Source organism: Setaria viridis, chromosome 9, assembly GCF_005286985.2.
Source record: "Setaria viridis chromosome 9, Setaria_viridis_v4.0, whole genome shotgun sequence".
NCBI classification, from domain to species: domain Eukaryota; kingdom Viridiplantae; phylum Streptophyta; class Magnoliopsida; order Poales; family Poaceae; genus Setaria; species Setaria viridis.
In genome coordinates this window covers 43971400-44085148 of record NC_048271.2, presented here as the reverse complement: position 1 = coordinate 44085148, position 113749 = coordinate 43971400, and the positions used below count along the sequence as shown (strand labels likewise).

General features: G+C 47.0%; 10 protein-coding genes, 1 long non-coding RNA gene and 2 pseudogenes across 24 annotated transcripts; 4 read left to right on the top strand and 9 right to left on the bottom strand.

The window, feature by feature from the left end:
- Positions 1-1314: 1314 nt before the first annotated feature.
- Positions 1315-13281, bottom strand: LOC117835712 (tau-cadinol synthase-like; annotated as a pseudogene).
- A 4411-nt stretch (positions 13282-17692) lies between these two features.
- Positions 17693-20419, top strand: LOC117839937 ((E)-beta-caryophyllene synthase-like; annotated as a pseudogene).
- A 643-nt stretch (positions 20420-21062) lies between these two features.
- On the bottom strand, positions 21063-24207 carry LOC117836508 (lipase). The gene is made up of 12 exons (XM_034715948.1): positions 24047-24207; positions 23745-23968; positions 23610-23663; positions 23407-23486; positions 23123-23188; positions 22959-23006; positions 22796-22863; positions 22631-22703; positions 22362-22523; positions 22059-22253; positions 21550-21626; positions 21063-21469 (listed from the first exon to the last, which is right to left on the bottom strand). Exons 2-12 carry the CDS (start codon positions 23842-23844, stop codon positions 21268-21270), a joined length of 1125 nt encoding a protein of 374 aa, XP_034571839.1. The 5' UTR covers positions 23845-23968; positions 24047-24207; the 3' UTR covers positions 21063-21267.
- Positions 24208-24949: 742 nt separating this feature from the next.
- LOC117836509 (E3 ubiquitin-protein ligase SRFP1) lies at positions 24950-28944 on the bottom strand. 5 transcript variants are annotated; one of them, XM_034715950.2, is made up of 13 exons: positions 28157-28936; positions 27958-28039; positions 27784-27871; positions 27576-27614; positions 27470-27502; positions 27287-27364; positions 27124-27167; positions 26893-26933; positions 26695-26777; positions 26517-26608; positions 26359-26428; positions 25686-25715; positions 24950-25398 (listed from the first exon to the last, which is right to left on the bottom strand). In XM_034715950.2, exons 2-13 carry the CDS (start codon positions 28005-28007, stop codon positions 25276-25278), a joined length of 771 nt encoding a protein of 256 aa, XP_034571841.1. In that variant the 5' UTR covers positions 28008-28039; positions 28157-28936; the 3' UTR covers positions 24950-25275. The 5 variants fall into 5 exon arrangements, 3 of the variants coding, with proteins under 3 accessions (XP_034571841.1, XP_072146919.1, XP_034571842.1); XM_072290818.1 differs by having other exon boundaries at positions 27958-28936; XR_004636120.2 differs by having other exon boundaries at positions 25215-25398; positions 25590-25715; positions 27958-28941.
- Positions 28945-29936: 992 nt separating this feature from the next.
- LOC117836507 (nuclear pore complex protein NUP93A) lies at positions 29937-37154 on the bottom strand. Its single transcript, XM_034715947.2, has 15 exons — positions 36935-37154; positions 36722-36813; positions 36524-36590; positions 35916-35975; positions 35751-35840; positions 35135-35404; positions 34810-34905; positions 34526-34657; positions 33848-33901; positions 33669-33752; positions 33159-33245; positions 32169-33071; positions 31175-31356; positions 30791-31082; positions 29937-30237 (listed from the first exon to the last, which is right to left on the bottom strand). The coding sequence occupies exons 1-15, from the start codon at positions 37064-37066 to the stop codon at positions 30160-30162; spliced, it is 2619 nt and encodes an 872-aa protein (XP_034571838.1). The 5' UTR covers positions 37067-37154; the 3' UTR covers positions 29937-30159.
- A 2030-nt stretch (positions 37155-39184) lies between these two features.
- On the bottom strand, positions 39185-44288 carry LOC117839973 (probable serine/threonine-protein kinase At1g54610). Its single transcript, XM_034720425.2, has 7 exons — positions 43731-44288; positions 43307-43591; positions 42901-43218; positions 41995-42222; positions 41388-41488; positions 40145-40262; positions 39185-39830 (listed from the first exon to the last, which is right to left on the bottom strand). The coding sequence occupies exons 1-7, from the start codon at positions 44052-44054 to the stop codon at positions 39549-39551; spliced, it is 1656 nt and encodes a 551-aa protein (XP_034576316.1). The 5' UTR covers positions 44055-44288; the 3' UTR covers positions 39185-39548.
- A 2301-nt stretch (positions 44289-46589) lies between these two features.
- Positions 46590-50452, bottom strand: LOC117837412 (probable nucleolar protein 5-2). The gene is made up of 10 exons (XM_034717031.2): positions 50321-50452; positions 50124-50243; positions 49965-50006; positions 49175-49354; positions 48934-49098; positions 48505-48705; positions 48127-48426; positions 47680-47880; positions 47464-47598; positions 46590-47199 (listed from the first exon to the last, which is right to left on the bottom strand). Exons 2-10 carry the CDS (start codon positions 50199-50201, stop codon positions 46795-46797), a joined length of 1707 nt encoding a protein of 568 aa, XP_034572922.1. The 5' UTR covers positions 50202-50243; positions 50321-50452; the 3' UTR covers positions 46590-46794.
- A 19149-nt stretch (positions 50453-69601) lies between these two features.
- On the bottom strand, positions 69602-73571 carry LOC117837411 (probable nucleolar protein 5-2). The gene is made up of 10 exons (XM_034717030.2): positions 73420-73571; positions 73185-73327; positions 73021-73062; positions 72167-72346; positions 71926-72090; positions 71496-71696; positions 71118-71417; positions 70670-70870; positions 70454-70588; positions 69602-70190 (listed from the first exon to the last, which is right to left on the bottom strand). Exons 2-10 carry the CDS (start codon positions 73260-73262, stop codon positions 69786-69788), a joined length of 1707 nt encoding a protein of 568 aa, XP_034572921.1. The 5' UTR covers positions 73263-73327; positions 73420-73571; the 3' UTR covers positions 69602-69785.
- A 3446-nt stretch (positions 73572-77017) lies between these two features.
- Positions 77018-80089, top strand: LOC117838526 (zinc finger protein CONSTANS-LIKE 13). The gene is made up of 4 exons (XM_034718578.2): positions 77018-77976; positions 78073-78303; positions 79309-79601; positions 79721-80089. Exons 1-4 carry the CDS (start codon positions 77362-77364, stop codon positions 79812-79814), a joined length of 1233 nt encoding a protein of 410 aa, XP_034574469.1. The 5' UTR covers positions 77018-77361; the 3' UTR covers positions 79815-80089.
- A 278-nt stretch (positions 80090-80367) lies between these two features.
- On the bottom strand, positions 80368-81931 carry LOC117838525 (divinyl chlorophyllide a 8-vinyl-reductase, chloroplastic). Its single transcript, XM_034718577.2, has one exon. The coding sequence runs from the start codon at positions 81874-81876 to the stop codon at positions 80536-80538; it is 1341 nt and encodes a 446-aa protein (XP_034574468.1). The 5' UTR covers positions 81877-81931; the 3' UTR covers positions 80368-80535.
- Positions 81932-85486: 3555 nt separating this feature from the next.
- On the top strand, positions 85487-89959 carry LOC140221261 (uncharacterized). Its single transcript, XR_011896978.1, has 2 exons — positions 85487-86942; positions 87038-89959. It is a non-coding gene; the product is annotated as an uncharacterized lncRNA (long non-coding RNA).
- Positions 89960-90815: 856 nt separating this feature from the next.
- Positions 90816-92975, top strand: LOC117838113 (inactive beta-amylase 9). Its single transcript, XM_034717998.2, has 2 exons — positions 90816-91688; positions 91792-92975. Exons 1-2 carry the CDS (start codon positions 90861-90863, stop codon positions 92653-92655), a joined length of 1692 nt encoding a protein of 563 aa, XP_034573889.1. The 5' UTR covers positions 90816-90860; the 3' UTR covers positions 92656-92975.
- A 517-nt stretch (positions 92976-93492) lies between these two features.
- On the bottom strand, positions 93493-98077 carry LOC117838114 (tubby-like F-box protein 6). Of its 10 annotated transcripts, none has more exons than XM_072290592.1 (9): positions 97851-98074; positions 97679-97753; positions 97475-97594; positions 96919-97373; positions 95972-96059; positions 95740-95869; positions 95119-95298; positions 94284-94755; positions 93493-93857 (listed from the first exon to the last, which is right to left on the bottom strand). In XM_072290592.1, the coding sequence occupies exons 4-8, from the start codon at positions 97255-97257 to the stop codon at positions 94290-94292; spliced, it is 1203 nt and encodes a 400-aa protein (XP_072146693.1). In that variant the 5' UTR covers positions 97258-97373; positions 97475-97594; positions 97679-97753; positions 97851-98074; the 3' UTR covers positions 93493-93857; positions 94284-94289. The 10 variants fall into 10 exon arrangements, with proteins under 10 accessions (XP_072146693.1, XP_034573895.1, XP_072146691.1 ...); XM_034718004.2 differs by having other exon boundaries at positions 97716-97753; XM_072290590.1 differs by having other exon boundaries at positions 96919-97349; positions 97851-98073.
- Between the last annotated feature and the right edge of the window lie 15672 nt (positions 98078-113749).

Sequence of the window (113749 nt, the reverse complement as noted above, 5' to 3'; positions counted from 1 at the left end):
TAGTTAAATCCTACTCCCTCCGTTCCAAATTATAAGTCATTCCGACTTTTTTGAAGTATTTGACCAAAATTATAGAAAGGATTACAAAGGTTTATTGCACCGAATAGATATACTATGAAAATATATTTAATAAAGAAACTAATGGTACTTATTTGGTATCATGAATGTTAGTACTTTATTATATAAATTTGGTCAAACTTTAGATACTTTGACTCTCCAGGAAAGTTAAAATGACTTATAATTTGGAACAGAGGGAGTATAATTTTAAAACTCATTAGACCCATCTAACACAACCATTGCAGCACATCAATCTCCTCCCACGAATATTATTCAACATTTTCTTAAGCTTAATTCAACAATCTGCATGCTAACCCTATATCAACATTTTGAATAGGGTAACTCAACATTACATGAAGATCAAATATTATTTTTTTACTTGCTACTCCCACCTTACCCAGATTTTCCCACATGTGATTCATACTTCAACATTTTCTTATAACTGCGAACCTAATTCAACATTTTAAAGATGCTAATTCAACATTTCACGGGTCAGATATTATTTATGGTTAACTTAGGGGATGAGGTATTTATTTATCGTTGGATTGATCCCTTATCTTATCTTAACCATCCATCCAGTGTAGCACGGATTTGAAGCCATGTAAGCAAAAAAAAAAATGGAAGTTATATATGTTTCCGGAATGATATGGCTCACTCAAAATGATATTATCCAACCCCTAAGCTGAGGCCCAACACGGCCCAGTAGTGGTACGCCACTAAGCTTCATGCCGTCCTGCGAGAGAAGCTGTGGCGTGGGGGGCGACGGAGCGGGGCGGCGGCCTCGCCGTTCGTCGTCGGTGTGCCCTCCTGATTCGCCACGAAAGGAAGAATGGCCGGCAGCCGGCAGCCGGAAACACCTTCGCTCGGTAAATTCTTTGCCCTCCTCTCCCCGCTGACTTCGATTTGGGGACGACGGTCTTTGTTATGATTCCGGTGTAGCAGATTGAACCAGCCGAAATGTCCAGGATTCGTTGCAGTTTACACTAAACACTATGGGCTTAGGGACCAAATCCACCTCGCTATTTTTTTAGCCCGGTATGCTTGCTTTTACCGTGAATATCTAGAAGGAGATCATAGTCATTTTCTGGGTGCTCTTATGTAAAATGCACTGGAGGTAGGAAAGGAGTGTGCCAGTGTCATCTTTTATCAGAAGAATTATTTATCACGCGGATAAGACGATAGTATGTATTGTTGTAAATACTCCATGTAATATTTATAACATAAACTTATGCTTACAAGTTACAAGTACATGGTCACCCTATGTTTAATCCGAATACATCTTTTATTTGTCTGGGATACACAGCTCGTTCTTCGGGCTGTGTGAATAGAATTAGCAGCATTCTGTTGTCTAGAGCAGGACAGGCTTGAGAAACAGGCGCTTGATGACCCCCTTGAGCCCGTCGCTGAATGTGAATACATCCTTCTTATCACCGTACATTAATGGCATGCTGACAGTTAGGTTGAAAATTCGTTGCACTGCTGTAGTTCATTGTTCTCAAAGCGTGCTCTGTTTATGGTTTTCCATGCATCTTCAGTCAGGGAATCTATCTCTGCACAGGCGACGTCCGCCGTGACGCCATGCTTGCTGATGTACATTCGACTGAGCTGGCCACATCATTTTTGTTCTTTACAACTATTTACCCTGCTACTAGACACTGTTTTGTCATGACAGCGTGATAACAATAGACGTACTCCCTCCATCCCAAATTATATCCCAAGTATCTTCAATCTTCAACCGATATCTAACACAGTTAGGGTCGAGCAGAGGTTTGTAGCTATCCACCTCTCGGCCGCGCCGTCCTCCCACACCAACCCCACCCGCCTTACTCCGACGGCTGCCTCCGCCGCCGATGGCGGCGGCGGCTGCCAGCAGCGGCGCCAAAGCCAGCCCCCGCATCACGCTCTCTCCCTCCCCTTCCCTCCTTCTCTCTCCCTCTCCACTCCCACTCCGAAAACCCTAGGCGCCGCCGGTCGTCTGGGTCCGCTGCCGGCGCCGGCAGCCGATGGCAGATCCACCTCCTTTGAGCCCGGATCTACACATCCTTGGCGTGGGGGTCCCTTTCCCGACGATGACCTCCGCGTACTGCCCCTTCCACCGACTGGAGGACAGGGGACCGCGGTCAGGAGGCTGCTGCCTCCTCGACGGCCGGATCCGCACTTGCCGTAGTCGAATTCGCATCCCTCCCCTTGCCGCCCCTTCCACTACTGGTGGGCGGGCGGCGAGGGTGGCTGCTGTCTCCCCGGCTATCGGGTCCGTCAGGGGCGGGGCTCCGTGCCCCACCGCCACGTGACCGGCCGGGTGCCCCCCCAACCTCTCTCTGGTGGCTGCGCCATCTTCCACCGGTGGGGGGGGGGACCGGCCAAATGGCTATCCCAGCTCGCGGTTGTGGCGGCATTCTTCGGCTCCTTGGCGCCCGGTGGTCCCCGTGCTCCTGGTGGCGGTGGTGATTTCTGGGGAGGGAACGGGGTGTAGGAGAAAGCCTTGTGCCTCCTTGCGGATCAATGACGGCGACGCCCCCGGGTGCCGCTTCCCTTCTTGAAGGCATCATTCATTCCCCTTTTCCCTTCCCTTCGATGAGCTTCCAGGTGAAAGCCTTACCGTGTTGGTCAGACGACGACGGCGCCAGTTGCGTCGCCTCCTCTCTGCACCGTCTAGGAAGCTCTGCGGGTTCTTGTTGCCGTCACTTCAGGGACCGTTGTTGAACATTGCCCCCAGTCGTCTCCAGCCGATCAAGGTCCTCATGGTGATCGTCTACTCTCCTTGGGAAGTGTCTTCTTCTGCGCCTGCCTTCGCTTCGATTGTCCACCTCGCCCGGGTTGCTTAGGTCGTCGTCGTCTGGCGGATGCTTTGCCGTCCCCTCTTCTCTGGCGGATACTTTGCCGCCGTTCTTGCTCTGGCGGATACTTTGCCATCGTCGTTGGTTGCTTCAGGCGGATGCTTTGTCGCCATGGTCGTGCTGGTTGGGTGGATGCTTTGCCACCGTTGTTGTGTTTGGGCGGATGCTTTGCCGTCGTGATCCTGATGTTTGGGTAGATGCTTTGCCACCATTGCGGTTCTGAGACCTTTAGCACCCTTGATGAGGTTTTGGGTTCGAGTGTGCTTCCTCTTTATTGCTTTGAGTCGTTTGGTGGTTGTTTTTGCGTTTCTTGAGTGTTTCTCTTTCTTTGGTCCTTTGTCCTCTTGTGCTGGTCAAGCTTTGTTTAGCTTCATCGAGATTGTGTCTGTAAACTGCTTTCTTCTTAATGAAAAATGTGCTAAGGTGTAACACCTCGTGTTAATGACAGCCTAAGGATGTCAATAAAGAGTTAATGATGAGCTTTGGAGTAGAAGAAAGGTAATATTGACTCAAAGTCAAATTCGAGCCAAATTTGACCGAAATTGCATTTTGGAGTTTCAAATTTGGATAAATTTGGCAAAAATATGAAGTTGAGGCTTGAGGGTGTTTAGAACTCAAAGGAGTGCAGTTGGAGACTAATTCTAGTCTTAAACCAGTCTCCAACCCCTCAAGAATGTAACCGAAGAAGGAATCAACAGAGTTATTATTTTCCGTCCGAAAATACGCGATTCTGAAAATCAGAATGAGTACCTAACTTTGGAATTAGTTCCTGCATAATTTTTCATATCAGTGGGTAAATATTTTTAAACATTAGTGGAATATGGTCTTCGGAGAAGCTTAGTGAGATGTTGGCTAGAGAAAGTGGAGGACTCAAATTTAAAATGAAACTCAAAATCAGCAATTAAGCAGATTTCAGCCTAGTTGCTGAAGTAATTTTTCTAAGTCTGAAACAGCAGTGGATGATCATATTTGGAGCAAGTTTCAGGGAAATATAGTGCAAAGGGTATATGAGTTCATGTGCAAAATGGAATTTTTGTTAGTTATAGAACACAAATAGATGAGGGTTGAACCATATGGAGCAAGTTTGAGCTACTCAAATTGAGTTAAAAGAAGGGCAAATGGTCTTGTTATAGTGCCTGACGAACTGAATCAAAGGGATTCAGTACAGTTCGGTTTTGCCGAACTTGGGGTTAAAAATTTCGGTCCTAGAGTGCTTAGCTCGGGTAAAGGCCAATCTATCAATTGAAGTGATAGAATTCCTCTACAAGTTTGCTTAAAGGATATTTGGACCGTAGGATTCGAAATCGACCAATTTGGAGGAGTAGACTTCGGAGCAAAGGAAAATGGAAAGAAGGAAAGACAGGACGAGCAGGAGACAGAGTCGTGCCGCCGCCGCCACTCTCGCCCGCCGGCCAGCGCGATGCGTTGGGCCACGTCCGCACCCATGCAAGCCTACAAGCCGCCGAGGTGGCACTCATGCACGCGGTAAAACTTTTGTATATGTACTGCTCCCGCCGTCGAGTTTATCCGTTTTACCGGGCTGCTCTGTTTTCACCGTCACGAGCAGAGCACGGCCAAGCTTCGGTTGCCGGCCGATTTCCGCCGCTCCACTGCCTTCCCCATCGATTCCTCCCACCTAAATCCCCACCAGCACCTCGCCAACACCCACGCCTCCCCGTTTTTCCAGTTCCCCCGCCGGCGAGCTCCTAATCGCCGTTGTTTCCGTCAGCCCGCCGCCAATGTCCTGCTCACGGTGAGCCCCTCCTTGCCGCCATCCTCTTGTTGTCTGGTAAGTTTTAGGTAAGTCTTGGGGTCTCTAGGGAGTCGTAGGAGGAGCCGAGGGCCGTGTGTGTGCCGTCGCCATGCTTGGCCACGGCCGGCCGCCGACCAAGCCACCCGCCGCCATGGAGAGACCGGCTCAGGCCATCTCCAGGGGGGCCGCCGCCGCCCACAGGTGCGCCGTGGCCTGGGGGTGCCTCCCCGGCCTGGCCCCGTCGCCGGCAGGGCACCGGCCATCGAGCCCCGCCATCCCCTGTCGTGCCTTGCTTTTGGGCGCAGGGAAGAAGAAGCCCCTGGCGCCAAGGGCCCACGTGCCAGGGAAAGAAAAGGAGAGAGAAGGGGGTGGGCCGGCGGGTAGATAGGAAAAGGAAAAGAGGGGCCGGCCCAAGGAGCCCAATGCAAGAGAGAGAGGGTAGATAGGAGTGTAGTAAAAAAAAAGTTTGACCCGAGGTTTTGGATAATCATATGTTTTCCTTTTTGTAGATAAACAGTTCAAATTCGGTTTTCACCATTTAATTCACGGGAAATTCTAGAAATGTCCAAAAATAGTGAAACTAATTTTGTTAGGATTGTTTTATTTTTTTTATGTATTAAAAATTTTAAACCTTAGGAAAAATAATAAAATTTAGGTATTTTTTTAATGCCTTTTGATTAAGGTATTTAAATAAATGCTTAACCTTTATAAAATACATAAAAATTTTGAATAATGTTTTCTTATTCACAAATTATTATTAAGCTATAGGAATTAAGTTTTGAGATTAGAAAATAATTATAATGCTTTCTAAAAATAAAAGAAAAGGGCCTAAGGTAGGTTAGTAAAAAGATTAAAAATGGTGGGTTAATCTTTATGGGTAGTTTAGTGTTGGCTTGCAACTTTATCATGAAGATAGATTGTATAGTCACTTGTTGGCTTGCAACTTTATCATGAAGGAAAGTTGTATAGTCATGTGTTCAAAAATTTACATCTCTAACTCCTGCATATACTAAATCGTAGACACCGAAGCTCCAGAAGTGGAATTCTTGGATTTATCTGAAGAACCTTCGGAGTTTGAGGAGATTGTTGAGTTGATCCCCTGTGAAGCCGGACCGTCAGACAGCACTAACCTTTTTACAGATCAAGGCAAGCCCCGATGCATCTATGCCTACCTACTTTGGGGTTATTATTTCATGTGTCCAATTATTGGTTATTTTCTTTATGAATGCATTAAGTCTAGGAGTTGATTGAAACCTACTCTTGTGCATGATCCTACCTTGTTTAGAGGACACCTTTGCCACTTGTTCACTAATTAGTAACTATTCTATGCTTAGCAATGCTTAGATACTTCAATCAACTTGGTTGCTTAGCTCTAAGGTAAATTTGGTCATACATGTTGGTCAAGGAAAATAGCCTGGAAATTGGAAATGCAGACAGAAGCTAGAGATGGCAGTTCTATTTGCTAAGTTAATTTGGTTAAGGCCCGATCGTTGTCTTAACCTTTGATCAAGTGAGTTTTACTTGGTTGCTTACTGGGTATGGACCAGTAAAGCCCGGTAGGTTAGTTGGCTCTCTGATCGGAAATATTTCATACACGTGCTTGACGTGCTGGAGAATGGCAGGGGCGTAGCCGGAAACTCACATGGAGATCAGGCCAGACGTAGGGTCCCATGTGGGGGTGCGTCCCTAGGTTCGGGTAGTCATATTCCCAATCTTTGGGTGCGGCTAATCGAAAGATTGTTATGTGCAACCTGGACAGTTGTACATAGCTGGTGGTCAGGGTATCTCCTACAGGATGTAAATTGATCCGGATCACCGCAATTCTCGGTTATGAATTAATCCAGTTGAATGCAACGTTTTTTCCGAAATTAAATGTGCTGTATGACTTAGTTCCATCTGGTTGCAAAAATATTTTCGCCATCTAGACTGGTCAGGTAACAAACTCAATCTGAAATAAAAGATAAAACTAAGGTTCCACTTATAGTAAGCTCTTTTCTGCAAAATGTGAGTCAGCCAGTACACTAAACAGCTATCATTTAGTTTTGGAAAAACTATCTATATTGGTTAGTTGGGTTAGTCTTGCTGAGTAACCCGTACTCAGGGGAATCCTTCATTGCTATTTCAGAACCTCAGCAGGAGTCTGCCGAGGGAGAAGCCTCGAAGAACTAGGGTATTTTTACGAGTCTCACAATACCCTAGAAATAAAACTCGGTTGTTTGACTTGCCTAGACCAGCTATGTTTTAAACTCTTAGAACTGTTTAACCTGCATTGTTAAGTTTGTTTCAAACTATGGTCTGTAATAATTCGCACCTCGATATGTATGTAAAAATGTAATATTTGTTGATACCTTCCCATCGTGGAAGTAATCCTGATGTATGGCTACGGATCACGTCGTGGATGTTTCGAGGAGTCCTAGAGACACTCGACGGACTACCGGACTTATACGGGTTTAAGTGCGTTTCAGGTAATTGTTGTTCTGACAGTGGTTAGGCGCACTTAAGCCATTTTAAGTTGGGCGGTTCCGCCACATAAGGCACGGTCGCGAAATTTTTTTTGTTCTTTCCACGCTGTGGACAACGCATCCATTACTATGTCAAATAATCTAAGGACAAACGTCTATCGATTTGTAACTTTGAGAATATATATGCATAATTCATACCTTAAGCGAAGCAAGTCATTCATGAAATGGGTCACCTCTGCGAAAGCTTTGACAGCATCGGTGCAACTGTTTGCCTACTCAAGTGCCTCCTTGGTTGCAACATCATCTCCCATGCCAACTAGTAACCCAACAGAAGCAAATGGAGCACCTGAACACACGGTAGACACCTTCACTTGATCTTTAAATCTTGGCCTGTAACCACCATGAGACCATTCGGCTTCTTGGAGATAATTACTTCATAATGCTTGAAACTGAAAACGAAAATGTATAGAAACGTGTAAGCTTTCCTTTAATTCCAAGGAAACAATATACAACTTTGATCAAAGAGATTTTGATATATATGATACAGTATGAATGCAGATCTTATAGATAGATGTACAGTTTTATTACTGCCTATATAAGAGTGGGTTTTGTATCTACCAGAAATAATTGGTACAGCATATACGTTGATATTGAATTTCGTGTATTAATTATTACCTCATGTTGATATAGTCCTATACTTAAACATAGGAGGATTCATATGTCATACATATCTGGTATACAGTTCTGTTGGCTCAGATAATCATATGCAAAAACTTCAAATAGTTCAAATAAGATTTTACCACATAAACTTCGAAGACCAAGCTCACTGATGTTATGAGGAAAATCACATTTTTGAAAAAGCAAAACATTATAGATGATAGTGATGTACCGCTTTTCTACTAAAAGCAACTCTGTACTTCTCATTTGGTTTCAAATCATCCTCAAACTCCTTAAAGATGTTCATCAGCTTGAGGTAGAGCTTCTTCAGGTAATCTGTTAGAAGAGAAGTAGCGCTCTCGTCCCATCTGCAGGAAATTTAAGAAGTTACACCTTCAAATGCAAATATTATATGAACTGATGCTTTGCTCTCTCATATTAATAAGATTGCTGGAGCACTCCAACCTTTGTATAACTTCATTGAACTTTCGACACTCCTCCAAAGTAGCACGGACATCATAAGTGTCGTCTGTCAGGATTATCACTGCAATTAACTTGGCAAGGATCATCCTTGCCCTTGAGTATTCTTTCTCATAGTATGCTGTATAGGACCACAGGTAGCACTCAACCACACGATCCCGTGAGTAGGTCAGCACCTCTTCATTGTAAAGATCTTTCCACCATCTGAGATTAACTTAGATTGCTGTCACTGTGTTGCGTATAAAGAACTATAGGTTTGTTTTATGAGAAGAATGTTTCGAAAAATGTTGTTTTAAGTTTTTCTGATCATAATGAGAGGTTCTTCTGTAAAATAACCCATCCTTTTCTTGTGGAGCAGATAAACTAAACATCATTGGAGTTAAGAAGTACTAGATTGTAGGTACGTTAAGCTATGAAGTAACTTCTGCTTGGGAGCTTCTCCCAATAAATTGCATAATCACACTTATTCAATTAGTTTATCCATACAGCATACTATAATCTCTTTCCAATTTATGCTTATGGCAGCTATATCAAATTTATACCATGCAAATAAGTTATTATTTTGGAAGATCAATAGATCATCGTGGAAGTTCAATAGGACACATTTTGAAACTATACTGTGCAAACTCTTTTGATGGATCGAGTGGCTAAGCCTATCTATGTTTATAGTTTGACACTGCTTAGAGGTTTCAATGGCCAAAGGTTTTTGATGAAATCAATGGCCAAAGGTTGAGGCTCATATTTTGTATTAAGACCCACAAATCGTTAAATTAGAATTCCCATCTCTTTTCATGATGTAGATAGTGATTATACCTAGAAAGAGCCTTGAGCTCCTTCAAGTGGAGACGTTGCAGAAGGTTAAAATCCAGCTTGGCAAACTCCAGAAGGGAGGAGTTATGTGTCGGCTCTCCTTTGTACTCTGAGATATAATGTAGAGCTTCAACTCTTCTTAAGGTTCGTGGCAGTGGTAGGTGAAGGGCTCGGTTCACTTGCTGAGCCAATGGGTGTTCAAGGTTATTTCTCATTGATTCAAGATGTTCCCTTGCAAAGATAGCCTCTTCAAGTTCTGCCTCTCCATGAGTGAAAAGGTAAGCTGCATTATATAAACTTAGTAGTCCCCTTGCATCATTAGTCATGTCAAGATGAAAGTTCCTATTTTCATCTTTGAACCTGTTGAATTCATCTGCAAGATCGAACAATCAGATTATATGAAAGTCATGCATCTTATTAGCTTATTAGCATTGGGTGATCCTATCTCTGCATGCGTATTTTATTGTTGCAAGCAAGATTTCTATGCTGTGAATTGCTATGAATTTTTAGAACTAGTAAGCAGGAACATGTTTTCTTACGTCTGATAAAATTTCCATGTATTAAGAATCATTTGGCGGAATCAAGAAGCATATATACAAAATGTCAAATGCCTATATCAGGAGCTCTTGCTTTTCATTATGTACCTGGAGATACACAAAACCCTTGCTGCCTCAGTAGGCGGAATCGAAGGGCAACCTCATGGAGACAACTGCTGTTGAATTCAGTACCATGGATTCTACTTAAGGTGGCAAGAATCTGTTTGTCGAAATGATGGTCTATACTTAGATGTTGGAGTGTGTCCACTAGCTTGAGTTGCTCAGCTATAGTTGTGCAAGCTTCAAATAGCCCACTTATTTTCTCTTTTAGTTGGTTCACCCTCTCTGTCACCCATTCCTCTGATTTCTACATCCATAGAGAAATATCATTATTTAGGATCATCTAAGGAAAGCTTATCTAGGCATGCATTTGGTTACATGTTGAGAAAAGAATCAGTGATAGTGTATTAGTGTTATCAAGCATGGAAATAGAAAACCAAACAAATGTTGCAATGTTTAGTTGTTTACAGATCGTGCTGATTATATTCCTAAAACAGAGACAAGAACATGTTATGTTCAATTAAACATGTCTTTTAAAGCAGGGGAAAACGAAAATCTGACATATAGTTCCATTTTAATCTTAACATCTCCAAGTTAGACAAAACTGAAAGAAACATAAACAAGCATTCTCTCTGCATTATAGCTGTAAATATAAGCAGCCTGGGGAATGGTTGTGTGCAGTTTGATAAAGAAGTCACCCCCATACAGGTGTCTATGTATGTATATTTTTCATCGATGCAATGCTACTTGGTATCACTGATTATTAACATGTTGTCATGCACGAGTTCACTCGTAGTCGTAGCAATAGCAGCTGATCGGGATGAACCATAGCAAACTGTTTGCAATCTGATCAACCTTACTGTTGTGGGTGCTAACCTAAATTATTAACCTTTTACTGCAGGCGCGGGGTGTTGGAGTGGATCTGTGCAGGAGGCAGCCATCACTAGCTGCAACCACACGAATTGGCCCACCAGAACCAACCGGCTGCAGCATTTCCAACCACCCCGCATTGTCGCGTACGGGGGGCACAGTGCCCGTGCAAGCATTGATGGAGGAAAAGAAGAGGAAAGGAGGAGGAGCTGAATCACAGTAAACTCGCAAAAAAAAAAACTGAATCACGGTAAGGCCATGATTGTGGAGGGTGTGGACAGTGGCAAGCCACTTCATCTGCCGACACTCAAGACTCAACATTGCGAATGAAGAAGATATAAAGTCATTCACTACTACAGAACTGACTTTAGATCCCATTCCCTTTAGTCTCGATTTAATTTCGATCCGGGATAAAAGGGGGTGCGCCACGGTAGGCTGGAATGGGGCGCACCTTTACTCTCGGTTCTTTTTTTGCAACCGGGACTACAGGCCACCCTTTAATCTCGGTTAAAACGGCTGGTTTCCGGGCACCGACGGCGCCACCTTTTATACCCGGTTGGATCCACCAACCGAGACAAAAGCTCCAACCTTTTGTCCCGGTTTGAATTACCAACCGGGAGTAAACCGGTTATCCCAGTTGGTAAATCCAATCGGGACAAAAGGTTGGATCTTTTGTCCCGGTTGGTGGATCCAACCGGGAGTAAACACCAATCGGGACAAAAGCTCTAATCTTTTGTCCCGGTTGGATTTACCAACCGGGATAAAATCTTATCTATATGAGGGACCACTCCTCCAGCCCGAGCCACTCCACTCCACAAAGATAGAGAACCTCATCCTCTCCATGGCGCCGAAGCAAGCCTAGGGGAGGTGCTGCTGAATTTTTTTTCCTCATGTCCGCGGAGATTTCACTCATCCAAAGTGTTGTGAAGGTTAGCTACTTCATGCTCCGTTCATCTATTGTTGTTAAGCTTTGTTTTATACTTTAGAGAGGGAGAAAAAATGAGTTTGTTTGTTGTTAAGCATGTAGAGGATTTGTATTTATACATGTTTTTGAGCTACAATGTGATGAATATCTATAAATTAGCCATATAAATTGTAGGTGTAATTTCATACTTTAGTACTTTTCAGATAGAGGTATGGAATTAGCCATTTTTAGAATAAATAAATTATGTGGGAAATATTGAATTTTTTAATAGTTTAGTTATTTGTAAATTAAATATGAGCTAAATAATTTATGTATTTCTATGTAAACTTTCGGCAATATTTGAGTTTGCGATACTGATGACCTCGGTCAGGTGCTTAGGGATGCACACAGAGATTGCGAAACTTAGAAGGAATCATCAAAGTTGCAGCGCATGATAGATGATCACAGGAAATTGCTATACCCAGATTGCCAGGGTGGCTATAAAAAGCTGGGTACCACACTAGAATTTATGCAATAGAAGGTTAAAAATGGTGTATCCGATAAGTAATTTCAGGGGATGATGGAAATTGTCAAGAAGATTCTTCTCGAGAATAATGAATTGTCATCCACAACATATGAAGCTAAACAGATTGTTTGCCCTCTGGATTAATGATAGATCACAGTGATGCAGTAAAAGAATTATTTAAGAAGGTAATATAACTAGTGTAGAATTAATGAATCATTCAAACTTATTATAAATATAATTGCTAATTAAAAATATTTTTGCATATTTGAAATATGTAAAGTTTTAATTTTTGCTTCATGAAATCCAGCGAAACCCGACGAGATCCGATGCCTACAAGCTCCACCGATGCGAAGAAATAGAATAAATTTCTAAATAGAAGAAAAAGATATAGTATAGAATTTATGACTAGTTAAAACTTATTGTAAACAAACTTGCTAATTTTATATATTTTTGCATGTTTCAAATATGTAAATTTCTTATTTTATTTTTCGCTTCCTGAAGTCCAATGAAAACATAAATAGAATAAATTTCCAAATAAAGAAAATAGTATAGAATTTATAACTAGTTAAAACTTATTGAAACCAAACTTGCTAATTTAATATATTTTTGCATGTTTGAAATATGAAAAATTCTTACTTTTTGCTTCCTCGAATCCAGTGAAAACATAAATCGAATAAATTTTAAAAAACCAGTCGGGAGATGAAAAACAGGAGAAGGTCCCCATTTATCCCAGTTATAAAGTAGAACCGGTATAAAAGGGTACTTTTCGATTCCCGCCTGGAAGTACCCATTTATCCCGGTTGATCATAAACTGAGATAAAAGGCCTCCTTTTATCTCAGTTTATATTAGAAACCGGGGTTAAATGTCCTTTAATCCCGGTTTCAGTTACAAATCGGGATAAAAAGGGGGGTCCTGTATAAAAGTTATAGTGTCTTCTACACCCCCGCGCCCAACACTTAGCGAATTTTTCACTCGTTCTCGTCGTCCTCGTCCCGCCCGTCGCCGGCCTCCGTCATCGCCGCTCCCCGTCGCCGCTGCCGGCCCATCCTATTCGCCGGCCTCCTCCACCTCCATCGCCGCCCCCATCATCTTTGCCCGCAATCATCGCCGGCCTCCTCCTCCGTCCCCGTCGCCGCCGCCGACGCGTCCATCCCCGTCGCCGCGACCTCCGCGCGTGCCCCTCATCGCGCGTCGGCGCCACCTCCTCCCCGTCGTCGTAGCTGTCCCCGTTGCCGCGACCGCTGTCCCCGACGCCAGCCGGCCGGCCGCCTCACCCATCGTCGCCGCGTGTCCTCATCATCGTCGCGCCCTCCTCCAACTCCAGCCATCCCCCGAATTAATTTTTGAAATTTTGTAGATTACATACAAAATAAATTTTGTATACATTTAGGTCCCGTCTGGATCATTGCAATTGTTTGTGGAATATAGTTGTATACTTATAATTAATGCTTAGAAATTAATTGAACTTTCGTACAAATTTTTAGAAATTTTTGTTGAAATGCTTAGAAATTAGTTGAAATTTAGTACATTTTGTATAGTACATTTTGTATATGTTACATTTTTTATATTACATTTTGCATAGTACATTTTGTATGTTACATTTTGTATGTTATATTTTTTATATTACATTTTGTATGATACATATTTTATATTACAATTTTATATATTACATTTTGTATATTTCAAAATTTTAGTACATTTTGTATATTTCAAAAAAAATTGTTGAAATGAATTTTTTTCATGGTTGTTCAATATATGATTTCATGTACAAAGTAGTTGAGATCGATGGCAGACGACGAGGCCAGAAGGTATCTAATAGAGCAGATTATTGCTGGTGATAGTAGTTCCAACCTTTCCATAGCATACACCGATGAAAAGGGTAGCCAGGCAGACATGTTTCTCAACCTGTCTGTCGATGGCAATGAAGAGCCCGAGCCCCAGCAAAACGTTACCGTGGCAGAAGGTTCCTACGAGGTATAGATTATATTTTAACCCTCTCTATATATAATATATGATCTTATTCATTATTACTATGTACTAATTCATTAATGAATCTTGAACTGTTAGCCCTCTGGATTGACGAATCGTCGTCCAAAGCCCCGAGGTCCTTCCAAGGTGAACACTGGAACAAAAAAGCTATCATCACGGAATTCAAAGAAGAGGGCAAGCCGGTTGCTCCCGAAAAAGTGGCAACACAGTACATGGGTCAGATCGGGGCAATCGTAAGGGAGAATGTGCCATCAGCATCAGGGACTGGAAGGACAAAACGACTAATCCATACACGCTCCAGGATACAGAAAAGAATATGCTATGGGAAGAAGTTAAGAAATATTTCACATTAAGGTACGTATATATACATAATATTTATGCACCGGAGCCTCGGGAGTGCTTTGGCAATTTGAAGTTTAAGAACTTCATTTCTTTTATATATCCAGGTGGCGTACGAGAGTGTTGTACCAATCCTGCCAAATCATACATGCCATGGCATGGAGATTCCACCTGGCTATGCCAGTGTTGGCGTAGAGAGAATCGCTGATAGCCAATTTGAAGGCCTAGAGCTCGACTTCACGGCAGGCGATGGGTCAACAACACTAGGAGAAGTGGTTCACGGGGTCATTCTATGGCGCAAACACTACATCATCATTCCCGGTGTGAAGGCACCTCCTCAGAGCTCAAGACCACTCTCCGCAAACATCCAGACCATCATCTCCACCACAACCTACTCCACGATCAAGGTCTCCATCTCCACCACATCCTGATGGTTGGAGCGACGACGACGACAACAACACCCCTCCACGATCACCTTCGTCGGGACTAAGAGCACCATTTAAGAAGTCGCGACTACCGCCTCCCAAGCCAAGACAGCGTAAGAAGAAAACAAAGAAGCCTAAGGTGACTCCTAAGGAACGTTGGGAGGCAATGACTCATGAGGAACGCTGGACCGAAATCTAAGTGCAAGTTAGTGAGTGGTTGAGGAAACAGGGAGAATTAAGAAAAGTAAGGGAGATGGAGCCACCGCTAGTAGATCGAAGAGAATTACATAAATTCATCAAGGTGCAAGAACAAGCCAAGAAGAGTCAACCACTACTATCGAACTATGAACGGGCGTCAGTCAAGGTTGATGAGAAGAAAAAAAGAAAAAAGTCGAGCTGCCAGCTGCACCACCAAGTGAACCGAAATGGACCTTTGTGGCTTCCGTTCCGGACATCCGTGGCCCCTGGCCCATGAGGCTTAGGCCCTATTTGTTTCCACTTATAAACGGCTTATCGGTAGAAATAAGTGAGAATCCCGCCAAACGTTTTGCTTATTTCCACCAATTCTCGCTTATGTGGTAAGCCGCTTCAGAAATTTGAACTACGAGAAGCGAAAAGCGAGAAGCGAGAAAATCTTCGCTTAGATTATAATCCAAGCGTGGCTAGGAGAAGCCTATACAAATAGGGTCTTAATGGCTTATGATAAAGTAGCCTAATGGTTTAGTTGGGCGAAAGAGAAGCTACACATGTTGCACTAAGGGTCTTGTCGTAGCGTACGTCTATGAATCCATTAGAAGATTTGGACAGTTCTAAATGTAGGGTTGGACACCAAGACGCATTTGATATGAAGACCATGACGCAGGGCGGTGTAGTCTACATAGGAAGACAGGAGCTAGTCGAGGATTAGAAAAGTATTCGTTGTAATAAGAGTAGAACTCCTTTAGTCGTATCCAACTAGTATTCTTGTAACCAACTGACCTGTAACCTTGCCCTCGACTATATAAGGCGAGGCAGGGACCTCCTCCAAAGCAATTCAATCCAACCAGCACACAGTACGTAGGGTATTACGCAATATATCGGCCCGAACGTGTCTAAATCGTGTGTCTACGTTTACATTCGAGTTCCTAATCTCGACGAGCCCCATTAACCAAAACACTACCTCTGGCACCCTCCTCGGTAGGTTGCCAGGTCTAAATAATGAAAAGTTTGCTTGTTTCCTTCTAGATTATATAAATTAGATTATGATCTAAGGGTGGTAGGGTAAAAGACTATCGTAGGACCACAAATAATCTGAAATAGAGTAGTTCAGATTATTTGTGGTCCCAATGTGATCTTTTATTATAGTACTCTTGATCCATAATCCAACTTATATAAATGGATTATAATCTCAAACAGGATCTTAGTTGTTCGTCCACCAAGATTGAAATTATTTCCATTTTTTTGGCCCGTTTTTCCAGTTCTGTACAGTTTTTAAACTCCTCTCTATCCAATACATGCCGGGCAGTAATGCCGGCCGTTTCAAGAAAAAAAACAAGATTGAAATGTCTCGAGTATGCCTAGGTCAGGACGTCCGGTTTATGCTCTTATAGTTTAAAACGTCCGGAATTGACTCTACTTTTTTTCTCAGACGAGAATTGTGATTCTTATAAGCTTTGACGTACGACAGCTTTGATGGGCCGTCATCACACAAGGACACGCAAACACGCGCGGCACGCAGCAGTCAAGCCCATCACACAAGGCAGGCTGAAACATTCAGCCGTGCACCAACCCAACTTGACGATGCCCACAGAATAATCTGGATCTTATAAAAATAACCTCTAATCTTCGTCTAAACTCTAATCGTTCACCTATATCATTATAAAAATAATATAAATTAATCTTGCCCAAAAAATATCCCTAAATATTCATGTGAATTACCACATTTGACATTACCAAAAATAATATAATAAAGTAAATTACCTACATTTTTTATTATGAAAATATCTCAAAAGGAGTCAATGTTGCTTTTTAATTACATATTACTATCATTGTTAATATATAAAATACTAATTTAATAGATGCATGCATGATGTGTGTCTGCATGTTGATCATATATACATGTACGCATGAAAAACAATAAATACCGATCATAACTCAAACCAAGGATTTTTTTTTGACCGAAACTCAAATCGAGGATTTAATTAAACATATGTCAAACATATATGAAGGTTTGATGCAAGGTAAAAAAACTATGAATATGGATGATGTGTATAGCAATAATTGCTTAACTAAATTCTATCACAGCTGGATAAGATAAGTACATATTTATATAAGTATTGTGTTAGAATATTTGACAAATGTGTGTGTGACAGAGAGAGAGTTGCTGGTAGGGTAAGCAATTTTGATTATTACTTATAGCTTATAATTTTTTTTTAATAAATTTATGATACTCATGCCATTCAAAATTATTAGTCCGTGCTGTAAGGATGTATTGAAGGACTAGTAATTTAAACACTAAGATTTGGACATTGAGATTTATCAGGAGAGCTGAGTAGTATAGAGAGGGAACCTTTTAAAATATTGGATGGTCAACTAAAATATATGGATGGTGAAATACGAAGTGACTGCTTAGAATGCTCAAGATGTGGATAGCTATGGCTAACTCGAACTCATCACAGCCCGAGACCGTGTTAAAAATCTGCGTGCGCGGTTGTCGGTATCTACCAGTGAACCACGAGGTCTGCAAGGACAGTAATCTATTCAGGCATCATGTGGTCTCATCAGATCAGACGTTGGGTTCGACGCATCAGGGAACTGTCACTGCTCAGTAACCGAAGTATGGAACACGAGTTGGATTAATCAAATCAGGTAAGCAATGGAGACCAGCCGCAACCAAACAGATGACAGACGCTTACTCAATATAGCACGTAGAGACCCTGGATCAACCGCTGGCTATAGGAAGGCGACGTTGTTCAGATTTCAGGTTTGGTTGCTGATCTCCGCATACAGAGCTTACGCTCGGAAAAAATAATGGATGACAAGGACGAAAGGCTCTGTCTGATTGGCGCACGGGTCCATATATACAGAGCCAGGTCGACGCGGCCATGCAATAATGCAATCATCTCCAAGAACCATCAACGTAGTTGGTGCGATCAATCCGGTGCGTGCTCTCCTGATCGGAGCCATGGGCACTACCTGCGACCCCGTCGTCGTCGTCGAGCACAGGAAGCCCCAGCCTTACACCCCGAGCCCCTGGGGCGACTTCTTCCTCAGCCACCAGCCATGCACTCCATCGCAGGTAAAACAATGTCGAGACGACGATGAGCTCTCTGCCTGACGCTTGCATTGTAACTTTATATATATACCATCCATCCACGTATCCTGCAGCTCCTGTCCATGAAGGAACGGGCACGAGTCAAGGAGGAGGAGGTGAAGCAGATCGTGCGGGACACCTTCGCCTCCTCTTCGGACATGGCTCTCAAGCTGGAGCTCGTCGACACGCTGCAACGGATCGGAGTGGGCTACCACTACGGGGAGGAGATCGATGACTTGCTGCGTGCTGTTCACCGCGACGTCCAGGCCCTGCATCAAGAAGGCGGCTGTGACGACGACGGGCTTTACGTCACCTCGCTGCGGTTCTATTTGCTCAGGAAGCATGGCTACAGAGTCTCTTCTGGTAACCAACCAAGGCAGCCGTAGATGTATTTGTGGTGTTTAATTTGCAACTAATTGTTATTGAGATTCATTTTACTCTACAAATATGCAGATGTATTTGTCAAGTTTAAAGATGAGCAAGGAAACTTTGCAAGTACTGATGACGCGAGCTGCTTCCTGATGCTATATGACGCTGCACATCTTAGAACTCGTGGAGAGGAGATACTTGACAGCGCCATCGCTTTCACCAAGATCCGGCTCCAATCTGTGATGGATTCTTTGGAGCCAGAGCTGGCAAGAGAGGTGCAGTGTACATTGGAAACGCCTCGGTACCGGAGGGTTGAAAGAGTGGAAGCAAGGCGCTACATCTCTGTGTACGAGAGAAAAGCAGCTCCTTCACGCAATGACACGATACTGGAATTCGCAAAGCTGGACTACAACATTCTGCAAGCTCTGTACTGTGAGGAGTTGAAAGCTCTAACAATGTAAGAAAGACAACATTAGTTACAGATAGTTTGCAAAGTTAAATCATGGGTGGTAATTCATTTGAATTAATTGCAAAAGTGAAGCTCTAATGACTAAATTTGTGTTTGCTCGTTATTCTACAGATGGTGGAAGGATCTCCGGTCACGGGCAGACCTGAGATTTGCACGAGAAAGAGTGGTGGAGATGTACTTTTGGATGCTCGGAGTTGTGCATGAGCCTCAGTACTCGTATTCACGGATACTCTTGACCAAGTTCTTTAAACTTGTGTCATTGATAGATGACTTCTGTGACAGCTACAGCACCACGGAAGAAAGCGAGGAGTTCACTATGGCTATAGAAAAGTTGGCATTGACCTTGATTCTAGAAACGGCATGTGCAATGCACAAAAAATTAACCATCATCCTTACACATTTGCATTTGCTTCTTCAAATTGATGGCAGGTGGAATGAAGAAGTTGCGGAGCAATTCCCAGCATACATGAAAGCGTTATACATCAACATACATGACAATATAAACGAATCATCCATGAGCTAAAACTTGGGGAAAACAGTCATGTTGAATTGGTGAAAGAACTGGTAAATTTTTAATTTTCCAAAGATCTAACTAAAAGTAAACACAAAAACATTTTGCTTGTTGGCTTTATTTCTAACATTTGTTCCATGCATTACACATAGTTAATTGACATCGCTCAACGTTACCATGCCGAGGTGAAATGGCGCGATGAGCACTATGTACCAGCAAAGGTTGAAGAGCACCTACAGCTTTCAGCACCAAGCAGTGCTTGTATGCACATAACAAACCTCACATCCATTTCACTGGGAGATGTGACGACCAGGGAGGACATTCAGTGGGTTTCCTCCTATCCGAAAATCATTAGAGGTGTTTGTACTATCGCGCGCATTAGCAATGACATCATGTCACATGAGGTGCTGACTCTATCTACATATAAATTGAACATTAATTTTTTATTAGTGAACGACGACCCATATTTATTTGTTCCCTTTTCTCTTTTCTCTTTTATTTTTCTTTTTTGAAGCGGGAACAAGCTTGCATGAAGGAGTACGGGTTCGCTCCAGAGCAAGCCAAAGGAAAGCTTGGGATGCTAATCGACGAAGCAGGGATGGACATTGTCGAGGGATGTCTGGATGGGAAACAGCCCATGGCATTGTTGGAAAAGGTGGTTAATCTTGCTCAAGGAATGGATCACATGTACAAGCGCGACGACGCATACACCTTCCCAATCAGTCTCAAGGACGCGATAAAGTCAATGTTCGTGAATTCTACGTGAATCCAACTGTGCTGTCTGTGACGATATGATGGTCCGGCATCAAGTACTACACATACATACGCTTCAGCACAATGCATGTGGAATTATGGATGAATGTCATGTTCTTGGAGACTTTGTATCCATGACATGCATGATCCTTAAATAATATGAAGCGCGTAGGAGTATGTATCAACAATATATAAGAATTGTTTCTTTCTTGGTTATATTTGAGACTCGGACTTTTAGGTAACTTTCTATTATTGTCTTTTAGAATTGTCTTCTTTTGTATGCCTATTGTCAGGTGTGTCCAATGTGAATCTGGAAATATTTATTCCGCCTTCCTCTTAACTTTTGCATGCCTATAATAGATTTACGAAATATTAACTTTTGTGCCTTTCTGTTAACTTTCCTCTCCAATGGTTATGCTTATCAACTTTCTTTGTATGCACGCATTCAATGTAATTGTAATTGAAAATAACTAGTTCATCTGTCGCTGTAATTGTCCATACATGTCGTGCTGTTCAGCACCACGACGAAAAAATGGACTCCTTGGTTGTAATCCATGAAGTCCAAGTTTATGTTATCTATTTATAGTAGAGTTGCTGCCATCTTACATGAAAGGATAATTGATAAGTGGACATAATTGTATGATTTCATATGATACCTTGGCATCTATTTCTAAGAAATCCGAGTTTGATAGAGGTTTCTGTTTTTTTTGTTAGCCCGTTACCAATTTAAGAGCGGCAGATTTCGCCTTGTGTTTGAAGTGAATCAGTAAGATATATTCAACTAATATATCGAACCGATTTAGACCAACACTGTCTGACTGTTTGAACCAGCTAACCAAGGACCTTGCCGGTTCGATCGCCGGTCCGGTCTTAATAATTATATGGGTGGCACTCACATGTGAGGCACAGTGTACAGCTCACACGCAAAAAATTCAGGCATTCATCTTGTGGATTCCACGAGATTATCTGAAGCCTACGTGCTTATGTTTTTTTTTAAAAAGCTATATTTGAAACCAAGAAACGTATCAGTTTTATATACAGAGCTTACATTCACAAACTGTAAATGCCTAAAAGAACCACAGAGCAAAATGGAACAAATATTTCCTTTGCTCTGAAAAAAGTAACAGCTTATCTATAGGCTAATAGGCATGACTAGCCTGAACTGCATCAATCAACCTGCACGCTATGGTCTGCAATGACAACGTCGACGGAGTGTCCTGACGTAGCAATGTTGCTGGCGAGACTCATCCCGAGTTGCTCAACGCTTTGTCCCATGACGATTCTGCAGGTGCTCCAATCGTCGGCTTCTATCTTAACTCCCATGTAGGTCAAATGGTCAGAAGCGCTCCAGAACAGCACAAACACACTCCTGGAGTGAAAAACAGATAGATGTTGAGCTAGGCAGCAACAAATTGAAGCTACTAGGTCCGGTTGAAAACAGATGCCCACCTGCTACAATTTGGGTCTTCACCACTGCCATCACAGACTTGAAAGGTTGTGTTGCCATCAACATCATGTTCCCACACCTAATACATGTAAAAAGTATAAGTTTTGAGGCAGGTAAAACTTCAGATTCAGTTCAGGTAAGATTCTAGCCAAGACAGCATATACTGGTTCTTCAAATAGGCTCAACTCAGTTCAGGTAAGATTCTGGTCAAAATAGCATATACTGGTTCTTCAAATAGGCTCAACGGAATAGCAGCTTAATCCACTCAAAAACAAAATTGGTAATCTACTTTACTACAATTCATTAAAGAACCGAAAGATTAGTAACTATCCTTACATACTGTGTGGATCCTCATATCATACCGGAAGCAACTAGTGTTCACTAGCACATGAAGATAAAAGCACACCACCATCTAGTTCAACTTTTTAGTTTAATCCAGAAAGATAAGCACAACAGGACAAATGTTTAGTGCTCAGCACAGTACACTTCCTAGGTTTGTACAGAGGCATACCTCCCTGGGGAAGTGCCGGTATGTCAGCTGTGGGAGGAAGAAGAAATAAGGGGGCAAATGAGGCACAATATCACGTTCATGTGTCATTCTGATTGTTTTTGGCACATATTTGGCAAAATAGGAGGCAAAAGCAGCATTGCCAACACGTGGTTGACCGAAACTCATCAGATGAACATTGTCACTTCCAAAGCTGATCTGCAAACCAAGGAGACAATTCAGAGATAATGAAGAAAAAAAAGTCCATGTCCACAAAAATGGAACCTTATGCCAATAAATATATATTTGGTATTTGGGGTCACTTACGGCAAGATCAAGCACACAAAAAGAAGCAATCGCTCCTCCCATCGAGTGCCCTGTAACAATTATGTCACAATCTCCATGCAACTTCCTTGCCTTGCGAACAGCATTCGTGATGGCTGGACGTAAAAGTGTATTATTGTAAGAAGAGTAAAACCCAATGTGGACCTTTAACGAGAGCAGAAATTCCATTAGGCAAAAAAAAGGGTGAAAATTAGACATGTTGTACTCTTAAAAAAGAAGTATAATTATATCAAATGGTTAATGGCACAAACCTTAGCATTGGGCATGTTGGGATAATTAAGATTAACTTGCTTCCATATCAAGTCCTTAATCCAGTTCTGTATGCTGATCAGGAAATTTAAGAAGTGGGGCATCATGAGATTGCAGCTCCAAGAAATTTAAAAAGATCAGTAGAAGTTTGCCAATTATTTCAGAACCTGTTCTCTTGAGTTCCCCTTATTGCAACAATGATAGCATTGAGATTGGGATCAACACCAACGAATGCCTGCCACATTGGATGGACAATCACCAGATGCTTATTTTTCTTTCAATGAATGAAATTGACGGAACAATATAATGGAAAGGCAGTAGCACAGAAACCTGCAAGCAATTTTGGACATCAACAATTATACATGTCACCTCAAAGCCCTGTTTTGTGGAAAGGGACCCACAATAAAGTCAGTGAAAAGCGCATCTTTGATGTGCTTAAACTGAAACAAATTACAATAAACTATTACTAGACACCATATTCCCAGATATCATACTCGAGTCAAGTCATTGCATCTTGAACATGTCCATGTATATAGAGCCGTTAGGTCTGTCATATATACCTGTATACCAGAAGAAAAAAATGGGGGTATCTTTATGAGAATATTAAAATATAAAACTGAAAAACTAATGTTAAATGGATGAGAAGAAGTTAAAAGGAAAAGGTGTTGCTGACTCTTAGGAAATGCAAGGGAAAAGATGGCGGGAAATAATATAAAAAGCTAGTACTGTAGTACATATGGCACATTCAGCTAAAATTAAGGGGGCTGAAATAACTTACAGCTGAAGCATATTCCACAATAGCCTTGGCCAGAGTATAGTTAAAAACAAAACTCTGCCCACTGTTCCTGATATCGGGTTCTGTGATAATCAGAACACTTGGTTTACACAAGGCAGTGATAGTAAGAAACCCAATCCAAAGCCTTACTTATCATTAACAATCAATACCAAGATACTGGTGATTTAGAATGCACAGTTACTTACTTGTGTTGGGCTCAGTATAACCAACAAAAGAAGAGGGGGGATGGAAACCCCAATCTGAGAACAAGAACAACTAATCAGAGCCTGTTTTGATGGGCTTCCACAGGAATTTCACTCGCGTGAGACGAATCGAAGTACCTCTCCTTGCTCCCCCAGCAGGAACGATCGGCAGCAGCAAGAGCACCATAACCGCCGCCGCCGCCGCCGCCACTTCGACCGCGCGTCTCCGCCTATCCATGCGGCCGGGCTATAAGAGCACCAGACGGCAGACGCAACGGAAGGCACTAACGGGTTGAAGTTGAACCTTGGCCTCGCCGGCGGGAGCACGCCCAGCGCAAAGACGCGCGATCCAGGAACCCGAACTGCAGGAACAAGAAGCTTGTTGGAACAAGAAAAATGGAGAGGGTAGAGGGCGAAAGGGAGCTTAATAACTACTATACCAGAGGCAGAGGAAGGGAAATCGAAAGAGGAAATCCACATCCGCGCCATAGTCGTTGCCCAGTTTACAAGCGGGGACAGCGACAGGATCACAGGAGGACCGAGCGGCGGGACCAGGCTCCGCGACCGCGACGAGGAATCGAGAGATGAAGGGAAGCGACGGGAAATGTGTGCGCCACCGTTCTCGGGCCGCAGTGGGGACGATTGGTATGGGACGCGACGGCCCGCGGAAGCTTTGGGCCCACGGCACCAGATGTTTTTGGATGGATGGTAACTTGGGTCCGCGAGACGACGGAGAAAAGCTGGGCCGTGTGGCTCGGCTTGCACACGACACGATCCATCCATCCCTGAAAAGTATACCACCGCGCCACGGCATTTGAGAAATACGGTGCTGTTGTGAGGTAGCACCTTTGTCTTGCCATGATTTTATCTTGTATCCTAAATTTCTGATGAGTGCCAAAAAAAATTCAGTATCTGGATCTGGCCCAAATGGGGTCCAGGGTACATAAAAAATAGCTTGCTTCCATCTGCAGAGATTTTTCTGTATTCAGAAGAAGAGACTATTTGTATGATTCGGGGGGTGGTGTAACGACTCCAACCTTCGCCACATGTACTGAAGTAATCACCTGCGACATATTTGCCAATAGATATTTTCCTAACTTCCAGTGGCATGGAGGGAATTGTCTCTAGCATTTTTGTACCCTTTAATTAAATGTTGAGTACCAATGAGATTCATGTGTGGGTCGATGAAAAAATGACTCATTGTAAATGTTCTATGTCAGATCATCCTCACATCTAGTTAAAGCTAAGTATACGTGAAAGACAACACCATTGTCTCACCCAACACAAAAACTACTCAACTTATTGCTTGATTCTTGAAAACACGACAGATTTGAACTAAACAATAGGCATTCCAACAAAATACGTGTTAGATAGCAATAATCCCTTGGAAGATAGTTTTCCATCCAAAATTGATATCATGAAACCTTCTTTGTGGTACAAACTCGTCATGAGTTGTACTCTGTGTTGGTGGTTAAAATTGGCACCAGCCCAACAATCATGGTATATACGCTAATTATGCGTATCATTTAGTGAGACGGAATGGCGCAGTTCATCTTGGACTGGAATAGAATACCAGTGCATAGAAGCTATAATGACACTCTGTGTATCTTCGCCGATGATACGTATAGATCGACGGATGAATCAACAACAATAATCTGGCGATCACTGGCTAGGGAAGAACAGGGGGGCCGACCCTGCAGGTGTTGTGCGACTGGCAGTGGCAGCACTTGTGGCCCGCCACGCCGGAGAAGACCCGCGTCGTGTCCCTGCAGTCGTTGCACACGATCCATCCCTGTGCAAACCACAAGCACAACCATCAGCAATTCAGCATGCTACCAGCAACTTTCGCAGCCTCTTGTAAAGCTTCTCTCTGGATGTTTTGGCAACTGATTCAGGGTTTTTTAGTATCTGAATCTGATTATTGATAAATGGCCTGAATTTTATATGAGTAAATACTCTATTTTGAAAGAAAGGAGTAGATACTTGATATGAGTAAATACTCTATCCAGAAGAACAAAGGGTCCAGAGATATCGGAGACAGAAGGTTGGGTCATGTCAGCGTAGAAGTTGGGCACTGACCTTTCCCATGTAAAAGTAGCTTGCTTCCATCTGCAGAGAGCGAAGCACTTTCAGTATTCGGACAAAGAGGCTATTGATACAGGGGGTGTTTGGATCTTGAGCTACAGTTTAGTTCATGTCACATTAAATCTTCGGAGGCTAATTAGAAGGACTAAACATAAGTTAATTATAAAACTAATTACACAGATGGAGGCTAATTCGCGAGACGAATCTATCAAGCCTAATTAATTCATGATTAGCACATGTTTACTGTAGCATCACATTGTCAAATTATGAACTAATTAGGTTTAATAGATTCGTCTCGCGAATTAGCCTCCACCTATACTATTAACTTTATAATTAGTTTATGTTTAATACTGTTAATTAGTATTTAAATATTTAATATGACAGGAACTCAGTCCCGCCGACCAAACGGGACCATAGTTCCGATTGGCGAAACTACGGCAATATTTGCCACATGCACTCGGAGTAATCGGCTACGATTCGTTAACCTTATGCTCTAATATCATTTCAACTACTGTGCTGTTTCTTTTCAGAAATTAAACGAGACTTTGGTGCAGAACAGAGAGGGTTAACGTCACGTTCTAGATCAGAAATCACAATCGCTTCTTGTAGTCAAAAGGCTAGATGCCTATTGGAACATGCTAAGAACGTTGCTGAGAGATCTGCGCACCTCTGCATCCAGGGCCCTCAGGAACTTGTCCATGTCAAAGATGGACGTCGAGCATATGGGACAAGAGAACCTGCATCATGGATAGCATTATGTAGCTAGGAGAAACAAGCTCACACGGAAGAGAAAGCGATGCCAGGTAAAGCAGCATGGGCGCTTACTTGTCGTGCTTCAACATCTCGTGGAAGCACTGCAAGTGCATCGTGTGCCCACACCGGAGCACAGACGTCTCCCTCAAAGAATCAAACAGGTACTGCCTTGCAATAACAGCGCAGTTTTCACAAGATCAGCAGAGGTTCGTTTCAGTGAAGAGCATGGAACAACGGCAAACAGGCACACCTCGTAGCAGATGGGGCAGTTGTTCTTCATCGAGTTCTCGATGCAGCAGTGCTTGTCGCGCAGGGTAGTCGAGTAGCACGATCCTCATGGCAAGAATCAGAGTAAATCGTCAAAATTTAGGATTGGAGCAATGTATGTCTAGGGCAATGTTTGGTGAAACAGCAAAGTAGCCGGGGGAGAAAGAAGAAGAATGCTCACCACACTTCTGGCAGTGGAAGAAGTTTTCCTTCCCTCCAACTCTGTCAAAACTTTCAGTCAGCTCAGTAACTTTTAATCGAAAATATTGTTTCAGTGATTCCAAGTAATTCGTGTTCCCATTATCACTTCCAAATGAAATTGGATCAAACTAAAAGGACAGCTCAACTAAAGTCGTGCAGAATCGTAGTTTACAGAGTGATTCAGATCCCTACGTGGAGAGGGGGGACACACCTGCAGATGCCGCAGTCTTTGCAATGATACTGCTCCTTGTCAACCTACAGGCAACATCATCTCATCAACAACCAACCAAATCAGCAGATCAGCCGAAATAATCTAGCGATGGTAGCGTCTGAACAACAACAAAAAAAAAAAAAAAAAAAAAAAAACATCTCACGTCATCGTCGAAGAACTTGCACGTCGCGCAGAAGTACTCCCCCATGCAAACTCCGCAGTTGCAACACACCTGCGCAACCTGAGAAACAGAAGCAAAAGTTAACAAAAAAGAAATTACGAATCACCTGAAAGAAAATCCTTGGTATCGCAATCAGTTTATGCCAGATTTGAATTGAATACTAACCGGCTGCTCGGTGTCGCAAACAAGGCAGATGACCTGCAAGGCTAGCAGAAGTCAACCCAAGAAGAAAGCAGGGTAGCATCGGGAGCAGGAGGAAAAGAAAGTGCACCGATTGGACGGCGTGCCTGTCCAGCTCGTGCCCGTCTTTCTGCGCCCAGTCCAATCCAATCCAATGACGCGGACCGAGAGCAAAAAGAAGATGCACATGGAAATAAGAACAGAAAACAGAGCAAGAGACGTCAGCGCGTCAGGCGTTGCTCGTGATGCAGAAGACTATAGGAGCAGGGACGGGAGGAGGGGGGAGGGGAGCACGGCACCGTGGACTCGTTGTGGCAATGGCGGCAGTGGAAGACGTCGCCGCAGCAGGGCGCGCGGATCCGGCACCTCCGACGGTAGTGCTTGCACCTGCAACCGCGCGCGAACAAGAAGCAGAAGCCATTGAGAGTCCGAGAGCGACAGAGGAAAAAAAAAAAAGCAACAGCAGCACGGACCCGAAGCCCATCCTGGCGAAGCCGCGGCGCGCCTCGGCGTCGTGCTCCATGGGAGGGCGAGGCGGCGCGGCGTGGAGGAGATCTGAGGAGCAGAGCAGGTCAGGTCAGGTAGGGAGGAGGGGCTTCCGCGGCCGCGCAGCTGGGCCGCGGTGGTGGCGGAGTATTTTTATACTCCCGCTAAAGTTGAGGGACTGCCTGCCTGAAAACGGCAACAGGTGAAACCGGATTGGGTCGCCGCCGTGAAACGGCAGCGAGTGATGGATGATTCGGTGGCCGTAAATGGAAAGCTTCTTCCTCTTCTTCTTTATGCTACTGCGGCCGGGCACTGTGCAGCTGCTGCTAGTATCTTCGCTTCTGGACTTTCTGGTTCTGGGGCTCTTGTTCTAGTTGGCCGCCCGGCAAGAAGCCTTTAATGTGCCATGCTTGTACTTGCAGTGGTCGGTCTCTCTGCGTCTCAGGGACAGAGCCTCAGAGGTAGGTCGCCGGCCAGGCCCAGAGAATCCTTTCCTTTCCTTTCTTTATCTTATCATCAAGATCCATTCCCATTCAGGCGCCTTCCAGTTTCTTTCCATTCTGGGAGGGGGAGGCGTGCCGGCAAATCAAAGCACCCGCAGACCCTGGCCCTGCTGCTGCGCGCGTCATCTCATGGCGATTCTCCATTTCTCTTGCTGCTAGGAAAAGAAAAACAGAGAAAAATACAGGGATGCCTCCTGAACCCTGATCCTCCATGGCTAGGCAAGAGCGGCTTCACCTGAAAGCCCCCGAGCGACGATCCCCGGGCTTATTCGCGTGACCTTACCAAACGCCAATCATCCGGCGGCCAGACCTCGCAGATCTAGATTCTAAAGCCGACGGTTAGTCCGCTCCAATCCAGGCCGAACTGACACGAGTTTCTTTTGTTTGTGTATCTGGTAAGTATCCAATCATCTTTCGGTGGATCGGGACTGGCTCGCAAGTGATCAGGTGGTGACTGACTGGTGAGCAGGATGGACTACTCGCTAATGCTTTTTCTAATGTATATAAAATAAAGTATTCGGGAGGATAAGGTGTACATGTTGCTTCAGGGCCCCGGCTCGGCTGGGCTGGCGTGATGCTCCTTCCATACCTGCACGCTGCTGATGCCGCCCCTGCTACCCGTACCCGTGTGCAGCATTTCTGTCGCGTTCCAAAGTCCACTCACGCGCTCTCACTGCCACTGTGTTCACCCCGTTTTACCGTAGTGCTCATGTAAAAAGTGCTGCCCAACTGTTAAACTTGCCGCTTATTCAAGGGGTGGGTGGATTGAATTCAGTTCTGTTGAAAACTGAGCGCGTGCTTCTAGCTAGGAGCCAATAGGTAGACACCGATTCAAGATCTTGCTTGGAATCAGTGGCCGGTGGCTCCAGCAAGGCGGCTCGGCATGGGTACTTTGTTAGGCCATGTCGCCTGTGATCTCTTAAATCCATTTCATCATTTTTATAAGCACTGCAGCCTGTTTGGATTGAGATATTATTACCTTTCTCCCTTACTACGTTATACACAAGTTTAGCTATTTTATTTTTAGTGCAAGATTTCTAGCATTCATCATAAAATATACCTAGCTGTTTCCAGTTCCCACGGAACTTCCAAGATTCTTGCATTTCGATCAGTAACTTGAAAAATGCAATTCCATGCGTACTCCGGGACGGTGGTCTAGGCACTCCCATGCACGTCTGCGACTTGCAACTTGCAAGCAGGCAGGCACACAGGCCGACCAACTGATAGAAGGCGCTCGTCGACGCATGTGCCCCAGTCCCAGTGCATATCATCTCACCCGTAGGCATCCTGTTTATAACCAAACAAAACTATGAAGAAAAAAACAGACAGCGTAATGTCCACCGTACAGAAACGAGAAATGCAAAGGGAAAAGCGAGCAACAATGGCAGTTGGATAATCTGAAGGCTTCGCCACCACGGGCCAGGGATAAGATAACCATCATAGTTTCCCGCAAAGGAAAGGGATAATCATAAGTGGCATTTTCTTTTTTTAAAAAAAATAAGTTTTACATTCGTCGCTCATTGCACACAAGATGGGCCGACAAACATGAGATCCAGTGCGTGCAAGGATAATACTTCCACGGTTCTACAGACCTTGTGTACTCAAGCAGCCAAACACCAAACAGTTCCGAAAACTTCTGATGAAGATTAGTCCATATTCTGGGCCACCTCTGAAACACAAACCACATTATATGCACTGTGCAACCTTCTGATACAAATCTTGTGGCCAATTCCGGCTCATGTTGTTTGCTACTAGGTTTGCAATCTGCGAAATTAGAAATGAAAAATGCATCAGAAAGTGAGGATTGCATTTATGTTTAGCAACATGTCATTATAGCGCCAAGTGCATCCGCAAAAGAAAATTTTAAACATGCATAGTTTACAAGTTTTTTTAAAAAAAAAAGCAAAATAGTTTACACTACAAATGAACAATATTACAGAAAACATAAAATACTGATATATCCCTTCATCTTCCCTCGAGATTAGTTGAAGCCAATCTGAACTAGTTTCCATTTTCCAAACAAAAATATCATTCCTTGTTTGTATGGTATTTAATTATATCCAAGTGAAAAAAAGTATCCATAACAACAGTAAGCATTAACAAGTGCCATGCCCAGAGTAAATTTCGACAAACGCCTCCTTTTTGGCTGGTGGTGGTGGGAAGAATGTGTACGTGCCATCAGGGGGTCACTAGGTATGTCGCTATGAGTTGAGCAGGTATCAGAATGAGCATAAAAGGGTTCACCTATTTCACATGGTTCAGTGCCTACATGTTCGTGACCTAGTCTGCTGATTAGCGAATGGAACACAAGAAATACCTTGGACTTGACAGCACGCAAGGTCCCGTCAGTATCCCTAACGTTGTCAATGCAATTCAGAGCAACCTTCAGGAGATCTGGTATGCAAGCTTGAACATGGGGTGATAAATTCCTGAAAATATCAACAGTCACATTTGGAGACTGGGGGTCCAAATGAAGGAATGGGAGCCTGATGGTTTCCCTCAAAGCATCTACAGTCTGTCCAGCTCGAGCTAGCCTATAAATATGGAGAATAGCTTCAAGCTGTCTCAGTACAGTTTGTTGCTCGGAAATAAGATCCTTGTCTTGAACGCTGCAAGCAAATTTCCACAAGACAAATTAGAAAACATTGGAACAGGACAAGAACCAGCACTCCACCTGTGCTAGGGTACGAGAGGAAATAACCTGGTTTCAGAAGAATATCTGGCTGTCTCCATAATCTCATTGCCAGAATGGATTAGGGCTGTAGCGCGACTCTCACCATCTAACATATTGCGTGCCATGGCACAGACAGCATCGGACAGGCACTTGTTTATTATCTGAAGTGCCATGGCAAAATCTCCTACCCTTTTATGAATTTCTACCGCCTGTCATGTGAAGGTGAACCAAAAATGAATCAATGCAGATCTGTAAAACACAAAAATGCGGGGCTCCCAGGCTGTATCCACTGGTGACTCTTTACAAATACCAATTTCCACAAAAGGCCAAAAAATCATCAGGATATAGATAGCAATCAAAATTGAGTGCAAACAATGGACACATCATATTTGATACACTAAGCATAACTTAGTCATGTAGTTCAATAATACTTTAGCAGCATATCAGTGCATGCATGCAAGAAAATAGAAAATACATGACTTTAAACTCATTACTGATATCAGTGCAGCATTCAAGCAAATTAATTAGGATTATACACAAGCCATTCTATAGCAGGTTAATGGCAGAACTGATGAGTAGCTAGGATAAATCAGATGGTGTTCTGTAAGAAACTGAGGGTCAGCACTCAGTACAGGATTTAAGTGTCACAATTTGGAATGTGGTCTGTAACAAGAATCTTTAATAATTCTCATAAGATCTTACTTTCAAGGCTCCAAAAATGATGTTTCCAACTACATGTTACATGATTAAACACAATAGCAGAAAAAGGGTTTATGCTTTCAAAAAGCTGCTACTAGGCCAAGCAACGCCTTAAGATTGATTTTTTCAATCAAATAATAAGCAGGCAGGCAAAAGATTTCAGAAGAAATATAATCCTATCATGAATACATAGCACTGATCTACAGAGCAACAAGATGAACCAGTTCTGCTGCCTTCCGCATATCTTGTTTTCAAAGTGAGCATGCAAAATTAATTCCAAAATACAAGAACAAAAATAAAACCTTAAAATAAATTTACTTACTTTGTCATAGAGCCCTGCCTCTTGACACCGATGGGCTGCTTCAAGTAAAAATTGCTGCCTGCTTCTCCAATCCATCATATACTTCTTTAGTTCCCCTTCTTCCCCCATTCCACTTGGACCAAGCAGAAGTTGTATGCCACCATCCCTTAGTAATATCTCCGTCAGGAGTTGCTTCAACATCAAACTTCGTTGTCGCTGCTGATCAGCATTCCCTTGACCAATCCATGATACCTCTCCTCCACCCATTGCAGCAGCAGCTTGCGCATAATACTCCAAGGCTAAATCAATATTGCCACTACGCAAGTAAATAGAGCCATACTGCCGTATTATGCTGGCAGCCTCTGCACAAGCATCCATGACACCTATCTTCTGGCCTGATCCAACACCATCAGGGAGAACACCATGATCAGCTAAAGCAATTGAAATATGCACAGCATCAACATGGTATCCATCCTCTCCAATTTCTTTAGACAGATAAAGAATTGCTGGGAGTAATTGGATGCTTAAAAACAGGACATAGGGATAGATTAAGGGATCTTTTCCACTCTTTGTATAATATGACGGCTCAAATTTGTTCAAGTAACTTTGCAGATCATCCAGTGTATAAGGCACCAAGCCTTCATTCAAAACACTAGAAGAAGATGCATTGTTGTGTTCCCGCAGAGCTGACAACTTAAACCACAAGAAATCCTCTATAGTATTAAAAAGCGTTGGCAGATCTTTTAGCAGTCTGTCAATTTGCCGTCGACAACCACAAATTATGGCATACAGCAGCAACTTCTTTCTGTCATAACCAGGACGCCCTGGTCGATCACCCATTCTGAGCATTTTATCACATTCCTCAGAAGCTGCCAGAGCAGTATCTTGCGATACGGCACCATTAGTAGAAATCCAGTCTGCAAGCTGTGGAAGAATATGTGTATCGGTAAGTCCCAAGTCCCCTATCACGAACAGTGATCCATGACACATTCATGATTGTAGAAAGTTTACCAGTGGGGCAAAGTTGTGGGCAGCACGAGATGATTGCGCAACTTGTCTTGCTTCATCATAATATCCGGTTCTCAAGCAGAAATAAATCTGCAAAGATGGCAATAAGTGAAGCTTCAAATCAAAGATAGGTGCACGATAGTACCAAAGTTCTACCAAAAGTGAACAGTGAAATACATGGATTTGCAATTGAAGGATTCATTCAACAAAGCTAACAAACCCAAGCACAGTGTACATAAGGAACTAGCAGCAGTCCTCTAAAAATGGGCCAATGTAAGACAATACATAAGGAACTAGATGCACCTTCTATTATAAACAAGAACTCACACTTAGATGCAGATTGCAGTAAGTCTAGAAATAACGCATTGACTACTGCTGTCGTTTACATTAAGCTGCAGTTGCAGCTAAACTAACCAATTTAATTGTGGGGTTCAATGAGCCATTAAATGATGAGAATATTGGTGTTGAATACAAAGTTCTTTCAATGTTATAAGTGTGCAAACAAAAACAAACCTGCTGCCAGGTTGTATCCACTGGAGGCTGTCTGCGTAGATCAGTTGCGTCGAAATCTAGCACACCTTGATCCCGCAGCCGTACCTGTCATGTCATAAGGACAGAAAATGCATTGGAGTGCAAATATTAGCACAAAAGCAACAGCAGTACTGCAGAATAGCATCAAACTCGAAACAAACCCGCATGAATGCCCGAATCTTCTGAAGATTGCCGACAGATCCACCAAGAGCAGCCTAAAACAACAAATCAAAGCATGGTTGATTATCAGGTGACGCAATGGGAGAAGCGTTTGCATGAATAGAGAACAGAAAAAAAATCCAATAATGGAAAACACAAGAACATATATGGTAGAATTTAAATCGCTACAAGAACTCATTGTAGTGGAGACTTCATGGTTTAGATGTAAAAAGGTGGACAAATAAAGCTTGAAGCGATTCACCATGTCAGTAAGGCACTAAGAGAGTGAATTGTCTTAACTTCTGAGTATATGATACCAACCAAGTGATATGCTCATGATACCAGAACTTATCACTAAATACTGTAGTACAGAAACTCCCAGAAAGAGCCACAAGCTGAATAGGTAGTGCCAGGATCCAGAATTTATAACTAAACACCTCGTAAAAAAATGTCCCACGGATATGCACTGAGTGTGTGTGAGTGCCAAATTTAGTTTTGTATAAGATAATCAACAGTAAAGCAGGATACCCCGCACTTAGTGGGATCAAACAGAATAGATATGCACCAAAATCATCACTACAAATCTTACATAACTGCACTTGAACAGCATACTCGACTTCCATAAGGAAACAAACTTGTGAATGAAGTAATCAGTAAAAGAGTAAAACAGAAATACTTACAAGAGCTGGATGGCTGTTGATTGTCTCAAGTATGTACTTTTCATGACCCCACTCGAGATGGCGTCTTGCACCTATCACTAGTGACATTTTTCTTGAAACATTTCGATGGGTCAACCCTTCCCCAACTAATGCCTGAATTAGATATACAACAGAAATACCAACAATAGAATAAGAAACAAAACCCAAATGGTGGAAGTTGCCAGGGCACAATACTGTTCTCCGAATAATGTATTGAAATGTAAGTGGAGATGAACAAAAAATGGTTACTAAGTCAACATTATTACCTGAATTAGATGCCACATTTTCTGCATCGTCACTGATTTTGTGCCAACAGCATCAACAGATAATGACTCATAAGCAGCCCTGAAAGCCGTAGCAGGCTAAGCAAAATACAACATTAATAAGCAGAAGCGGATTTAAGATGCTGCGTAAGAAAGATATTTTTTATGCTTTGATGATAACATCAAGGTTATACGAGAGAGGAACTTGAGCCATCAATCAAAATTGGCAAATTGGAAAATAAATTGTAGACGGCTGATATTTTTAATCTAGAAACTCCTTATGGCTGATAACATGTTGAATCTTGACATAGATGTAGAGGGAGCTTACATTAAAAGGTAGACTGCGTCCTCTAGCCTCATTGAGGTCCCTTACAACCCCAGCATAAACTGAAGATTTATTTTCAATAATAGTCTTGTTAGGTATAGGCATCACCCCTGCAGAGGGCAGGCCTGATGAAGCATGAGGACTCGAAGTTGATGGTGGCATCAAAGCAGGGCGAGCCAATCCACTGGTTGAGATATTCGTGTTTCTTTTGGGTAATGTAGAAAGCCGGCTTAGACTCTGCAAGAAGTCTCTCTTCTCTTTCTGCCAGTCATCCTACAGCAGACATATGATACAGTTATAAAACTCTGGGGCACCAACAAGCCGTTATTCTAAAGTTAAATGACCAACAGACAATGAAAAGAAAATGTAGAAATGTTAATTCTTGAACCATTATTAACAATAAGAATCAGGTTACAAAACTATTATAATCTAGGTTGTTGCCAGAAAGGTGCAGTAAAGCTGTCCAAACACAAACAAAATTAAGATAATAAAGAAAGTTGAATAGCCAATGAAACATACACCAATGCTGATCCAGGAAAGTGTCATCTAGAAGGTATTTGCGGCAGCTTAGCCCTGGTCAAACATAAATAGAACTCAATAGAAGGAAGAACAAACCAACCTCAAGAACTTGCATCATGTAGTTGTTAAAACTCCTTAAGTTGTCCTTTTGAGCTTCTTGGATGGATGAAACTATGGCCACTTCATGAAGCTGAAAACATATATTATGTTTGTACTCCATGAAAATCAGGTGACTGTAAACTAAGAGGGACATTTAAGTACTCACCTGCTGCAGGTACTCCTCAACAGAGGTTGCTTCAGATGGAAAAACATCCTCAAAGGTTGTCTGCAAACATCAAATTTAGACAAGATTTGCACGCATTAGCAGTCCAGCAAGTGATATTCAAAAGCCACAGAAGCACATATAGGAACACCACTGAAATGATACTGCGGTAAGGTTTTCTTCTGATCAATTAGGCATCTGTTTGGCAGAATTTACCACATCAAGTGCATGCACATTTAGGTTCAACACTCAAACTGGAATCAAAATGATGTGGAGTAAATCATATTCTGTATGATAAGGGATGAAAGTTGAATATTTTTATTGTAATAAACACGAGAGAATGTGTGATATTCATTCTCAAACTAGTTCATTATCAGCATGTTCAAACAAACAACATTCAGGATCCTAGATAGCAGCTTCCTGCTCAACTGGATAGTGATGCTACTGTAAATTCCATCCACTGTTCTGCTTCCGACAGACCTATCCTCTTAAACCACCTCAAGATGTCAAAAAACGAAATCATCAGCCCTACGTTAAACTTGACATATCAGTGTATGATACAGGGACCAAAATGCAGTGTTCCCAGCTCACTTGACACGCCCATCCATTACCTTGAGTTCGAATGACTTGAGATCCCTGGCGAGCTGCTCAGCATTGATCCCCTCGCGCGCTAGCAACCTGCAAAAGTACAACCGAAACCCTAAGTCCCCCCAAAAAAACTTGAAGTGGCACTTGCAATTCAGACGAAACAAGAGACTGCTCATGGAAGCTACCCAGGTTAATCAAGTGGGCTCCGGAGATCCATCTACCTGGTGGCGGAAAGCGACTGAGACGGCGCCTCGGCGCGGATGGTCTTGGCCTTGAGCTTGGTGGAGAGCGCCTCGAGCTGGTCCAGGTTCCTCTGCGCGAGGCGGAAACGAACCCGTCAGGGGAGGAGGCGAACACGCGTAACCTACGTCGGTGCCGAGCGAGAGAGAAGAAGCGGCGCGGGAGGAATCGGAGCACATCGCCGGGGCGCGCACCTGAAGGGGAGGGAAGTGCGGGGTGGGCGCGGCCTGCTCGAGGAGCTTGGTGGAGGAGTGGAGGAGCCCCGTCCACCCGCCCATCTCCGTGTCTCCGCCGCCTCCGCCACCGCTGCCGCCGACGCCGGCCATCGCCGCCGGGGGAGGAGGGTTTCGCTCGTGGTTTCGGGGGCGGAGCTTTCCGCCGCGGCGCTGGAGCTGTGGGGTTTTTGGAGTGCGCGGAGGGGAGAAGCGGTGGAGCGCTCTGGTGAAATGGTTGCTGGGCTGGGCTGGGCTCACGCGCCTCGTCTGAGATAGAGGTTGGATCATCGTTAGGCTTGAACGTAAGGCCCATTTCAGCCCATAATTCCAGTATTTTTTTTCTTATTCTTATTTTGTTTTTTTAAATATTTACAAGCTCGTTTTATGAAAGGGGGAAAAACGATTTGGATCGAATACACGAGCTGAAAAATCTGCACCTTTATTTAGAAATATATTGTAAATACTGTCGGTGCTTTGGTTAGTGAATCTGATAAAGTTGCATATCCACTAGCTGCGTTTGGCTGAAACTTGAAAGTGCCTCGATGAAGCCAATCCACAGTTGGGGGACTTACCGTGTGTTTGGTTTGGAGATCAGACGGGATGGGTCGATTCTATCCCAATTTTTTGGATGGGATCGTCCCGACTCGTGTTTGGTTGACAAGAATGAGTTCGTCCTATTTTTTTGTTTGGTTGGAGGTACTCAAGTAGATGGGATGACCACCGTTTTCAACTTCCGTTAGCTACCGTCAGCGGGCCCCACCTATCATTGTCACGAGTAAATCTTCCTCCGTGTGACAGCGGCTAGCCACGGGAGCTCCGGCTGCGCCGCCTGCCTCGAACCTCGGCCGCGCCACCTGAGGACTTGCCCCCGCCGGCCTCGTGCCCTGGCCGCGCGGAGCTCAGGACCCAGCTGCGCCGCCCTCGTGCCCTGAGCACCGGCCGCGCCGCTTGGGGCGCTCGCCCTCCAGCCCCGAGTCGCCGCCGGAGCTTACCCCGCCAGGCTCGGGACGCGCCGCCGCCAGAGCTCCCCCCACCCCCAGCTGGACGTGCCACCGCCGGAGGTTCCCCCGCCCGTCACCAGAGCTCCCCCCGCCCCCCAGCTGGACGCGCCGCCACCCGTGGGCGCCCGCCCTTGAAGCTCGATCCCGCAGCAGGAGGTTCCCCCACCCTGCCGCCAGATCTTCCTCCGCCCTCCAGCTGGACGCGCCGCCGACCGTGGCTGCCCGCCCTCCCCTCGGGCTCTAGCGCGCCGGCTCTACTGCGCCGCCCCTCGCAAAACCGGCGGACGGTGGACAGACGACGCGTGACGGGGGCGAAGTGGGATGCCCCCATCCGCTCATATTTGTTGGACGAGGGCGTCCCGGATCTTTGCGGTATATTCCCTTGTAGGGATGTCCTTGTCCCACTTGTCTCCAAACCAAACGCGGGATGAAGTGGGATCATCCCATTCCCTCCCACTTCATCCTTGAAACCAAACACACCCTAACTGCTTGTATCGGAGAGTTGGTAGCCAACGATTTAGCTGAGCTCATGACTCGTGAGTTATGGAATTTATTATTCGATAATGCTATGGAACGGAACGGATGTCCGGAATTTTAAAAAAATCAGACGCTCTGACACATGTTGCATTAGTTAACCATTGATGTTGTAACTATTGTTTCTATACATGAAACATATTGTTCATGTTCCGACGTAGTCATTTTTACATATTATTTTTTTATGTTGCAAACAGTGACCACTGATATTGCACTAGGTATTTTTAATATTTCGTCGTAGCTGATGGAAAGACGTCTAAGCGCGAGCAGCGCCATATATTATTTCTATATATTTTTTCCCAAAAAGTCCTACCATTAGTTTACAACTCTAGGTATGATCACATGATTCAATATTTCACTGGTTTTTAAGGGGGTATCAAATGAACTGGTGTTAACAAAATCAGCTCCAATCATATATACCAGTTGGGGCACAACCTTTACAGATCAAAACTAGAGCCAGTTATAGCCGAGTCACCAAAGTTCCACATCACCATTTCTACAAGCTATGCTCAAGCTGATGTCCTCAACTGACACAATGAATTTCAAATTCAATCTCCCAAGCTGCAAAGGATATTCAAACAAACTCCGCATAATGAATTTCAAACTTCAAATTCAATCTCCCAAGATACATTACAAATGGGACATTTAACAAACTCCAAAGCGATGTGGGGCAGTTCATCAATCCATTAAAGTCTTCATTGAAACTACCGGTCGAAAATTTCCATTGATTTGCTGAGAACCGATGATTATATAAGGTAACAGAGTGTTACAATGTAATGGGGTGTACCAAAATGCTAGAGACCTAAAGCTTCCACTCAAATGAATCTAACATCAAACGCAGCTGCTTCATGAGCAGGAAAGAGGACCTAATGTACAGAAGTACCTACTGCAACTCCCTCCTCAGCCTATACAACGATGTCCAAAAAAATCCTCACAACAAGTAACCAACAAACTAATTATCGTTGCATGCCTTGTTTGAAAAACTGTGTGCAGGTACCACCACGGGGTGTTTCTCCATGTTGAAGTCTCTTTACCAACGAATATCGATCCTTAGGATCTTACCGAGCACGGGCAGTGGCTGGTTGCTTCGATGAGCGTGACTTGTGCTTCCGCTTTTGGTTTGCCACTGCAGCAGGATCAGCCAATGGCCCAGACCAAGTAGGCACAGCTCCTTTCTCGTAAGTGAACACAGTACTGAAGGAAGACGGGTCTGGGGGTTCGTATAATGGGTCCATATGATTTGAAGAATCTAAAGGGACGCCAACCGCGCCATCTTGGTGTGGGGGAGGGAACTTTTCACTCTTGCTTTTAGCATTTGCATGAGTGACGAACCTTCTTTTCTGTAAAAAGAAACGAATAAGCACAAGTCAGCAATACTGCACATTATGTTTAGGATAGTATGGGCTGCCTTTTTGGTCTTTTGGACCGTGGCTGATAAAAAGCAGAGGACCTATCCTGAGAAATAAAGTTAGTCTACTTGGATGTAGGATATAATTTAAAATGCAGAGTTTAAGTGAAAGGGCTGAGACTGAGCAAGTGGTTGCACCACCTCAGAACATTGAACAACTCTATCCTAAGTTTATCTTATTAACCTCTAGAGAAACCATGTCATAGAAACAAAATTGTACCAGAAGTATAAGTTCATTCAACATACATCAATATTTACTTGAAGTTCAGCATTTGCCTCTGGAGCTGGAACTGCCTTAGGTCGATCACGTGTTCTTGTCTTCTTGGATCCATCACCATTAGCTCTACCACCAGCAGCTCTTAAACTGTTGATCATGGTGGATAAGTGAGGTAGCATCATAGTGGTGTCAGAAGTACTCAACAACTAACTGACACTAGACCACAAACAGGAAGATGGGTCAAGGGTAGTGCTAGGATATTTGGCTACTAGCAGATATGTGGACATGTAATGAGTGAAAAATCAGTCAGAAAAATGAAGCAGTAGTTGTCTTTTGACTCAATTATGAGGCCTATCAAACATATTCAACAAGTTACTAGAAATCCAGGAGTTTTGGCACCATTACAAATACGGCTGCTTTTAGCGCAATTATGCCACTAAAATTTTGACCACAATGGCTTTTGAGACAAGAAATACCTATTACTTTTGTAGCATAAATTAGTACTGCATTTCATGCCCTTTAGTTGCATTCTATCCTTTTCCCCCTTTTTTCAACTTAGATATTAATATCAGAATACCAGAAATTTTCTGGGTCAATTTAACTAGATAAGTTTTTGCGCTCACATTTAACAGCTGAAAGGAGGACGAGACTCTATTTACATTTACTCAATCATGATGGTACTATTGTACAACTTTTGTTTTTAACCATTAGCAACTTGTGGTGACAAGTGAGTAGCCGGAACTCTTTCAGATGTAGATCCAAATATCCAATGCCTAATACTGTGTTTGTTTGTTTGTTTCAGCCACTAGACAGCTTGTGGCCATGAAACCTTCTGATAGTGTGCACTCATGTCTTTTTCTTGCCGATAATAAGCACTCACCAAACGTGGGACCCCACACTAATATTATACTCAGGAATTCTGAATAAAAAATATCTTATATGAACAATTCAAAATATTGAACATGCAAATGTACATATGTTTTAGGTTAGTGAGGCAAATGTTGATGAAATATGTGTGGTTTCAGATTACAAGAAAACCGAAGATAAAAATAGCCAGCACTGGTTTATAAAAGGTGATTAATCTAGCCCATTTATGATTTTTTTGTGTAAGGTTAGTACTGTTACCCCCACAAACCACACATATAGACAGCAGCTATGCTCATTGCATGCACTCGTAGATCAACAAAATTGTGTTATTGTACCCTCAATGGAGATAAGTCTATGACACCTTAGATCATCATAAAAACTGAAACAAGTGTCAAGGTGACAAACCGTCTGGCTTCTTCGTCTCTTCGTTTTGCATCTATTTCTTTGCTTGGAGGGTATTTTGGGAGACTTGACGGTTCACATGCGAAAGGTTCAGTTGTAAAGAACTGCATGCATAGAAAGTTAACAGAAGGAATTAACACACTATGCCAAAAAAGAATATGCTACAAAAATATAATGTGTAACAACAGTGGAAATCTGGATTGCTATCATATCAGGTGCCAGAAACCCCTACTACCTCTGCTACCCTAGATTCATGTTGGATTACGGTGTTTCTGGAATTAACCATACGATACTTTAATCCCAATGGAATCATGAGAAACTGAGAATCATGGTCTGAGTTTCCTCATACTGCACAAAGAATTGATCCAGTTGTTTTTGGGATGTGCGATACAAAGTCAGCACATTTACAGTAGCTACGGATGCCTGCAAGTTCAGTATTGAACCTAAATTTAGACCAATGGTTACCGTTGCGCCAGCAAAAGAAATTTTCTCATTAAATTGTTAAAAAATTATAATATTGTGTTTCCGAAAGATAGTAATGACTTCAACACAAATAAGAAATTCCAAATGTTTTGTGCCAGCAAATAGGGCTAGCTGGATAGGAACTTACATCACTTCTTAATGCAGCCGTCGCTGTTAACCGATCAGCTGGATCAATTGCAAGTAGTGTCTCAATCAACTGCAGTGCTGATTGCGGAAAATCTTTAAATGTCTCTCTTATTCGCCTTTTGTATGGCTGCTGAGGCTTAAATATTGTCGCGTGAGGCAGCTTCGACTTTTTCCAATATTCTTCTGTTGGGGAGCCGCATAACTTAAAAATTTTATGCAGCTGTTCCACCTAAAAGTGGCAGACATGAATAGATCAGTGAAATATGGAAGATAAATGCAGTTGCTATTCATCAGGTTGGATAGTATGGATAACAATAAGTGCACAAACAGTGTAACAGGTCACAATTGACTCGGTAACAGAACATTGAACGCAACCGCAAAATGAAAGAAAGCATGGAAATTCTCAAAATAAAAGGGATAGAAAGCATTGGAAATGAATGCTGAAACATATGACAATAGGATCAGAATTTTAAGGCAGATTAAGGCTTTCACGTGGTACATTGCTGGACAAACAATTTCTATGCTGGCATGATTCAGTTAGAGCGGCTAGTTATAGAGAAGAAACTAAAATGGCGTTCCTAAAGAAATACAAAATGATTAAAAAACAAGGAATCTTCCTCCTGTGATTTCTTCTGAGTCCTCCTCACAAGTCCCAATACTATGATGTACAAGGGTGTTTTCAGTTTTCACATGGGTCAGGAACAAGAAGCAAACGTGAGCTCTAAACAATTCAGTGCAGCGCCATTACCAATGGTGCCAGAACAGGCAAACTCAAATTGGAAAATTTTATAGAAATCTACAAGTGAACTACACTAAGTCCTCAACTGAGGTCTAGTTTAGCTGGAAATCAACCAAATGTAAGGCATGTCTAATTGATATATTGGACAGGTAAGCGTATAATGCTAACCTCTGTTCGTCCCGGCATAATTGGCCTCCCAGCCAGCAACTCAGCCAGGATACACCCTGCGCTCCACAGGTCCACACCCACCCCATAATCCGTCGCACCTAGAAGCAGCTCCGGCGGCCGGTACCATAGGGTCACCACCCGGCTCGTCATCGGCTGCTTACGGTCTGGGTCGAAGAACGATGCCAAACCAAAATCGGCAATCTTCAGCATGCCATTGTTGTCCAAAAGCAGGTTTGAACCCTTGATATCGCGGTGTAGCACCCCTCGGTCGTGGCAGTGCTCCAGACCCGACAGCAACTGATGCATGTAGCACTTAACCTGCATTTCATTCATACACTGTGAGTCCGTGAAACGGATGGCACCAAAGGATGCAATTCAGAAATGGTGCGGGGATCTCGGAGCTGGCCTGTGGCTCAGTGAACTTGATGTCCGGGCTGGCAGCGAGGCCGGCGAGGTCGTGCTCCATGTACTCGAAGACGAGGTAGAGGCTGCAGGACATGCGGGAGGTGACGAGGCCGTCGAGCTTGACGACGTTGGGGTGGTCGAGGCGGCGGAGGATGAGGATCTCGCGCGCCATGAAGCGGACGCTCTCGGGCTCGAGGTTGTCGAAGCGCACCTTCTTGAGCGCCACGATCTTGCCGCTCACCGTGTCGCGCGCCTTGTACACGTTGCTGTACGTGCCCTGCCCGATCTGCCCGGCGCCGCCCACGAAAGATGCGAGCATTCGTCAGTTCCTCCACTTACGCCAATGGCAGCCGCCAGACGCCACGAAGCTGGCGGGGGGCAATGAATGGGAGAGCGGAGGCGGAAGCGAGCGCGCGCGGGGGTACCTTGTCGATCTTCTCGAAGGAGTCGGCGCGGCGCGGGGTCCAGCCGTCGATGGCCTCGCCGGCGACGGCGGAGAGCCAGGCGGGCCAACCGGCGGCGACCTGCTCCCCGCGCGCCCTGTTCGCGAAGCTCCCGCCGGGGGCGGGACGCGACGAGCGGGAGCGCCTCTCCCGCCGCGCTGGCTTCTCCGCCGGCTGCTCCGGCTTCCCGGCAGCAGTCGCAGCCGCGGCGGCCTCCTGCGGCGGCGCGGGGGCGGCCGGCTCGGGCGGCTGCGGCGGCGGGCGATCGGGGCTGGGCGCGGAGGGGCGGCCGTGGACGCAGCCCATGGAGGGGGGTCGTTGGTCACCGGCGGCGGCGGCGGCGCATGGGGGGTGGGGACTGGGGAGTGAAGTGGAGCGGGAGGACCGCGCCGGGGGAGGGAGGGGAGGGGACCGAGCTGGCTGTGCTTTGCTGTGCTGTGCTCCGGAGGAGGGTTTGACTCCGCGGCGGCGGATGGGTCTCGCTCTGGTTTGTCTCGGTGTCCGTCCGGATCATGTCACGCATGGATGTGGATGTGCTCATGCCATGCCATGTGACGCTGATAGAGCCATACAGGGAGACTGGGAGAGGGAGGAGGGTTGCGTTAAAACGTGAGCACACTTTTTGCCTGCAACGGAAGGATCGCCTTTACCCGAATTTTACTTTAAAAATGGCCCGTTGATTTTGCTCGGTTAGACTTTGGTTTGGTAGCTTTATTTTTGTGTTTCCTGCGTAGCTTTGACTGTGATCTTTGCTTGACTTTTCAGTCTCTTCGTTTTATTAAAGAATTTTTTATTTTTTTTGTATAAAGCTGTGATAAATAATGAATTTAATATAATTATAGATAAGTGTTTTTATATGAATCTTACGGTATTACTGTGTGTCATAAAATTATATACTTCCATCTGGGAACATAAGAATTTCTAGGTTAAATTATCTTAGGTTGGTTCACTAAGCTTATAGAAAAGATGACAACTTTTATGGTATCAAGTTAGGATTGGATCCATTATGAAATAAGTTTTTCTAGTATAGTTCTTTGATACCGCAGATGTTACTACTCTTCTACTCAAATTTGATTAAATCCAAGAAGGTTTGACTTATGCAATAACAAGGTATGCTTATATTTTTTTAACAAGAAATATTAATGAAGTAGTTTTTTTCCACTCCGTCCAGAGGACTATGACCCTGTTTGTTTGCCCCTATATTATATAACCTGGATTATAGTCCAAAAGTAATAGGGTAAATAACTATCTATGGATCACTTGGGATCACAAATAATATCTGCCCAACTTATTGAGATTATTTGTGGTCCTATGGTAATTCTCAAGTGTTCTTTTACCATAATATCGATGACTCATATTCTTGATTGTATAATCTACATGGAGTATAATTTGGAACAAACACATGATCCATAATCTTGATTGTATAATCTACATGGATTATAATCTGAAACAAACATGATCTAACTGAAACTAAGGGGGCGTTTGGTTCCCTTTGCTTATTTTTAAGCAAGTGTCACATCAATGTTTAGATACTAATTAGGAGTGTTAAACGTAGGCTATTTACAAAACCCATTACATAAGTGGAGGCTAAACAGCGAGACGAACCTATTAAGCCTAATTAATCCATCATTAGCAAATGTTTACTGTAGCAACACATTGTCAAATCATGAACTAATTAGGCTTAATAGATTCGTCTCGCCGTTTAGCCTCCACTTATGTAATTGATTTTGTAAATAGTCTACGTTTAATACTCCTAATTAGTATCTAAACATTGATGTGACACTTGCTTATTTTTAAGCAAATGGAACCAAACCAGACCTAAGTGAGTAAAGAGACCCTTTCACGGCCTACCTACCCCCTAATTAGTTCTTCCTCGTGTAAACACATATGGAATTAGACCACAGGAGAAGTCCTACCGGAGAGACATCCTAGGAGGCCAGGATGAGGATATACCCCTGCTGCCACGTTTCGCTGCTTGCAAGAGCGGTTGCTTGGGCTTCTCGGCAGTCGGCACGAGCCATTGCTTGCCATGGCTGTCAGCTGAGCGGAGCGGATCGTTGCTTTGACCATGAGAGAGCATCTGTCCCCCGTTCTTCACGCGAACCACGAGCATCCATCTGACTGTCCGTTTGTTGATGTCACTAGATGACCAGATCTTTGCTTTCTCGCGGACAGCAACAGCTGATGCAACCTTTTCGGACCAACTGCCGCTGTGCTTCACCAGAAAAAGGCACCCTGCTGAACTGGTCCCTGGAGCACGGAGCAGGGGTTCCTGCGAAATCAAATCTCAAAAGAAAGTGATGGTACATTGTTGAGGAATTATTCACCTAATGCTCTGCTCCTCAGCAATGGTCGTCGGATTTATAATGGTGTAATGCATGGTTGGTTTCCAACTTCTCTTTGGTTGATTCGAATCGGCCGCAAGTTGGAGTTTAGGTAGATGATTTCAAACACCACGTAGGAAGTTTTCAGCCAGCGTTGCCACGGCATGGCTTGTGCCTTTGGTTTCTAGCACAACACATGCTAAACATGGCGAAGCAAATAGTGGACGGTGAAGCTCCTCTCTCACATAACAACTTAACAGGATTCTATTTCTCTATTCAGAGACCCGTCTCTGCTTTTGGGTTAGATTGTTAAGAGTGTAACAACAAATGAAACACCGATGCGATGGAACGAGAGTGGCAGATAACTATTGTCAAGCAGCTGGTGACCCAATCTGTTCCAGTCTTCCAGGGATGCCATCATGCCAAGTACGAGAAACCAGCGTCCCTCCAGCATACTACCAACGCACAGATTAAGCACAAAAGGATCTCTCAGCCACCTAGTAGTTACCAATCTCAGTTCATCAAGGATGACCAATCATGTCAATTTGAGACAGCGGCACCAAAATTTAAGTTTCATCAATCGTCCAGATCGAGCTAGTACTTGAAAACAGGGGTTCCAAAAAAAACTAATCTCAGCATGGTTACTAGCCTGCAATATCCATTTTACATAACAGCGAGTCCCAACCTTGAGCACCTTGGCTCTCCCTTCTCCAGTGAATGCCTCACTCATCATCAGCGTGCTTCTTCTTTTTCTTCTTGTCTTTCTTACCAGAATCTTCATTTTGCATTACAACATCCTCACCATCCATATCAGATTTCTTCTTTTTCTTCTTCTTCTCGCCTTCGGCGGCAGCCACAGCAGGCTCCTCGCTCTCCTTGGACTTCCTTTTCTTTTTCTTCTCACCATCAGCAGCGGCCACTGGAGTCGCCTCGGTTTCCTTGTCCTTCTTCTTCTTCTTTTTCTTCCTCTCCTGATCACCATCCTCCTGGATTGCTTCCGCTGCAGGCTCTGTTGTCTGTGCAGCCTCCGCCTCATGATGTTTCCTCTTCTTTGAAGCCAATTCTGACTTCTTTGGTGTTTCTTCAGTGGATTGTCCTAGTACGACATCAGTGGCAGGGTTGTATGTCTAAAACAAAAGCAAAACATCAGTCAAATGACTTTTAGAACTCAAACACCACCCCCCCCCCCCCAAAAAAAAAAACAATGGCAACAAAAAAGGTGTTCACGTAAGGATACACCAATGGGATCTTTTTCGCTAACAATAAAGCAATCCAGTACTAGAACAGTCCATTGTATTGACCAAGATGGCAGTGAAGAGTAAGCAACTGTCCGTTAAATAAAAGGTTTCTTATCATATTTTTCAAGGAAACAGAACCATGACAAAGCTTACCTTAGCAGGAGTAATTAAAGCCCCAGCTCCCTTCTTCCGGTCCTTTTCATACACTTCTATCTTAGGCTTTCCCTTTGTGGAACCAGCAGATTTCCCAAATTCTTTGTTCTCCAGAACTTGAAGCCGTGTCTCAAGCTGTTCAATTCTCACTTATGTCAGAAGACAATCTATTGTTTGTATTATAAAAACTAAAATTGTTTTCGACAGTGCAGATACCTTGAGTCGACTCTCAGTGCCAATGGAGTTGTCCTCACCATCACCAAGGGCATCACACCGTATGGCAAGAGCAGTTTTCGCAGCAAGAGAACGAGAGATCTTTCCCTTGTGCTTTTGAGATGCCTTGCCAATTAAGGATGCATGGTAGATGAGGCCGTACTTAGGTGTAGCATGCTTCGTCTTTAGAGCTCTGAATAAAGCCTGGACAGAATACAATTTTCAGTTGCTTAGTAGAGAAACCAATTCTAGCAGACAACAAAAAGAAATAATCTCATTCATGCCACCGATTGATGTCACTACGAATTAGGATATCAAAAAAAGAGGGCACAATTTCGTGTGTCTTACTGATATACGCTGTCGACGCACATTTAGAAGAGCAGGATCACAGACAGAAAAAGAACAACGAATGAAAAACCGTTTTCGAAATCATCCACAAATAGTACGCACCTTCTCTGCACCGAGTATCTGGATTGTGCTACCAGGCTGCTTGGCTAAATTTACCAAACTGCCACCGTGCGCAATAAGGCGAGCACCAACTAATTCACCCACCAGTGCGGTCAGATTGGGAGCAATAGTGTTCATCCTGCTTTTTAAATAGTCAAACAGCTGGGCTCTGTACTCAGAAAGAGCCAACACTTGATCACATAGCTCTCTGATATTTAACAAGTCAAGGTCGCTAACTTCTGTTCCCATGGATATTACTGCCGCCTCCTTTATCTGTGCTTCCACCTCTTCATCTGACAGTATCTGTGAACAACAGAGCTATTACTAAGCAGTTTGCTTCATAGGCATGTAAATAACATTGAGAAATGTCCACTCATTTACCTCAGAGAAATCAAGGTTGACTGCATTAGCTCTGTCGCCCATCATCTTCACAACTTTTGCATACTGTATGTTATCTGTGACTATTTTAGTGAGCTCAGGAAAGTGCCAACCATACCATTCACGAACCCTCATAGCATAAGTGTTAAGCTCTTTGTCAAGATCATCCAATAAGCCAATGGCCTGAATGATCATGGTATCAACCTGTGGAACAAAAACAATGGTGGTCATCTCACTTACACGATTCCAAATGGGTAATTCACAAACAACAACCGTAACTAGCCAACACAAAAGATGTTCTGAATGTGCAAAGATATAGCACCAAAGGGCAACAAAAGAGTAAAACACACGGATACAGTATCCATGTTCATGTGAAGCAGCAAGTGATGGGGCAATAAAAAAAGCCAGAAAGTGAGCACATATCGGACTCACCTTATCAGGACTGAACTTCAGCTTATACCTAGACAGGCTGTGGGACAGTCCCAGGCTCATCGGACCAAGTTCTTGTGCACCCAGCCCAGTTATAAGCTCAGTGAGCTGATTTCTCAGCCCTCTCATCAGCTCCATCACAGCACTATTGTGAAGGCAGTCAATTTTCTGCATGAGCGCAACAATACTGTAAGGAGGGCCAGTCATTCTACAAACAAATTAAAAACCGAGGAACACCACCGACCAGCTTTTCCTTTATAGCATTTCCAAGCTTGGAATCAGCAACAGCTAATGTTTCACCCTCACAGTGCTTCTGCAAGAACTTGCGCAGACCCTTGCTAGGCTTGCCATCAATAATCAGGGTCGCAGCAGACAGAGCGTCAGATGTGTTCTCAAACTTGTTGAAAGCCTTAAGCTCAACCACCTACACAGAAGTTCATAACTACTAGTCAGAAAAAGAAAACTGGATGTATAAACACAAAGAATATAACGGGAGACAATATCATAAATACCATAAAAGCTGAATAAGTATTCTGCATTTGAACAAAACCAGTTTAATGTTGGTACACGCACAGACAAAACAATCTTCTAGGGAGTCTGTTCTAGAGGTGATATGCATCATTACCACCTTCACCCAGTATAGGCACATAACATGTATCAGCAGGAAATAGTAGTTCCTTGAGGAAATAGTATTCTCTAGGCACTTTGCGGCTTAAAGTTGATATGTTCAAAATACTCCCTCCAGTCTCAATAACTTGTCGATTCCGACAAAATGACTGAACTAACTCCAGGCAAAATCCTCCAGTCAGAACGACATGTATTTAAGAACAGAGGGAGTAGCTTACAAAAAAACACATTGTGGAACATATTCAGCTAGCTACCCATATTTGTAATGGCGAAATCTAGTATTCCGCCAGGGTAAAAGAGTTACATTGACATCAATACTTTAAAAAGACAAGGGCACAATGTCATAATGTGCCTTGATAAAAGGAAAACTCGTTTGCCCTTTGAATGTTAATAACAGAATCACTAACCCTTCTCGCCGAGTCGGATGTCGTGAACTCCTTCCATAGATCCTACAAGCACAAATAGAAGACAGAACACTGTTAGTTCAATAACCAAGCGCGGAGCAGAGCAAACTTAGCAAACCCAATTAAAACCGGAATTAGAAATTTGAAGCACCGACCACACACCTCGACCTTGTCGAGCTTCCCCTCGTCGAGCACCTTGAAGAGGGCGAACCCCGCGGGGGTCTCGAATAGCACCAACATATCCTCCTAGAATCAGTAACCTGCGACTATCTCAGCCGAAACCTGCATCCAACGCACGCCCACCGAACCAAATCAGACCGAGAAAAGCATGGCTGCTGAGATGCCGGAATCCGTCAAACCTGGGGGGATTCGGCGGTGGAGAGGACGAGGCGAATAGGGGCTTCGCCTGCGGCGGCCGGGGAGACGAGAGGGGGCGGGTGGGGAAAAGGGAGGTAGCGGCCGCAAGGGTTTTAGCGCTAGGGCTTGGATAAATTTATACTGGACTGGAGGAAGGAAGGGGCGCGGTGTCCCATCGCACCGTTGGTTCAGCGGGGCAGGGGTGCTCTGCCGTTGGATGGATGGTCTGGGGTTTTAGGTCGTGGTTGGAGTTAAGGCGACTCTGTCTGTCAACTTTTTGCATTGCAATTGCAACAACTCAGATTATAAAATTAGAAACAACTGTGAGGGTTCATAAAATTCAATTTTCAAATCAGAGTCAAAATCCCTTGTTGCTTTAGCAGTTTCAATTGGAATCTCAACTTGAAGTCCTGAACCAACATATGCCCACATGATCAATTTTAGCATTTACAAAGTTGTTGTGAGATTATGGTTGAGAAGTGCTATTGTGTTGGTTATATAATCGATAAGGTTGATTTGTACTATATGAATAATCATTAGTAACTTTTTGCATTGCAATTGTAACAAGTCAGATTTAAAAATTAGAAACAACTGTGTGGGTTCATACAATTCAATTTTCAAATCAGAAGTCAAAATCCCTTGTTGCTTTGGCAGTGTCAATTGGAATCTCAACCTGAAGTCCTGAACCAACATATGCCCACATGACGAATATTAGCATCTACAAAATGGTTGTGAGATTAAGGTTGAGAAGTGCTATTGTGTTGATTATATAATTGATAAGGTTGATTCTACTATATGATTAATCATTAGTAACATATTTTATTATTAATTAGTAGTTATATTATGATAAAATTAACAGTGACAAGTAGTTGTAAGTCCCGATTAGTGTAAGGTTGACCATTAATATTTGTAATTTGTAAGTTACGCCTTTTGGATCTATTATGAAATAAGTTTTCTAGTGTAGTTTAATACAGTAGATGTTATCTAGAATGGAAGTCTACGACAAACAATCAATGCAAGGGACAGATGTTTAACCTTCTTCTGCATTTCCAAATAATAATATTAGCAATGCTGGGTAGCTCAGTGTCGGTGTTTCATTCCACCGACTAGTGATTGTACGCCGTGCTCTCCTCACTTCCGATGCCTAGCACACAAGAGACAAGGAGTTATAGTGGTTCGGGAAGATCCATACGTCCAGTTTCGGCAAGAGTCGTGTTCCTTGGATCAAGTGCACTCGACTTACAATGGGGTGCTTGCAAGCAAGCGTTCGTGCGATGTGTGGGTGTATGTGTTGAATTCGAGAGAGTGTGAATGGAGGCCCGGTTCTCTTTATATAGGCTAGGGACCGGGCAACAACGTTGAGAAATGGAGGGGGTCCCGACTTCAGAGGTCGGGGGTTGCGGCGTGGTCGGGTCTTCCTTGCACTAAGAGGCTTCCCTGTCTGGCTAGTCTTGGGTCTCGCATGTCTTGTACAGGTACACCTATGCAGCATGGGCTACTCATGCAAGGCTCGGCCTGCTCCATGGCGTGCTCCCGACCCGTCCGCCAACTCCGTGGCGGTGAACGGGACGGGTGCTGTTGCTGTCGTCCGTACTGCTAATGAATGGGCGAGCCTTGATTAGTGGCCTGGGCGGGGTGTGCCACTCGTCCCAGCTTTCCCCGACCTCTTTAGTGCGCTCACGGCTGCTCCTCACCGTGATGTCTATCGCTGGGTCCCACCTCGCCTGCGGGACCATACTGGGTTTGGCGCGATGGCATGGCCTTGATCTTGACGGGTCTCCTTGACAGCGAGGATGATGATGTCGGGGCATGTGGATGAGTACGGCCGCGCGTGGCCTCATCCTGCAAGCCGTCTTGGGTGGTCCGAAGGGTGTAGCCTCACCCTTGGACCTCCTAGTTAAAGGTCGGCTCCCTTCGCCCGGTCATGTCTCCGTCATTTAATGCCTCTCATACGGCGCAGGTATTCATGAGTCAAGGAGCTGGTGAGGAGCTGTGGGTCCCTTGCAGGCCCTGCCCCCGAGCTGGTTGTGCCGGCGAGTCATGGCTCTTGGCTTCCGACCAAAGGAGATCGGGTGGTGGGCCGCAATGTCGTCTGGGCCGTTTTCAGGATGCTTCCAACTGTTGGGAATTTGACCTTTTGGTGCCATATCGCCCTAAGCCCATTTCCTACGCTTGATACACGAACCCGTCAGTAGCCCTCGAGGCTTCTTCCGACCTTGCGGTCGGGGGAAGGCTCCTTCGCCCTTTTTGCATGCCGTTCGATGGCTAAGGCGTCCTGTGGGTTCTCGCGAGCGAACCCACTAGGTCTAGCCCTCGAGCTTCTGAGGGAATCGAAGATTCGCTCAGAACGCTTTTAATGCGAGCGTTGCCCATCCCTTGCCACCGTTTAGACGTTGTTATGAGACCCTTTCTGACCTTCTGGTTTCTTCGTGGTTGCACGCCGATGCGCAACCGAGACCGGTCCACCCGATGCCTTGCGCAATGCAGAATCCCGAGGTCCTGCTCAGGGCATCATTTCATCCTGTAGTTCACGTGGGTTTGCCAGTGCATCGGGGCTCGCGACGTCCTTGCCTGGCGGGCACCCCTCTTTGAACCTCGCGGTGTCGCGCGGCTTAGCTCTGCGCTCGGGCTATAAAGCCTACGTCATGTGCTGCTTGGGGCTCCAGGCTTCACTTCCCAAAATGCTTCCATGTGCGGGTAGAGGGATGAGGCCTCCGAGAGGGTGTCTCCAAGTCTTCCGGGTTGGCTGCCGTGCAGCCTGCCCTTGATGCTAGAAGAATCTCAGCGAGCGGCTGGGCGTACCACAAGGGGTCTAAGGCACCTCCATTCGTGTTACTGATCCTACTCCAAGATCCTCGCGGATCCGGCGGGAGGAACCGATAATAGGCAAAAACAACCACTGGGTTTCTCTGGGATCACTTGGGAGCTCCGATGCTCCCGTTCGAATCCTCGGCGAACCCGCGAGCTCAACAAAGGCCACCATGACGCTGCTCTTGAGCCTGTTGGGTACAACTACGACCCCCTTTTGTCTCCGATAGGAGGCTTTGAGTGCGTCCGTAGTTTGCTCTCTTGCCAGGGAGATGGTGGCATTGCTTGCTAGAGCTGAAAGTGCTCTCGTCCTCGATACCACCTCCGCACAGGCGGCCCTCAAGGTGCTGATGCTACAAGAAACTCAGCGATGTGAGCATCTGCCACTTCATGCCGCCCTCATAGCAACACTCCTCATGGGCCCCAGGTGTTTCTTTGCTCGGCAACACTAGCGTTTTTTTGTATCTGATGCCCTTCTTGTAATGTTTGTTCCATGGAATAATAAATTTTATCCCCGCTGCATGTTGTGAACGGCTTGCTTGGTCTTGGGGGCTGATCGCTTCGAGCCCCTGGGTGCGCTGCTCCCAGGGGAGTGCGCTCATGTGGTCGGGCTCGTGCCCCATGCAGCCCCTTCGCGGGGAGCGGATCCTTGCCTACCAGGCTGATCGAGCAAGTGCACTCGTTCGAGTGTCGCTGGGCAATCTGAGTGGGACCCAATCGCCTTTCTGATTGAGGAAAGTTTGGCTTTGTCTCACTGGGAGACATGCCATTAATCCTGGTGGTCCGCCCGTTTGGTCCCCGACCTCCTGTGTGCGAGGTCAGAGGGCTCATTGCCTTCCCTCATGGGGAATACCCAGAGCGAACTTTTCATCAAGACTCAGATATGGTGGGAGGAGATAGCGATGAAAATAGACAGAAATGGGTAGGAAAACCCTTCTCTCATTTTCGCTCCCGCACTTCATCATCGGGAGCGGGAGCGGGATAGCCGGGAGCGGAAACGGGAGCAGGTTATACGGGTGTACGGAAATGAACCAATACGGCTAGAAACTCGACGGAAACGGACAGGAACTGGGAACTTTAGTTGGGACACACAGACCACACTAACCATAGTTAGACACGCACGGCACAAAAGTACTATTGTTGCCATGGTGTTGCTGCGCGTGTGCTGGCGTGCTGCTGTGCATCAGTGCATGCACTGTGTGCCTGTGTCTATGAGACTGTGACTGTATCTCACAAGTCACGAGACCAGCACAGCAACAGGCATTCAGGCAACAGGCCAACAACAAGTGAGCAACAGGCCAATAGCCAAGAGCCAACACCCAACAGCAAAACAATCGTATGTTCATAAGACCACAACTTCATAAATAAGTCCACATAGCACAGATGTCTCAATTCAACAAGTCCACAGGCATACAATTCAGACACAATAACACAGTCACACAGACATACAGTTCATAGAATGACACAAATTCTAAAAACTGAAGGTCATCAAACATTCAAACACCATTTCACCATGACATCGACAAATTGCAAGATTTCTTCATAGCTCACCATCTTTATTCATGCTACTGAATAACGAATGAGACTTCAAGTTACACAAATTGCAAGATTTCTTCACAGCTCACCATCTTTATTCATGCTACTGAATAATGAATGAGACTTCAAGTTACATTGTACTAAGTAGTCTGCTGCTGCTAATTGCTACTGCTAGTCTGCTAATATGCTACTACTAATTGCTAATTATACTCTGCTAGACTGCTACTGCCTACGATGTACCTTAAATGAAGCCGCTGGTGCTGCCTTTGACAGAAGGTGGTGGTCGGTGGTCGCTGCAGCTGCGGGGTGGCAGTGGCAACATGCTTCCCAAACCCAGGTGCTTCTCCAGGGGCATGGAGATGAAGCCGAAACGGCGTGCTCCTTCTCCAGCTCCAGTTCCAGAGCGTGACATCTTATCAGGTGGTAGCGCATGTGGGAGACGGCGGCACGTGCTGGAGCCGAGTAGCCGACGGCGTGTCGATGCCGGTGGGGGCGCGAGGCGGCCACCGGGCAGGCTGGAAGGCAAGAGCCGATGAGATTTAAGCGAGAGTGTGAGGCAGCTGTGCGGCGCGGGTGAGGGCGACTGAGGGCGGCGCGGTCGTGTGGGTGAAGGATAAGGTTAGGGTTAATATCGGACCTCAGCTGTTAGGCTATAGTTAGCTGAAGGGCTGCATATCTTTGTCAAATTTGGGTTAAATCCGAGTCCATCCCGATCAAATACGAGACCCAAGGAATCCGACCGGGATGGAGCCTCCCCTGTTTCCATCCCGATCTCGCAGCCCGTCAACCCGTGACCCGTCCCGAACTCGGATTTTTCCAGAAAAATGAAAATGGGTGGGTTAGATGTGGAAAACAGGGCAGGTTAGGATGGGATTTTACCCATCCATTTTCAACCTTAGGAGGAGGTCGTGGGCCACATGGCGTCCCGACTCATAGTCGCTAGGACTCGCTCAGTCCATCCGTCCCAAGCTCTAGGTTGAGTTGGGCCTGATGATGGCCGCGAGCCTGTTCGTTGGGCCGGCCTTCGTATCCTGGCCTGCTGCTTAGGCTTGGCCCAACCACCAGGGCGGAGCAGCTGAAGGGTCATCACACGGAAGCTGAGGTGCTACCTGGCACTCGCCCCGTCACCTCCTGTCACGCCTTGACGGTGCAAGCCACGCGCGCACGTCGTGCTTTTGATGTGCACGTTTCCAGCACCGCTGTAGGGGCTGGGCCCACCACCTCGTGTAGTTGCTCGAAGGGGGCGGTTGGCCTCCCTAGGGATACGCTCTTAAATCTACCGCCTCTCCTCTCCACTCTTCCTCTCACCTGTCCTTCCTCTGGTCAGTGCCTAGTAGCCGTGCTCGAGCAGCTAAGAGAGCAAAAGAGAGAGAGAAAAAAGGAGAGAGAGGAGTTGTGGGAGTGACCTGGTGAGTCCCGCAGTCCGCTCGCATGCATTCCCTCCTGTCAACCAGCGCCGCCACCTTTGCTTCTTCCCCAACGATGGGTTCGTGGGTTCCTTCGGTGGTGATGGAGGTGAAACTGCAAGACTTGGTCACTGCGGGCTGCCTCCCATTGAAGGAGGAGGATGGGTGTCGCATCGCCGCGGGGAGCAGTTCTCGCCACCCAAGCCTGGGGAGACCATCTCCTTCCTCGAGTTCCACCCCTGGGGTTTCGGGCTACCGGCGTACCCCTTCCTCCGGGGCTTCCTTCACGAGCTCGGGACTGAGCTACAACATTTCAACCCCAATGTGTTGCTAAAGCTTGCTGGCTTCATGACGGTGTGCGAGGGATTCCTCGGCATCACTCCCCATGCTTCGCTCTTCCATCGGATGTTTGAGGTTCGGTAGCGGAAGATGAGCTCTGGTGATGACGAGCTCGCGCCGCTTGGCGGCGCCTCCATCTAGATGCACCTCGGGTACGAGGACAAGTACTCAAAGATCAAGGCGTATGACTCCAATTGGGGCTGGCATGGCGATTGGTTCTACATCGGTGACGACGACAACGACTTTGAAGAGGGCATCGGAAATTTGTCAACATTCACCGGCGGGCGCCCTGTATGGTGGGAGTCGTGGAGGTAGGGCTGCCCGGATAAGCACAAGAAGAAGGTCGACCAAATCATCGAGGTGTTGGAGGGGCAGGCATGAGCCAGTGTGAATTGTGTGGGGGTCGTTTGGACCTTCATCGAGCAGCGGATGACTTCGGGGTGACGGACAACTCACGGGAACACCCGAAAAGCCTCCCCAACCATGAGATTTCAGCATAGGCGCGGGAGCTAATCGACATTCGAGAGCCGGTGCCCTCGGCCCTAATGGGGCACCCGAGGGCCTTCTCGAGGGATTTCCCTCTTTTCCTAGTGAGTTTCTGAACTCTTCTCTTTCCATTCCCCATATTTTCTTGCGAGCGCATGGAGGCTCGAGCTGTTGTTGGTGCGCAGGGGCTCGGGCGGCCAGTGTCCAGGTTTCACAACCCGGACGGTAACCCCGGGGATGCCGAACGGGCCGCCGTCGAACTCCATGCTGCTCAAGAGCGGCGGCGCAAACGTGACAGGGACGTTCATGCTTGGGAGGAGAAAATTCGCGAGAGCATGAGGTGCCACAACTCAAGGTTGCTGTCGAATGAGGATGAGGAGGAGGAGGACGAGGACGAGGATGAGAGCGAGGACGCACCCGTCCTCGACTTCCCATCTGACCCAAAGCCTTCTCATGGTCTTCAGGTTGGCCTTCCTAACCCCATGCCCCTGACCTTTGATGATGGGGAGGTCGGGATTGGAGCGGAGGAAGGGGGAGCGCAGCCCGGGCACAAGACCGTGCGTCTTAGAAACGGGCCGCCGACAGCTTGGGTGCTGAAACGAATAGGAAGCATGCTTGAGCCCACTCCAGCTAAGGAGTCGATCGGCCTTCCCAGCGCTCGGATGGCCATCACTTCGGGAGATTGTGGTTCCCCACCGGCCATGGTCGCGATTCGGGAGCCACCGAGCAGATGCTGCCACCGCCGCCCGACGCTCTGCCCAGCACGGCATGGAGGTTGGTGTCCCTCCCTTCTCCCGATGGCAGGTCGGGCTCAGAGGGTGGTGACCGCCAACCGATCACGGAAAGTGCATCCTCAGCGGGTGGGGGCTCGAACGAGGCTCCTGGAGCTAGCAGGAGCTCGGCGATGGCCCCACCTCTGCAGGAGTCTAAGGATGCCACCGTGGCTTCCTAGCCTTCGGTAGGTTGGGTGGCGGCGCGTTATATCCCCGAGGGTGTCCCCTGAGGCGATGTCGTAGCCCGGGACATCCCAGCCCTGCCGTCGCTGCCACCTTGCCCTCAGCTAGGGCTGCCGGCCTTGCAGCTTTGAACGACGCCCCTCCCTCTGTGACGATCTGATAGGTATAGGGATTAACTTTTGGTCAAACCTTTTTGAGTTGAGGCCACATGCCCGCTTCATGCTTTTGTATGAATTCTCAGCTGATCTACGGCTTCGTGTTACAGGGAGTTCATTCCTGATCTCGCATTGTCGCCCACGTCGGTGGGCTTTGTGGGGCCGATCTTCCGGCTATCGCCGGCCACCGGCGAGGGGACTGGTGTGGCGACGCCGACAGCTTCAGTCGCTCCAGCAGTCGCCTCGCTCGTCATGGTGGCCTACCCTCCTCCGCCACCGATCGGCTCGCTGCCCTTCGCCACTCCTTTAGAGGGGGAAGGCAAGAGCTCGGCGGCCGCAGAGGCTTGGGCAGCCGGGGCAGTGGCCTCGGAGGTGGTGATCCTAGTGGCCTCCTCGTCCTCAGAAGTGTCCGCCAATGATGGAAGTAGGGAGGTGACATCTGAGTGGACTGTGCCGCCTGAGGTGGTCGCGCCTGACTCCTCCCGACTTCAGAAGGCATTGGTCGGGGCAGCGCCCGTGGTGGGCGGAGGCCCCAAGCTCACCTGGGAGCATTCCCGACGACCCAGCAAGGCGTTGTTCTCCCTCAACGACGTCCAGGCAATGGTGTCGTGGGGGAGCACATTTGGGCATGGGCGCCGGGTGCGCAACGAGCTCACCAAGGCCCAAGACTTGCTCTACGCGACCATGGGGGCAGTGAGCGATGCCTTCGGGGCGATTGATGGCGAGGTCCTTTCGCGCGGGCCAGTAATCAGATCCAACCCCTCCCCCTTGCTTGAGATTGATTTCCCCTGGGTGCTTCCAGCCTTCTGATGTTTTGTTTCCCGTCGTGGCGTGCCCCTTGTCTAGGAGCTAATGGATGCTTCTGCAAGGAAGTCGCGATTCCTACCTGTCGCGTATCAGTCGCAGGTGGAGGAGGTCGAAGATCGGCGGAGGCTGGAGGAGGAGCTGGATGCGTCGATGGGTGTACGCTCCGAGGTGGAGCGGCTTTGGGAAAAATCAACGTGGCCAAGTCAGAGGCGGAGGTGGCACGGGAGTCGAAGCAGCGTGCCCTCCTTGTTGCCATTGAGATGGCTTCGGTAGCCAAGGCCGCGGGGAAGGAGGTGCAGGAGCGCGCCTCCCAGGAAGTGAAGCTAGCAACCAAGCACGTTCGCCAAGCCAAGGAGATGGAGACGCGCATGGCAGCACTGGAGCGTGCCACGCAAGGGGCGGAGAATGTGTGCACTGCAGCCGAGCAGGCACGCCAGGCCATCGACGTCAAGGCCCAAACCCTCCAGAAGTCCTGCAATGGTACACTCTTACCTTCTCCTGTCGTGGTTATCTTTATGGGCTTGTTGGTTTTATGCCGGTCTTGACTCGAGTGGTTGCTGATGTAGGTCTACACGTCGAGCTCGCCACAGTCACCGAGCAGCGGGCAATGACCGGCAACCGCTTGCAGGAGGTGGCCGGGGAGCATGAGGTGCTCCGAGGCGTGTCGGAGGTGCTGTGGGCCTACCTATCCATGGGTGTAGCCCTAGAGGGCCCACTTGCGGAGCGGCTCGGGGCTGCCTGTTGTTGGGTGGATGACCTAATTGCAGAAGCGCTCTACCACGGTGCCCCACGACCTTCACCTTGGGCCACGCACTACGACGACGTGGACTTTGCTGCCATTGGGAGCGGCTACGCGAGGAACTGTACTTCCGAGGAGCTGACACAGCACGCGAAGATGGTGGCCCTTGGCATGCAACAGCTAGTCAGGCAGATCTCGCCAGCTGTGATTCGAGGCGAAGCCCTTCCCGAAGCCCCTGTGGGGTAGATTAGGTTTCTTTTTTGTTTTGGCATCGGGCACACGGGCCTGTAATGAACTTGGTGTGTTTAGGTCGCAAATTTTCTTCAAAATTTGGTTCCTTTTTTGTACATGCTTTGCCTTTGCCACTTTTCCCTACGCAACGAAATCCGGGAGCTAGGCCGCAGAAGACTTTGTTTTGCCATGGTCGGTCGAGTGACGCGGGTTGGGGTCGTGGAGGTGTTCACAGGTAGAGCCTAAGAATGGATATGCATGCAAGTAGGCCCCACGAGCAGGTCGCACCGATTGCCCTCATTGGATGGCGTGAAGTGCTCGGTAAGGAGAGTTAAAAAGAAAATCGCAAACTTAATCGAGCATGACGCTTCTTTTGATTGCATGGTGCGAACTATTTGTACAAACTTAAATAACAAATCTAAGGGTTAAAGCGACGTAGCTACTTGATGTTCCAGGAGCCCATGGTGGCGTGAGCTTGTGCTTGCCATGGGATGTCTGGACCCTTCGGAGGACCAGCTCTATGACCTAGAAGGCACAGCCTCGTACGTTCATGCTGTGGTAGCGTCGGAGGGCTTGTTGGTACTTGGCAGATTGGAGGAGCACCACATCTCGCGTCTCGTCGAGCTGGTCAAGCGCATCCTGGCGGGCCTCCTCCGACCTTGACTCATCGTACGCTTTGACACGTGGCGCCCCGTAGTCGAGGTTGGTGGGGAGGGCAGCCTCCGCACCGTATACCACAAAGAAGGGTGTGAAACCCGTGGACCTATTTGGGGTCATCCTTAGGCTCCAGAGCACTGCGGGTACCTCACGTGTCCACCGCCCCGCGAACTTCTTGAGCCCATCGAAGATGCGAGGCTTGAGGCCTTGCAAGACCATGCCATTAGTCCGCTTGACCTGCCCGTTGGTGCGTGGGTAGGACACTAAGGCCAAGTCGACCCTGATGTGGTATTCATCGTAGAAGCGCAGGAATTTCCTTCTCATGAACTGCGTGTCGTTGTCAGTGATGATGGAGTTCGGGCCCGCTGTAGATGATGTTGAGGAAGAACTCAACCGTGGCTGCCGATGTGACCTTGGTGATGGGCTTCGCCTTGATCCATTTGGTGAATTTGTCTGCCGCTATGAGGAGGTGGGTGTAGTCCCCAGGCACTCTTTTGAAGGGCCCGACCAGGTCAAGGCCCCACACTGCAAAGGGCCATATGATCAGGATGGTCTGCAGCTCTTGAGCCGGCACGTGCGTCGGCCGCATGTAGTATTGGCACCCTTCGCAGGAGCAAATGATCTGCTGGGCGTCTGCCACCACCATGGGCCAGTAGAAGCCTTATCGGAACTCGGGGCCGCGTGGTAGCCGCAGATGCCAACATGTTTCTTCAGAAGTAGCTCCCGCCCCTGGTCAGTGGGAATGGACTTTTGGAGGATACCTGATGGGCTACACTTGTAGAGCTCCTCCCAGTCGACCATAGAGGCCTTCATGTGTCTCACGAGGCGGCGCGCCTTATTGGCGTCTGTGGGGAGGGTGTCCCGCAATAGGTAGTTGAGGAAGGGCATGGTCCAGCTTGGCTCAAGCGCCACGACCTTGAGGTTGGGGGCGCCCATCTTGGCCCCTGCGGCTAGCTCCGCTGCCGGCTCGGGGTGGCTTGCATCGAGCGCAGGGGTGGGTGCCTTGGCGAGCTTGATCAACAGCTCGTGGGCATCGTTGTCGAAGACTCCTAGCAGGGCATGCTCGCGGTTCGACACGAGCTTCGCTAAGAAATCGGTGGTGAGGTTATCATGGCTGAGGACATGGTGAAGCTTGAGGTCGTCGAACTTCTCCTCAAGCTTTCACACCTCGTTGTAGTAGGTGATCATCTTCTAATCGGGACACAAGGCTTCTTTCATGACCTGGTCGACGACCAGCTCCGAGTCACCCCTGATGTAGATGCAGCGAGTGTCTAGCTCGGAGGCGATCTTGAGGCCATGGATCGGATGAGGGCCTCGTATTCCACCATGTTGTTAGTGGCAGGGAAGTGGAGGCAGATCGCATACTCGAGGCGATCGCCCTTTGGGGAGGTGAGCACAGCACGAGCCCCTACGCTTCCCACCATGATCGACCCATCAAAGTACATCGCCCAGTACTCATGACTGGTCGGGGATGGTAGGGTCTAGGTCTTTGTCCATTCTGCGATGAAGTTGGCAAGGACCTGCGACTTGATCGCATTCCTTGGCACATAGATGATCTGGTAGCTCATGAGCTCTATTGCCCATTTGGCTATGCGACCAGAGGCGTCACGAATCTGGATGATTCCCCCGAGTGGTGCCGACGCTACCACCATGATCGGGTGTCTCTCAAAGTAGTGGAGGAGTTTCTGCTTCGAAATCAAGGTGGAGGAAATCATCTTTTGGATTTGAGGGTAGTGTACCTTCATGTAGGATAGTACTTCGCGGATGAAGTATACCGACCTCTGCACATTGAGGGCGTGCTCAGGCTCCTCGCGCTCCACGATGAGCGTCGCGCTGACCACTTGTGTGGTCGCGGCAATGTAGAGCAGCAGGGGCTCTTCTAGGGTCGGCGAGACCAAGGTCGGAGGTGAGGCAAAAGAGGCTTGGAGCTTGGTGAAGGCCTCTTGCGCCTCTTTGTTCCAGTGGAACTGGACGAATTTCTTCAAGAGCTTGTATAGAGGCATGCCACGCTCTCCGAGCCGCTGCATGAAGCGACTCAAGGAGGCCAGGCATCCTATTAGCTTCTGAGTGCCCTTGAGATTGGTGATCGGCCCCAAGTTTCTGATGGTGGCGATCTTCTCCGGGTTAGCCTCGATGCCACGCTCGGAAACGATGAAGCCCAAGAGCTTGCCCTTGGGCACCTCGAAGGCACATTTCTCCAGGTTGAGTTTGATGTTGTAGTGGCGGAGGCACTCAAATGTGTCTCTTAGGTTGGTGATGAGCTGCTCAGTCTTGCGGGATTTGACGATGATGTCATCAATGTAGACCTCCACTATATCCCTGACCAGGTGGTCGAGGCAGTGGTTTATGCACCTATGGTACGTGGAGCCCGTGTTCTTGAGCCCGACAGCATCGTGACATAAAAGTACACGCCAAACGGAGTGATGAAAGAGGTCGTCAGCTGGTGTGATTCCTTCATCGCGATCTGGTGGTAGCTTGAGTATGCGTCGAGGAAGCAAAGGACCTCACACCCAGTAGTCGAGTCGACCACCTGGTTGATGCGAGGCAATAAGTATGGTACCTTGGGGCACACCTTGTTTAGGCTTGTGTAGTCCACATACATGCACCATGAGCCATTCTTCTTCACTAGCATGGGGTTGGCCAGCTACTCAAGGTGGAAGACCTCTTTGATAAACCCAGCTGTTAAGAGCCAAGCGATCTCTTCGCCAATAGCCTTCCGCTTCTCGTTGTCGAAGCGGCGCAGGCGCTGCTTCACGGGTCAGGCGTCTGGCCTAATGTCAAGGGTGTGCTCAACGACTTTCCTCAGGATACCCGGCATGTCAGAGGGCTTCCATGCGAAGATGTCCCAATTTTCGTGAAGGAAGTCGACAAGCTTGTCTTCCTATTTGGTAGACAGCGCGGTGCCGATCCACACCACCTTGTTGGAGTCCTCTGGGTCAAACTGGATCACCTTGGCGTCCTCCGTAGGCTTGAAGGCTCCCAAGGTCGAAGCCTTGTTGGAGTCCGAGGCGACCTCTTGCGTGATTTGCTGGATCTCGAAGAACTCGAGGGAGCGGATGGTATGCGTCGCTAGCTTACAATTCTTCACATCGCAAAGGAGTGTGAACTCGTGGTTGGCGCTGATCGTGATCACGCCGTGGGGCTTGGGAATTTTGAGCTTGAGGTAGGTGTAGTTCGGGGTCACCATAAACTTGACGTAGCATGGCCTTCCGAAGATCGCGTGGTAGGACCCTTCGAAGTCGACCACTTCAAAGGTGAGGATCTCAGTGCATAAGTTGGCGCGGGTGCTAAATGTGACGGGCATGTCAATCCGCCCTAGCGGAACCGCCTGCTTCCCCACGATGACCCTGTGGAAGGGTGCCCCAGTTGGTTGGAGCTCCGACCTCGGGATCTTCATCTCGTCCAGGATGGCTATGTACATGATGTTGAGGATGGAGCCCCCGTCCATGAGGACCTTGGACAGGCAAGAATTGGTGATGATCGGGGCCACCAAGAGAGGAAGCCTCCCAAGCACCCCTATGTGGTCGGGGTAATCCATCCTGTCAAAGATAATCGCTATATCCGACCACTTAAGGAAGGTCGGGACGACGGGATCAGCACTTAATACTTGCCTAGCCGTGTTCTTCCTCTTGCAACTCCCGAAGAAGTCCAAGCCACTGAAGATCATGAGGTTTCCTCCTCCCCGGCGTTGACGTCGACATCAGGTGGATGCTTCCCCTTAGCGCCGACCTTGAGGTCGCCCCTCAGGTAGCGCTTCATGAGGTCGCAGTCCTTGTAGAGGTGCTTCACAAGGTAGCCATGGTTCGGGCACGATCCCTCAAGCATATTCTCAAAATGGTCGGGGGTAGGCTTCCCCCCTTCTGCTACTTGCCGGGGTGGTCGGTGGTTGTCACGAGCTTACCCTCGTGGCGCTCCTTGTTCTTCTTTTTCTTGTCGTCATGGCAGGAGGGGCCACCTCCTCCCTCGCCATCATGCCTGATGGCACCCTTCCCCTTATATAAGATCCGACCACCACCTCCTCTTCAAAGGCGTGGTTGGTGGCGATGTCCAGCAGCTCCTTGCTGGAGCGGGGCTTGGCGCACCCGAGCTTGTGGACGAGGGTCTCGCTGGTGGTCCCCAAGATAAATGCCCCGATCATGTCGGCCTAAACCACGTCGGGTAGCTCGTTGCATTACCGGGAGAAATAGTAGATGTATTCGCAGAGCTTTTCCCCCTGCTTCTGCTTGCAGCTCTTGAGGTCCCAAGAGTTGCCGGGTCTGTTGTACGTACCCTTGAAGTTGCCGATGAAAATCCGGCGGAGGTCGGACCAGCTGTGGATGCAGTCCGGCTAGAGATATTTGAGCCAAGCCCGAGCCGAATTGTGAGGCAGATCAACAGGTACTTGATGATGAAGTCATCATCGTTGGCGCCATCGGCTTAGCAGGCGAGCCAGTAATCCTCCAGCCAGACGCTGGGGTTTGTGTCCCCAGCGTACTTGCTGATGTTGGTCGGGGCATGGAAGCGCTCAAGGAAGGGCATGGAGTGTATCCTCCTCCCAAACGCCTTCGGGCTCGGGTCATCCAGGGTCGGATAGCAGGAGCGCTCGTAGTATCGGTCGCGGTGGTCGTCGCTGTTGTGATGACACTATCTGTCGGACTCCACGCATTCGCGGCGCCGTGCCTGGATCGTGCGGCGTGCGTCGAGGCCGCAGGGCGTCGTGGTGCTAACGCCCCTGCTGCGGGTTGGCCAGCTTCCTACTGGGCACCTACGGGTGCGATGGGCACATGGGAACCCTACAGGCCGCCCACGCTACATGCTCGGTGGCTGCTTCTAGCTTATTGTCTCCATTGGAGGGAGCTCTCCGCTTGCTGGACCGCCGTGGTCTCGAGCAAACCCTTAAGCTCGCAATGGATGTGCAAGCTCTCGGGGTCCTGCAGCTCAGGGATTGAGCGCAGAATCATTGCCGTGGCGGCTATGTTTTGGCTGGCATGAACGAAGCGGTGGACTCCGTCTTCGTCATGCATAATTTGCTCATGCACATGACGGGAACGGTCGCAGGCCGCTCCGGCCTCCTGTTCTCCATGCTGCTTGCCGAGCTTGACGCGCTCGTGCTCCAGCTAGGTGTGCTTGCTGTCGAGCTCCGCTGCTTCGGCGGCAAGGCGTTCCACTTTTTTGCAAAGGTACACCTCGCTCTCCTCCGGCGTGCGCTGGATCGGCTGCGCATGCTGCCTGTCAGAAGGGGTATGCTCAGCGAGCTCCACCATGAAGCACTTCCTCAACATGTTATCATGGTGGATGAGGTCCACCTCCGATGAGGAGCTGCTCCTGGAGTGGATCTCCATGAGGTCGTGGAAGGACGTCGGCGCGTACTCCGCCGCACCCATGATCGTGTGGTTTGTGGGGTTAGGGCAGAGCCTGTGCTCAAGGTCCATCTGGAAGAGCTAGGCTGTGTCCCGGAGACCATACAGTAGCTGAACCGTAGGGTCCCAGAACTCACTCTCCGGGGGGCCTCCCCCGAGAGTTAGGTGAAGATGTTGGGTAGTGCATAGAAGGTGCACTGGCAGGCCTTGGGCTCGAGGTCCGCCCCGAGGTGTACATCGATCTGACGCGCTAAGGTGTCACCATTGATGGGCAATGCGGTGGAGGCGCCACTTGGTGGCACCCCCTCCAGCTCAGGCTGGATAGGGAACCCCTCCTCGAGGAGGTGTAGGTGACATAGCTGGTCGACGACGAAGTATAGGCTTCTAAAATGGAATGCCTGGGTCGGAAGAAAACTGGAGACGAGCTGCAACTCGACACAGTATTGACAGCAAACTCGAGGCTCCCGAAACGAATGGTGTCACCCGGGGCGGTGCCACCCCAGCGCTACGACTGAAGGAGGCCATCAAAAGCTAGCAAGGGATGTGCGACTACCCCTACTGGGCGCGCCAACTGTCGGTGTTTCGTTCCGTCGACTACTGATTATACGCCGCGCTCTCCTCACTTCCGATGACTAGCACACAAGAGATAAGGAGTTATACTGGTTCGGGAAGATCCATATGTCTAGTTTCGGCAGGAGTCATGTTCCTTAGATCAAGTGCACTGGACTTACAACAGGGTGCTTGCAAGCAAGCGTTTGTGCGATGTGTGGGTGTATGTGTTGAATTCGAGAGATAGTGAATGGAGGCCCGGTTCCCTTTATATAGGCTAGGGATCGGGTAACAACGTTGAGAAATGGAGGGGGTCCTGACCTCAGAGGTCGAGGGTTGCTGCGTGGTCAGGTTTTCCTTGCACCAAGAGGCTTCCCTGTCCTATCCCCTTGGCTGGTCGAGGGTCTAGCATGTCTTGTACAATGGCTCCTATGCAGCATGGGCTACTTATGCACGGCCCAGCCTGCTCTGTGGCGTGCTCCCGTCCCGTCCACCAACTCCATGCGGTGAACGAGACAGGAACTGTTGCTGTCGTCTGTACTGCTGATGAATGGGCGAACCTTGATTAGTGGCTGGACGGGGTGTGCCGCTCGTCCTGGCTTTTCCCGACCTCTTTAGTGCGCTTACGGCCGCTCCTCACCGTGATGTCTGTCGCTGGGTCCCACCTCGCCTGCGGGATCATACTGGGTCTGGCGCGGTGGCATGACCTTGATCTTGACGGGTCTCCTTGACAGCGAAGATGATGACGGGGCATGTGGGCGCGTACGGCCGCACATGGCCTCGTCCTGCAGGCCGTCCTGGGTGGTCCGAAGGGTGTAGCCTTACCCTCGGACCTCCTGGTTAAAGGCCGGCTCCCTTCGTTCGGTCATGTCTCCTGCGTGGGGTGGTCCGGAGGGTCACGCCCGCATTTAATGCCTCTCGTACGGTGTAGTTCTTCCTGAGTCAAGGAGTAGGTGAGGCGCTATGGGCCCCTTGCGGGCCCCGCCCCCGAGCTGGCTAAGCCGGCGAGTGATGGCTCTTGGCTTCCGACCAAGGGAGGTCGGGTGGTGGGCCGCAACATCGTCTGAGCCGTTTCCAGGATGCTTCCAACTGTTGGGCATTTAGCCTTTTGGTGCCTGATCGTCCTAAGCCCATTGCTGAGGGTACCCCTGGTACAGGAACCAGTCACTCAGAATTCAAGTACTAAAAGGTAAAAGGTAAAGAAGAAATAAGAGAAAACCCCATTAATAAAAGGCATAGGGAAAGGACATGAAAACGATCGTAGCTAAGCTCTTGATCATTTGTTTTGAGTATATAATTTTTCACTTTCTTATGAAACAAAATAATCAAAATTTTATTATTTCTACATTCTATCTTCATTATTGCCATCTTCGAACCTCTTTTAGAGTTGGATAATAAAAACAGTGGCGCAAGAGAAATGCTTAAGGGTGTGATACACCCCTAAACTTTAGTACCTGTCACATCGGATGTTTGATACTAATTAGGAGTATTAAATATAGTCTAATTACAAAACTAATTGCATAGATGGAGTCTAATTCGCGAGACGAATCTATTAAGTCTAATTAGTCCATGATTTGACAATGTGCTGCTACAGTAACCATGTGCTAATGATGGATTAATTAGGCTTAATAGATTCGTCTCGCGAATTAGTATAGGGGTTCTGCAGTTAGTTTTATAATTAACTCATGTTTAGTCCTCCTGATTAGCATCCGAACATCCAATGTGACCCTCCTAAAGTTTAGCACCTCGTACCCAAACATCCTCTAAGTGAGTTGGCCAACCTAATGGTGATAGCACGTAGCATCATCATCCACGAAGGTTGGGAGACCACTAGTAGCTAGGATCAATGATGACATAGGGCTATGTCGGCTTGGCGACCAAAGAACTACCGAAGATGTCAGCAGTAAGGTGCGCCAGTGGTGTGGACAAGAGGGAACTTAGAATGTAGGATATTCCAATCAAAGAAGCACATGCATACTCGAAAAAACTAGACTACCGAGGAAATACAGCCACCAAGGGGAGGTGTTTGTTCCACGTGAGTAATGCTTGAGCAAGTCGGGCAACCCGATGATAATAGAAGGTAGCATTGAGACTATTAGTGGCTAGGTCGCCGACGACATAGGTCCAGGTGGGGACTTGGTGATCAAAGAACCACCGTTCTACCCACCTAGGCAGCCCTACTTGCGCCATCAAATGAAGGTAGTTTGCTCAGCGATGGAGCCTTTTTTTAAAAAAAAAATCAGACCCTTTGATTTGCTCCATAGGGAGTTGAATCTAAACTTACTGCTACTCATGTGCTCTAACCACTAGGCTAATAATAGAAGTTGCAGTCATTGAGGACACTTTAAACTTTTCCTTGAACATATATTGATCTTTCCTTTACCATCTAATGTTCTTCTATTTTTTGAGTTATTCACTAGAGCAATTGTCTATCATTCGAGAGTCTCCGTCCTTCTTCCACTCCGAAGATTAATAACTAGAACTAATTGAGTCAAGAGACCATTTCATGACAGTGCCTACCCCCTGATCAGTTCCCTGTCATGTAAACAGAACTAGAGAAGTCCTACCGGAGAGACTTCCCAGGAAGCCACATCTATGGAATTAGGCCACAGGAGAACTGGAGAAGTCCTACCCGAGAGACTTCCGAGCAGGTCACAGGCGAACCACGAGCATCTATCTTCCTGTTCGTTTGTTGGTGTCACCAGCTCTTGGACAGCAACAGCTGATGCAACCTTTTCGGACCAACTGCCGCTGTGCTTCACCAGAAAAAGGCACCCTGCTGAACTGGGTACATTGAGGAATTATTCACCAACTGATGCTCTGCTCCTCAGCAATGGCCGGGATTATAATGGTGTAAGTGGTATGCATGGTAGTTTCCAACTTTTCTTTGGTTGATTCTTTGTTGATTCGAATCGACCACAAGTTGGAGTTTAGGTACATTATCTCGGACACCATGTAGGAGGTTTGCTACCAGTGTTGCGCTTCTAGCACAACACATGCTAAACATGATAACTGTTGCCAAGCAGCTGTAGACCAACTGACCAAGGCTGTTGCTGCGAACAATACTTCAAACTGTTACAGCCTTCCAGAGTTCCAGGGATGCCGGTTGTCAGGCAATAGAAACCCGCGTCCCTCCAGCAAACTACCAACGCAAATCTGATGGGGCGCGCAAACTATCGTACAATCTCAATCTGATGAGGTGCGCAAACTATCGTACAAACTCAAGGATCTCTCAGCTACCTTAGTTACCAATCTGGATTCATAAACAATCATGGTAATTTGAGACAGCGGCACCAAAATTTAAATTTCATCGATCGTCCAGATCGAGCTAGTACTTGAAAACCGGGGTTCCAAAAAAAAAACTAAATCTCAACATGGTTACTAGCCTGTAATATCCATTTTACAGAACAGCAAGTCCCAACCTTGGGCACCTTGGCTCTCCCTTCTCCGGTGAATGCCTCACTCATCATCAGCGTGCTTCTTCTTCTTTTTCTTCTTGTCTTTCTTACCAGACTCTGCAGTTTGCAGTACAACATCCTCACCATCCACATCAGATTTCTTCTTTTTCTTCTTCTTCTCGCCTTCGGCGGCAGCCACAGCAGGCTCCTCGCTCTCCTTGGACTTCTTTTTCTTTTTCTTCTCACCATCAGCAGCAGCCACTGGAGTCGCCTCGGTTTCCTTGTCCTTCTTCTTCTTTTTCTTCCTCTCCTGATCACCATCCTCCTGGATTGCTTCCGCTGCAGGCTCTGTTGTCTGTGCAGCCTCCGCCTCATGATGTTTCCTCTTCTTTGAAGCCAATTCTGACTTCTTTGGTGTTTCTTCAGTGGATTGTCCTAGTACGACATCAGTGGCAGGGTTGTATGTCTAAAACAAAAGCAAAACATCAGTCAAAATGACTTTTAGAACTCAAACACCCCCCCCCCCCCCCAAAAAAAAAACAATGGCAACAAAAAAGGTGTTCACGTAAGGATACACCAATGGGATCTTTTTCGCTAACAATAAAGCAATCCAGTACTAGAACAGTCCATTGTATTGACCAAGATGGCAGTGAAGAGTAAGCAACTGTCCGTTAAATAAAAGGTTTCTTATCATATTTTTCAAGGAAACAGAACCATGACAAAGCTTACCTTAGCAGGAGTAATTAAAGCCCCAGCTCCCTTCTTCCGGTCCTTTTCATACACTTCTATCTTAGGCTTTCCCTTTGTGGAACCAGCAGATTTCCCAAATTCTTTGTTCTCCAGAACTTGAAGCCGTGTCTCAAGCTGTTCAATTCTCACTTATGTCAGAAGACAATCTATTGTTTGTATTATAAAAACTAAAATTGTTTTCGACAGTGCAGATACCTTGAGTCGACTCTCAGTGCCAATGGAGTTGTCCTCACCATCACCAAGGGCATCACACCGTATGGCAAGAGCAGTTTTCGCAGCAAGAGAACGAGAGATCTTTCCCTTGTGCTTTTGAGATGCCTTGCCAATTAAGGATGCATGGTAGATGAGGCCGTACTTAGGTGTAGCATGCTTCGTCTTTAGAGCTCTGAATAAAGCCTGGACAGAATACAATTTTCAGTTGCTTAGTAGAGAAACCAATTCTAGCAGACAACAAAAAGAAATAATCTCAATTCATGCCACCGATTGATGTCACTACGAATTAGGATATCAAAAAAAGAGGGCACAATTTCGTGTGTCTTACTGATATACGCTGTCGACGCACATTTAGAAGAGCAGGATCACAGACAGAAAAAGAACAACGAATGAAAAACCGTTTTCGAAATCATCCACAAATAGTACGCACCTTCTCTGCACCGAGTATCTGGATTGTGCTACCAGGCTGCTTGGCTAAATTTACCAAACTGCCACCGTGCGCAATAAGGCGAGCACCAACTAATTCACCCACCAGTGCGGTCAGATTGGGAGCAATAGTGTTCATCCTGCTTTTTAAATAGTCAAACAGCTGGGCTCTGTACTCAGAAAGAGCCAACACTTGATCACATAGCTCTCTGATATTTAACAAGTCAAGGTCGCTAACTTCTGTTCCCATGGATATTACTGCCGCCTCCTTTATCTGTGCTTCCACCTCTTCATCTGACAGTATCTGTGAACAACAGAGCTATTACTAAGCAGTTTGCTTCATAGGCATGTAAATAACATTGAGAAATGTCCACTCATTTACCTCAGAGAAATCAAGGTTGACTGCATTAGCTCTGTCGCCCATCATCTTCACAACTTTTGCATACTGTATGTTATCTGTGACTATTTTAGTGAGCTCAGGAAAGTGCCAACCATACCATTCACGAACCCTCATAGCATAAGTGTTAAGCTCTTTGTCAAGATCATCCAATAAGCCAATGGCCTGAATGATCATGGTATCAACCTGTGGAACAAAAACAATGGTGGTCATCTCACTTACACGATTCCAAATGGGTAATTCACAAACAACAACCGTAACTAGCCAACACAAAAGATGTTATGAATGTTGCAAAGATATAGCACCAAAGGGCAACAAAAGAGTAAAACACACGGATACAGTATCCATGTTCATGTGAAGCAGCAAGTGATGGGGCAATAAAAAAAGCCAGAAAGTGAGCACATATCGGACTCACCTTCTCGGGACTGAACTTCAGCTTATACCTAGACAGGCTGTGGGACAGTCCCAGGCTCATCGGACCAAGTTCTTGTGCACCCAGCCCAGTTATAAGCTCAGTGAGCTGATTTCTCAGCCCTCTCATCAGCTCCATCACAGCACTATTGTGAAGGCAGTCAATTTTCTGCATGAGCGCAACAATACTGTAAGGAGGGCCAGTCATTCTACAAACAAATTAAAAACCGAGGAACACCACCGACCAGCTTTTCCTTTATAGCATTTCCAAGCTTGGAATCAGCAACAGCTAATGTTTCACCCTCACAGTGCTTCTGCAAGAACTTGCGCAGACCCTTGCTAGGCTTGCCATCAATAATCAGGGTCGCAGCAGACAGAGCGTCAGATGTGTTCTCAAACTTGTTGAAAGCCTTAAGCTCAACCACCTACACAGAAGTTCATAACTACTAGTCAGAAAAAGAAAACTGGATGTATAAACACAAAGAATATAACGGGAGACAATATCATAAATACCATAAAAGCTGAATAAGTATTTTGCATTTTTAAGAAAAAACGGTAGACAATATCATAAATACCATAAAAGTTGATTAAGTATTTTGCATTTGAAAAAAAACCCAGTATTATGTTGGTACATGCACAGACAAAACAATCTTATGGGGAGTCTGTTAGAGGTGATATGCATTATTACCACCTTGACCCATTATGTGCATATAACATGTTCCTTGAGAGAAAAAGAAGTGCAGGAATAAGGGTATTCTCTAGGCACTTTGCGGCTTAAAGTTGATATGTTCAAAACACTACCTCTAGTCTCAATAACTTGTCGATTCCGACAAAACAACTGAACTAACTCCAGGCAAAATCCTCCTGTCGGAACTACATGTATTTTAGAACAGAGGGAGTAGCTTACAAAAAAAAAACACATTCTGGAACGTATTCAGCTAGCTACCCATATTTGTAATGGCGAAATCCAGTGTTCCGCCAGGGTAAAAGAGTTACATTGAGATCATTACTTCAAAAACACAAGGGCACAATGTCATAATGTGCCTTAATAAAAGGAAAACTCGTTTGCACTTTGAAGGTTAACAATAGAATCACTAACCCTTCTCGCCGAGTCGGATGTTGTGAACTCCTTCCATAGATCCTACAAGCATAAATAGAAGACATAGTACTGTTAGAATAATCAAGCGCGGAGCAGACCAAATTAAGGAAACCCAATCAAAAGTAGACTTAGAAATTGAAGCAGCGGCAGCAGCAACCGCTCACCTCGACCTTGTCGAGCTTCCCCTCGTCGAGCACCTTGAAGAGGGCGAACCCCGCGGGGGTCTCGAATAGCACCAACATATCCTCCTAGAATCAGTAACCTGCGACTATCTCAGCTGATACAAACCAAATACCCCTCCCGTAACCTGCATCAAACGCACGCCCACCGAACCAAATCAGATCGAGGAAAGCATGCGTGAACCCAATCGGGCTGCTGAGACGCCAGAATCCGTCGAACCTGTGGAGATTCGGTGGTGGAGAGGGCGGGGACAAGAGGGGTTTCGCCTGCGGCGGCGGCCGGCGAGACGAGAGGGGGCGGGGTGGGGAAAAGGGAGGTAGCCGCCGCAAGGGTTTTAGCGCTAGGGCTTGCAGTTGGAGAAATTTATACTGGGGAGGAGGAAGGGGCGCGGTGTCCCATCGCGCCGTTGGTTCAGCGGGGCAGGGGTGCTCGGCCGTTGGATGGGTTGTCTGGGGGTTTGGGTCTTGGTTGGAGACTTGGAGTTTAACGAGACACTGTTTTTCTGTCAACTTTTTTCATTGCAACAACTCATCAGATTTAAAAAAATATATATCAGCAATAACTTGTGTGGTATAAAAGAATTACAACTTCCGTGCATTCAATTTTCAAATCAGAGTAAAAAAACCCTTGTTAATTTACGATTAGAAGTAACTAAGTAATTATTATGGTAAAATACTAAAATTAACATTTACGTGTATTTGTAGGTGTTTATAAGGGCAGGGTTAATCATCAATATTAAAATGAGAGTAATATAACTAGTTAACTATTCTCAACCATACCAATTTAAATGTCTAGAAAATACTAGTACGACTGATTTTGAGGTGTCAAAATCACCGCACACACTCCGTCAGCGTACCAAGGTATCATTAAAAAAGAGTAGACATTCGTATTAAGGGGTGTTTGATCTTGAAACTAAAGTTTAGTGCGTGTCACGTCGGATATTCGGATGCTAATTAGGAGAACTAAATATGAGCTAATTACAAAACTAATTGCAAAACCCCTAGGCTAAATCGCGAGACGAATCTATTAAACCTAATTAATCCACCATTACCGAATGTTTACTGTAGCACCATATTGTCAAATTATGGACTAATTAGGCTTAGTAGATTCATCTCGCGATTTAACCTAGGAGTTGTGAAATTGGTTTTGTAATTAGTTAATTAGTGTCTAAACATTTGATGTGACAGGGGCTAAAGTTTAGCCGGGGATCCAAACACCGAAACACCCTTAGTTTAGGAGCTGTCACATCGGATGTTTGGATACTAATTAGGAGTATTAAATATAGTCTAATTACAAAACTAATTGCACAGATGGAGTTTAATTCGCGAGATGAATCTATTAAGCTTAATTAGTCCATGATTTGACAATGTGGTGCTACAGTAATCATTTGCTAATGATGGATTAATTAGGCTTAATAGATTCGTCTCGCGAATTAGTATAGGGTTCTGCAGTTAGTTTTATAATTAGCTCATGTTTAATCCTCCTAATTAGCGTCCGAACATCCGATGTGACCCTCCTAAAGTTTAGTACTTGTATCAAACACCCCCTAAGTCACATCGAGTGGGTAGTAAGGTGCGTAACCAAATTTTGTACAACCTGGATGGTTGTATTGCTAATCATGCCTTTATACATTTTTTTTTCTCAAACCGGGGACACCAGTTATGGTCACTTTGTTGGCTTTAAGCCCAACAGAGCCTTGTACTAGATTGAAGCTTACAGCTAAGGGAAGAGCTTGACTGAACCTCAAGTTTTCGCTCGGCCAGGTTGACTATTCTTCCTGATTTCAATAACCACATTACCTAGTAGTACTGCACGATTAAAATACGTGAACATATTGCTCGAGTTGGACTCGAGTAAAGCTCGCTACACAAGATTAGACGAACAACTTGATTGCTAAGCTTCGGCACAGCCCCCAGCTTGACTCAGGTTTACTATATACTCGAGCTCGAACAAGTTATAAAAAACACAGTAATAGCTATTGAGTAAAATGCTCCGAAGGTCTTATCGGTGTTTTATACCCGGCAACCTAAGAAGGAGTATCTCGAAGTAATAAATTGGTTGGTGGGGAATCATCAGACCTGAAACTTGAAGGTAGAAGCGAGGATACAAGACATTGATTTATACAGGTTCGGGCCGCCAGAGTAGCGTAGTACCCTACGTCCTGTTTCGGGTGTTGTATATTGCGCTCTGCGTTTGAGTGTTGTGTAGCCTGATTGTTGGCTATTGATGATGGTTCTGAGCTCTGCTGGTCTAAGCTGCCGCTCCAGGTACCCTGCCCTTCTTTATATACTCAAAGGGCGGGATTTTACAAGAAGAGTCCTAGTAGGTTTACATGGTATGAATCCTAGTATGATTACAGAAAAATCTTAGTAGAAGTCCGTATTCTTCCTTCCTTGCGTGTGCTGGGCATCTATCCTCGACAGGTCCATCAATATGTAAGGAAGTGTCACTTACGTCTATGAACTCCGAAAGTGCATTTTTTGTCCATAAACTTGTTAAGTCGTTCACCACAGGTCCATAACCCTCCACATGGGCATCTAGTGCTGACATGGCACGCTGGCTGGACATCTTCTCTCTCATCCCTCTCATCCCTCTCATTTGCCCCCTCTCCCTCTGTCATTTCATCGACCACGTTGATGGCGGCGGCACGAAGTTCTTCATCTACTTCACCTTCGCCACATCCGTCACCGATGCAGGCGCTCCGTCCTCCCTATGACCCTCCAACTCCAGGGTGGGTTTGAGACCGCCAAGCAGTCCTCTCCCAAAGTCACATATGATGAACGACTTGACAAGTTTATTAATCCAAAAATGCACTTTTGGAGTTCGTGAACCTAGAGGGGTGTTTGTTTCTTTAGTCACTTCTAAAATTTCTGTCACATCGAATGTTTAGATAATAATTAGAAATATTAAACATAGACTAATTATAAAATCAATTGCACAGATAGAAGCTAATTCGTGAGATGAATCTATTAAGCCTAATTAATCCATGATTTGACAATGTGATGCTACTATAAATATGTGCTAATGATGGTTTAATTAGGCTTAATAGATTCATCTTGTGAATTAGCCTCCATCTGTATAATTAGTTTTATAATTAGCTCATATTTAGTGCTCCTAATTAGCCTCCGAATATTCGACGTGGCATCAATTTTAATTTTAGTCCGACCTAAAGATCAAACACCCCTAAGTGACATTTATGTCCTTTACTTTTGTTTAGGTTTTTGATCCGGTTCAGCTGTGTGTAAACTCAGCGCGGCCTTACCCTTGGCCAAGGCCCACGGGAATACGGGAATGGAAGGAAAGGGAAGGAAAGGAAGGGAAGGCAAAGCATCACTGCTGACGTCACGCCACCCCCGACACGTCACCGGACTCGCTTCCGCAGGTTCCTGGTCCCGAGCCGTCCCATCCCCACCAACGGCCGCATCTCCCGCCCAGATCTTCTCGCCGGACAGGTGCACCTCCCCCTCTCGGCCTCTCCCCCCGTCCCGTCCCTGTCGAACCATGGCGAAGCTGCTGCTCCGCGCCTTTTGTCCTCGCCTCCCATCCCATCCCTCTCCCTCCCCCCTCCCGGGCAAACGCATTGCAACACCCCCCGTCTCCTCCCCGAAAGCGACCACCCCTCGCCGTCGCTGCCATCGCTCCTCCCCCGACCGGCCAACTGGCGGACTGGCCCCACCCCCCGCGTAGGTTAGGTGCCTCCCCTCGCGGCAAAGACGCCTCACGAGTGGGTCACTCCTCGCCGGTCACGTACACCCGGTGCGGTGACAATGGAACCGACGAGATCACGGGACACCTGTCCAGCGCCGACGGCCCGCAGGGCGCTTCGCGCCTTCGCGGGGAGTCGCCGAGCAGACAAGCAGCAGTGCACAACAGCAGCACAGCCTGCACAGGTCTCCGCTCCGCTCCGCCCCGTCGTCGTCGTCGCCTCGGCGCCTTCACTTTCCCCATCCATCCCTTTCCCGCATTTACAGCGCTCACGGTTCTCGCTCCAGTCCAGTCCTCCTTCTTATCCCCCAAGCAAAGCCGGTCGGGGGAAGCGAAACGGGGCCCGTCTCTACCTGCGGACGGACTGCGTCTCATCCTCTTGCTCTCAGCTCAGTCCCGCGATCCAGTGAGCGGCGGCGCTTGCCGATTGCCGTCGCGAGTCCAGCTACCGGCGGGATGGGTGAGGAAGACCAGAGGAAGCAGGTGGTGGGTTCGGAGCGGGACCAAGAACTGGAGCGGCGGCCAGGGGAGGAGGGGGAAGAGGAGGAGGCCAAGAAAGCCGCGCCCGGCGAGGCGGAGGCCGGCGCCGGCGCCGGCGCGGATGCGGCGAGCTGCGACTACTGCGGCGTCGCGGCGGCGGCGGTCTACTGCCGCGCCGACGCCGCCAGGCTCTGCCTGCCGTGCGACCGCCACGTGCACGGCGCCAACGGGGTCTGCTCCCGCCACGCCCGCGCCCCGCTCTGCGCCGACTGCCGCGCCGCCGCGGCCGTCTTCCGCCACGCCGCCTCCGCCGCCTTCCTCTGCTCCAACTGCGACTTCGGGAGGCACCGGGACGGCGGCGGCGAGCCGGCGCTCCAAGACCGCTGCGCGGTGCAGCCCTACTCGGGTTGCCCCTCGGCGACCGAGCTCGCCGCGCTCCTCGGGGTGCCCCTCTTCGACAAGCCGGCCGCCGAGGACGGTGGCTGGTGGAACATCTGGGAGGAGCCGCAGGTGCTCAGCTTGGAGGATCTGATCGTGCCCACCACTCCCTGCCATGGCTTCCAGCCTCTCCTCACGCCATCATCTCCCAAGGTACTGCCCTCACCGTTACTGAAAGAAATTGGATTTTGTCTAATCCTGCTTATATTTATCTCATCCGAACTCTCGATTGGTTATTCTCTGCACAAGAACCGGAGCATCTGCACGGACGAAAAGATGAACGAGGAGATCCTCCGGCAGCTGGGTGAGCTTGCAGAGTCAGACGGAGGGGTGCAGGCAGCAGCAGGTCATGAGGAGGCAGAGCAAGCTGGAGTTCAGTTCCCTTCTTGGGCACCACCACCACAGTATACCACTGGCCATGGCAATTTTGGAGCAGAGAACAGCCATGAGGTTGCAACCATGCCTACTCCTGGTTACGAGGTTTGATCCGTGGACTAGAATCTCTACTATGAGTTATGAGTGATCACCCCCTGTTTTTTACAAACTACGGATGTAGTCAGGAACTCAGGATACTTCACTGCACTTGTTCACCCACTGGCAAGGCACTGAGCAACAACATCATTCCAAAACATATACCTAGACACATTTGCATTTGAATCGCAGAATCCGTAGATGACATATTCGACATCATATATGCTTAAAACGTGCTCTCCATTAAGTCCTACATATCTCGATGAGGAATATATTCTGAAAGTGCACAAGTGTCATAATTTCAGCGTACATCTCTTATGAGTAATGAAGTCACTGTAGTCAAGAATATATGTGATGACTAATTACCCATGCTATTCACAAACTATGGATGAAGTCAGCAGTTATGTTCTATGAAAAATCCAGTTGTTCACAAAATATGTTATTTCTTCTCAGTGGATAAAAAAATAGTAAACAATTCAATCGAAAACTTATTTCAAGGCAAGTTAGGGTCTGAAGCATTTGCTTTTTGAATGGCAGAAACAATATAATACATATTCTGCATCATATGCACACTTTCCATTGAGTCATAGCTATCTTGAAGAAGGATATATTCTGAAGTTCGTACTGTTAAGAACCTAACACAACTATTGTAGTCAGAAAGAAGCCATTGTAGTTAAGAATCTCGCAAATTTGATTTTGATAGCCAGGATAAAGACTAATGATATATTGGTATGGTTCTGCTGCTCCCTTTTTCTCTTTTCTGGCTATACCATCAAAAGATTCTTTACCGAACCTGATACTGCCACAGCGCCATACCTCGTTCAGGAAGTAGTACTGCTACATGCTGTAGTGTTGGTCATGAAAAAGAAGAGATCATCTAATTCTGTGGTCCAACAGCAAAGAACTCTGGAAAACACAAACTACTTTTGCACTTGTTCTTATTACTCATTGTTTTGCACATAATGCTCGCTTGTTTGGACATCAATTAACAAGTTGGTTTTATCTGGCTTGCAGAATGGAAATTGGAACAACGGCGATTATCATGTCCTAAATGATGCGTGCAAGGTCGAGCTCACATATGATCAGGTTCCTGTCAGCTCAGCTGAAGCGTGCTTGTCTTCATTTGTTCCCATGTCGGAAATCTGCCCCAGCATGAGCAATGGTAGCAGCATGGAGGAGAACCACCAGGGTAATCCTAACCTTGCCACGCCTTTGCAAGCCCCCAAAAGAACCGGCTTTGATGTTGTACCCTGCCCTGACCGGGACTCAGTCATCTCACGCTATAAAGAGAAGAGGAAGACAAGAAGGTGAGATATGGATATGTCATGCCATGCTGATTATTTTCCCTGACGTTTTCTTGGTAGATACCAGTTTGGATTTGTGTATCTTATTATGTACTAACTTTGTTTCTACGGAACTCTTGCAGATTTGACAGGCAGGTTCGGTATGAATCACGCAAAGTTCGTGCTGATGGCAGGCAAAGGATCAAGGGGCGTTTTGCAAAGGCACACCAGACATAAACCTAGCATCTTCCAGCACAAAAAAAAAGGAAACTGATTAGGAGCAAAGATAATATAATACAAAAAATGTGCCAGAATTTTGTTTGCCTTCAGTTCCATAGCTGATAGCTCATATCTTCAAATACAGTTCGAATTATGTATGTATATTGCCGTCATGTGGCTACACTTCTTCGAGGAGAGATCCATCTCCTGTAAATAGTCCTACACCTATGAACTCTGATTTTGTCATACTGGAGATATTATGCACACAGGAATAGCATCGCTATGTTTGTTTTGGTATTGTTATCAAGCAATTTGTACTTCCACAAATGCAAAAGCTTCCTTTCACCGAGGAGCAATGCACAATTTAACATCGCAACAACTCAGAATGAAGAGATGTTAATATGATGATTCAAGAAAAGATCTTAACATGGAATGGTGGAATCTTTTAAGACGAATAATTCATTTCCTGTCGTGTGGATTCCTTTGGACAACGTAACACTGATCGAATTCTGTTTTCAGTGTTTACTGTTTAGAAACCATGGACAAAAACATATACTGTGCGCAGAAAAGATTTAAGGGAGCAAAATTTCTCTTCCTTCAAATTAGACAATGCATTGACTATGGTACAATCAAATAGTAGGCTGTGTTTGCATCATCAGCAAGTCAAAAACCTCACCTCTCTACATTGTCGAACCAGAATTTACAAGCTCCTTCCCCGGAAACCGGCAATGGAGAAGGCCTAGAAGATTGTTTGCTCGCCGAGCTCCTGCCCTGCCATCCCTTCCCGTAACACTCTTTCGAAGAATTGCTCGAGCGTGTCCTTGCCATAGCTCGGCGTCTTCTCGTCGCTGTACTCCCCGGTCTCCGGGTCCAGCAACAGCATGCTCTCCGAGGCATAGTACCTGCCAATCTTGCCGAACTCGGCGGCGTCCTCCAGCCCCGGGAACAGCTTGGCCAATCCATCGAGCACCCAGATGACGGCGTCCATAATCTGGATCGGCACCTTGATGAACTTGGGCTCGCGCCCGACCAGCCGGAACAGCATCTCCCCCTGCTCCAGCGGCGTGAGCGCCTTCCCCGGCCCGCCAATGGGCAGCACCTTGTTGATATTGTCCTCGTCGTAGATGCAGTCGGCGATGAACGCGGCGAGGTCCTCCTCGCTGATGGGCTTGCAGGCGCAGAGCTTGCCGTCGCCGAACATGACGTACGGCTGCCCGTTCTTGACGATGTCGACCTGGCCGCCGAGGCTCTTGAAGAACGCCGTGGGGCGCACGATGCTGTAGGTGAAGGAGGGGTCCCGCGCGGCCTCGGCGGCGAGTTCCTCCTCGAACTTGAGCTTGGCGCGCTGGAACTCGAGGAGCGGCTTCTGGACGCAGATGGCGGAGAGGAGCACGAAGTGGGCGGCCCCCAGCCCGCGCGCGGCCTGGAGCGTGTGCAGCGTGGCGCGGTAGTCGACGCGCCACGAGTCCTGCACGCCGCCGCCACGGCTGGCGAGGCAGCAGACGGCGGCGTGGACGGGCCCGTGCGCGGAGAGGTCCGCGAGCAGGACGTCCGGGTCGGTGACGTCGGAGAAGACGACCTGGGCCGGGGCGAGGTCCGCGACGACGTCCTCGGGGGAGTTGCGGCCGCGGATGCCGCTCCGGGCCCGCGCCACGGCGAGCACGCGGTGGCCCCGGCGGAGGAGCTCCCGGACCACGTAGCGGCCGATGTAGCCCGTGGCGCCCGTGACGAGGACCGTGGTCTCGGAGGCCGGCAGCGCGCGGAAGGGCTGCGCCACCGGGGCCGGCGCAGCCGCGGAGGAGGCGAGGAGCGGGCCCCGGCCGCGGCGGCGAGCGGCGGCGGTGGTGGAGGTTTTGCGGAAGGAGAGTAAGCGGGGAGCGGGGCGGGTGGATGCCGCTGTAGTGCTGCTGCTGGTGGTGGTCGTTGGGAGGCGGGAGGATAGGAGGAGCGCGGCCATGGCTGCGGCCGCGGACGTGTTCGTCGAAATGCTGGAGCCCGGAGCGCGGGCGTGGACGAGGCGGCGGCCGATTGATTGGGAGGAGCCGGGCAGCGTGTGTGGCGGTGGCGGTGTTGGGGACATCCCTGTGGTGTGATTCTGGCCTGGGACACGGCGAGGAGAGCAGGCAAATGGTGGATGGATGGATGGATCACATCACAGATTCACAGATCAGTCCATGATCTTTTCCGACCAGCAGCAGCGCACAGTGCAGAAGAAAAAACAAGCAGGCGAAAACTTGGCAGTGACTGACGCTGGGCTCAAATCCTTACCAGCCCATGGACCGAAAATTCTGCCGTAAAACGCCAGCACAGAACACGGCCTGTCAGGGCCTACTAGTGTCTGGGTGATTGAAATCTTCCCCGACCCATGGCCCATGGGCCTACGATCGCGCCACAAGCCACCACAAAAACCTTGCCCATAGAGCCCAGCGTCTAGAAGCTTAAAGCGGCAAGCCCCACCCCAGAAGAAAGAAACCCTAGCTTCCGCGAACGAACCCGCCGCCGCCGCAGGTTTCTTCCGCGGCTTCGCCTGCGGCCGCTTTCTTCCGATCCTCGTCTGAGAGTTTCTTGTTGTCATTTCGATCCGCTGGGGAGTCGTTCCCTTTTCGTTTCCGTCTCTTGTTTCTCCGTCTAACCATCTTTTGCGCGGTTGGATTTCTTTTGGTTTTCTTCTCCTTGCGTGAAATCCATAAAAGCCTAGCATGATCCGCAAAAGATTGTTGTGCGCCTGTGCTAGTAGTTTCTTGCAAGAACTCATCTGGCTTTGGATCGATCTTTTTCTAGCTTTTTTTTCCGGAAAAAAGGAGGTTTTTGGGTAGGATTTTCGTGCAGGTTACTGATAGAGAGAGTCGATAGGAGTTTGCGTTGCCTACTTGCCGGTGATGACAGCGTATGGCATGAGCCTCGGTAACTATTTTGCGCTTCGGGTAATCTCTTGCCCGGGTTACCGATGGCGAAGATTAATGTGCCAAAATGCTAATCTGAGGCCAAACTTTCTCTCAGCATTTTTCATGAGGAAATCCTTTAGTTACCAAAATAATTCGTTTTGCCTCGTCTGGATTTTTTTTTCCTATATGTTGATCTGAACATCTGAACATAACAAATCTGCAATAGCCGAATTCACCATTTAACATTCATAGTGGCGATCACTGAAGATTGACTGTTAAATTACAAAATTAAATTTGCACATAGCTTTAGCTTTAATCAACACATATTCATTGACCATTCATTCGCATGTGCAGCTGACAAGCCGCAAACCCGACATTTTCCTTTCTCTTTTTAAAATTAAAATTAAATATATTATTTTCCTATTTTAAAAAATTGTATATCTTGTATTGTGCTTAAAATTTGATATATCATCACTGTATTCATGTGTACTCTCTCTGTCTCAAATCGGAGGTTGTTTTGGCATTCCATGAATTTAGAAATATCAAACGGATTTTGATCGCATCAGATTATAATATAAATAGTACTAGTTATTTATAGCTAGCTAGTAGTAGAAGATAAATAAAAAAACTAATATCACTGATGGCTCATTTCTAATGCAACGGTTTTATGATTGTAATGAAGCTGCACAAATGAGTTTTGTTTACCCAACATAAACCTAATATTCGTGTCAACATAAGATAAAACCAATATTTCATTTCTTAACAGAGATACAAGTTCGAGCTTCGACAGTGGTGACCACAACTTGAATGATCTTAATAAGCGGTTGCTAATGGCCCCTCGATCCTGCACAGGTGTATAAACAGTTGCAAATGCGATCATGCACGACTAATAGATGAAATACCTTGGGCGTGCTCGCTCGCATAGCTTTGAGCACAAAACGAGTGAGAGCGAGGAAGAGGGACTGCCTACATATAGATAAATATAATACTGATGGTGTGAGCTCCCATCGGACGCATCGGTTGCCGTCTGATCAACACACTATCAGATGAAAAAACCGAAAAAAATCCTACCACAACATCTCCTCATGTTGCACAGAACATTTCTCGAGCTATGCACCTTTCATCGTGAAATCATTAAAAAAAAAACTCAACTAACTCAATCCCACAGCGGTGAAAAAATTGCATGAAGCATGAATCAATGAATAAAGATTAGTTTCCTCGTGGGTATCCATCACAATGAACTAATTTGTATCTTCGTCCTGTAATTATGTTGCAACATCTTAAAATACCTACTGTAACTTTGGAAAATAGTAGTTGGAACATGTAAATCTGAAAATAGTAGTTGAAACATGTAAATATAGAAAATTGCAAAAACGAAACAAGAGATCATGATAATCGCCAAATCTCTTTTGAGTGCATTAGTTTTCTTTGTCCAACATTAATGGATAACCATTGCAATAACTTTGAAACATTAAAAAATTGTAGTCGCAACATGTTTAAACTAGAAATGCAACAAATCTATGAAACCATCCGAACCATATAAGTCATGAAAAGAAAATGTGATGTTGCATATGCTGCTGTTACTGAATGTTTCACATATAAAATAAAAATGTTGCAACCATGATATTTTTCATTACAGCATCGAAAACGTATAGTCTCAACATCTCAAGTAACCAATTGCAACAAGATCCAAACAAAGCTTGTTGTGGGGATCAATTCATGCCCCACCTCTTGCTGAGAGCTTGAAAAGAGCATAACACATCTTCTTTTCACGCAGATCAACTCCCCTACGAGAGGGATTGAACTTCTCAACACCCGAATCGAAGCCTTACCATGGGGATTGAATTCCTCACTGCCTAGATCAGATACCGTACACATGCATGTAGTTGCTCGCAGCCTAAAATAAACCCATGTTGCAGGGATCGAGCTCGCCAGTGCTCAGATGGATCGAGGCCCTGCGAGCAGATGGAGCAGAGCAGCGTTGGAGGCAGGAAGTGGTGGTGGAGAGAGAGAGCCTGTAAAACCATGGACCATGGTGTGCGGTGTGAGGGGAAGAGAAACAAAGCAGGAATCGAAAGTCTCTGGTGTGAAAGAACGAGAGAGAATAGAGAATCTACAGAGGAAAAATCAAGCAGCATGTACGGGTGAGAGGGATGTAGAGGAGGTGAGGCCACGTGTCTGTCCAAGCACTCTTGATTAATTAAGCTAGCGAGGCATCCGATACTCCACATGATCACAAGTGTGGACGCGTGGACAGGTGGGTCTGCGCGGTAGGCCGTCTGATGGCTCGTGTTTGCGTTGGACGCCCGACCTGAAGCATTACTGATATAATAATAGAAAAGCAAGTGATAGGTGCTTGATGAATGGAAAGAAACACCTTATACGTCTCTCAGCTACTTTGGAATTTCCTAGTTAATTCTTTTAAAGTGACACATCCGCTTCAAAATTACCACGATACAATAAACTTGTGATAAGATAGAAAATTGCTATATTACACGCTCGCTCCGCTTTTTATCCATACCAAGTGTTTCTCGTGATGGTACACTAGGTTATCATATCACATCAAATCTCATTATATAATTTGCTCTGGTGACAACTTCACACTTCACGACGCCCCCCCCCCCCCCCCAAGTGAATCGCCTCCCCTTTTGAGGCTCTCAGGTTGATTCTGAGGTATATCCCTCTATAAATTCTTTTTTTTAAAAAAAGTAAAGCCTCTACATATTCAACGTCACGATTATGATGTTGGAGCTCATGCTAGGATTTATGGAGGTAGAGGCTCTGAACACCTACGAAGGATATGAAGGCCATCCTTGTTCATTCACCAAGAGTGCGACGACAATTTCGCAAGTTTCGCAACTTCTTAATGGGTTAACCTCTGTGGTGGGTTGCAAATGTTTGTTATTTCATACTCTTTCAATCATTATATTTCCCTAATCTTTTAGATGATCTATTTTTTTAAACATAAATGGTAAGAGCTCTGCCTTTCAATTAAGAAGGAAAAGAGAATTTTAAGATACAACAGCTCCTAGACCGTGAACCTGCAATGTAGCCAAGGATTAGCTCTGCCACCCGACAGCCCTTACACCATGATTGCAATTACACTACCTTAGGTGATCACCCGAAAAACCCTTCTATACTCCTCTAGATTTTCTTTAATGCGGGTTGCTACTTGCTGAGCTGTTAAGAACTTTTGATCAAAAATTCTTCGATTTCGTTCCTTCCAAATGTTCCACATGGTGTATATGATCAATCCATTGAAGTGTCGTCTTTTATTATTTGGTATGGATCGAGCCACCTTCTCCCACCATTTACCAATATTATCAAATTGCACCAGGTGAGCAGCTTGAAGAATATTGAAATTCTCCCAAGTTGAGATTTGGTTCCACACCGCTTGAGCATATGGGCAGGTTAGGAAAAGGTGTAAGCCGGTTTCCAATGGCCTGCTGCAGAGAGTACACGAGTTCTGGTGTGGCCATCCTCTGAGTGCTAGGTTGTCTGAGGTAAGGATCTTGTTCTGTATTAGTATCCAAGCAAACAATTTGCATTTGTTCTCAGTATGTGCTTGCCATATTAGTTTGGTTTGATGCTGATTGTATGTCCCAATAAATTGAGCTCGGTAGGCTGATCAAGCAGAGTACTTTCCATCAATTGTCCATTTCTATTTGATTTGGTCCTCCTTCTCAGGTTGTAGATGCACTTGTTGAATCCTGATCCATAGAGAGACAAATTGCTCCACATGTGTGGCGGTTGTTATTTTGCAGTGAAATGTTTTGATCCAGGCGCTATTATTCAATTCTTGCTCGACCATCTTATTTTTTTTTCTTTTGACCAAAGCAAAGAGATAGGGTGCAAGGTTTCGTGGGGCGTCGCCATCAAGCCAGCTATGATGCTAGAACTTCGCCTTCTTTCCATTGCCAATGGAAACAGTAGTGGAGGCGTTGAAGAAAAATCTTCCACTCCATTGCATGGGATGTCTGTACCAGACCATGGCTTATGATCATCAGTCCATTCTTGCCAAAGCCATCGCACGCGCAGAGCTCTGCCGAATTTGTCTAGGTCAGTCACTCCTAGACCGCCCATGTCCTTAGGCTTGCTCACAGTTGGCCAGTTCACCAAGCAGTGACCGCCGTTGGCGTTATCATTGCCTTTCAAAAGGAATGAACGACGAATTTTGTCAATTTGTTTCCTTGCCCAGACTGCTAGCGGGAAGATAGTTAGATGATAAGTCGGCATGGAGGAGAGCACTGATTGAACCAAAGTAAGTCTCCCTGCGCAGTTGAGAAGCCGTCCTTTCCATCTTGGAAGACGATTACCAATCTTTTCAATGAGGGGTTGTACGTGCACTTTTTGCAGGGAGCGAGTGTGAAGCTGCAGACCAAGGTAGCGGCACGGGAAGGTATCGCAGGCACCTAGGAACAGTTCAAGAACATGATCCAGATCAATTTTTCACAGTGAATTGGGTGGATTGAACTTTTTTCCAAGTTTGTGATTAGACCCGTGACTTTGCCAAACATTTGGAGCATGTCCTTTACTGCTTGCAATTCCTCGATTTGGATTTAGGAAGATAGCAGCGTCATCGGCATAAAGAGAAGTACGCAGTTTTGCTTTAGCTAGTGGCAGCGGTGTAAGGATACCGTTCTGAGTTGCGAGATCAAGCATTTTTTGCAGTGGGTCGATGGCGAGAATGAATAGCATGGGTGATAGTGGGTCACCTTGTCGCACACCCCATTTGTGACTGAAACTACGTCCCTGACTACCATTGAGAAGAGCTCTTGAAGTGGCTGTGCCAAAAAGGATAGAAATCCATTCACGCCATCTTGGCCCAAAACCAAGAGCTTGTAGTACTTCCAGCATGTAGCTCCAATTGATTGTGTCAAAGGCCTTTTGTATGTCCAGCTTCATGAAGAGGGCTGGCATTTTCATTTTGTGAAATCTCCTCACCGTGTTTTGGATGTACAGAAAGTTGTCCTGAATGCAGCGGTGTTTGATGAATGCACTCTGGCATTTGGAGGCCAAGGTGTTTAGATGAGAGGAGAGTCTGTTGGCTAACAATTTGGAGAAGATCTTTGCAATGCTATGAATCAAACTTATTGGTCGGTAGTCTCCAACTTTTGCAGCGTCCATCCTTTTGGGAAGGAGAAAAATATTGGCTGAGTTCAGTAGATCAAATCCTTGCGCATTCATGTTGTAGAGTTGATTGAAGGCAGCCGTGAGATCATGCTTGATGATCTCCCAACACTCTTTGAAGAAAAGTCCAGTGAAACCCATCGGCCCCGGTGCTTTGTCCCCCGGCATGGATTGAATGGTGTCCTTGATCTCATCTTGCGAAAAGGTTGCCTCCAGTGAAGATAGGTCATGTGGTTGATAGCCGAGGGCCTCCCAGTGAAAGGTGGCCGGCCTGACTGTAGTGGTGCCAAGGTGCTTAAGGAAGTGCTCAGTAATGATTTTCTTGTTATCATCATGTGAGAAAGCTATGCCGTCATCAGTTTGCAGGCAATGGATGTAATTTTTCCTCGACCTTGAATTAGCACGCAGCTGGAAGAATTTCATGTTAGCATCTCCAAACTGAATGTAAGTGAGGCGTTAGCGTTGCCGAATTCTGGCTTTCTCAATGAGGGCCAGACCAATGGATCGCACTTTGAGCCATTTCAGTAGATCGAGTTCATCTTGTGTGAGGGTTCGTTCTTCTTGGGCAGTCTCTAATCGAAGGATGATCTCCTTAACAATTGCAAGCTGAAGTCTAGTATCACCAATTTTGGATTTCTTCCAATTTCTGATGCCCTTGATGGTACGTGCCAATTTGATGTGAAGGCGTTTAAGGGGCTGTATTGAATTCACTGGCTTATTCCAAGCAGTTTGGACAGCCTCAAAGAAACCTTCCATTCGAACCTAGAAATTTTCAAATTGAAAGCGGTTGTTCGGCTCCCGACTTAGCTCACCCTGAAGTAGCAGTGGTGTGTGATCAGACATTAGCGATGGCAAGGAGTGGAGGTAGCAGGTTGGGAAAAGGAGCTCCCAATTCGGGGTGCAAAAGACCCTATCAATTCGTGTTAGATTTGGGTTGTTTTGGCCGTTGCTCCAAGTGAACCGGCGACCATTTAGTCGGATTTCTTTTAGATGAGATCATCAATGGTTTCCTTAAAGGATCCCATTAGGCGTCGATTGAGGTTTGTGTTGTTTTTATCCGCAGCTTGGTAGATAAGACTGAAATCTCCAATAACTAGCCATCTATCATGCCCAGGGGCTGCAAGGTCCTTCAATTCTTGGAGGAACAGAAGCTTGTCCTCATCTGTTTGAGGTCCATAAACCACCGTAATCCACCACTCCATGTAGTCAGCTTTCATGGTGATCATGGCTGTAACCGTGTTACAGGTGAGGCTCACGTTTGAGAGGGTGAAGTAATCTTCAGAGACAGCAAGCAGAATTCCATCTCTTGTTTGCAGTGCCGGAAGAACTGCATAGTTGTTCAGAAATTTTGTGCCCAAGGTTCGCAGTACTACTGCCCGATCGATGGCCGCTAATTTAGTTTCTTGTAAACAGACCACTGAGCATCCAGTATCTCGCACCAGATCAAACACATAATCACGCCGAGCACCATCATTTAGCCCCCTGACGTTCCAATTGAGAATGTTGCAGTTATGCTGTGACATTTGTAACCATATAGAACCCAGGAGGAGAAGGCAATAGATTAAACTCATTTCTTAAGGTGCTGATGACACAGACATACATGAAGTTGTGGACTGTAGAACCTCGCTTTGCATACTGAAGGCCTCTGGCTGCAAGCAAGACATCAAACCAACAGAAGATGGAGGAAGCGGCGGCGACGACCCGGCGGTAGGACGATCTAAAGTAGATGGCCGTGCAGAAACTCGTTAGCTGTAGGGCCCTGGCTGCTGGGGTGGGGATTGGAGCTGGATCTCGGAAGTGGGGGCCGGGTTTTGGGTCGGGATGACGCTGGGGAGGGAGACCGGGCATGGATCTGCATAATCTGGGAGCTTGGATGGGAAGCACGCCGGCAAGGAGTGGGGGGATTCAGTGGTGACGGCGGTCTTGGGCTCCGCCGCCGTGGGGGCGACGCAAGAGACGGGGGAAGACGAGGCCATGAGTCAACGACTGTTGTTATGAACTCTTTTTTAGAGGATCTAATCTTTACTATCGTCCTTTTACAAACTTATCAGGAGTTCTTGGTCTTAGTCACTCAAATTTAATTATATGTGTGTTAGGATAATAGGTTATGATCTGCTACCAGCTGAAGCAATTCGTTGTGCCTCTTAATCATGTTCTGTTCTCCGTTTCAAGCAGAGCAACTGCACCATCAAGTTTGAACCAAAACCAGATACATCTTCGTGATCGTGGAAGAGCCGAAGAGGAACCCGTAATGAAGCCAAACGCCGATGGAGGTGTTGTCCTACCTTGCGATTGCGATCGCCCCAACGCCCGCACAAACCCAGCCGTGCCGGCCACTGCCTTGTGCCAGCCATACCGCCTCTTCACATCGGTTGGTGGATCGATGACCAGACACTGGTGGCCACAATCACACCAACTGACTACCTCCCATGGTACGGCGCCGGAAGCGATGGCCCAAAACACGCGCTGCGGTTCGCCGCCGCCCACAGGCCACAGTGCCAAACCGCCACAGCCACGACGTTCCACGCCGCCGCGTCAGCGAGACAGCGACACGCCCCCCTGCCCCCTCGCTCACCCCCTTCCCTTCCCACACGCCAACCAGCCTCCGCCACGGCGGGCCCCGCACGGCAGCCACCGCCACCGCCACCGCCACCGCCCAGAGCCCCGATCCACCGGCCGTCCCCGGCGCCTGCGTGGCGCCTCCGCATTCCTACGTGCCATCTTATCCACAAGTTCACCCGCTGGGCCGAAATGACGGAAACACCCTCGCACCGTCCCCACGCGCCGAGGACAAGCGCCGGATCCACCTGGGCCCACTCGTCTTTTCGGAGGACAGGCCCACCCGTCACCGGGCGATCAAACTGAGCGGCGCGGGAAGGTAGAACGGATAGGCCCCACCGGCCAGTGAGAGGATAAACGCGAGCGGCGCAGGAAAATCTGGCGCGCGCGATAAACCCGAGCAGCACCTGACCCTTGCATTATTGCGGCCGCGGCTCCCCTGCCACGTGGCGCCGGCCTTTTCTGTCCCCATAAATACGCGCGCGAAAAAATGGAGGTGAAAATTCACCAGTACTACTACCACCGAGCAAACACACACCAAGCAAAGCATCCGAGGAAAGTGCAAAGCGCAGCGTCCCCATCAGCTGACGTGGTGAGCAGCAGCGGCAGGCAACCCATGGAGGCAGTGCTGATGCAGCTGGCGGCGGCGGCGCAGGCGAGGTGGGGGTGCGTCGGGGAGGCGGCGATGGCGGGCGCCGGCCAGCAGTCGGCCGGCGTCGTCCGGCTCGGCGCGGCGCGGCGTGCCGCCGGTGGGGCCGTCCGGGCCAGCAGGCTGGGCCCCGTGCGGGCGCACGTCTCCGCCGAGCGGAGCATGGAGGCTGCCGGCGAGGGGTTGGTGGTGGAGGAGGAGGACGCGGTGAGGCTGTTCGTGGGCCTCCCCGCGGACGTGGTGGTCTCGGACGGCCGTGGGGTGTGCCGCCCGAGGGCCGTCTCGGCGGCGCTGCGCGCGCTCAAGCTGCTCGGCGTCGACGGCGTGGAGCTGCCGGTGTCGTGGGCCGCGGTGCAGCCCGGGCCCGGGGGCTGGTTCGAGTGGGCCGGGTACCGGGCCATCGCCGCCATGGTCTGCGACGCGGGGCTCGACCTCCGCGTCTCGCTCCGCACCGACGGCGACGCGCTCCCTGAGTGGGTGGCCGACGCCGCGGCCGCCGACCCCGACGTCCTCTTCACCGACCGGTCCGGGCACCGCCGCGAGGGGTGCCTCTCCTTCGCCGTCGACGAGCTCCCGGTGCTCCTCGGCAAGTCGCCGCTCGAGGCCTACGAGGCCTTCTTCCGCAGCTTCGCCGACGAGTTCAACGACCTCTTGGGGTCAACCATTACGGTAAGAGAAATCCAAGAACAGAACGCATTTCGTCTTCTTTCCAATTTTCGCCGAACTGCAGAGTAAAAGGCTCCTCTTTAACAAGCTTTCTTGGTTCGTGTAGGATGTGACCGTGAGCCTGGGTCCCAACGGCGAGCTCCGGTACCCGTCGTACCCGCCGGGGAACAACGGCTCCGCCGACGGCTACTCCGGCGTGGGCGAGTTCCAGTGCTACGACATGTACATGCTGGCGCGGCTGAAGCGTCACGCCGAGTCGTCCGGGCAGCCGCTGTGGGGCCTGTCAGGCCCCCACGACGGGCCGCGGTACGACGAGTCGCCGGAGTCGTCTGCCTTCTTCCGGGAGCCGGGGGGCTCGTGGAACACCGCGTACGGGGAGTTCTTCCTGTCCTGGTACGCCGGGGAGCTCCTGGCGCACGGCGACCGCGTCCTGGCCGCGGCGTCGAGGGCGTTCGCCGGCAAGCCCGTCGAGCTGTCCGCCAAGGTGCCGCTCCTGTGCGGGTCGCGCCCGGCGGCGGAGGTCACCGCGGGGCTCCACGGCGGGTACGTCCCCGTCGCCAAGATGTTCGCGCGGCACGGGTGCACGGTGATCGCGTGCGGCGTGGATGCGCGGCTCGACGCCCGGGCGGAGGAGCACCTGGCGCGGGTCAAGGCCGCCTGCGCGGAGCGCGGGGCGCGCCTCGCCGCGGAGAGCGCGCCGCTCGCCGTGGCGCGCGACGGCGCGGGCGCCATGGGCGTCTGGCTGTCCGCGGGCCGCACCCGGCCGCGCCAGTTCACGTACCAGCGGATGGGCGCCGACTTCTTCTCGCCGGGCCACTGGCCGCTGTTCGTGCAGTTCGTGCGCGCGCTGGAGTGCCCCGAGGAGGCCCACGAGGACGACCTGCCGGGCGGCATTGCCGGCGGCGAGCGGCTCACCGTGCCGTCGGCCTCCGCCGTGCAGGGCGACGCCAGGGCCGTGCAGACCGTGTGAATCGACACGGCATTATCGCGTCTTCTATATGTACATATGCAGTATAGGGTATAGCACTGCTGCAATAATAGCATTATTAGTATAGCATGATCCATTCAGTAGGATTAAGCACTAAACTTTCGCTGCGATATGAGATGAGTTGATCGTTGTATCAGCGGGAACCATGAGCGGGAGTGGACCGCTATATTGTACTACTCCCATCTGTGCATCTTTTAGTCGTGTCTAAAATGGTGTATCTTTTCGAAGGCTACTAAATTGTATTTCATGATCGTGATGATAGTGATGAATTGTTGTTGGCTTGTTGCCTTCAGAAGTTTGTATACTGTGATGTTACCTCGAGAACCAAGATGAGATATTTGTGCTCCAATGATTTCGCCATGCCATTTGCATACACGGACAATCTAGGGTTTTTTTTTCAGTTCCTTTTCCGGACCTTGCCTTGGACCAATGCTATATTTTCTTTTATTTTATCAGTGAGCTGGAAAACATGTCAAATTATAGCATGCCACCCAAAACATGTGTCAAAACAGCTCACCTTTTGGACCATTAGATTTTTACAACCCACATTCTAAGAACTTGTTTCAGAAATCTCTAGCCGAAATAAACAGTGCCTCCTCGGTGGACAAGAAAAAAAAATTGACGCACAATGCAATGCACATTGAACGGTGAAGAAAATTTCAACTGAACATCTGAAAATGCGCATTGAACTGTGTAAACTGTCAACTGAACTAAACGTTTTCAGGCTATTATCGTTTACTGATAACAAGCTGTTAGCGTATTGGATTGCCCATTAGAATCCGCATGATGAACTTGTCGGAGAAAAAGCATTCTGACATATGAACCGAAATATCAACCAAACATTAAACTCAAGAACTTGTACGGCATTATGATATCCGTATCACTGGAAGCCTCCTATTCTTACGAACTCAAGTCACCGATGGACGATGGCCACACAAGCACAAGCCGTCTTCCACACTAGACTTTGACTTGCCAACACCGGCAAAGAATGCACACATCGAAGTTGCGTGGAAAAATAAACTAGGGCACAACAAGCCGGGAACAACTAGGCATAGCCATTTACACACAAACTCATCGACTTCTTCAGGAGATATGGTATTTCCCAACCCTCCAGCTTCAGCATCAAGCATGAATCATGTCTGCAGCCCTGCTTTCACCTTCGATCTGCCATCATTGTCCGGCACCTGCAGGTAGGCGAGGCCGAAAGCTTTGTTAGTAGAGGTGGAGAAGGCAAATGTTTGATTCCCTAGGAAACTGCATGCTGAATAGATTTTGAATTGTGTCTCGATTGATGCATAATAGAGATCACTAGAAACTCAAGGGATAAATGATATGGTAAGTATCTGCATTTTTGAATCTAAAATATCAACAGAAAAGTTCAATCGCATATGGGCAGACTGCAGACCCAAGGTGGTAAGACATACCTAACAGCAAAGCTAAAAGATTTGGTCAAGGGCTCAAGGCTCACTATCATCATCATAATGGCCAGAGAGTGGTGCAGTTATTAGACTGATTTGGTCAAGGCTCATTATCACTATCCATAATACATACCAATGACAAGTGAGTAGGAACACTGGCATGGTAAGGGCAATAGAGATAGAGATAATCACCTTGCCTCATTCGCAGGCTATTTTGGTATCGAAGCTGCTCAGGCAAATTGCAAAAGCTTGAAATGCTGATATCGGATAACGGTAGTCCATGGTGAACAAGTCTTTTCCAATCTTTCCAAACTGGAGAATCACCTTGTCATTCTCCTGGTTACCTGATCCGTTGTCTTCAGAAGCCACCAGCTGAAAGTTTTTTACTGAGGCAACAGTGACCCGACCACGAAAATTCAGGCACCAACACTGCAGTTGTTCATGCCACCTAGGAGACTTATTCTTCAGCACGAGCCTATCTTCCTTCTGAGTCGATGATTGCGAAGTTGTGTCTATCCGAGCTGATTTAGATCTGAAGAATGGAATTGATGGGAAAGAATCAAGGCTACTGAGTGGAAATTCAGTCTGTGTTGGAGCTTTCCCTCCTTCCTCAACAGCTGATGCGGGGATGGAATCCATAACACAGTTCATCCTTCTTGGACCTCTGCAACAGGCAACCAACAGGACAGTTAAACATTCTGTAATTCATGTATGATACATTAGTTTTCCTAAAGTGCATCGATCATCCAAAAATTCTGCTTATTAAAGGAGGAGATATGGCTCAGTTCTTGTATAGTTCTTAACCATGAAATGCAACTAATATCTAATTAGCTCCTACAATTGCTACACACAACAGTTTAATCAGTGAGGTCACTGTCCAACCAATGCAGTTGCAATTACCACCACCAGACACTTTGCACCCAAGATTCACATGTATGATTTTGTTCCTAGTCAAGTGTAGGGAACTATGTTTACCAAAACAACATCCAGATTTAATCTGTTGCAATGAGACTACTAATGTTCATACCTGGATCCCAGAACATTCAGCTCGTACGAAATATGTGAAACAGGATAGTTCCCAGCAGGGATTCTGGGGGAGACCTGGTTCAAACCAACCACACGTGCAGAGCGACTCTTTGAGACCACAGCTCCATCATATGGTGGATGAGCATCATAGACTGTGAACTTTGTACCAAGAAAGTTTGATCTGTTCAAAAGATACTTGGTTAGTTGGCCTTTTAGCTGCATTTTTCTCAAGGAAACTAATTCAGGCAATTTAGTCTGAAGTATGAATACTAGTATATCTGTTAGTAGCAGAAAGAAAAATGTATAATTTTCTGAAAGTCTTCACAAGCATGATTGATGGCATCAAAGCACTTATTATTTTATACAATGTTTAAGAATAGTTGATAGGGGTTTGCACGTACGAAATATAGGCAAAAGAAAACAATTAGCAGGAGTATTTTCTTTAAGCATATATTCCAAAATATCGGATGTGGCAAAAAAAGAGAGGAGAAAACGATGCAGTTGACACTTTAACTGAAACAACCTGTAGTATAGCTAAAGGGCATTGCTTATGTGTATTATATTAAAAGCTAGCACAAATTAGAGCTTTAATGTATTCAGACACCGTATCTCAAAAGCTGACCTTAGCTTGCCAATATAGGTGCTGCTTCCCTTTGACATATCAACCTTATCAAGAGAAATTAGGTAGTCTGTGCATGTGGGCTTCCGGCACTTGCGTGCAGCAAGTAGAAATTTCCCATCATCTGCCAATGCTGCAAGATAAGTATTCCGAACTTAATAAATACAAATCCATTCTTTGTGGGTATAGCTCAACATGATTTGTCCTACCGATGAGGACAGATAAAAAATCATACCTTCTGTCAGTCCAATATACAGATAATATGTCTGAGTAGTCCGATTCCTCCGGATGAAACATTTAAGAGTGCCATCCCTTGGGCCAGGCTGAGAGTCATGGAGATAACATTGCAAGTACTATTAAGTTAGAATAATTTGTCTTCAAACTTTAATTGTAAGAATATTCGTCAAAATGTGAAGAATTCTTAATGAAATGGCTGGTTTAATGCATTGACTATGGTTTTCATGCTAAACTCGTCAAATACTGCAGTAACAGGGAAACAGATCCTCCAGTATTATTTAATCATGGCTGGTTTCTCACATGTCCTTGATATGTAACTTGATATGACCAAGTTTGTTTTCTACTTTTATCAACAACCCTCCCTAATCACAAAACGCAGAATTCTTTGAAGTATAGTTATATAGCCATCAAATGTTAGAAGCTTCTCAATGTGAGATGTTTCAAAACTCAATATGATCACTGACTGCTCCTATGAAAGAGATGGTCCATTCCTTAAGAGTGCAGTAACAGCCATCCAGAAAACATAAGCAATGATTCGACAAACGCGTCATAGAGCACTCATGAAGCGCAAGCAATGATTCAACTAAGGCATGATGCAGCAGTCCTGAATCATCATCCTTAACCGCTTGACCAAACTAATTCATACAATTTTTTTAGGGTAACTAATTCACACCATTGGTGACTTGAAGAAGGCCCAGCATAATGAGTACTCTCAGAACATTGATCCTAGAGCATTTTTACGGTTCTTTACTTCTTTAGATAGATACCAAAAATTAACATACCATGTTATAAACAGGCGTCTCGAAGGAGCATAAAAGCTCTCTTGATCCTAGGTCCTAACTTTCCAAGTGCTACGATGATAATGGAACAAAATGCACAAGAACGATAGTAGCAGCAGCAATTAACACCTAGCACGACCAAAGAGGGTGATCGAAGACAGCAGACCTGCTTGAGCGAGATGGGGAACGTGAGCTTCCCTGACACCTCCGGGACGCACACGGCCTCCTTCATTATGCCCCGCCAGGTCCGGCAGACGCCGGCGCACGACACGACGTCCTTGCGGGCCGGCCACCAGCTCTCCGACGCCTCGATCCTCACCAGCACCTCCCGCAGGAGCTCGGGGGGCAGCTGCGCCCAGCAGCTCTGATCCATGGCCTCCGACGGCTCCGCGGCCGCCGCCCGCGACGCGTTGCCGGCGGACCGGTGAGACCGGGACCGCAGGGTGTGCCGCGAGATGCTCCCGAACTCGTCCCTCATGTCCTGAATCAGGCTCCTGAAAGACATCCTCCTCCTCCTGCAACCTCCGTCGCCAAATCAGTTTCTGTCTGTGGGCACACCAAGAATCTCCAGCCAGCTGACGCCACCAAATCTCACATCTATGAGCAGCAATAATGGCAAATCTAGTCACATACATGTCATCAGCATTCCGAATAAATCTCCAGAAGGAAAAGTGGGGGTGAATCATGTGACAAGATTCACCACAAACAGAGTAGGAACCAACCTCAGTTTATGGTGCCTGCAGTGTGCTGACCCCCATGGCGTCGCCCATCAAGGAATCCTTCTGTTTAACCCAACGAGGCACCGATTTGAGATGATGACAGGCCCAATTCCTCGCCGTAGCCTGCAACAAGCAAGAATCACCGGGTATCAGAATCCAGCTCAATAAAGTACTGGCTGGAGCAAGAGGCACCCAAATTCAACTCGCCAAGAAACGGCCGGCAGGTTGAAACCACACACACAACCTTCCCACCAATTGGCCTAAATAAAGCCCCGAATTGACCTGAAAATAATTGTGCAGAGATTCTTATTCTTGGTTTGTGGAGGAGGAGGAGGAGGAGGATCAAGAATTCCAACAAAAAGGAAAACAAAGGAGCCACCTTTTGCAGATTGGAATAAGAGGTAGGTGCCTGGAATTTTTAGGTACTGTAGTATAGGAACAGGTGGGGAAACGAAACAGCAACTTGTTTATCAATGGAGAAATGGAATTGGGAAACTGATGGGATTAGGGTTCCTCCTCCAGCGGCTGGCTTTGTCTGGGTCTGGGTGGCTGAAAATGATGGGTGGGCATCCATATACTACCTACCGACCCATCCATTCTAGCTAGACCCCTCTCGTTCACATCCAATTAATCAATTTATCATTAGCACACTAATAAATGTGTGTGTGCATGAGTGCAGTTGATTGCCCTTGCCTAAAAGTAAGGGGGATTAGGAGCAAGGACAAACAGATTATACTTTGTCAGGCATGACACGCTGTCCCATGTCACTGTCAAACTCATCAGAGACCTTTGTCAGCAAGTCCAGGGAATGATGATTCATCCTAATCAGAATAGGGTCTGGGGTGCTTGACACATGACTGAACTGTCCTCCCCTGACAGTAGAGTGAGATTTATTTCCAAAAAAAATAAAATAAAACAGCAGAGTTTGGTTCAAGCACAAGAAAAGGAAGATTGATTTCTCTGCATGCAGTTGGGCAGTGTGAGGGAAGTGTTGCTGTCATGCTGCACCAACTGTGCACCTGCTGCATGCAGCCCTGTTTCTGTTCACAGCATGAAACTCTTGTCTGGCCAGGATGTGAGGTGAAATGTTGCTGTCAGTCAGTCACCCTGGATCACTTGCGTATTTGCGCCTGGTGAATTGACAGGACGGGGAGGTTATCTCCTTTGTGTGCTAAACTTTGGCAGTATCACGTAGGATGTTCGGATGCTAATTAGAAGGATTACACATGAACTAATTATAAAACTAATTGTAGAATCCTTGTGCTAATTCGCGAGACGAATCTATTAAGCCTAATTAATCCATCATTAGCAAATGGTTACTGTAGCACCATATTGTCAAATCATGGACAATTAGGCTTAATAGATTCGTCTCGCGAATTAGACTCCATCTGTGCAATTAGTTTTGTAATTAGCCTATATTTAATACTTCTAATTTGCATCTAAACACTTGATGTGACAGGTGCTAAACTTTAACAGGGGCTATCCAAACACCCCTAATCAGGTGAAATCAAATCACAAATGGGGTTATGTCTCCTTACGCTTATTTTAGGCTTTTTACCATTTGCTGCTGGTGCTTCATTGTTCATTTAGCGGCCGGCACCAAACAGTGGGGAGTGGGAGCATCATGCGTCCTCACAAGCATGGGGCGTTGTGGGTGGGGCTGCGCACCGCCTTGGGGAGAGCGTGGGACATCTTCCCGCCGAAGATTGGCATGCGCGGGGCCACCCTAGGTTCAGTCGAACCCCTGGTTCGGCCGAGCCCAAGTAGAGCCTCACTGCTTCCGCCTTTCGTCAGTTGAATGCCAATGATCCTTGGTGATTCCCGCGGGATTGAGTGGATTTGCTCTGATATGCGGGCCCTTCAATCCTAGTGCTTTGCTCTGATTGGTCAAGGGTCCAAGGGGAGGTATCTTCCAAGGAATCTTCCTCCACCGCCTCCAGGAGTCAACCATAGGGCGCCACGTGGAACATAGGATCGAGGAGGCTCAGACATGGTTCGGCCAACCCCTGGTTGGCCCACCTTAGCACCGCCTTTGGTTGGTGGGCTGCCTAGTGGGCCTTGGCCTTAGTCCTTGAGGGCTTCACCTGATTTGGCCTGTTTTGCCCTGGTGTGTGGGCCCCTTGATGTTCGTGCTTTGCGTAGCGTGTTCTTCAGTGTGTTTCTCTCACGCTTGTGCACATTTTCTCCCATATGCAAGTTTGGGTTCCTGAAAGTAATAATTCACCGAAACTTGTGGAAATGGTTAGGGTAACACCTATCTCTATGTTGGTAAATGTTATTTTAGTTGCTTTGATACAAACGTTGATGGTTAGATTTGGTTTTAAGGACCGTCACCAACACCCCCACACTTAGCCCTTTGCTTGTCCTTGAGGAAAGGTTGAAGGACTAAGATGTATTTCAAGCTTTTCCAATGCCATGTGAACTTTTGAGTGGCTACCAAGCATATCTTGGGTGATTGAAAGATGGAACAATACAAACTTCAGGCTCCATTTCCTCCTGCTTAGAAACTTGTTTTTTTTTTGAAAAAAAGAATAGACTTGCTCCTCAAATTATTCCCTCAAATCTCTTTTTGTATTTTTGTATCCTCACCAAGGCAAAGGTGTTGCCATCTTTTCTCCTAACATCTATCAGGCTTATGAGGAGCTCAGGATAAGAGTAAAGAGGCATACTTGCTTTGCATATATTGCTAAGTCAAAAACTGGATCCAAGAAGAAACAAGTCATGCAATCCGATCAAGATGTGCAAGTGTGTGGAAATTGTGTGACTTTGGATGAACTCCTCTTTTGTATGACTCTCTCCTTTTGACATTTTAGGCATGGGCTATCTTTCTTTTCTTCTCTCTCTCTATTTTTCTTTTTTCTTGGACTTGCATATGTCCAAATCATGCTTTGGGGCATGCTTTTATTTCTCCGTCATCATTCTTTTCTTTTCTTTTTTTTCTTTCTTTTGCGTAGCCCATACCTTTCCTTTGTAAGATACTTGGAGAGAGCCATATTGCACATGGAGTCTTTATTCAAGGGATGGATGGATGGCATATTTTTGCGCGACTTCCAGTGTAGAAGTCGGCATATATCTGTAGGGTGTATGTGATCTTGATCTTGACCATGAATGAAACAGACCAGAATTCCTATTTCTGAGAATCCAAGCCTACGCACCTCCATGATAGTCTCACGTGCGAATCTCTATCTCAGATAGTACAAATCCATACCAACATAGAAATATAAAGTAACAACAGAGTACAAATATCATCGATAACATGAACAACGAGTATATTTCATCGGCACGTGCTGGTACAAGTCCATCTGGACTGAATCAAGAAAGGTAAAACATCTACGCAGTGGAAACAAAAGCTATGGTGAACTCCATCTCCAGAGGCGACTCCAGCGAAGAACCATCCCTAGTCTTCCCATCTGTCGTTGTCGAAGTCGTAGTCGCACTCCGAGCCTGAAAAGCCACCATCTACCCAAGAAGCAGGTATAACATCTGTAAAATTCACCAATCTAAAACACTCGCTAAAAATTGTTTTCAAAATCTTTCGACCGTTGAACTCCCGGAAAATCTAATCTTCCCGGCGATTTTGCCGTCCCGGCATCCACGCCGATCGCCATCATTTCCATCCTCCACTTCCTCCGCCGCGTGCCCGACAAAAGTCTCGCGCGTGCTCCGACCATTTTCCACAATCACCGCCGACTCTCCTTTTCTTTTCTTTCCCTTTTTCCCTTCTCCTTTTCTCTTTTTCTTTTTTTTTCCCTTCCTTTCTTCTTTCTTCCTTCCTTCTTCTTCTTCTTCTTCCTCCTCCTCCTCCTTCTCTCCTCCTCCTTCTTTTCCTGGTTGGTCACGCACGGCCCCTGGCTGTGGCTTCCTTCGGCGCCTGGCCCCCCTCCCCTGCCACGTATTGCGCCTCAGGGCCCCCTTCCCTGCTCCTCCTAGCGTGCAGGGGCCCACCACCAGCGCTCAGCCCCTCCCTGCCGTTGCTTGCCCGCACAGCACGCCCGATGCTAGCGCCGGCGTGCCTGCCTGCGACGCCGCCCTCCAGCGCCCCGTCTCCCACCACACAACGCCGCACACCTCCGTCCCCTTCCCCGCCGCAACTCGACCCCTACTCCACCACCGCGCGTCGCTCACCGGCCCCGGCCCCCACACTGCTAGCCGCTCCCCTCCCGTCGGCTATATAAGGGGCGACACCCCCGGCCACCGTCGCCACCACCTCGCCCTCACCTCCCAGACCCCCAGCGCCGCCTCCTCCCGTGCCAAACCGCCACCGCCCCCAACGCCTGAGATGCCGCACCGCCTCCCCTAAGAGCCGCTGGTGCCCTCTTCGCCACAAGCTGCCCCTGCCCAAGGTAAGGGGCAAAACGGGTTCCCCTCGCCCTCCTCTACCTCCCCCACCACTCGGCTCGCCGTCGGCGAGGCTCGGCCGGTCGGTCGCCGCCGTCCATCTCCTCCCCCACCCTCTGTTCCTGAACCAAGGAAGGAGAAGGGAAAAATACCCCCCAATTTTGATCTAACCCCCTGCTATTTCAGGAAGGAGAAGGGAAAAATACCCCCTCGCCGGTCGGTCGCCGCCGTCCATCTCCTCCCCCACCCTCTGTTCCTGAACCAAGGAAGGAGAAGGGAAAAATACCCCCCAATTTTGATCTAACCCCCTGCTATCTCCTATTCGCAAAATAATCCTCCCACCTCTCTTAAACTCTTTTCACAGATCAGCCCTTCCACCTCCCAAAAATCTTTACAAATAGGTCCTTGGTTCCTCGTAGTTAATCCCCTAAGCCCTGTTTTACCCCCTAAACACACAGTTATCTCGTTATTTTATGCGTCAAACTTCCTCCAATTAATCCCAAATTCGACCAAGGCATCCTCTAATATACTTCCGCTGAGTCATCTCCAAATTTCATGAAAATACTCATTCCTTCTTGTTAGGCAATAGAATATGCCGCAGCCCCTTACCATATGCTACCCTTGATTTACATCTACTTAGTATAGTAACTAATCCCTGATTTACATCTGCTAATTATAGCAACTAATCCTTGATTTACATCTACTAATTATGGCTACAAATGCCGTAGCATATGGTAAGGGGCTGCGGCATATTCTATTGCCTAACATGGTGCCATCACCTAAATCTATCATTTCTAATGAATCGGCCCACGTAAAGCCGTGCCCCAGCTTCCCATCTTCTCGGACGAACTGATCCATCTAATCTGAATCTTCAGAGCCGACTGCTCAGATCGGCTGTAGGCCAAAATCAGACACTTTCAGGAAATCGGTGTCCCAAGTTCTTCCGGATATGCACTTGACGTGTTCGCAGCCCCATTGTTGCGTATCAGCCGTGGCAACGCTGTAGGCAGAATCGGCGGTGACTATCTCGATGTTGTCGCCGACCCATTGTACGAGGCATTGATGCATTGTAGACGGGATGCAGCAATTTGCGTGTATCCAATCGCGACCGAGTAACAGATTGTAGGACCCTTTGCCATTAATAATAAAGAAAGTAGTGGGGAGGGTCTTACTATCGATGGCGAGGTCGACGCAAAGCGCACCGCGGGCGGGAGACACGTTGCCTTTGAATTCTTTGAGCATCATGTCCGTCTTGGTCAGATCTTCGTCGCTTTTACCCAGCTTCTGGAACATGGCATACGGCATGATGTTGACTGCAGCGCCTCCATCTACTAATAGCCTGGTGACAGGTCAACCGTTGACGTGCCCTTTGAGGAACAGTGCCTTGAGGTGTTGTCGTTTTTCATCTTCGGGTTTCTCAAAAGTGGCTGTCATTGGCTCCAAAGCCAATTGTGCCATCTGCTCCTCCGTCTCCGACGTGTCATAACGATCGGTGGGAGCCATGAACTCCATCGGCAAGATGAACACCATGCTGACGTCGGCTGCCGATTCCTTGTTGCCGTCTTCTTGCTTGTCGTTCCTTTTATGGCGCCAAACCCGAGGTCCGTCATTTTTCTTATCCACCATCTGTTGCTGGTCTTCTTCCTGTTGTTCCCATTGGCGCAGACATTGGATCCTTCCTTTTTGGGATTTGGTCAATCCATCAGGGCACCACCTGGGGTTCACCGGTTTGGTCGGCGGTCTGGCGCGCTCCCATTCTGGCTCCCGTCCTTGGGAATTTTCGTCTGACACGCGAACATCGGCCATCTCTTCTAGCCGATCGTGTGCATTTATTCTGCCCCCAGGTCGGCTGTGCTGGTCAGTCCTGCCCCCCAACCTATCGTATCGCTCGCATCTGTCCTTTGGCCGATCATATCAGTCACTTCTGCCCGCCAGCCGATCACGCACTGAAAGGCGCCGATCCTCTTGCTCGCGCCAGTTTCTGCTGATTGGCTCTGACCTTCCCTCTCTGGAGCGAGACCTTCTGAACGGGCGATCGTTGCGATATGGACCGTTGCACTCTGGGCAATTATCAGCCGATGGCAACCTGAGGTTATTTTTCCAGCAATGGATGAAGAACGGGCATCGCCAATGATCTTCGTGTCGTCGCATCATTTCTTCGCGAAATCTTGAACTCTCCTGTTGCCGTTGATATTTGTTGAGCAAGAATTGGGAAGTGATGGGTCTGCGTAGTCCCTCCGATCCTTCGCCTTCATCATCCATCCATCTCTTCCCCTTGACGTCTTTGGCTGTGGCTTGATTTCTGAGGTCCACAACGCCGCTCTTTCTAGCCGATTCTGACGTCAGCACTTTGGTTTGAAGCGCGTTTGTTCCCGTGTCAACCATGTTGGTGGGGAAAGGATGCTGATCAATCTTCATTGGCTTTGCTGGCTTCGTCGGGATGTCGAACTTGAGCCTGCCTTGCTCGATGGCCGATTGTATTTGCTGACGGAAGATTTTGCACTCATTTGTATCGTGGGACGTGGCGTTGTGCCATTTGCAATAGATCTTTTTCAGCTGCTCGGCTGATGGGATCGTATGATAGGGTGAGAGCTTGATCTGCCCTTCTTGGAGGAGTAGGTCGAAAATTTTGTCAGCCTTTGACGTGTCAAAACCGAATGCCTCTGGTTCCTTTTTCCCGAAAGGACACGATATCGGCTTTTTCCCCTTAACCCACTCTGCTAGGCCAATTTTCGCCTCCTCGGACTCAGATCCCTCCAGATATGCCACCTTCTTCTGGAAATTTCTCCGCTGATCAAAGGGGCGTGCTTCCTGACCGGACAATCGGTGAACGATTTGACTCATGCTTTCGAACTCCTGGTAAGCGTACTTCTCTTTGATGTGCGGCAGGAGCCCTTGAAGGCAATATCGGCCAGCTGCGCATCAGTCAGGACTAGGGTGTAGCACTTGTTTCGGACCTCTCTGAACCTCTACACATAAGTGGACACTGGCTCGTCGCTTCTCTGCCTGAGGCTGGTCAGATCTGAGAGCTTCATCTCATGCACTCCCGCGTAGAAGTACTTATGGAACTGCTTCTCCAAATCGGCCCAAGTAACTATTGAGTTGGGTGGCAGCGTAGTGAACCACTGGAAAGCCGACTTGGATAGGGATGATGAGAAAAGACGCACTCGCAGGGCATCTTTTGTAGCCGCCTCTCCGTATTGGATGATGAATCTGTTCACGTGCTCCACACTTGAGGTGTCATCGAGCCCCGAGAACTTGGTGAAGTCGGGAACTTTGTACCGATGAGGAAACGGCAGTAGATCGTAGGCTGGCAGGTACGGCGTTCTATACGTGTAATTTTGTACCTTCGTCTTCAACCCGAATTGATCTTGAATCACTTCTGCTATCCTCGCCGTCCAGTCTACTTGCTGCTGATGAATTACTAGCTGGGGAGCCGGCACATGTTGGTAGATCGGCGAGATGACCGGGTGATGAACGAAGGCGTGCGGCGGGTTCTGCGGTAACATGGCCGGCTGAGTGGTTGACATATGGTGTCTCAACGAACTGGCCGCGTCATCGTATAGTATTATCGGCACAACACCCTGGAGCACCTCGATAGTATCTGCCCTCCTGCCGACTTCTAACGTGGTCGGTTGATACTGTGGGATTGTCGGCCGGACGGCCGATTGGAAGGGTGCCTGAATCGGAGAGTCTCCATAACTGGCCGATTGATTTTGGACGGCCGCCGTCGATGGTGCCCCCCAAGGCACTGAATTTAATGGTAATGATTGCACGGAGGAAATCTGAGCAGTTTGAGGTGGTGCTTGTGACTGGAGGCACGACGCACCGTTGTATCCTAGGTGCACTGGCGGCAAAGAAGTGTCGGATCCTCCATGTTGAGCTTGGATCGTCTGAGGAACCGAGTGAGATGTGCTTGGAAAACTCCTGACCAGGGCCGTAATGGGTGGGGCGTACGCTGGTCCCTGATATCCTTGATATACGCCATTGGCTAGGGAGTTGATGACGGCATTGTATACCGTTTTGGTTATCACCGGGGATTGATCGATGAAAGCCTGGTAAACAGATTGTTGAACCATCTCAGACATCTTACCCGATGTGGCGGAACCGCCCAACTTAAGCTGGTTTAAGTGCGCCTAATCGCTGTCGGAGCAGCAATTATCCGAAACGCACCTAAAACAGCATAAGTCCGGTAGTCCGTTGAGTGTCCCTAGGACTCCTCGAAGGATCCACGACGTGTCTCATAGCCATACATCAGGATAATATCCGCGATGGGATAATATCAACAAATATTACATTTTTACATACATAATTAAGAGGTACGAGTTATTACAAGACTTCAAGTTGAAACAAACTTAGTGATGCATAGTTAGACAAGCTCTAAGATTAAACATAAGTAGTTTAGGAGAAGATGCGTCGATAACGGTTTTCTAGAGTATTGAGAGACTCAGGTCAATACTCTAGGTCTTCGGGGTCTCCTCCTCGACAGCTTCTTGGGTAGCTTCTGAAAGATAACCACAAGGGGAAAACCCTGAGTACGGGGTACTCAGCAAGTCTTACCCGACTAACCAATATAATAGTTTTTCTTTGGAATGCATGTCAGCCTTTGGGTGTGCTTGGTTGACACGATTTTTGCCGAAAAAGCTTACTATGAGTGAGGCCTTAGTTTTGTCTTTTAATTTAGTTAAGTTGTTACCTAACCATTCTAGGTGATAACAGAAGTAAAAACAATCACAGCTGTTGATTCATACAATACTTGGCAACAGAAAATTTTATATCACATGAGTTCATGCTACGAAGCTCAACAGTGATCAAGTGCATTCATAACCGAGAATTGCGGCGATCCGGATCAATTTACATCCTGCAGGAGAGTACCCCGATCACCAGCATTATACGACTGTCCAGGTCGTACTAGCAACCTCTCGATTAGTAAAGTCAATGATTAGGAACACAACTACCCGGACCCAGGGATGCACCCCCACATGGGACCCCACGTCTGGCCTGATCTCCATGTGAGTTTCAGGCTACACCCCTGCCAATCTCCAGCACGTCAAATGCGGGTACGAAGCATTCCTGATCATAGAATTTACTAACCTACTGGGCTTTACTGGTCCCATACCCAGTAAGTGATCAGATGTTATCACTTGATCAGCGGTTAAGACACGGCCCGGTCCTTAAGCAGATTAATAAGCAGACAGAACTACATCTCTAGCTTCTGTCTGGTTCTATACTTCAAACTATCTTTCCTAAACAGCATGTATGATCAAGAGTTTTCTCTAAGGTTGGTAAACCAAGCATGTAAGCGAGTAAGCAATTCTAGACTTGGGTAGTTTCTAGGATTTGAACAAGTGGCAAAGATGTCCTTAAATCAAGGCATGATCATACACAAGAATAGGTTTCATCCAACTCCTAGACCTAGTGCATACAATAACCAATTAACCTATAACTAGTCACATGAAATAATGACTCCAAAATAGATAGGTATAAATGCACCGGGGCTTGCCTTGATCGTTAAAAAGATTAGCAGACGCCGACGGATTCGCTTCACAGGGGACAAAATCAAACACCTCGTCGGACTCCAAAGGTCCTTCTGAAAATTCCCAGTATTCCTCTTCTGGTGCTTCTGGATCTACGGTACAATATATATGCAGGGGGTTAGAATGCAAACTTTTTAAATAACAGACTATACAACTTTCTTTCATGATAAAGTTGCAAGCCAACAAGGACTATACGACTTATCATGAATAAGTTGTAAGTCAACACACAAAAGAAATCTAAAAAGATTAACCTATATTTTTATTTTCTTAAATAACCCTTCTTATAGCTTTTTCTTTTATTTTTAGAAAAAGTGGTAATTACTTTCTAACTTGAACATCTAATTTCCTATGAGTTAAGAATTATTTGTGATTGATAAAGTGTTATTCCTATTTTATATATTTTATAAATATTAAGTATTTATTTAATTACCTTAAAAGGAAGGCATTAAATAAATACCTAAATTTTTATTATTTTTCCTAGGGTGTAAAAATTTTAATGCATAAAGGAAAATAAAACAAGCCTAACAAAATTGGTTTCACTAATTTTGGACACTCCTACAAATTTCTGTGATTAAAAAGGTGTAAAACGAATTTAAATGAATTATTTTGCTAAGGAAATCTAATTTTTCCCGAAAATTCCCCCGGAAAACTTTTCTTACGCAGCCCAACTCTACCCTCACTCACGAAACACTGGGCCCCACGACGCGTGTAATAAGTGCCATTTAAGATCAAATAGTGACCCTGAAAAATTCAGAAGGAGATCCAAAAGAAAAAAAAAAAGAAGAAAATGGCCAAAAAGATCAAATTCGGCCAAATTTTGACCAAAATTCGAATTTCAAATTTGAAATTCAGAAAATTTGTCAAAAGTGTGGAATACAAGTGTAAGAATATTTAGGACTGAAGGATCAAAAGTTTGGAGTTAAGCTAGTGCTAAATCTCTCAAAAGAATCAGAGAAAGAAAAAGAAAAGAAAACTGCCGTTTACTGTTCATCGTCCGAAAATAGAGTTCCAGGAAAACAGCTCTAGAGTCTGTTTTGGAAATTGAATTCTGGAAAAATTTGCAACTAAGCGCATCGAGACAACTACACTATATTGAAGTGTGAACCTTGGACTGCAATAATCATGTGATGTGGGCCAAGAACAGTAACAGGGAGGGGGTCAAATTCGAGCCCAAAGTCGGCACATTATCACGAGTTAACTGAAACTCTGAAAATTTGCCTAAGTCTGAACAGCAGCTAGGCATCAACTTTGCATTCAAATTCAGAGCAAATTAGATCAAGAAGGGTACTGGTTTATGATCAAAATGGAACATTGGGACAATATGGAGCATGATTGGGTGGAAGTTGGATTGAAAACACCAGATTTAGGCCACTGAACTGGATTGACAAATTGAAGTCGGCACTACTGTCGGTGACTGACGAACTGAACTTTTGATTCAGTCGATTCAGAATCAACTCAAGCAACCTCTCCAAATTTCCACCGGTTTGATGTTTATCTCGGGGTGAAGCCAAAACAAAAGATGGAAAATTCAAGTTTATCTGTAACTTTCTTTAAGCATCGGTGTGCCGTTGGATCAAGGATCAACCACGGTTGGCTTCTGAAAATCGCGGGCGCCAGAAGTCGGTGACTGAGCACCAGGACGTGGCACCGCCGCCGTCGTCGGTCGTCCGCCAGCGCAGCTAAGCTAGGCCACCTCCTCGCCACATCCACCTACGGGTAGACCACGGTGGCAGCCATGCGAGGGGTAAACGCTTGAATAACTACCGCTCCCGCGCCGTCGTTTCACCGCCGCTCTTTTTACCGCCGCCCGTGCCTCTTCTGCCAGACGCCGCCGCCAAGCAAAATTCTACCTCCACACCGCCGCTCTCGTCGATTCCTTCCATCCACACTTCCGCCTACATCCCACCAATAACCCCAGCAACTTGTTGCTCAGCTTCCTCGCCGCGACACCTTGTGTCGCCGCCGCTTCTGTCCGCCGCCGTCGCACCGTCCGCTCTCGGTGAGAACCCCCTCGCGCTGTCTCTCTTCCTTCTTGAGCAGTCGTAGTCGGGTCCTTAGGGTCCTAGGATGGTGTCGGGGTAGTCGTTTGGTTAGGTTGTGCCGTAGTCGCGGGTAACGATGGCCGGCCGGGGGTGTCGCCGCCCGTCGCCGTGGAGGAGGTAGCTCCGGTCGTCTCCAGGGAAGCTGTCACCGCGCACGAGGTCGTGTAGGGTTAGGGTTGGTGTCATCGTCGAGACCCGCCGCCGGGAGGGCGCCGGCCGGCGAGCCGCGCCGTCCCCTGTTCCGGTCGCGTTTTGGCGGGAGGAGGAAGAAGCTCCTGGTCGCTCGGGCCCGCGTGGCAGTGAGACGTGAGAGGAGGAGAAGGAGGCCGGGAAGGCGCGGGCGTCTGTGGGCCGGCGCGTTAAGGCCCAGCTACACACGCGCGCGGTCGACCGAAGAAGAAAAAGGGCCGGCGTGTCGTCTCGGCCCAGTGAAGCCGGCTGTTGTGCAGAGAAAAAAAGAAGAAAAAGAAAAGGAGACCGTGGGCCGGTGCTGGGCTGCGAAAGGGGAAATCGGCCCACGGGGCCCGTCGGAAGAAGGGGTAAAGGCCGGCGGGTAGAGTGTATAGGAGAGGTGGGGTCCGCGCCGTGGGGGCCCAGTGCTCGCGAGTGAGGGTAGAGTGTGGGTGAGTGAGAAAAGTTTTCCGGGGGAATTTCGGGAAAAATTTAGATTTCTTTAGCAAAATAATCCGATTAAATTCGTTTTACACCATTTTAATCCCAGAAATTTGTAGGAGTATCCAAAATTAGTGAAACCAATTTTGTTAGGCTTGTTTTATTTTCCTTTATGCATTAAAATTTTTACACCCTAGGAAAATAATAAAAATTTAGGTATTTATTTAATGCCTTCCTTTTAAGGTAATTAAATAAATACTTAATATTTATAAAATGTATAAAATATGAATAATGTTTTATCAATCACAAATAATCCTTAACCCATAAGAAATTAGATTTTCAAGTTAGAAAATAATTTCCACTTTTTCTAAAAATAAAAGAAAAAGCTATAGGAAGGGTTAATTAAGAAAATAAAAATCTAAATTAATCTTCTTAGATTTCTTTTTGTGTGTTGACTTACAACCTATTCGTGATAAGTCGTATAGTCCTTGTTGGCTTGCAACTTTATCATGAAGGAAAGTTGTATAGTCTGTTATTTAAAAAGTTTGCATTCTAACCCCTGCATGTATGTACCGTAGATCCAGAAGCGCCAGAAGAGGATTACTGGGAATTTTCAGAAGGACCTTTGGAGTCCGAGGAGGTGTTTGAATTTGTCCCCTGTGAAGTGAATCCGTCGGCGTCTGCTAATCTTTTTAACGATCAAGGCAAGCCCCGGTGCATTTATACCTATCTATTTTGGAGTCGTTATTTCATGTGACTAGTTATAGGTTAATTGGTTATTGTATGCACTAGGTCTAGGAGTTGGATGAAACCTATTCTGGTGTATGATCATGCCTTGATTTAAGGACATCTTTGCCACTTGTTCAAATCCTAGAAACTACCCAAGTCTAGAATTGCTTACTCGCTTACATGCTTGGTTTACCAACCTTAGGGAAAACTCTTGATCATACATGTTGTTTAGGAAAGATAGTTTGAAGTATCGAACCAGACAGAAGCTAGAGATGTAGTTCTGTCTGCTTATTAATCTGCTTAAGGACCGGGCCGTGTCTTAACCGCTGGTCAAGTGATAACATCTGATCACTTACTGGGTATGGGACCAGTAAAGCCCAGTAGGTTAGTAAATTCTATGATCAGGAATGCTTCGTACCCGCATTTGACGTGCTGGAGATTGGCAGGGGTGTAGCCTGAAACTCACATGGAGATCGGGCCAGACGTGGGGTCCCATGTGGGGGTGCATCCCTGGGTCCGGGTAGTTGTGTTCCTAATCATTGACTTTACTAATCGAGAGGTTGCTAGTACGACCTGTACAGTCGTATGATGCGGGTGATCGGGTGCTCTCCTGCAGGATGTAAATTGATCCGGATCGCCGCAATTCTCGGTTATGAATGCACTTGATCACCGTTGAGCTCCGTAGCATGAACTCATGTGATATAAAATTGTTGTTGCCAAGTACTGTATGAATCAACAGCTGTGATTGCTTTTACTTCTGTTATCATTTAGAATGGTTAGGTAACAACTTAACTAAACTAAAAGACAAAACTAAGGCTTCACTCGTAGTAAGCTTTTCGGCAAAAAAAAAAAATTTGTCAACTAAGCACACCTAAAGGCCGGCATGCATTCCAAAGAAAAACTATTATATTGGTTAGTCGGGTAAGACTTGCTGAGTACCCCGTACTCAGGGTTTTCCCCTTGTGGTTATCTTTCAGAAGCTCCACAAGAAGCTACCGAGGAGGAGACCCCGAAGACCTAGAGTATTGATCTGAGTCTCTCAATACTCTAGAAAACCGTTATCGACGCATCTTCTCCTAAACTACTTATGTTTAATCTTAGAGCTTGTCTAACTATGCATCACTAAGTTTGTTTCAACTTGAAGTATTGTAATAACTCGTACCTCTTATTTATGTATGTAAAAATGTAATGTTTGTTGATATTATCCCATCGCGGATACTATCCTGATGTATGGTGATGAAACACGCCGTGGATCTTTCGAGGAGTCCTAGGGACACTCGACGGACTACCGGACTTATGCTGTTTTAGGTGCGTTTCGGATAATTGCTGCTCCGACAGCGATTAGGCGCACTTAAACCAGCTTAAGTTGGGCGGTTCCGCCACAGCTGGTATCAGAGCCGTAGGTTGGGATAATCAACAAATATTGCCTTTCAACTGCTGAGACTCTATTTTAAAATAATAAAAACAAGAGTCACAGGTGGCAGTAGTGTTAACCGGTTGATTGTTTTGCAGATGCTAACTGTTTGCTGCGTGTCGCTAGTATTCGGTAGTTTATCATTGAGAGAAATTACGATGCCACCAATTTTTCTACGAGTGTGTATATGAGTCTGAAAGTGCGTAGGAATCGTTGCATCATAATTGCATTGCATGTTTAAAAACTTTTGGGTTTGGTGAGTGCCGCTAGACCTGATCTCGTTTCTTTTATAGGATGTTCGAAGAAGGTTACACGGATAGGGATGGGTGGACCCGTGGTCGTTATCTGGACAAACCAGGGTTCGTGCAGTTACTCTGGAAGACACTACAAGAGTTGGGTTTCCATAGTTCCCCAGAGTATTATTGGAGGAAGGAAGATACTGGACATAAGCAATATTGCACAGTGTATGTGCATATTCCAGATGATGATAACCATCCTAATTGGCGCCTGGAGGAAGTAATGGAATCAGGTTTCGAATTCCATGATACTATAGAAAGGGCAGCCATGACAGCTCTTACTGAGCTATGTGAGAATCATAAGGTGGAAATAGGGTCGAGCTCTGCTCGATTCTATCCAATTAAGCATCAAGATGACGGGGTATGGAAGCGGAGGATCAAAGCCTTGAAGAACACATCTCGTGTGGAGCACGATGTGTTGGTAGCTGCTGCCTCTGACTACATGACTGCTATGTATAATTTACATCAAGCTTGTATTCGGGAGTATTATAATCAGAGACAGAAAAACGAAGATACTAGAATGGAAGCAATGGGTGCCCGGTATGACAAAGAAATGTACAAGAAGGCAGCAATGGCAAGGGAGCACGAGATGGAGAAGGCAATGCGAGAGCAATCCAGGCGAATTGAAGATTATGAAGAAAAACTTCGGGCACTGCAAGGATTTATCGAAGCAAGTCGAAGCATGGCGGATCGAGCAAGAGATGAAGCTGAATCCAATGTCCATAGGCTGGAGGCGGAGAGGTTTCAGCAGCTAGACGAGATTCTATCACTTCGTCTAGCCTTGGAAGAAATGCAAGCTCAAGCACCTGCCCAAAATATGATAAATGTTCCACCACCTCCCCCACCAGAAGAGCCCCAACCTCAAAACCCGGAGGAAGTAGATCAGCTAGTGCCTGTGCTAGAAATGGAAGAAGATCCAGTGCCACCGGCAGAACCTGAAATAGATTTATATGCTCATGAGAATCTAGAAGGCTTTGATGTGGATATGGAAGATGATCAGGGCGAAGTCCCTGCGGGCCATCAACAGTTTGCGTGGGCCAATGCCAATGCTGATGGACTAGATCCTCAGGGCTATGGTCCCATGCAGCAGTGGGGAGAAGAAGAACAGGAAGGCGAAGAAGAAGAGGAGCCAGAAGAGATGGAAGGAAATTCTGGAATCAGCATCTTTGATACTTCTCGCACTTGGAGTGATTATGGACCGGAGTCCGGAAGCGAGAATTCTGTCAATCAAGCTCCACCTGTTGCTCCCCTAGGGCAAACTCTGATGACCGTGGACCAAGACGTCCTGCAAGAAGCCATGGCACGATTGG

Bases quoted from the DNA above. Each gene is read 5' to 3' on its own strand.
- LOC117836508 (XM_034715948.1), bottom strand. From the start codon at position 23,844: ATGGATAGGCGGAGACGCGCGGTCGAAGTGGCGGCGGCGGCGGCGGCG. The intron at 21,627-22,058 runs GTATGCCTCTGT...TACATGTATTAG, and splicing joins ACCGGCACTTCCCCAGGGAG to GTGTGGGAACATGATGTTGA. The intron at 21,470-21,549 runs GTGGGCATCTGT...TTTTCACTCCAG, and splicing joins GAAGACCCAAATTGTAGCAG to GAGTGTGTTTGTGCTGTTCT.
- LOC117836509 (XM_072290818.1), bottom strand. From the start codon at position 28,007: ATGGAGCACGACGCCGAGGCGCGCCGCGGCTTCGCCAGGATGGGCTTC. The intron at 27,168-27,286 runs GTGAGATGTTTT...TGTTGCCTGTAG, and splicing joins GCAAGTTCTTCGACGATGAC to GTTGACAAGGAGCAGTATCA. The intron at 25,716-26,358 runs GTGCGCAGATCT...CGCTCTCTGCAG, and splicing joins TGAGGGCCCTGGATGCAGAG to ATGGAAGCAAGCTACTTTTA.
- LOC117836507 (XM_034715947.2), bottom strand. From the start codon at position 37,066: ATGGCCGGCGTCGGCGGCAGCGGTGGCGGAGGCGGCGGAGACACGGAG. The intron at 35,405-35,750 runs GTTGGTTTGTTC...TGTCTGCTGTAG, and splicing joins ACATGATGCAAGTTCTTGAG to GATGACTGGCAGAAAGAGAA. The intron at 34,658-34,809 runs GTAATAATGTTG...TATCTAATTCAG, and splicing joins AAATGTGGCATCTAATTCAG to GCATTAGTTGGGGAAGGGTT.
- LOC117839973 (XM_034720425.2), bottom strand. From the start codon at position 44,054: ATGGGCTGCGTCCACGGCCGCCCCTCCGCGCCCAGCCCCGATCGCCCG. The intron at 42,223-42,900 runs GTTAGCATTATA...TGCCACTTTTAG, and splicing joins TTATGCCGGGACGAACAGAG to GTGGAACAGCTGCATAAAAT. The intron at 39,831-40,144 runs GTATGTTGAATG...TTCTTTTTACAG, and splicing joins AACTTCAAGTAAATATTGAT to AAAAGAAGGTTCGTCACTCA.
- LOC117837412 (XM_034717031.2), bottom strand. From the start codon at position 50,201: ATGTTGGTGCTATTCGAGACCCCCGCGGGGTTCGCCCTCTTCAAGGTG. The intron at 49,099-49,174 runs GTCGGTGGTGTT...GCGCTCATGCAG, and splicing joins ATGCTATAAAGGAAAAGCTG to AAAATTGACTGCCTTCACAA. The intron at 47,599-47,679 runs GTATCTGCACTG...AGAATTGAACAG, and splicing joins GCACTGAGAGTCGACTCAAG to CTTGAGACACGGCTTCAAGT.
- LOC117837411 (XM_034717030.2), bottom strand. From the start codon at position 73,262: ATGTTGGTGCTATTCGAGACCCCCGCGGGGTTCGCCCTCTTCAAGGTG. The intron at 72,091-72,166 runs GTCGGTGGTGTT...GCGCTCATGCAG, and splicing joins ATGCTATAAAGGAAAAGCTG to AAAATTGACTGCCTTCACAA. The intron at 70,191-70,453 runs GTAAGCTTTGTC...CTTTTGTTTTAG, and splicing joins CTTTAATTACTCCTGCTAAG to ACATACAACCCTGCCACTGA.
- LOC117838526 (XM_034718578.2), top strand. From the start codon at position 77,362: ATGGGTGAGGAAGACCAGAGGAAGCAGGTGGTGGGTTCGGAGCGGGAC. The intron at 78,304-79,308 runs GTTTGATCCGTG...TCTGGCTTGCAG, and splicing joins TGCCTACTCCTGGTTACGAG to AATGGAAATTGGAACAACGG. The intron at 79,602-79,720 runs GTGAGATATGGA...GAACTCTTGCAG, and splicing joins GAGAAGAGGAAGACAAGAAG to ATTTGACAGGCAGGTTCGGT.
- LOC117838525 (XM_034718577.2), bottom strand. From the start codon at position 81,876: ATGTCCCCAACACCGCCACCGCCACACACGCTGCCCGGCTCCTCCCAA.
- LOC117838113 (XM_034717998.2), top strand. From the start codon at position 90,861: ATGGAGGTGAAAATTCACCAGTACTACTACCACCGAGCAAACACACAC. The intron at 91,689-91,791 runs GTAAGAGAAATC...TGGTTCGTGTAG, and splicing joins TCTTGGGGTCAACCATTACG to GATGTGACCGTGAGCCTGGG.
- LOC117838114 (XM_072290592.1), bottom strand. From the start codon at position 97,257: ATGTCTTTCAGGAGCCTGATTCAGGACATGAGGGACGAGTTCGGGAGC. The intron at 95,870-95,971 runs GTATGATTTTTT...CTTATCTTGCAG, and splicing joins GTATATTGGACTGACAGAAG to CATTGGCAGATGATGGGAAA. The intron at 95,299-95,739 runs GTCAGCTTTTGA...TCTTTTGAACAG, and splicing joins ACCTATATTGGCAAGCTAAG to ATCAAACTTTCTTGGTACAA.